The sequence below is a fragment of the Ascaphus truei genome, chromosome 2 (genome assembly GCF_040206685.1).
Source record: "Ascaphus truei isolate aAscTru1 chromosome 2, aAscTru1.hap1, whole genome shotgun sequence".
NCBI lineage: Eukaryota > Metazoa > Chordata > Amphibia > Anura > Ascaphidae > Ascaphus > Ascaphus truei.
In genome coordinates, this window is record NC_134484.1 from 20,935,304 (window position 1) to 21,079,482 (window position 144,179).

The 144,179-nt window shown below is 43.1% G+C and overlaps 1 protein-coding gene across 6 annotated transcripts; it reads right to left on the bottom strand.

Annotated features, from left to right (window-relative positions):
* Nucleotides 1-6,914: 6,914 nt before the first annotated feature.
* Nucleotides 6,915-105,292, bottom strand: AGO2 (argonaute RISC catalytic component 2). 6 transcript variants are annotated; one of them, XM_075581771.1, is made up of 19 exons: nucleotides 104,843-105,292; nucleotides 50,763-50,961; nucleotides 49,857-49,977; nucleotides 48,494-48,678; nucleotides 48,091-48,227; nucleotides 47,225-47,359; nucleotides 45,155-45,242; nucleotides 43,220-43,367; nucleotides 42,292-42,411; nucleotides 40,503-40,652; nucleotides 33,850-33,983; nucleotides 32,948-33,132; nucleotides 31,143-31,302; nucleotides 30,014-30,104; nucleotides 29,512-29,706; nucleotides 28,010-28,148; nucleotides 25,952-26,049; nucleotides 22,919-23,118; nucleotides 6,915-21,649 (listed from the first exon to the last, which is right to left on the bottom strand). In XM_075581771.1, exons 1-19 carry the CDS (start codon nucleotides 104,862-104,864, stop codon nucleotides 21,541-21,543), a joined length of 2,616 nt encoding a protein of 871 aa, XP_075437886.1. In that variant the 5' UTR covers nucleotides 104,865-105,292; the 3' UTR covers nucleotides 6,915-21,540. The 6 variants fall into 6 exon arrangements, with proteins under 6 accessions (XP_075437886.1, XP_075437887.1, XP_075437885.1 ...); XM_075581772.1 differs by lacking the exon at nucleotides 104,843-105,292 and adding an exon at nucleotides 64,262-64,502 and having other exon boundaries at nucleotides 6,915-17,878; XM_075581770.1 differs by lacking the exon at nucleotides 104,843-105,292 and adding an exon at nucleotides 64,262-64,501 and having other exon boundaries at nucleotides 40,530-40,652; nucleotides 48,494-48,675.
* Nucleotides 105,293-144,179: the final 38,887 nt, after the last annotated feature.

Consider the following 144,179-nt stretch of genomic DNA (forward strand, 5'->3'; position numbering starts at 1 on the left):
AATTGTCGCCTTATGGGCCTCCCACAGGATAGCTGCGGATTTGACCGTGTCAAGGTTCAGTCTAAAGTAATCCTTGAGAGCTATTTTAATCTCTTTTTCTACTTCTTTATTGTTGAGTAGGGAGTCATTCTATTTCCAGCTGTAGGATGTCGTTTTTACAAATGGAGTCGAGAGGTTCATAAGGATGGGTGCGTGGTCGGACCATGTAATCGGCCCAAAGTCAGAGTTGGCTGCTGCTTCTAGAATATTCTTGGTAGCAAGAAAGTAGTCGATACGTGAATAGGTCTGGTGAGGGGCCGAATAAAAGGTGTAATCCCTTTGTCCCTGATGTTGTGCTCTCCAGATATCCACTAAGGAAAATTCCTTCATAATATCTTTAAATTTTCTCCCCAGTCTTAGGACCTGGGTTGAGTGCGAGCGTCCCAAAGTGGACGATTTGTCTTCGGACGGGTTAAGTGCCATATTTAAATCTCCTACTATTATTAAAGACGGCAAGTAATCAGGGTCAATTGTTTCCAGTACTTTTTTTAAGAAGTTTGTCTGGTTTTCATTGGGGGCATAGAGGTTGATCAGGGCGACCGCGGATCCTGATAGTGAGCCATACACAACAATGAATCTACCCTCTGGGTCAGTTGTTATTTTTGTTAGATTAAATGGAGTGCCCTGACGGATCAGAATTGCGACTCCCCTCTTTTTACAACTAAATGATGAGAAGTAACTCATAAGGTATACGTTTTGGGCGGTTCCTGAGATGTAAAGTGCGTTTCCTGGAGGAAGACAATGTCACCATTTGATTTTTTCAATTCTTGGAGGGCAAGCCTCCTTTTCCTATTGTTCTGTAATCCCTTTACGTTTAGGGATACTAATTTGATTGTGCCTTGTTTAGCCATGATTTTTTGTTCCCTCTTCAGGTATTAGGACCTTACCCTTCCCACTAGGGATGGTCCGATGTATGGTTCTAGGGGGTGCTACTCCCGTTTCTAGGATCAGTGGATTCTTTAGTGCCCTGGCACTCTGGTTTGGCCTCCCAGGGGGGTAGGGGGGAGGAGGGGGGGAGGAGGTCCTGCTGGGACAGTATCAGCAGGACTAGAAGAGAAAAGAAAGTAGACCTTGTCAGGGTCTCAAGGGTTCAGGACCGGTCTAAACCAAGGACCGGTAGATAGGGTTTAAGGCCCTGGGGGGAGTACGTCCGGTTTCGGCCGCCGACAGGTCAGAGAGAGGTGGGGACCCATCAGTTATCTGGATTCCCTTTTGTTCCTCCTGGTCTCATTCGTGATGTTTCAGGTGGGGTGGGGGGGGGGGTGGGGGAAGGGCGGGGGGAGGGGAAGAGGGTGTGCGGTTCTGCCAGGTCCCTTTAAGAGATAGCCCCCTAGGGTTTATAACATGGTCGCTTACCGACCGAGGCCCTAATTAGGGTCTGGGCCTAATTCTTCACTTGGGTTGTATATAGGGTTGGTTCTTTTGTCTAGGGGTGGTTGTGCTTCCAGAGATGGGGGGGGGTTGACGTGTTGGTATTCATGGGGGGAAAGCATAGGGTGCGAGGGGGGGAGGGGAGAGGGGGGGGAGGAGGGGAGGGAGGAGAGGGGGGGGCGGGGAGAGTGAGGAGGTGGGAGCATATGGGGGGACAGAGTCAATAGGAGACAGCTTTAAATATACATTCACCATCAGTTTCAGCTTTCTTAGCAAAGTTAGTCTTAGGCATGGGGAACAATAGAGTCAATGGGAGACAGCTTTAAGTATACTTTCATCATCAGTTTCAGCTTCCTTAGCAATATTAGTCTTAACCCGTGTATCTTTGAGCTGAGGGGGGGGGGGGGGGGGGAGGGGGATGTTCGTTCAGGCATCCGCCAGTGTTCAGTTTTGGGGGGGAGATTGTCGATCAACATAGTTTTCCCGCAGCAATGGGGAACAGCTTTTCATATGCATTTGCCCAAACTTACAGCTTCACAAACAGTGTAAGTCTTAGCTCTGTTGACCTCGGTTTGGGAGGGGGGTGAGGAGGCAGGGAGTGAAGGGGGAAGGGGGAAGAGTGGGGGAAGGAGAGATGGGGGGAAGGGAAAGAGGGGAGGGGCGGTTCGTTCAGGCCACTACCATTGTTTAGGCTTAGGAGTGAGCTGTCTACCAACGCCGCTTCCATCAGCAATGGGAGACAGCTTTAAATGTGCCTTCACCCGCAATTTTAGCTTCCGCAATTTTAGCTTCCCTAGCTGTATGGGTCCTGCCGTTGTTAGCGTCTAGCTCGGGGGGAGGGGGGAAGAGGGGAAGGGGAGGGGGGGGAAGAGGGGAAGGAGAAAGGGGGGAGGGAGGGAGAGGAGGAGGGGGGGCAAGGAGCGGGGGAGAGGAGGAGGGGGGGCAAGGAGCGGGGGAGAGGAGGAGGGGGGCAAGGGGGGGGAGAGGAGGAGGGGGGCAAGGGGGGGGAGAGGAGGAGGGGGGGTAAGGGTGGGGGGAGAGCAACGTGTAAAACAGAAGTCAATTTAAGCATGTACATTGGCAAATATATATCACAGAATTAACAGCAGAACATTAACAGTTATATTTCCTCAGCGTTTGACCCATAACTCGTTTGAGAGGGGAGAGAAGTGGGGGTGGCGGTGGGAGCATAATGAGAGCAACATTTGTACATTTTCTTAGACATTTATTCACACTCATATGTCGCGATCCCGTAGTGTATTACCAGTCTCGTTATGAAGGGTAAGGCAGTGTTTCAGAGTGATTTTCAACTTTATGAGACTTGGATTGGGGGGTGCAGGGAGGGGGAGGGGGGTGGGATGTCGGGGAGGGGGGTGCCATTTGGGCCATATGCATGGAGAGCGATCCCTTGTGTCAATAACTTTTACTCATGGGGTAAGGGGTAAACGAGGAGTTAACTACTAGGGCTAAGGTGCCCAATTTACATCCCTTTTAGGGCCAGGGAACAACAACCTTATGCGTGATTATCTAACTTAACTGGGGGGTATAGTCCGAGCAGCCGCTCTCGCACCAATGTCCTTGCGGGCTAGATCTCCCTCTGGGGTGGTTCCCCTGAGCAAGAGTCATTATAACGGGCCCGTATGCTGATTTAGGCCTGAGGCCCCCCTCCTCCCACACCCATAAGTCCCCATACAGACCGCGAGGTGAGGCAGGGTTGCCTTCTCCATCTCAGCAGGGATCTCTTTATGTTGGCTGTGTCCGTGTGCGATCCTTGTCCTTCACCGGCAGGAAAAGAGTGGAGGGGGGGGGGGGGAGGCGGTATCCCCTCTCGGCCTCCTCTCTCGGCGGCTGTCTGGGGTCAGTGTGCGACTGGTAAGCAGAACTGTGTGTGATGGGCCGTCCAGGCGATGTGGTGTGGATTGGGCCCGGTGATGTAGGGGTTCTCTCTGGGGCTCCTTCTCGCGTCTCTCACGTGGGGGATTCTGCACGGCATTGAGGCTCAGGTATATGGCAACAGCCAACTGGGGATACCATCCGCCGGTGCGCGGTGCTTGGCTTGGCTGAATCACTTGTTCCTGCTTTGAGTCTGCGTCGCTATTCTTTGTGAGGAGCGGATTGATCTGTCCTCCTCCTCGGTGCCTCTTACAGGACGCTCGGCCTCCGACCACGAGGACGGAGGGGAGAGGCCCAGTGCTCTAGCGAACGTGGACATTTCCTCCGGTCTTCTCAGGGCCAGGAACTTTCCGTTTTTGGAGGCAATGAGTTTAAACGGAAACCCCTAGCGGTATTTGATTCCGTTCTCTTGCAGGAATAAGGTAAGTGGTTTGATCTCTTTTCTTTTATTTATTGTGGTTTTTGAAAGATCACTGAACACTTGCAGGACCTCATCTTGAAAGACCACAGAGTTCAGTGCTCGGCAGGCATTTAATACTTTTTCTTTAGTGGAATAGCTATGAAATCTGACAATAATGTCGCGGCGTCTGTTAGGGTCTGCTGACCTAGGCCCTAGGGCTCTATATGTGCCCGTTCGATTTCCATATCCCTTTGGTCTGTTTCTCCGCAGACTGCGATGATTAGTTTGGTTAGATAGGGCCGCAGGAGGTCTGGGAATACCGTCTCCGGAACGTTCCGGATTCGGAGGTTATGCCTCCTGTCCCGGTTCTCATGGTCTTCCATCTCCTCCTTGAGACCCACGACCTCTACTCCCAGCCGGAAGATTTCATCTTCTGCCTCCATCAGTCTTTGACGGTCCTCTCCCTGCTTAAGCTCGATCTCGGCCGTCCGGTCTGCTAGGCCCGAGATTTCACGCTTCAGCTCCGAGACTACCGCTTTTAGGTCGTTTTGCAACGAAGTATATAGTTTATTGTGCATATTCGTCATTAGTTCCTCCATGTAGGATCGTGAGATTGGGTCCTCTGGGTTTGGGTCTCCCCTTGGCTGCTAGGGCCTGTTCGCCTCGGCGGGGGACCCGCGTGGTCCGGCACCATCTTGCATCTCTGCCCTTGCCTCGGGGCTCTTTTGTGAGGGGGGGAAATATTTCGCCACTCCGTGAGTTGACGGTTTTTTTAACTCGCGCCTGCATTCTCCCTTATTTCCTCCGTCTGGTGGTGGTCTGGAGAGGCAGAAAAACTCGGGGTAAAGTGATCTATTATTGCTTTTGTTAGAGAGGGTCCCCGGAGCTCTCTCAGCAGTCAACCATGCCGGATGACGTCACTGGAAGTCTCCGGAAAATGTATTTTTAACCCTTCTGCAGCCAGAGGCCTCGCATTGCAATGCAATTTATTGCGCACACATCTGGCAGCAAACAATGTATTCATTTTTTTTAAACACCTGTAAACACTATACATTGGGACTTGCCAGGACTCCATCACCTACTCTGTTTAATCTGATGTTTCATGTGGCTGTGTGTATACATGTGATCATTACCCTTGCGGTAAAAGCAAGCACCCAATATAATCAGATATTATTCTCTCCCTGCTCCATATGAAACGGAAAAACGTTAGTTCAGTTCATTGAATGCCAGTTTGACTTGCAAACCCCCCCCAAAAAATGCATATTTTGGCTAGTGATACATGCTCGGGTTATCATGGACAATGGGGGCATGTAGAGTACATATACAGCTCAACCCGTTATAACGCGATCCGCTTATAACACGATGCAAGCGTGGCTCCCAATTTTCGTATTTATGAATACTTTACAACACGATTGTTGGTATCTTAAATACTTTATTGTAGAATGCATACAATTGTACATTATTTCTTAACGCGATCCGCTTCTAAAAGGCGATGTGATTCTTTGGACCCCAAGCACAGCGTTATAAGGGGGTTGAGCTGTACATGGGACTGCCCTGGCTGTGAAAGATAATGCATATTTTAGTCTGCAACGCCCTACGTTTTGATATCCTGTGGGTTCGTTGGGTGAATCCTGCTAAATAAACTGTTTGAGATAAGAATTCTGAAATATTAGCAACCAGGTGTCTCCCATGTCAGCATCATGGAGTAAAACTTCGCTCTCCTGATCCTCTTACTCTTTTCCAGAATTGGAGCTGATGGATTCTCCTGGGGGGAAACATCTGTCTGGTCGTAGGTCTGAAGCCCAGGTTCCTGGGAAATGTACTTTATCTGGCGGTGTTTCTCTTCCTATTCAGGAAATTAAACTCGCTGCCATTTCAGACTCCCTCCCCCTGGGCCAACCGGAAGCCGCAATGTCATCAGAGCATGGCGCCTTTCTGGGAGAACCTTGGCTTCCATCAAAAAAGGGATCAAGCTGGGGGGTAGGAGGGGAAGGGGATGATGACCCCCTACTCAGCCAGACAAACTTGTATTCGTAAGTGTGATACGGGTACGATGCTAAAGCTGGGAAAGATTATGAATATACACAACAAAGAGAAAAATAAAGCACTAAATTAAGTAAGCAATCAAGTACCCCTATCTGGAGGTATGTAGTATGCATTAGATAAAACTTATTATTTTATTAGGGTCAACTAAAAGGATGGGTGAATAAACACTAAACGGCAATGAATATACAAAATTCAGCTATAAGTAAAATGTTGCCAGTGCCTGATTGGTGTCAATTAATATTCATACTCTTGGGAGGGGGTTTAATGCCTCTGTTTGGTTATAAAGGGGCAGTATATCGTCGTTTTTGAAGTTTTATTTCAACCAGTTGTTCACAAGGATACTAGTTTCCATATAATTCCTCTGATGATATCCATTAGAGAGTAGATAAGTTGTGCATCTATAGATAGTTCTGCCATGCTTGCAATTCCTATATACCCCTTTTGGGTGTCTAAGTGTGAGTGGACCCTAGATTTAATGCGTCAGGATACCATGCTCACAGATATGACACCTTAGCAGTAGAAATCTGATTAGATAGATTCAGTACTCACTATGGAAGTCAAAAACTACTTCAAATTATTTTCCCATAAGTAGTGTTTGCACCTATGGGTTGGAGTCACGTGGCCACTATGTAGCCTGAAATTATTCCTCTAGTGTGCTGATGTGACAGTATTGGTGAGAGTTCGGTATCTACTGATTTCTGATACGCAAGCCTCATCAGGATAGTAAAGGTTAAGAGTTGCTTCTGACAGGAGAAACTAATACACTTGCCTCCTTGTATATATGGTGTACCCTTATTCAGACACTACGGCAACACACTCGCAAATTAAAAACAACATAAAGTTTATTTGAACCCCGCTTCAAAGACATTAAGACGTTAACCCCTTGAGTGCTGACATAAGATGTGCCATGCTGTAGTGCTGCATAATGCAACATTTTTAGTTCGCAGAAGGGGGAGGGGGGGAAAGATAGTTGGCATCTCCCAAAATACTGAAAGGTTACACTGAAGGGAGCTTTCCAAACCATTTAAAGAAACAACCCTGAAAAGGTTTTGTACAACAGACCTTCCATTGGTCCTCACTGAACATGACACTGTGTTGGACTTGGGGTTTTCACCTGAATATATCCAGCAGTTGGTTCCCAGAAAGAACGACACTTCACACATACTCTTAAAGATGTTGCTTTATTTTAAAAAAATCGACATACTAAGAGGCAAAAAAGAACCAAAAAAATAATTGACAACATACAAAATAACTTCATAGAATACCATTCACGTCAGTCTGTCAGGAGTTTACAGCATGGAGATTTTATGCATTATGTGAAAACAGACTATTCTAAAGCTTTAGTATTAGCATACATGAAATAATAAAAATATGAGGAAACCAAAAACAGGGGGGGGGGGAGGAGAAATAACTGTTAGTGATACATCATTTTATTGCCAAAATAGTGCAAACTATTTTCTCTAGAAAGCTTTCAAATAAACATAACCTGTTTGCTGCCAGAAGAACCTGCGACACATTTCAAAGCAATACATTAAAACACCAGTCTGGCAGCAAACAGGTGAAAAAGGGACTCACCACAAACTTTCGACAATATAAACTCCATTTTGTCGTCAATCAACAGCATTATTTCGAGACTTATTACTGAGCAACTTTGTGCACGCTGCGAATCTGCCCAGTTTTATTATTAATATAAATATTAATATCAACAGGTTTTCCAAAGACATCACATCATACACCATCACAGCCTAAAGAAAGTGACATATTAATGGCAATGAGGAACAAGAATTAGAAGACTTGGAGAATATAGTCTTGCTTTTTTCCAATGCAGCATCCGGTTAAATGGTGAACCCCCTTTATTGGCAGAGGATTCTGGGAAGCACAATGGTACTTTGCAGAACCCTTGGGCAATGAGAGTGTGAAATTACAGCTCAGAGGCAGTGCAATATAAATATAGGTAGAATACTATAACCAAAAAAAAACACAAAAAAAGGGGACACTACAATATTGTATTTAAATAAAAATATCAGGTTCCAACAAAGCAATAAGTAAAAACTGTAATATTCTATAAAAAGAAAAAGCAAACATTCTTACAAGGAAAAAATAAAGACCAATAAAGGAATACAATGCAGCATTTTCAGGCTTTATATTGAGGTACCTACATTTTTTTATTTTCACTTTTTTTCCCCACCCAAAGTACTATTGTTCTCTAAAAAAAAAATCCCAGTCTTTAATATGTTGATCCAAATTTAGGGCATACATAATTGAGAAAGTGCAACAATGCTGATAAGTTAAATATGCAGCATATTTACGCGTGATTATTTATTTTTTCAAAAATATAGCTTACTTTGAACTGATGGTGCAGTTTCATAAAACATTAAACAGAAGTTATTCCATGTTTCTGTTTCTTTTATTATGCAGCAAAAAGCCATAAGAAAACCGGTTTTAAAATCGCACTCGACAGGAATGTTTGTATTATTACATTTGCAGGTGTGCAGACTTCTGCAAACCAAATTTTTGTGGTTGTAAAATCATTCAATTAAGAAGAAAAATCACATTTCAAGCCTAATTCAATCTTTTATTTCAAGTAAAAAAAAAAAAAAGTTAGGATAAAGACTACAGTTTTTTTTGCCTGTCCCTCAGATCATAGCAAAGGTCTAATCCAGGGATACTCAGCTCCACTCATCAAGGACCCCCCCCCCCCACAACAGGTCAAGAATATTCGAGCTTCAGCACAGCGGCCACTGATTGAGCCACCTGTGCTGAAGCAGGGATATCGTGAAAACCTGACCTGTTGGGAGGGGGCGTTGAGAACCCCTGGACCATATCATTCTAGGGCCAGAATGCCAGACTGCAGTGGTAGGATGCAACATTAAAACTTCTGTGAAAAAATATTATTTATACTTTCAATTATTGTTTGGAGGAGGGGGGGGGGGGGGGGGGTGGTATAAATAAAAAGCATTTGCAACAACATACGGGTGATGGGACTGAAACAAAAGGCACGAACGAAGGGAAAAATCTCTTCCCTTCCCCCTGTAAATAAAATCTTTCATCATTTGGTGGAAAAATGTTGTACACCATGGCAAGAAAGTAGTCAGAATTACCAGGGGGGAAAAAACCTCATTATTTTAAATGCACCACAGCCCATGTAAAACCAAGTAATCCCCAATCTAGTGTGTAGTAAAGTGACAGTGTCGCACTGTTCTAGCCAGTTTGCCACGAGTTCATTTAACCCCTTCACCATTGTAAGGGTTACTTTAGACACGGACACAGCTAGACAGACCCCAAATAGGGTACGGCATCTCTCTGGCAGTGAACAAGTTAATGGTACGCAGCACCCAACTGAAGAACTCCTTTGCTGCCAGAAATGGGCTTGAAAAGCATTGAAGACCCTGTCCAGCAGCAAATTGAGTAACTGAGGTAGTTTGGATCTGGAAAAAGCTGGGCGGCCTTTTCTTTGCCTCTGTTGAGTAGGACCCCAGAGAGAAACAAGAGGATGGTCAGTTATGGCACAATCTCAACACTAGGGTTTCACACAAAAGCACAAACCTCATTCTTCCTCAAACTGAATACGTGTGTTTATTTTTTTAGCTTTGTAAGTTTCTATACTGGAAAATAAATATATTGGCCCAACTTAAAGCCAGGGATGTCCGTGGTGTGTGTTTAGTTGTATATGCACTGCCTATTTACCTCTCGCGCTCAACAACCTCAAACTAAATATGGAAACGTTTATTACAGATCATATGGAAGACATATTTTGGCGTAGCCGTTTAATTTTTATTTATTTTTTAATATACGCTAGAGAAATTCACCAGTCCAGATACAAGTATTTCTAAGATTCTTTGCAGGTTTCTATACCTTTCATTGGAAGACCATGAAAATGAATGGTGGATGATGCTGAACATATATCTCAAAGCAATTGCTCAACATCTATTTCGTTTTTAGGCTGGTCCCACACAACATGCCAGATACATCCTCACAAACGGTTGATTTTCTGTGTTGCATCATTAAAATTAATCTAGCATTGCTTTAATTTAGTATGAAAGGCAAGAGCCATTGCAGGCAGTCAAATTGCATGAGGCTGCAACACTTATTTTGTGACTCATCAAATGGTACCAGGAATGCGACAAGGATCCGGTTTATTCTTGATGGGAAAAATGACAAAACTCCTGACAACGGCAAAACGCAATTTTTACAATGAAAATAGCCAGCATGAATAACCCAAGCATATTTTCACCGTGAAAGTTGCCTTTTGTATTTTCTTGGATCTATTCCGTGAACTTCTAACAAATCCGTCTCACTGTACAAAACAAATGTCATTACCAGGGCTAGGGGGGCCCTGCAGTGCAGCACCACATCTCAAGCTAAAGAGGTCAAGCAAAAGCTGTCCCAAGCCCTCCTCTATCATAAGTGGGCAGGGAAGCGTTGCCCGGGATGAGGGAGCGGGATACGTTGTATGTAAAAAAAACAGTCAAACGGAAAATATAGAGCAGTAAAGTTAGTAACAGGTGAAGAGATCGGTCTTTAAATCTTCAAAACATTATACTCGAATAGATACGAGTATGACAAGCATGTCACACTGTAAAACACAGGTGTGTAGATACAATCCAGTCTTGTCTAGGGTAACATCCAAGATCGAGCGCTGTGTGGGTATACTTGAAATAGAAGAGCAGGAAAAACCACAGCGCAGACTATCTGAACGCAATTTAATAACAGCAGGGCCCCGCTTCTCGGCGATCCGCTGATACAGCGGCACCGAGAAGGGGGCCGCCATGTTGGTTTTGAAAATCACGCATGCGCAGAACGGGCAGGTGCGCCCGGCGCAGACCGCAGGTTGCACGCGCATACCATAGGTTGCACATGCACAGAACGGCAAAAATGCCGGTTTGCGCATGCGCAGAAGTGAAAATCGCTTTCCGACGATTTTCACTATGCGGGCCAATGGAACGGAACCCGCCGTATACCCGGGGCCCTGCTGTAAATGTTAATTAAAAACCCTAAAATTCGCACTTACAAATAGTGCAATAAATCAGGGCACATAGAAAACAATATCGAAGCGACGATGATCTCACCGCCCCTCTTGTGTTGGTCAGATGAACAGTGTGTGACATGCTTGTTATACCCATATCTATGCGAGTATAATGTTTGAAGATTCAAAGAACGATCTCTTTGCCCGTTACTAACTTTACTGCTCTATTTTCCATTTGACTTTTTTTTACATACAACGTATCCCGCTTCCTCATCCCGTTCTACAACTATCTACAAGGAAAAAAAGAAGACTCTTTTCTAATGAAGGTTGAGTGGGACGTTTTTGTGTTTTATTGCTAAAACCTTGACCATTTTCCCGATTGTCTGATATTAAGGTGTAATGTATGTGTTACTGTTATAGTGTACTTCCATAACATACCACTTGGGGTCACTTTCAACCGATTTTGTCCCTCTATGGATATCTGTAGTGTGATTGCTGTTACTCTATACGGCTGTAAGCGCCAGTCCTCGTGCTTCTTTTTGTGACAGAGAGAATGACATTTTCAGGCGTTCACTTTGAACACATAACACTATTTACTCAGCCACTTCACATATTGCACTGCTCATTTAAATACATTGAAGTTACGTGCCACATGTAATCACATTACAGCATCTGCACTGCTGGGGTTGTAGCCCTATTGCTAGATTTAGATTCACATTCGGTAAAATGCAACAAAAAAAGAAAAACAATTGTTAGTATAGCTAGTTTTGGATTTTAACAACGTCAAAGTCTGGTGGGCCAGTTGTGTCAGACCCCTTGTGAGGCTTAACTCTGTTGGGGAGGAGGGGGAGGTAATATATTGCAGACCCCATTGATTCTTATAGAAGGTTACAGCAGCACTGCAGGTTCACTCCATCAAAGAGTAGCGATGCAAGGATGGAAACCTTATGCACAACCAGTGAAATGTAAGTGAAATAACCATCTTGAGGCCTAGTTCTATATATTCTGAAGCGGCCATTCGAGCCAACAAAGTCCATGGGGACTTTCAGCCCAGGCCCAAAAAGGTCGCTTCGAACTAAATAGAATGACTCCTTTAAAGTAAAATAAAGAGGAGATCCTAAAAAATATCTCCACTGTCTGTTAATCCTTCCTCTATCACAGCTATGTATAGAGGTCTACTTATAACCTGAGAGCGGAAGGAGGTGTTGCAGCCACACTACGTCTGCGTATGTCCGAGATCTCAGATGTCCATTGTTCTTGTAAGAGGATCTAACCAAATGCAATATATAAATCAAACGGCATAAAGTCCTCACCGCCTAAGGGTCTACAACAAATTGCATTCCACTCGAACACAGTATTAAAGCAGCATTCAAAACTCCATGTTTTCCCCCCTAAAATCAGTTGTGTAGTATTAGATATTTACTGCTTTTTTCTTTCGCTCTTTATACCATTTTTAATGTTTTTTTATAAAATGTATTAAAGCTTCCTAGGGTTGCTATGGTAACCATTTAGCAACCAAGCCACAACACGTGAAACAGGCGGCCATGTTGTGTACCCTAGGAAGCAGGATCTACACCAATCGATCACGGGATTACGGAGCGATCGGAAGCCGAATAGCCGTAAATGTAAGGAACTGCTGCATTTATTGAAACAAACCAACATAAAATAAACTGGCAAGAGGAAACGCTGCTTTGAGCGGCGCCAACTACATTTTGACCAAATCTGCAATCGGTAACACGGAGATGTTCCTGACAAATTGCAACATCTGAGGGAGTAATACAATTACAATTCAGTTTTCCGCTCTCCAAATGACAAATTTGAAATGTCTCACGCTCCATATATTAATAAGGCATAGAGGTACAGGTAGTAGTCCCCTGTAAGCATATTAATTTATGCTGGAGTCAGCAACGCGTTTATATGGGCATAACCACTTTGCTGACCAGAAATACAAATGTATAAAAAAATTACAAAAAACGTGTTTGTCATTTGGCAGAAACCTGCATTCCAAAAAACCCTTCCAATGCTGGGTCAGCCTGCCCCAGGTGGCCTCCCAACTCGTTGCAGATCTCTTCAGCACAGAAGGGTTTGGTGAAATGCACCTTGCTCCATTGCTGTCCATAAAAAGCCACAGAACATTGATCAGATATAACAGATATTTTCGCCCTAGAGCGACTAGCATGCGTGTATCATCCATGCTCACATATAGTCAGCAAATATGCAACATTACAGGTGGTGTTTCCACCAGCTAAACTAGTTCTGTGCATAGATAAGTGTTAATCAGCCAGATACATCTGCATAGATATCGTGTCACCTGAAAAAAACCACATACTGCCCAGTTTGCCACGCTGTTCCCTGATGGCACATAGCTGAAGAACGCAATAAATTCAGGGCAATGAGTTACTGGTCCATCTGGCAAGCAAATGATTTCGCTGAAAAGATCATATGGAGTGAATCTTGTACTGGAAGGTATTCACTTAATTTTAGTGGTCTTGGAAACTTTCAGAATATTCGCAGATTTCAAACCGTGTCTCACAAATCTATTTTTTGGGTGAGTCCCTAAATGCAACTCATTCAGGGTATGTCATTTTAACAGCTGTGGCCTTGCTGTGTTTACATCTACAAATTAATCAGATAAATGTTCTGGCAGCAGCAAAGTAGACAAGTGCTGATCATTTTACTTGTAAACAAAAGCACATGGCACGGTTTTACCTATTGCTTTTGTACCGAGCTACCCAAAGCACCTTTTACAGACACTGCTTGGCGGCATGCACACGATTACAGGGTTTATCCTTTTTCACAGCAAACAGCAGTCTTCATAGAACGATAAAATACACTTTTCTAAAGATACATGAAACACTTATTTCCTCCACTCTAATAAGTGAGTTAAGTTTCCATATAAAAAATGTTAGCACCATTATAGTGTTGCAATTTTACATATAAAAATGTACTGGTAGTTGTAGTCAGTAAATATAAAGAAATCACAGGAAATAAAAACAAATATAAAAACACGTGGAAGAGAACTCCCTGCTAAACTCCTTCAGTGCGGCTCACGCTGATCCTGGCTACTCTAGTTCTGAAAAGATTTAGCATAAATTAAGCACCACTTAAGCCATCATGCATAAGCAACCTTTTGCTTCAGTGTGCAGCCCAGGGCGACTTCACACCATTATGGTTAATACATTTTGGCCTCTTCGACTGTCAAAAGTGGATTTGCAAAACTGAAGAAGCCCCATGCTTAGTACTGCACTGCACAGCAGATAATATTCTGAGAAGACCTTCATCAGTATAGAACACCGGTACTCAGCTCAATATTTGCATTCGGGTAACAGTTTGGGCTGCTTTCAACAACCAGTGCCTACAATTCAACTAGCCTAGACATCGCCGTATACATAAAGAGGTTAAGGAGGTAGCCATTAATTGCATCTACTTGCCAATCTACAGGCCGTAAGGAAGCGGTTTGAGGAATATGGACGAGCCATTACATTCATATACAAAGAAAACAAGTCCTAAGACACACAATGCTTCACAGTTTGGATTTCATGGACTAAGCAGAAAAGCACAGGAACAGCATTGTTCAAAACCCAATCTTAAAATATTTTTTCATGTCCCTTTCTATATTACGCTCAAGGATTGGTAAATCGAAATAAAATCTATCTGAAGGTATAGCAGTACAGTGATAACTACAAAAAGGAAATGTTTGAGCAAAAATACAGTTGACATATTGGCTGATTTTTTAAAGGGCCAATCCACCCAACAAGGTAATTTTTTTTTTTTTTTTAAGGATCATTCCATTCTTAAAACCCAGAGGTCCCTGGTTCAGGACACATGAGGTATCAATGCCCCTGCACTTTGAGAGCACATAGATACAGGCAATGGATGAGGAGAATGCAGAGCTTCTTAAGCCCTCGTTCATTGCCTTGCCAGGGTGAAGGAGTCACAATGGTAAGAATGGGACGTGTGCACATTATCCCCGAATACGAGTCACATACAGGCAACTGAACACTAATCATGTCCAAAAACTAATGCATGACAGTCTCTGCATTCCATCGGCATTCGGCTGGGTTTAAAAACATGTTTAGTGATTTGCTGTAGAAAAACATTGTTTGAACTTACTGTTTTTTAGGCATGTGTCTGAAGGAACTTAAGAGAATTTTAAATGTCAGTTGGCCAAATGGAGGTACTATTCTTCAACATTATATCATTTTAACTCTATATGCATCTTCGCATCAAGAGCCTGTAAAACTGAATCCTTGTCTGCTTAAGCATTAAACCAAGTAGGCCATCCTATTTTTTTTATTCACATTGTTTTAAAGGACAAAATGTTTGTTCCTTAAAATGGACCAAGATGACAATTCTTAGATGTAATAATTTGTGCAGAGCTTTTATAACCTTGCAGTGGACTTTGTGTGGGGTCTTTCAAAAGACAGGTTTTCAAAAGCTCTGTAATAGCCTATAACAAGGTTTCTAAACTCCAGTCCTCAAGACCCCACAACAGGTCAGGTTTTCAGAATATCCCTGCTTCAGCACAGGTGGCGCAGTCTTGGACTAAGCCACCTGTGCTGAAGCAGGGACATCCAGAAAACCTGACCCGTTGGGGGGTCTTGAGGACTGGAGTTTATAACCCCAGGCTTATTGAAATATTTGGTGATTCTTTAAAAGGCATCACAGCCAACGTGTGAAAAATCTGCTCTTCTCCAAGACAAACATGGATACCAGAAATAGCACTAACAGCAACTTGGAGCCCAAGTAGACTGCTCTGATCTGTTACAAGCCATCTTTGATTTCAGATTACCTTTATGACATAGGGAGGTTGAAGCACAGTTTTATTGCCAATCCGTGTTCATGTTTTTTCTGGAACACCCCAATCCAGAGATTGGTAATGAATTGGTGCACTTGAGCCACATAACGCAAAACACGAACGCCAAATATAGCAGCCTTCCGACTCAGAAAAAATTAAGCTTTTTTTTTATTTTATTTTTGTGCAACTCCACAGCGTTAACATTCTAGTTTCTTTTATGAAAAAGGGTGCTGCAAGCCTTTAACGCATGATGAGCTGCATATTAACTGCAATACATGTTTAGATGGAGCAGAGAGACATACTGTCAGAAAAGAAAGTGATCTTCTGCATCCCTGCTATGGGATACAACTTTTGGCCCATTTGCTGCCAAAGAAGCCAGTAATGCCTTGCAAAGAATAACTAGCCCATTTATCACCGAAAATGTTAGAATTGTCTGGGCTTGCTCTACAAAAACTGTCCATTCAAGCGAATGAGCCGTAAGGACTCCTACGGTATAGTCCTGCTAAGTAAATATGGTCCGATAAGGTCTTACTGATCACCATAAACAGTCTAGCCTCAAATACAGAATTAACATTTTAAGTTAATGCACACCCAGTGCAAGGTTTTAACTGGGCCAGTTGGAATGTAGTCATTGCCAACTGCAATCTTAGCTGCATGCCGAGTGCTCAACAAGGAACCCAATGAATGCAGAAACTATCTAGCCAGGTAATTGGAGGCAAAAGCTAACTAGGTGTGTAAAGGTACAGTAATTCTGTCAAGTTCAAAGTTTATTATGATATGAATAAATCAGGTCAATTCTTATGAAATTGATGTGTATTAAAAAATCAGATCAGTTACAACAAAAACATTGCGGCTTAAAGCATAAATCAACAGATCCATCATTTTCCAAAGCACTGCAGCAACCATTCCTGCAAGCCGTGTAATCGAATAATCAAAGAAAACTGGAGTGAAGCAAGAGTGTGAAGTGCGGGCTAGAGGTGAAGGGGTTTCCACATTGCCTTATTATAGTTTCCAGGGAATAGATATTTGATAGAATATGGAAATGTAACATCTTCCTGTGCGTATCCATTCATAATGGTAAGTTTATGCATCGAACCGCATTTCTAGCTAGGAGGTGCAGTATAATATAGATGAACTTGTCCAACAAAATCTATTTAACACTATCGTACTGTAAAAGGGCTACAAACAAGGTTCATCATCTCTACCAATTGTATCTATGCATCACTTTACAAAGAACTATTTACAATATTTTCAAAGAGGTACAATAAAAAGGACAGCTCAAGTTCAGTGCAATTTTATTTGAATTGCCGTTTTTGTAAGAAAAGAAGAAATTTTATTCTGTACAAATAGTTACATCGCTAAAATCTTCAAAACATTTGAATTTGAAAACTAATCTATATACTGGGTTGCTACTTTGATTGAGACTTTACATGTGCACATATTTACCATGACTGAGAAAGTGTATAAGTATATTTTTCACCTCGAGTATAAAAAGATAAACATGGGGGTGTTTTTAATAGCACATATCGGAGCAGCCCTGGTCTGAAAACTGTTTGACAACACATCAACTTCTGATTTGCAGCAAAGAGTTACTTAGGGCAACAATCTTTAAGCCACTGAAAATATTTATTATGGGCTTTTCTCTGCCAATTCGATTGTCTTCACTGTCTTTTAACGAAGGGTCCGGTTAGATTAAATGAACATTTGCGGTGTTAAATCTGCAGGTCAACCTATATTCTTAGAAACACTAATGATACATTCACTGTAGTATATACACGCCACCACTAGCATGCTGCCATATATCTAGTGCTACTGATACAATTAAAGGTTAATTGCTCTTTTGCCCTCTCCTTGACGGCAACAATATTACTGCATAACACTAAAAACAGCCCTTACACCTCAAAGTTCACCCACCCCCTCCCCCACATGGAGAAAATAGCTCTAACACTGGGATGAACTCCAATGAGGGGTATCGCACTACCACCCAAATTTGACTGCCATGGACTTGAATTGCTGTGGCGGTAACCAGTATCTGAGCTTCATGAATGTCCCCCTTAAGTCTGAAGATAACAGCAATAGCGGTGACATCGCTGGTAACACTAATATCTGAAGGATATTTCTGTCTCAGGCCTATAATTGTCACCCACTATTACACATATTTGGTTCAACGCCGGTGAAACTATCGAAGCCTGGATCTGCTGCCAATATTATACATGTGACAATCCTGCTTACATTCCCACCCATCTCACATTTATATGCTTATTAGTACTCACTTTGATGCTAGAGGTCAACTACATAGTGCAGTCTACAGGCCCATTTCGGTTTTACACTCATATGCCAACTTATATCGAGGATATATTACCACCTAGATGGATAAAAACATGAAATTAAATAAAAAGTAAAAAGGCCATGTCAATAGCTGTGTTGAGGGAAAAAGCCTTACTGATGTACCTTATGGGTAGTTAACAGGCAACCACAGGAAAATGACAAAACCAACTGGAAAATAGATATTGTTTAAAAATAAAACAAACATTTGACACATTTTAAGAAACAAATGGAAAATGATTTAGATGGCTTCTGGTAAAATTTAGAATGAGCTTAATTAGTCCGGCACATTCCAAAGTATAAACTCCATTCAATAAGGACTGGCAGAGGTCAATGCATTCTACCATTCAAGGACAAGTTCTGCATTTCATTGTTCATATACTGCTGAGAAATGTTAATGCAGAGAAAACGGGTTGGAGAGAGTAAACAAATAAGCAATGTACCGTAGCATTGTACTATAGCTGGTATTATAAATAAAAAAATTTAGGGAACAAATGCTACCTTATTATTGGAATTCGGTTAGAATGAGACGTCTTTTCAAAGGAATACGCTTAAAATAATAGTTTGGTAAATTTTGGTAGGGCTTAGCAATGTATTTTATAGTTCAAATACAATGAAAGCATGCCAACACCCTAGGTAGGATTTTAATTTATTTTAAATATGTTTTATAAACTGGGTATATTTAATAAAATTAGCTTTTCAAATTTGAACCTGGGAGGCCTAATAGCGACTGATAGAGGAAATATTGCCACAGCAATGTTTTGTAATGTAGTGCAAAGTTAGAAAGCAGCACTGGGAAAATTGTCAGTGGTGGCTGTTTTAACTAAATTATTTTACAGCAATTTCTCACCAACACAGAAAAAAAAAACTATAGAAAATGTTAATAGTTAATAATCGCTGCCATGATCGGAAAGGATATGCAGAAATCGCCCTGGAAAAGATTAAAAAAAAAAAAAGGGCAGATAAAAGATTTCATAACCAAACGGACTACTTTAAAATTGAGGTGCGGGATTGGTTGTTTGAAAATAACCAGCAGTTTATGCACTGGATTTAAAGAATGAAAAAAAAAAAAAAACCGGAGGAAAAATAAAAAAATAAGTATGATATATACCCCACTTATGGGCTCCTTTACAATCAATGTAAATGTAGTTTTTTTTTTCTTCGGGGTGTATTAGTGCAATGATTTATACATATAAATATTTTTTAATCTAGGACCACAGTGTGCAAACATTTCAACAGAAGCATATCTGCCTACTGATACCAATGCTTCTCTTTGAGAATGACACAATGTTCTGAAATCACTATTCACCATATTTTCCCCACAACAGAATTTTCAATGCATAGATTATTTTTATACATAAAAAAAAAAAAAAGAGGAAAATAAAACACCCTACATATGTTCATTTTCTATTATCACAGGATATTAGTCATTTCTGAATCCTTATTCCGCCACAATGACATCATTGGTATACGTGAACAACTGCTTAAGACATTAACAGCATATCTGACGACATCATCTATGAGACCAATTCGAATGTTCCCATTGTTATTGAAAAGAACCGAACAGTGAAATTGCTATAGCAGATTTAAAAGCCTGGGCTGTATTGGCATGGACGGCAATACCAGCTCCAGGATTTTTGTTTTATTGATGCGGGTGGTCAGTGAAGTTCCGCTTTGGTCTTATACCAGGGGAGCCCCGGTTAGGGAGCGAATGCTCTGAACTTTGGCCAACGTGTGATGGAAAACCAATGCCACCAACAAAAGCTGGCGTCGAGCCAATCGGTAAAGGAGGCTGATAGGCTGGTCAGCAGGAAAAATGTTTTCAAGCCAACCAGGAAAAATTAAATGCTGTTTTAATCTTACTTTATTCTAAAATTAGGGGAATACTATGTGGTTTTGATAAAGAAAAACAAATTCTGGGGATTAGAGGTAGCCGTTTAAGGGAGGTCTCCGCAAGTTCAGTTTTTTAAATATTGTATTCCAATTTAACATGACCATTCAAGCAAAGGCTCAGTGCCAACTCTATTTTAGGCAGGATCAAAAATGGAGGAAATTTGTTTTATGTTGCTCAAATGAAGAATAACTAAAAAAAATATACTGTATATATATATACACAGATTAATTTAGACAAAAACATGCCAGAATTAAAAACAGAGCAAGTCCACTACACAGTGAAGTAAAAAAAAAAAAAAAGAAAGAAAAAGGATTATGCACATTAGCACTAATCCAACCCCATTTTCTAATCATCTCAGAAAACTCATTACAGAATTGCATATTTCTATAAGAAAACTAAAATGTCAGATTGCAAAAGAAGGTGCTGCCATAGAACGCCCAATTGAGTATATCTATACACTTCTAACGCCTTCTAAAACTTTGTCTGGGAGTCAAAAAAAAAAAAAAAAAAATATTGGCACCTTTCCAATAGTTACAGCTACCTCCAAACACCAACAAGGAATCCTTACACAGTGTGGATCTCTGCTGCTGCTGGATATTGGAGAACAGAAATGTTTCAGACCATGCATATTAAGCATGGCAGCCCTGATGGCCGTTTGTGGGAGCACGTTAACTTACATTATTTTCCAATTTGTTGCAGAGGGCTAGATGTGTACAGAAATACTCATTTTCAATAAAATCAGCATATTATTTTCCAGATGACCAGATTTACTATTAAAACAGTGCTGTCCCACTAATAACAGAAATGTTGAAGATTCACTCTAAATACTTCAGTCCCTCTAGTCCAAATACATATCAGATATGTTAATAGAAATATGATGCTCTGTGTAAATAAAATAAATAGCATGTTATCTCTCTCACATTAATACTGCTAAATATAAATCTTCTGTACATTAGCTCGACATGATTGTACTGTACTGATTGCCAAAGACCCGTATTGGTTAGCAACTTTGGAAAGAAACGGTTAGAGTCCAGTAAGACAAATGCAATGATTGTGACTAGTTTTTCTGTTCAGAGATAGTTTGGTTGGCATCAAAACCCCCAAAAAAAACAATTAAAAAAAAAAAACCCCACGAAATTCATACAATTAAATCATAGTTTGGAGCAACGGCAGACTTCAAAAAAGTTACCTATGAATTATAGTTACTGTCTGAAATACATCACTTGATGTACTAGAACATTTGACACAAATTTTATAGACTGCAAAAACGATATATATTTTTCGTAATTAGCAAAATAGTTTGCTAGATCATTCAAAGTATTTAAGGCTTGAAATTCCATGGTAATGCCTTTTTTTTTTTTTTTAAACTATCAGCAGGCCACCACATCTTATCCCTCAGGTGAACATGGAATAATCATACAGAAAATTAAAATAATTTCATAGCAATTTTTCCTAAAGCCCTGAGATTACATCTGTTCAAATTAGTTTTTTTTTTTTTTCCAGTGGGTCTATTTTTTTCCATTTGCTTCTGGAAACGCTTACAGTTTTGGCAAACCCCAGTTTACATTATTTTCTTTAGATCTGTTGCAGGTCTGTAGTTCAAAACGAAAATAATAGTAATAAAAAGTTTAAACGTCTGGACGGAAGGCTCTTGTTTAACAATAAGTGATATTGTGAATGATGGCGTTACAGTGGATTGCACTTTTGCCGGATGTCACTGTGTAGCATGAGCTACTGTACAACTAAGTGCAGCTGGTCTGGCGTGAATCCTCCTCGGGTACCGCTCGGTCACTGGATAGAAGGATCAATCAGGCGAAGTACATCGTGCGCAGCGTGTCCTGATGAACTTGGACTGCTTTAGCAAGTGCTTGCTGATCTCTTCCATTACTCTGACCAGACGTGTGGCTGCCTTCAGCACTGAGACATTAGAGAGGGCATAACTACGTTAATTCTTAGTGTACAAGCAACAGGAGCAGTGCAATGCACTAACAATTTCATTGGCAGACAGACATTGCTCAATATATACTAGAAAAATCGCAGCAACTGGGTTCTCCTACTTTGTGTCATTACAACTAGGCCACCCATTCAATGATATAAGTATGTAATATAAGATGCTGCTACATTACAATACAGAGCAGCATAGGGACAAGCAAAGCATTAGGAAAAGAATAGATACAGCTCAACCCCGTTATAACGCTGTGCTTGGGGTCCAAAGAATCACATTGCGTTAAAAGCGGATCACGTTACAAAAATGTACAAGTGTATGCATTGTACAATAAAGTATTTAAGATACCAATAATAGTGTTGCAACGAATTCATAAATACGAAAATTGGGAGCCACGCTTGCATCGCGTTATTAGCGGATTCGTGTTGTAAAGGATCGCGTTATAGCGGGGTTGAGCTGTACATGAATGTTTGAGTCTACTGAGATGCTTTTTTGATAAAGGACTTTAATTACATGTCACAGTTCTGGTGAAAAATTTGCTCTGGATGTAGAAAACATTAATTTCTGCAACAAATTTAGTGAGGTTACATTTTTTCCACTTAATAAAAGTTTTGTGGCTCATCATTATATGGTCTGTTCTCCATCATATCTGTCGATGACCGTGCCTTATTTCAAACAATTTCAGAAAATAGCAGCGATTTGATATGAAAACTGCAAATAAAAGGTTCAACATTTGCAAGACAATACAGTATGCTGGAAAAAATAGGATCCCATATACATCAAGGTTTAAAAGGATTTATTAAATAGCCTTAAAATTTTAATTTTTTATTTAAAAAATGAGTAGGGCCACAATCTCTTAGAAGAACTGACTGAACCAGGGTTTCAGTATTAGAGAGAAAGCGTTCTTTGAAACATCTTTCCTCGGCTGTATTTCATATATCAAAGAAAGAAAATCACCATAAAAAAAAAATAATAATGGGATATTATAGGTCTCCCTATTACATGACAAATGCATGTGACACCAACGAGGTCATTAATTGGGTTAATATTTAAATCACCAATCACATTACCAATCAAATGTATAGTTTTAAAATCTGTAATATGTAGAGCTATAGATCTTTATATATCAACACATACAAGAAAATACAAAAAAATATCCTCAGAGATTACACATTTAAACAGGAGTTAATAGTTATCGGCCCATTTCCAATTCCAGAACGACATACAGTATGGTTGCATACCTGTCATGTTCTTTATCCACCAAATGATACCTAGCTCTGAAGGCCACCAGATGTGCGTAGTATGCAGGAGCAGGGATAGACACGGAACGAGTGCAGCGCACATAAGTGTGACAGAGCTGATAAGTGAGAATCTGCAATTCATCCGAGGAGAAACGGTTGTCATCCCAGAGAACGTGATAGTGCGAGGGTCTGCTTGTTCCCTGTAGAAATGAAAGTACAATAACAAGAGCACAAAATGGCAATCTACATGGACTTCAAAAGACATTGGCTGTGTTACATCATAAAGTGTTGCATATAAAGTGTCTGTGGAGTTAATACTGATGTTATCTGTGGATGTTTTCTATATCTTTTAATATCTTTAAACATGGATGCATACTGAAACCTAGACTAACATTCTGATTTCATTTCTTCACACAGGTAGGTTTGTCTGAATCCTATCAATTTACGCTCATCTACAACTCTGATTTGCTTAAGCTTCCTGGTATGTTTGTCTGAATAGAATAGGCAAACCCCTCCCTTAATTATTAGTCAAGAAGTGAATGTACTAGAGCAGAGTTGCGCAAACTTTTGCAGCTGCCTGATGCCCGCGGTGCTCGCGCCCCCCCCTTACCTCAGTTCCCGGCGTCAAACGATGTCACGTGACCCCTGAACAGCCGTCTGAACCTCGGTAAGTAATAGGTTGCACCGCTCCCCCTCACAGAAATCTCCTGCCCCCCCCAGTTTGAGCACCCCTGTACTAGAGTACTTAAGTCAGTCTATCTTGGCTGTGTTACATCTTAAAGTGTTGCATATAAAGTGTCTGTGGAGTTGATACTGGAGTTAGAATTGGAGGTGAACAATACAAGAAAATCTTGACTCTGCACTAAAACAACTATAACTGTGAGAACGTGACTTTCTAAATGCTCTGATAATTTGTACTCTTCCTATCCTCAATACATGGGAAGTCTCCCCTCCTGCATCTCACTATGCCCTCCCTATTGCTTTTTCTGTTTCCTGTTTCCTCACATCTTTGTAAACATTTCTGGTCTTTCCAACTTCCCCACTCCCCCACTCCCCTCCTATCCCTATTTCTTCATCTATCCTCCCCACAACCTATGCCTGTGCCCATACACTGCACCATTATCTATACACCTCTCTCCCAACAACTTCTTTACCTCTCAATAATAAACCCCCCACAAATCCTCTATTCACACCCTCTATCTACTCCTTCCTGCTGATGGGGATATCTCTCCTAATCCTGGACCCAGCCATATACAGGCCTGCTCTCATCCTCGTCTCCCTGCCCCCTCTTCCCTTGCCAACGGTGTTAACCTATCTGATATATCTAATACGGACTATCCTTAAAACTTACCTCACAAATCACACATCCCAATAGCCTGCACTCATGGCTATTGTCCCACACCCAGAGTCATTGAAGCAAAGCACTGCCTGCCACTGCAAGTATTCCCTCACCTGCTGTCTCTAAGTCTCCCAATACAACACTTAGATTGTAAGCTCTTCAGGGCAGAATTTTCCTTTCCTATTGTCTGATTTTACTGCGCTTTTTGTATTATAATTCCCTGTACTGTATTCTTTGTGAAGCGCCGAGTACACTTTTGATGCTATATAAAGATATACATACAATGATAAACAATAGCACCCTCTTCCTCCCTCACCCACTACAGTGTTCAGTAGCAAATAAGAGGATAAGTTCCCGTATTAGCTGGTTCAATGAAAGTTTGTGTGTGTGAATGCATTAAATCTACATTATAGGGAAAAAAGGTGCTATCCAATAGGTGGTCCTTTGACTCTCACTGTGTAATGTTCACTTTCAGGTTTGTGTCAGGCATGATTTTCCGCAACTTCGTACAGAATTTTATTTTATCGATTTTTTTAGTTTCAATTTCTGATTAGCTGGACTTATGAAAAGCTGAGTTTAGGTACGAGACACGTATTAAAAACTGTACATGGTGTTTTCACTTTACTGTTGATCTATACAGGTTGTAAAAAGTTAGTTGTAAATTAACCCAAAATGCAATTAGATTATCCTAATCTACATGTTGCAACATGAATCATTTTGTGTTTTAAGATTTTGATCCAATATTCCTCAAAGTTTAGTATTTAATCTACCCTTTTAAATCACAGACAGCACGAGCCTCGCTTTCATAACCACCTCTAAAGCATTTTATTACAAACACCTTTATATCAATTTTTACTTTACAAGGCTTGGGACAGGTAAACTACCGTGAACATAAATACTGCCTTCATTTTCAAATTTTACAAATGAGAGGATTGCAGAAAGTCCCCTGCAGCACCTCTCCGTGAGGGGCCAGAGGCAGAACTTCACTGGCCCTCTGTGCATTGTAGCAATGGAAAGGAGAGAAAGGAATAAGACAACTACAGATGAGGCATAAGAAGATGCAATCCTTTGTGATTATACATGGCTGAAGTTAACCATTAAATCAAAAGATTTAACACCTCAACTAGTCTCCAATGTTCTTAAAAGGTAATAAATTATATTTCTTATTTGAATGAAAGTTTCTATTAAAGCGGCAATCCAAGCGGGTTCTCTCCCCCATTTTTCTTCATTGGTTTACATTGTATTGAAGCACGGAGTCTACGGCGCTGAAACACATTAATTTCATCTCTGAGGACCCCCTGCTTCCAGAGATACTTACCTCCGTAGTGGGTGTCGGTGCCCACTCTGGCTCAGCTAGCGGGGTTCATATAATGGCGTATTTTCAGAGCTCCCACGCTCTGCGGGCCAATAGGAAGCCATGACGTCACGCGGCTTCTTATTGGCCCATGTGACGCAGGAGCTTTAAAGTGGAAAAAAACTGCAGAGATTTTGGAGGCAAGTATCTCTGGAAGTAGGGGGTCCCCAGAGGTGACATTAATGTGGTTCAACTGCAGATACCCGCTGCTTCAATCCTGGATATAAAACAAACAAAAAAAGCAGGTACAGCTCTTTTAAGCCAATACTCTGCAGTAAGGGAGCAAAAAACACTTGGCACAGGTTGTATGGAAGGTCACGAGTCAACAAAAAAGACATACCTGAATACCGGCATGACTACACAGGTAGAAATCGAACTCTGAGGGGTGAGTGATCTTTGTGTCCACTGTGGTACCAGCTGGTATATTCCCACTTTTCCCTACCTACAGACAAAAGAAGGGGGGGGGGGGGGGGAGGAGAAGCTTAATAGAACTGTGGAGATCAAAAAGCCAATTGTTGGCTAGTAAAAGTTACATTCCGGTTACTTATTAAGAAAAACATTTTGTCAAAAGCAACTAGTTTTATTTTCATCATAAACAGTAGTTTTGTAATGTGAGGAAACATTGAAGTGTACCCGTTCCTTACTTTTTAAAATAAAATGCACTACAACTCGGGCATGATGATTACCATGGATGTGTTGTAGGAGGGGGAAACGTTTTAGGGAAACACAAGAAATCCACATAGATAAAACTACCCTATTTCTTCAATTCTAAGACGCACCTTTTTTTTGATTTTCACATGTCTGAAATCAGGGTGCGTCTTATAATCGATATATTAAAAAAATTTAACATGTTTCAGGAGAGGTCCCATATCAGCGGAGGACGAAGTGTGTGGCGGCGGCAGGAGAGGTCCCACGTCTGCAGATCGTTCAAGGTGGATAGCGGGCGGGAGTGCGGTGGTGGCGGCAGGACAGGTCCCAAGTCAGCAGGTGAATGAAGATAAGAAGACAGCGGGCGTGCGGTGGCAGCTAATAGATCATAATAGCAGGAGCAGAGCGGCGTAGGTGAACGGCTTGGGAGGTGCACACTAACACCGGAAGTTGACCGGTGTCTGACTTCCGGTTACAGTGTGCACCTCCCAAGCCGTTCCCCTATGCCGCTCTGCTCCTGCTCAGCTCTCCTGCTATTATGATCTCCTGCCGCCGTACCCCACTGCACGCCTGCTGTCTTCTTATCCTCATTCACCTGCAGACTTTGGACCTGTCCTGCTGCCGCACACCCATCCGTTGTCCATCTTCAACCATCTGCAGACGTGGACCTCTCCTGCTGCCGCTGCTGCATCCTCCGCTGACATGGGACCTCTCACCTGAAACATGGTAAGTGAAAAAGTAATTTTCCTTGATTGTAATCGATGGTGCGTCTTGCAATCAAAGGCGTCTTACAATCGAGGAAATACTGTATATAGTGTACACTGTGCTTTTTAAACCACCCGTTTCTTCTTCAAGTGTACTTGTACATACCCTGGGAGAGTTGAAAGAGACTGGTAAGTTTTCAAAAGCTTTGTACACTTTAATCTGTAAATAATGCTTGTGTTGATCTTTTAAAAGGCACCGCAGCCCGCTTTAAATCTATACTTCTCAGGGCATGATACAGCTAATAGAAGTTTGATCATTAAAACGGTGGACCCACGGCAGCATTCCTTCCTCCGTTACACAGGAGACCCTAACAAGAGCAGCCCGTAATTGAAATTGTAAATGGTAAATACTGTAGAACATTACAGTTAGCCTATGGGGTATTAAATCTGCATGGCTATTGACAATAGCTTTAATAATGGCTCAGAAGTCAGATTCTTCTACCGAAGGACTGAAAAGGGTATTTTATTAGTTGTCTAACAATATTGCATATGTAAGGATTTTTCTAAGGAGCCTGGGTGCAATTACAATCTACCGGAGACTCTCACAGCCGCCACCAGTCTAAGTTCTTTCAAAACTAAGGCTGTCTCACATTTTAATCTGGTCCGTAACTGTTACATACGCCTATAAAATATATTATCTCTAACTGTGCATGCCATGTCTTGTATATAATGTATACCCTGTTTACTTATGTAACCATGTATTATTTGTCATCTTAACTCTATGCCCAGGACATACATGAAAACGAGAGGTAACTCTCAATGTATTACTTCCACATTTTATAAATAAATTATTTGTAAGTACGATGTGGATGTAGACTGCAATCAGCCTGTGCTACAGTTATTTGAGAACACAGTGGGAATGTGCCTTTAACAACTAAAACGAGAGAGAAACGTTGGCGTGCATCAATACAGGCACATACATGTTTTCAGCATTAAGAATATATTCAGATAACCTTGGTAGGAGAGTTACTGCATTGTTTTTACACCTACCCGTTCATTCCTGTCCGTGCAGAAAAGACGTGTGTGATGCCTTTTCTGTACAACGATGAAGGTAATCCCAGGCTGGTAGTCCTTCTCCAATTTAATACACGCTTCCCTAATGGCCAGCAATTCATGATGGAGCACCTGCATATACCACAAACATATGGGAAAACATGTAACTTTCTGGGGTTAAAAGAAGTGCATGTCGTAGCCTTTTAAAACAAATGGTCCAGTGACTGCTATTCTAGTATGTCATTAAAAGGAAGCAGTTGGACATCAACCCAAAAAACTGCAGAATGCACAAGACTACGTCAAATGTAAAATTGTGAAACCGCGCGTATAAAATGGGCAGTGCTATGTAGCAAAAAAAAAACAACAGTTTTAAGGAATGTAACAATCGAATCATCTTCCTTACAGAAATAGAACCATGCTGAAATCCCTTTCCTTTGGGGTCTTTGACAAACACTCCTCCGTTCAATCAAGTGTTTTTTTTAACCAGGGTTCTGCCTGTACAAACACTTATTGAACACAATAACATTACACAGAAGGAAGCATCGAGGTGAAAATCTCCCCCCCCCCAAGCCCCAGATTGCCATGTTTAAAAAAAAAAATAACAATAATAATAATAATAATAATAAAAAAACATACTTAAATGTGGGATTTTGGTCAGAAAAAAAAGAAACAAAAAAACACCTAGATTAAACCCCTTATTGTATTGAAAAGAACCATCGCTGCACTAACCCATTCTACTACAATACAACTATCAAAATAGGACAGGTCTAATTGAACGGACCATTATCCAAACAATGTTCAGGACTTTTACCAATTCTACAAGAAAAAATTATTCATTTCTTTCATCTACATTACAACACAGGAACAAAAAATAAATCGTTAGAAAACAGACTACAATTTTAAAAATATTTGCAGATAAACTGCTTGTACTACGGAATACTATAACACGGACTGCTTTAATTACGTAAAGGCTTTGCATTACTTTGATTCTGCCATCTTTTAATATAACACACCAGAAGGATCTCTCTATTTGCACATCTTTATTTAAGTCTATATTTGTAATTGCCAGCGTGAGAACAGCATTTCCAGGAGTAGCAGAGAAGGAAGCATTAAGAAAAACACTGTAAACCATTTATAATATACAGATTAACAGTGTTTTGTGCATATATTTGCATATGCTCTGTTAGAAAATATCCTTAAAGTAGGTTCTTTTTATCCAATTTTTTTTAGCAAATCAAATCTATGTGTTTGACATAAAATCGGTGCACTATAAATATTATTTTTGAAAATCAATTGTATGTTAGATTTTATTTAAATTGGTCCTTTGTAATACGGTTAGCACTTCAAATTATATTTTTTCCTACTGCAATTACATGCAATAGTTTTAACTTTCTTTTAAAGCAAGGCTCACAAATTGCATGCACGGCTCTATATGATGTAAGAATATTAACATACTCCGTGCTCAAAACAAAAAACGCCCATGGGAAAAACCAACCTGTTGGAATTGTCCCTCTGAGACACCGTCCCTGTAGAAGATAATCCGTGTTGGCTTGAAGCGTGTTGACTTGTAGAACTGAATGAGTAGTTCTCTGACCATGGCAGACAGATCTTGGATAATCTCCTGCCGGTGCTGCTGCACCCTTACAGTGGCACAGTATCGGTTAGGGTGAGCGTCCATGCTGCCAACAACCTGTGGTAAATAAAACCAAACTTAATCCCCAACTCCTAAAAAGAGTCCAAGTAATATTATACTCAGCTACACAATTTAGACAAGTAAAAACATTTGGTAAATGTGCCTTTCAAATGGTCTCCATGTTGAACAAGATTGCTGTGCTTCTATGGTACATTCACCGTTACATATTTATGGTATATAGACTGACCCTGAATTTCTAGCTAATGTTGGGTATGATTGTTGTGAACAAAGATAATTTAACAATTTCCCATCAACTATTACCACCTTCAGTGATTGAGGATCATTGTGGACTATACATACTCACCGCGGCAATAGAAGGCTTTTTTCCGTCCCCTGCTGGTGGGTGGGTAACGTCTGCTCCAAGGAAGATCACTGGTTGCTGAAACACTGGAGGTCTGGAACAACAACGTACGTGTTATAAAGAGAACGGAGCATAAACGGACATCCAAACCTCCACCAGTTATATTCAATAAGGCACATTGTTGAGTCAACAAAAAGTATTAGAAAACCACAGAAACCATTGATGGCTAACAGAAAACTTAATATATGCTGTTTGCCATCTTCCAGACACGGCAAGAAAAAATAAAAATAGGTGTCTGCAACTTCACCCAATCAAAGCTGTAATCTCATCATGATGTTACAACTTTCCATCGGGCACCAGGGAGAGACGGACCCGTGTGGCAAGAATTCTTGTAAGGAAATTTCAACCATAAATACCTCTGGAACCAAAGCCTGAAGTGCTATTGGCAGAGATTTTATAACCTATGGATGAAGATTTAAACCAGGAAACTTAACTGATAATTATCTCAGAAAACACAGGGGTGGTGGGGGGGGGGGGGGGGGGGGATTTCAGAGAGAAGAAACCAGCGCGGTTCGGATAAGGGAAAACCTGGGGTTCTCACCCTGCAAAAAAACACAGGCAGTGGCGCTAAAGAGGCCATGACATTTTTATTTTAAGCCATCTACATCTTAACAACAATCAACTGACCACATATTTGAGTGCAGTCTTGCATAAGCAAGACACAGCCGCCTATCTTTCTTTGCTTCATATGTTCATACAGCAGTAACACCCGGCCCAATAGGAATGCTATTCATACATAATCTTTTGCGACAAGTCTCTTTCCCACTTAACTGTAATATATATTTTAAAAAGCGCATATACAATCTCCAACAAATTAATACAATTTCATCACAAATGTAAAGATGTAAGATTTGATAGCACAAGTTTGTCAGACACCAGTGCTTCACAACTGTTAAAGATACTCCTGCAGTCTAAAGCCATACATTTGACTTTGAATTCTGTAACTATATGTTAACAGGGCACCAATTAGGCCATTCTGGAAAAGTCTTAACCAGCCAACTTAGGTGAAATGTTTAATTTCAACAGTCTCTCATACACTGATAAAATCAACACTGCATCAAGAGTAACTTGCCTGCCCTGTGGCAAGAGGATATTATTCACTCCTCCTAATTTGACATTGATCTTCAAGCACAGGTTCGACAAGGTCTGTGGTGTGGTTCTCTGCACATTTTTCATTTGCACACACTGCGTTGCCATGCCTAGCACAGTGTCACCCACGCGTTTCACTTCCGCTGCAGAGAGAAGGGGAAATGGGAAAGTGAGGAGAGCAGCAAGACAGGAAAATCCAAAGAAAAAAAATACACCTTTACATCTCCATGTATTTCCCATTAATATGACCGAAAATGCAAGCCAGGTAATGCCCAGGTGCCTCTTTAGAGCACTGTAACGTAAGGGTGACTTTGCTTTGGTGCTAGTCCGGCTGCCCCTGCATTAATCTGTAACATGCATCAATCAGATCCCTAATTTTATTTTTCTTATTTGTCATTTCAAGTGAAAAGGGGGATCTTTAATTGTCTATTTTGGCCATGAAATGCCATAGCAGGATATCCAAGGTAAAACCCAACATGCAGGTTACCATATCTTATGAGCTGATCACCTGCAAACTTTTCTGGATTCTGCTAACAGAATTTAAGAGCATCAAGCCTCAGGTTATAAAATAATGTTATTCCAAAGTAAAGACCTAAAGCTAAGCATGTTTACCATGTTCATTTTCGTAGTTAATGGCACCAATGTACAGTTATAAACTGTAAAGTCAATTGATTCATGTTATGGCACACACGCACGCGCAGGAATGGAACGTTTGGCCCCGACCAAATTGTCACTGGCGCTTCGCCGCCAGGACAATTCACCCCCGGTCGCCCCGCCACCATCTATATATGTTCTCAGAGGATCTCCCCAACCGCAGGGCACATCTCCCCAGCCGCCGCTCCACTAGCATTTGAGAGTGCGTCCGTGCGCCCAGCAAGGACACATTTTTACATTTCCCGTGTGTACGTGCTCACGGATGTCGGAAGAGCGGCGGTTGAGATATGCCCTGCGGCTGGAGAGATCCTCCGAAGACATTTTAAAATGGACGAAGGAAGGCGGCGAGACAACCAGTGGCAATTAGTCCTGGTGTCTGGGCACCTGTGGCGATTTGGTCAAATGTTCCCAGACAGCACCCACACACCCATGATTTACTACTGCTATGGTACTTTAGATGGGAGAGTTGGAGGAAAGGGACACAGTAAAAATGTTAGTCTGTAATTATTTTTAAACAGCCAAATTAGCTAACACTGCTCTATAAAAGTGGGAATAAATTCAAAACGATTAGCAACTAACGAAACAAAACAATTTGCTTAAATGACATATTTTTATTACCCGTGCTGTCTGCAAACTCATTAGGGATTCTAAAATTGAACATTGTCTAAGACGTGAAACAGCAGTTGCTAGTTAACCGTGCAAAACGTATGTAGAATTTATCTACATTTTAATTTTAGTGCATGTGCTTCAGTGCACATATCATGCTAGAGTAGCAGCAATTAAACAGGATACCCGTAAAATGAATGTCCTAGCCAATAAACTTTCATTTGTGCATACATGACAATTTCTTCAAAATCTTTACAGAAAGTGCTGCACGATTTCTAAATACACATTCTCCTGGTACAATTCATCTGCCAAATTCAGATCCAACACAAATGAAGCAAGTCTGCTCACAGGATCAGCTACTATAGCTCACTCCCAAGATAAAAGGGATAACGTGTGTAGCACTGGGTAAAAAAAAAAATAAAAAAAAAAAATGGTATAACAATTTAAAGAAGGTAACCTTATCATGGCTCTGATAACAGAAAAACTAAAACCAGTTCTGTCATGAAGGAAGCGCAAGATCTCACTGACCATAAACGGGCGTCTTCCCAGGCAGTATCACTACAACCAGCTGCAGCCCAGAATAGGTATTCTTCAAATGCCTGAACATGGGCTCCACACTATCCGCTCCTTGGGCATATTTACAGAAGCAGGGCTGTCCCTGGATAGGCATCCCAGCATCCCGAGAGATCTTCCTTAATTGTTCTGTGAATGACCTAAACAAACACATTAGCTATGATACCGGAAAACGGGCGGTACAGGTTAAGGTGTTCAAATAAAGAAGCCCTGTGTCGGGCACCAATTATGGGATTTTAAAGTAAATTAATAACAAAATGGTATATTAATATTTTAGTGAAAAAACAAGAATTTAAATATCATTAAGGAAATTCTTATTCAATACATTTTTCATGTATGTCTTTATTTAAATAGCGCCATTAATGTACATAGCGTTTCACAGCAGTAATACATGTGACAATCATATAAATAACAAATAATATAAATAACACATAAAGGGGAGAAGTGCTTCAGACATAAAAGTAACATTTAGGAAAAGGACTCCCTGCTCCGAAGAGCTTACATGAAACAATATGTGGTGTTTGTTACAGGGAAAAAAAAAAAAGTAGTAGTGGGTCAGGGGTTTGATTGCGGTCAAAGGTTAATCTGGATTACAAGTAGAACTTCCACTCCACACAATCACTGCCTGTAAAAATCATAATTTAACTTTAAATAGAATGGCAAAAAATGAGTTAAGATTACAAACCAGTCCAATTAAGGAAGGTAGGTTCTCAATCTGTGAACAATGTGATTTATACACCTCTCAATGTATTTCCAGCTAACCCCGTCGGTGCTGGAGAGGCTGCACCCACAACTTTTTGGTTCATTTTTTTTTTTATTGTACAATATAACCAAGAAGGTTCTTGAAAACAACTTACTTGAGGTGAACTTCAGTACATTGTCGTTGAGGAGCAAAGCAGGCAATTGCCCACACCTTAATTTCAATGCCGGTGTGGAACTGCTTGTTCCTCATATCCCAAACCCCCTGAACGGGAGTAGCAATTGCTTTATTCTAAAAAGAAAAATAATGCTGTTTATAGATTTCAAAGGGACAATATAAGAGCACTCCACCTCTCAAGTTGGTCACACAAATAAACACAAAACCAAATGAACGTATAGATGCTTGCAAGAGCCACTGAAACCAATTCATTTCATTGCATACATTGCCTATAGATTGGATTCTGTTTGCTTTGTAGAAGAAGTTTTTTTCTCTGCCCTGTCATTGCGCAACGTGCGTGCAGCCATTTTTAGAACGCAGTGCAAGCCGCTATAGCACTGACGGGGAATTAAAAAATATCCACAGCTTTCTTCTTAGAAAACCATCTTTGGGAGTTGCAGCAACTTGATAGAATTGCAGCAAGCTAGAGAAAGCACGATGTGACGTATATTCCAAACAAGTGTATGTCAGGCACATGTTGCGATTTATCTCCAATTCAGTTTGTTATTAGAGGGCTGGCCGCAAGCACGATCACTACAGAAGCAATTACATCGCCTCAATACTGTGGCACGCTGGTGTCGCTGAACTTCTGGAACCATAAAGGTTAAGCATGCCAACATTTATCATATACTGTACATGCTGGAGACATGCCAGAGTTTTTTTACATTTATTTTTACACTATAAGAATCCCAAAATATGTTGCTAAACGAGGATGTAACCCGAGCACCTTTAGATTTCATTAGTTAAACTTGGTCATGATCATCGGAGAAAGGATTTCCAGAACAAGGTCATGCTGGAGTGTGGGAGGCTCAGGGTAAACGTGAAGTACTTCTTCCCGGAAAGGGTGATGGATGCACTGAACAACCCTCTAAGGGAGGTGATGGAACCGAATACCAAAGTGTTTAGGAGGTTTCAGAAGACAGGAACATGGACAGAATGTGGGCCAGGGTCTTATCTGCCGTAGCTTGGATTCGATCAAATTACTTTGGTTCCGTAACAAGTGCACATGAATGAAAGACCGGTCTTGCTATCGCGTTGACAAATACCATACGCTACCCAGTAGGTTCTCTGTTTGCTTTAAGACTATAAAAACGGTTACATTATTACAATATAATCTGTAAGTGCTTGGAGTGAACATTTTATATTACAGGTTCTTTTAGCACAACTATGGCAGAGCAGGTGAAAAGGATTTGGCAAATGGATTGTCTACCAGAAAAGACCAATCGGGATTCATTTCTGCTTGCAAGCTATTGGAGCCAAATCCATCTATACTCCCAACACACAATACCGCAGTGAACAGATTCAACAGCATGCATGTTAAAACGGCTGCCGATGGGACTAATCTCATCATGGGCAGTTTCACATTTTATTTTCTACTGTAGGACACAAAATATTACTGTATGCTCCTTTGCGATATAGATATTAAAAGTGATCACAGTGTTGTAGATAAAAACTAGTATTAACATTTAGGGGATAATTCTATATATGCCAAAGTGAATGTTCAGGTTGTTTTTGGCCGACTATTCCGATTGAGTCGGCGTATATAGAATACGGCCCAAGTTTGGATGACTTGGTAGTTATGGTGAGAGTAGTATAAATGTAGACGGTAATGAAGTTACATTAGAGCAGCCTTTCATGTTTTTTGGTTGAGGATTGTTCCCAATAAACCAACCAGAAAATGATTCACCATCATTTGAGCATATATTCATTCCCAGTGACTCAATCCTTTTCCAAATATCACAAAAAAAGCCACAAAGCAAACAAATAGTACATTTCCCGATTTGATTTATAGTCTGCCTCAGTGCCTTGAATTTTACTGCAAAAGCAATGACGTGATTTCTCAATTAGTGGGTGGAAGAAATCTGAGTCATTAGAAGTGAGTCGATGTGGTTAGCCGATGCCATCATTGTAACATTTTATATTTTAGTTCCTTTATAATGCAGCTTTTTAGATTTCTATTCGCATTGTTAAAACCTTACCCTTAAATCGAAATTCCAGTCACATGGAATAAAAATACAGCATAAAATACTCAACAAAAAGCATTCTGCAAACTATAACAATAAAAAATTACATTAAGCCATTTTATTACTGAAAGTCAGTGTTGGGGGGATTTGTTTGAGTAGCAAAACTTAAAAAGGTTACCAATGGATTGCAAGTTCTCAAACATGCCTTCCAGGTCTACTAGCTATTACAGGATTTAGGAATACAGGCCGTCCTCGGTTATCCTTCAGAATCCGTTCTGCAAACCGCCGTCAGATCGCAAATCCAATGATAATCCGCAAAAGCGGGCGGCAGATAATCCGTCCCGATATCAGAACGCGTTCCGTGGAATGCATTCTGATGCGTCGGAGAATCTGTTTGACTGATAACGGAATGACAGATATCAAGGACAACCTGCAATCAATGACACTTCAATAGACCAAGTGCCCTGTGTAGATCAGCAGTAATCAAGAAGCTACCCACTGAGGTGCACGACAACAGTATACGTAGTGTGGAAAAAGGTCAGCGCGCTCAGATTTGCAAAACATTACAGACATTAAAAAAGTTATGGTGGGTAAAAAAAAAAAAAGTTACAAAAACCCTCCATTGTACAGTAAACAAAAATACCACTTGTCGTGCATTTGCATGTCTCAGACAGGTCTGCAACTGTCTTTGCCCATTATCACTTGGCATCCAGGGATTCTGGGTAATAACATGAAAATAAGCAGAGTATTCTACTCCTTATCCATTTTAACATGGAACCCTATAAGCATATGCCTGTCATATTACACAGATTTTCAGCATAGCCTGGGTTAAACTAGTGCACAGCCAAGTGCATAGCTAGTAAAACTACTCCTCAAATGCTGTGCACATGTTTAACCCAGGCTGTGCTGAAAAGCTGTGAAATACGGCAGGCATAAGCATATAGGGGTCCATGTTAAAATGGATAAGAGTGAGACACTGCTCATTTGCATTTCATCACCCAGAAACCCTGACTGCAGTGGAAGCATTCTTTACTAACCAAAACTTTATAAAAATGTATTGTGCCAAAAAAATTGTAAAAGACGTATCGGACCCCAGCGGGTCCTTTGTCAAGATGACGTTCCATGAGTCAGACCTAGGGGAAGAATTGGAGGAGGAAGAATGGGACAAGATATATATAGCAGCCGCAGCAAAAAGCTCCATTTGCACGACAAAAAAGGAGAGCGCATATAAGGTCCTAATGAGGTGATCTCACTCCACTTAAGTTATCTAAATTTGTTCCAGGTTACTCTCCATTGTGCCCTAAACAATATGGAGAGCCAGCTGACTTGTTACACATGCTGTGATCTTGCCCTCGTCTTCAACCCTTATGGGAACAAATTCATGTTTGGTTACAGAGGATTTTGGGCCTCGACATTCCATTAGATTAGACCCATGGTTGTTTCTGTTGAACAGACAAATACAGGGGCTATCCAGATCTACTCTTAAGTTAATTGCCCACTTTGCAACGAGATGCGAGATCGCAGCATCGTGGAAACAGAATGGAGATTCCTACTGTGGCCAAGATTAGAAACAGAATTTGGTTTGTGTGCCAGATGGAGAAGCTTACAAGTCTAGTTCATGACTCTGGCGATAAATTCCAAAAAGTCTGATTACTCTGGCTGGCCAAGACAGACATCCCAGGAGTGAATACCACCACGGTGTTGCTTTGATAGTTCCAAATGTGTTTTCCTTTGACCAGTGGTAGGAGACCCCAAGATGAGGGACTCTGGGACCGCATGGGAGTTGACTGGAGATCCAAGGAGAAGAGGCAGAGAGCCCAGCGACCCAAAAATGTGACCATCCGTACACCTTTTCCCCCTTCCCACCTCCCCCCCTACATCCTCTCACTGTGTTACTTTATTTGTATTATTTGATATGTTATTTTTGTTGACTTAAGTGAACGTACGCAGACTATGGAATGTTATGTATTATATTTGTAAAACCCAATAAAACTTAAGATAGATATATATTAAAAAAATGACGTTCCATACATAGCATGCTACAATGTATATTCTCCCACAGGAAGCAATACAGATAAATCGCATTAAGTGCATATGAAACACAACCAAGCCTACACAAACCCTAAACATACGACAAGCGAATGCTGCAAAGTGTGCCCCTTGTGTTAAGTCGGCAGCACATACATATGTAATGGAAGCGATAATTTAACCCAGAAATCCTGACTAAAATAGAAATAGTTTATATAATCCTATAGCCAAAAGGCAAGAGGGATAATACTTCATAATCCATTTACAATATACACGTGTACATCAGTAATTATCATATTCAGTAATCTAGAGAGCAGGGGTGCGCATACTTTTGCAGCTGCGCCCCCCCCCCACTCCACCCGCCTGCAGCGCCTGATGCCCACGCCCCGTTTCCAGAGGCAAATTACGCCATGGGTTCATGTGACGTCATGTCACGTTGCCATGGTGACACGTCAATAGCCGTCTGAATCACGGTAAGAAATAGGTTGGAGATGCCTCACGCGATCCCCCGGCATTTTATTTAAATGCCGTGGGGAAGAGCGCGGGGCCTCTGCAACCACCGCGCCCCCTACAAAAATCTCCCGCCCTCCCAGTTTACACACCCCTGCTATAGAGCCTAGTTTGTCTACCTATCCGTGGGTAAACAAAATATTCTATAATGTCAATTTTAAGACATTAGATAATATGAAAGCATAGCACAAGCCAGTCTCAGGAACAATTAACATGAACGAGATCAGAGAATGACATTTGAGAAGAATCATTCAAGGACAAATTCCAAAGATTGGCAGCTAGAGATCTGGCAAAAGCCATGATCCTAGCAAAAAAGCAAACGGAAAAATATTTGATTTACCACTAATATTTTTTTTGTTTTTTTGTTAGGATCGTGGCTTTTGCCAGATCTCTAGCTGCCAAGCTTTGGAATTTGTCCTTGAATGGTTCTTTGTCACAATTGGGATACCAATGTCTTGCTCTTAGGTCAACAGTCTTTCCTATAGTATGCATCCATAAAGGTAAAGGCGCACAGCGAAGAGTGGGTCAAAAGCTAGTTAAAAATATACTTTATTGATCCATAAAAAGAAAGAATGGAGGTGCAAAACCCTCCTACATGTTTGTTTCGTGCGCCAAGCACTTTATCAAGGAGTACCCTTTTTCCTATAGTATGACCTGACTGTCTCTTTCTAAAGCTAGTAGGTTAACATTGCAGTGGATACAATGTTTTATCGATCTCTTATTTTAAAATATTCTCTGATCTTGTTCATGTTTATTGTTCCTGAGACTGGGTTGTGCTATGCCTGGATGTTATCTAATCTCTTAAAATTGACATTAACCGGCCAATATACAACGCCAATAATTCCGAAGTAGGTTGCTGGAATATTTTGTCTACCCACGGATAGGCTCTATAGATGATTGAATATAATAATACTGATGTGCATATGTATATTGTACAGGCATACCCCGCATTAACATACGCAATGGGACCGGAGCCTGTATGTAAAGTGAAAATGTACTTAAAGTGAAGCACTACCTTTTTCCCACTTATCGATGCATATACTGTACTGCAATCATCATATACGTACATAACTGATGTAAATAACACATGTGTAACAGGCTCTATAGTCTCCCCGCTTGCGCACAGCTTCGGTACAGGCAGGGAGCCGGTATTGCTGTTCAGGACATGCTGACAGGCGCATGCGTGAGCTGTCGTTTGCCTATTGAGAGATATGTACTTACTCGCGAGTGTACTTAAAGTGAGTGTCCTTAAACTGGGGTATGCCTGTAAATAGTTTATGCAAGTATTATGATGTATTCTCCCTCGTGCCTTTTAGCAATACGATTGTATAAACTATTTCTATCTTAGTCAGGATTTCTGGGTTAAATTATCGCTTTCATTACATATGTATGTGCTGCCGACTTAACACAAGGGGCACACTTTGCAGCATTCGCTAGTGGTATGTTTAGGGTTTGCGTAGGCTTGATTGTGTTTCATATGCATCTAATGCGATTTATCTGTATTGCTTCCTGTGGGAGAAAATACATTTTAGCATGCCGTGTATCGTACGCCAATTAGACAAAGGACCCGCTGCGGACAGAAACATTTTTATATTTGGCACAATACATTTTTAGAACGTTTAACCGACTTTTTTCCCCACACTATATCTCTATACCAGTGTTTCCCAACCCCAGTCCTCAGGGAACCCCAACAGGTCAGGTCTTAAGGATATCCCTGCTCCAGCACAGGTGGCTCAGTCAAAACGACCGAGCCGCTGATTGACCCACCTGTGCTGGAGCAGGGATATCCTTAAGACCTGACCTGTTGGGGTTCTCTGCGGACTGGAGTTGGGAGACACTGCTCTATACACATCTCTATACATACTGAAATGTGTAAGCAAAAATGTGATAATATGCAAACATGATTAGAAGCAAGTTCACAACAAACGAGAAAAAGTTTCATATTTATAACTTTTTTTTCTACATTGAAAAGCATGGCACAAACAGGCACGGCACACCACAAACAGGCACGGCACACCACAAACAGGCACGGCACACCACAAACAGACACGGCACAAACGTATAAAAGGTCAAGAACTATGGAGATCGCTACCAAGGGAGCATTTGGCTCTTCCCATACCCTGCCTCCGTAAAGGATTGAAGGAGGTTGAAGGACTCGGCCTGTGACATCAGTCATGTCGTCTTTTACCATTATTCCAAACTCTCTTACAAAGGGATCAGTATTAAAACTTGCACTTCGCATCTGAAAGAAATGGAAAGAGATGAAAGTATTAAATCTCACAAAATCTCTATGGCCTGATACTTTTGTTACTTCTATAGAAGCTTATATATGGTGCAGCCATCAAGGTTGAAGGACATTTTTATAATATAAGTATACACTCCTGTCCCTTCCACCCAAACATATAATTCAGCCTCTTTGGAGCACTGTTCTAAGTGTTTGACAAGATTTTTTTTAAGGTCACCAGGCAACATAACTTCCCATACTTACCAACCTGTGATATCCCATGACAACTTATAACCCACGTAAGTAAATGGGCATTAAGTTATTTTATGGTGTAAAACAAGCTAATACAAATGGGCCAGTGTGTGCCCCTCAAATGGCAAGATTAAAATAACTGTCAGTTTCCTTTTTATAGCCAAGGATTGATGTTGGGGTCACCACCCACGGTATTCTCATAACAGCACCTCAAAGTTATACAGATATGAACAACCGTGTGTGTAGCTATCAATTTGATGCTTTGCAGTGGCTCAGTTGCGTGAATTTTGCAGGATTCTTACTGCACTGGTCACATTTACATAAATTGTTAAAGTGAAAAACAAATGCAACAAAGGCTTAAATTAGTTAGTAAGAATATTATAGATCGCTGTAACTGCAGTGCTAAGCAGTTCTCAAGTACAACATTTGGCTAACAACTCTACAGTAACTTAAGAAAAATGTGACAATTTGTATTTTTTTAAATATAAACAGGAAAGATCTTTGGGCACAAGTAGAATTGCCACTGTTGTGTATTTGGTGTGGTATTCGGTTCATTACCACTTAAGGTCGCAGTCTTGCATATATAAAACTTCTTGTTCCGAACAAACGCACGTCAACGTTCACCGTCCTCTCCAATATTCTGAATCATTATGAGCGATAAACGTCTGTGCGCAGAGTGAGGATAACAAACAACCTGACCTTGTATCACTAGTTTTCCCCATGGGTCACCGGCTGGGAGCTACTAACTGTGCACATGGTTACCGTCCCCAAAGAATAAGGCTGCATTACCCCATACATAGCAACTGCTGGTTAAAAAAAAAGTCTATTCTCTGACACTAAAAGACAAAAATACTCCATGCTACATCCAATGTGACAAAATACAGTTAAATACTTCAATGTTAGTATTCTCATGAATAAGGGTCACTTGGTTAAACCCTTTGGCCAAACGGGTATAAGTGTAGTGTTAGGACCTGCATACTGGTAATGCCATGAAATGGCTGCAGGCTTAACGCTTTGGCCAAAGGGTTTAACTAAAGGACCCTTATTCATGAGAATACCAACATTGAAGTATTTAACTGTATTTTGTCACATTGGATGTAACAGAGTATTTTTGTCCTGTGTTGTACACATCTGGCCACGCTCGGTAGCACTCCTTTTGACACACACACACACACACACACACACACACACACACACACACACACACACACACACACACACACACACACACACACACACACACACACACACATATATATTAATTTATGATGTGGTGGGTTCTGGGGTTAGAGATTGCTGGGATTGTGTGTCTATTTATTCTCTGACACTGACTGAAGATAGATACACAAGATGTAAGTGTGTATGCAGCCTCTACCATGTAATGCCCTGTATTAAATGCACTTACTAATTTACTGATCTCCTCTTGACGGTCTGGAGCGGAGCGGGCAGTTGCTCGAATCATAGTGGAGGTTTGATTGTCTGTCAGTTTCTTTATGCACCTCTGACCTGCCACTATGTTGCATACCTGAAATGGATAAATTATAAACAGGAAATAAAAATTCATTTTTTTAATAAAAAAAATCATTTGTAGCCCCATACATGTTAAATACTCAATTGTTATAGACAAGACATACACACTTTATGCATTAGCCCCATGAGCGGCAGTCTTTCTACCAATGTTTGTCCATGCCAGGACTCTCCTGGTTGATATGGGTGGGTTGTGTGTATCGGGGTGTCCAATAACCCGTCACAATCTGTAATTCATTGAAGCTGCAGTTCAAGCAATATCCTAAATAAGCCATGTAATTCAATTAAAAACCCATAATAGAAATGTTTTAGGACACACGGAAATGTTATAAAAACGGGGACCCAAAACTCAAACTTTATTATTTAATCTGCATTACATATGCAGGTAAATATCACATTTTGTGTATCCAAAGCAGATAATTAGAATTTGAAATTGTTCAGAGGATTCAAGAACGGTAATATGTTTATAAGGCAGATTTAAGATTAAGGCACAGATTCACTAAAGGGTGTCAAGTTTTAGCACACATTAACGCACATTCAAACAATTGTGAGTTGAGGCATGCTAAAGCTGAACACATATTAGTGAATCTGGCCCTAGGGCTCTGGGATCCATCCTAAGTGCTCCCTGACTTTCTTTACAGTTAACACAAACATACATGGATGTTTATATGCAGCCTGAAAAATATATTAAAGAAAGGACGTCTCGTCACTTCAAAGTTAAAAAAGCCCTAGGTGTGCCATGGTTCCAAGCCTAGGATAAGTAAATGAGGAACAATTGGAGCCATTTCATCCCAGAAGATGCTTGCCTCGAGAGGAAGGTACGTATGTTTCTGCTCCTGCCCGACTTGTAAACATGGAAGATGAGGGTAGCGCAGCACTAGTTTGTGTCTATCCTTAAAGTACTGTGCGACTGTGCATTCTACCGTCTGTCCGCTCTCTTGCTGGAGAGGGAATCTGCAGAAAATGAAAGGACAAACACCACAATTCAGGAATCGCAGATCAAAGAGAAACACAACACAAATACTTGTAGCAAGACGTTGCTACGGCAACGCAGCTGCATTACTACCTGCCCTATCAGGTAAAGCTTACAGTGAGTGCAGCACAGGGGTGGTTAACTCCAGTCATCAAGGGCCACCAAATAACACTGACAAAGCCACCTGTGCTGAAGCAGGGATATCCCCAATATCTGGCCTATTGGTGGTCCATGAGGATGGAGTTGGCTCCCCTGGTTTAGCACATACTGCTATCTGAACAGTGCAAACACCACTGGTTGTTCAATCTAATCTAACAGAAAGGCCAACACAGGATGAACCATTTTTTCCGGTTCCAAATTATAAATACTACAATGTTTAGCCTCTACTGTGCTTGTAACTGGTTTACATAGAGGGAGGATTTTACTGAGGGCATTAGAGGGAAGTACCACAGACTCTTGCTCTGCGGGAATGGGCCAGAAGGGGTTGCCCCGCTGATATAATTGATCATTGTCCCCCCCCCCCTTGTTCCTTCCCCTGTTCTCCCTTTTGGCAGTTCCATGTATTCTCTGTCACTTTCCCCTTGCTCCCACCTTTTCTACCTTTGAGATTAGGACTATACGGTTTATTGCACAATAATCATATCCGTTCACTATTCCGATTATTGGATTTTTTCCATCAGTAAAATATGATCACGTGTCCTGGGAACCTTTGTTGGGTTGTGAGTGGTTGCTTTTGAGGGATTGAGGGTTCCTCTTTACACCACCCTTATAGGATATTCTCCTTTGGCATTAACCTTCAGCTTTACTATCTATACGTTTACCTTGATTGTCTAGTACAAATTAAATCATATGATGATAATGTATTGGGTTCTTAGTTTTTTATTTTTCAAGCTTGCTCAAATTGACCCTTTAATTGGCAGAAGAGCCAGTAACCTATTGCGTTGCAATACATTTCTTGTCAGCCCCACAGCCATGGGCTAATTTGTAATCAGTAAAAAACAAACAAAACTAAATGACCCAACATGTTGACAATGAATATTCAGTTAGAGATCAGAGCAACACAAATCTTAAAGCGTCACTCCCTCCTAAAGGGAACCAAGGATAGACTATTCCCTCCCCCCTCACAGATAGAAAGAACACAGGAGTGGGGGGGGGGGGGGGGTCCTTTAGTACTTGAGTGGGCTTAAATTTATTTATTTATAAAATATTTTACCAGGAAGTAATACATTGAGAGTTACCTCTCGTTTTCAAGTATGTCCTGGGCACAGAGTAAAACAAATAATACATGAATAAATCCTGTTTGGTCCGCTCCTTTTAATTGAGTTTTTTGAACGTGTAGTACTAAAATTTACTGTTAAAAAGAATACAGCTCAACGCGATCTGTTACAATGTGAATCCGCTTATAACGCGATGCAAGCGTGGCTCCCAATTTTCATATTCATGAAAACTTTACAACACAATTATTGGTATCTTAAATACTTTATTGTACAATGCATGCGATTGTACATTATTTCTAACGCGATCTGCTTTTAACGCGATATGATTCTTTGGACCCCAAGCACAGCGTTATAAGGGGGTTGGTTGAGCTGTAATTACACAGTTACATAGTAGATGAGGTTGAAAAAAAAGACACGTCCATCAAATTCAACCTATGCTAAAATTAGGCGACAGATACGTATTCTATTACAGTGATGGATGCCACGTATTCCTGGCAAACTAAGATGCTAGCCGCTCTGGGTTATGATTTGAGAAACAGTAAGGTGTTTACGTTTGATGACTTGCTGGCCGTCTTGTGACGTTGCACACCCTGTACTTGCGTTTCATTTGTCCACAGTGCGTGATCTCCACTTTTAGACCTGAAAGAAAAACATTTGCAGGTCATTTTTTTTACCAACTAATAATCAAAAGGTTAGCAGTATTAGAATTGAATAACCAACTCTAATGAACACAATCCTAAAATTAGTCTGCTAAAGGTCAGAAGAGGAAATTATGTTGGATGTTAGAAGCAGACTCAAAGATCTTAGCAATAGCTTAAAAAAAATAAATGAAGGATCCCCATTTGTGACAGTTCAATTATCAATTAGATAATTAGTGGCTGTCACTGCCGATACTAACTAGCCATTTACAATATAATGTTATTTTGAGCCTTGCTGTAACAGTGAAAGGAGGTGTTACAAACACGATCTGTAAGGCATTTTAAAGATGGCATTTAAAGAACTTTACGCTTTGCCGCTATATAAAGTATAAATGCTTAGTTTCTCAATACTGATGTTAAAAGAATCATATCATTAAAATGTATTACACGTGCATTATGCAGCTATTTATGAGAATTATCCATATCAACTTTACATTTTCATACTATTGGGATATTTCAAGCATTGACATTAAATAGTCTATCCACATCCCTGACAAAGTGCTCTGAGCAGCACAAAACTTATTGCATGAGCTACAGAAACAACGAGGGCAGATCAAGCAAACAACCAGCAGGCAGCCGCATGGGAACCGGCCAACGTGACTATCCCGGACGCAAGCCACGGAAACTCGCATTACCCATCACCCAGACTTTGCCCACAAAGCACCCCAAGAGGCTACAACTATAATGAACTATATACTATACATAGTGGAAATAATATAGTGGAAACTTTGCAAGTTCATCGTGTTACTTGCAGAATATACTATGCCAGGAGATTCTTCTTGTCTGCACATATTTTTTCAGTCATTAAATAGTCTATAACGTATATAGATACAAAGGAATGGGGACAAAAAGGTTTAATTTCGCTTTCAGGATCCTATGCACCAAAGAACACATGTTTTATAATTAAGGTGCATGCAACTGTACTTGGTGCCAATACAATGAGTACGTTTAGGGCTTTTGGGGGGGAAAACAGGTCTGGATATTACAGGGAAAAAATACTCAACAAAAAATACATAATTTATCAGGTTATAAGAAAGTAACACGCGTAAAAAATATAAATGCGATTTATTGGTGCATGAGTAAAATTCACCTTTTCCTCATACTATTGGTTAAAGAATAAAATCAGACATTTTTTTATTATTATTTTGTTTTAAAACCGCTCTACCTTAATATTTCTGTTGACCGTGTGAACGAGTTATTCATAACACTAAAATTACCCAGTAGTGTTCGAGTTCCAACCCGTTTGTTTAAAAGTTTAATTCCATCATTATTTACACTCTTCTGAACACACAGTAATGGATCTATTCCCAAGCCGTTTCATCCACCAATATTCCCAAGTGCTCTTCCATTCCAAGTATTAAAGGAGCAATTCAAGCTTTAAAAAAAAAAAAATTAAAAAAAAAATAAAAATGTATTTTTTTTACACAGAGAATTTAAGCAGGTGGTCTCCGGAGCTGAACGCCCTGCTTCCAGAGATACTTACCTCCAAAGAGGGTGCCGGCTGCTTTTTAAAGCGCTCGCATCACATGGAACAATAGGAAGCCGCACCAATGACGTCACGGATTTCTATTGGCCTGCGGGAGCTTTGAAAAGTAGTCATTACGTGATCCCTGATGGCCAAGAGTGGCAGCTACCGGCACCTAATATGGAGTTATCTGCGAGAAGCAGGGTGTCCCTGTAACGGAAATGAACGGGGTTCTGCTCTGCAGACCCTCTGCATTCATCGACTGTGTGGGTTAAAAAAAAAAAGAAAATACAATCGCCGGCTTTAATTGATTAGCTGCTGTGAGCAGACGAGACTGGGTACATTTTAGGATGGCGTGACCAGAGGATGGATCTGGTACTGCTATATGTTAGCAATCTATAATGAGACATATACAGTGAAAAATGAAACTAGTCTTAATGCAAAGATTTTGTATTTACCTTTTATTTCTTTGGTAAACTTAACCCTTTGGGAATCTGTCAGAGGTTTCTGTTGCTCTTCAATGCTTTTAAAATCCAAAACTTCACACATGAACTCAATTACTGGTTGTGCTTTATAAAATGCTGTAGCAGACACTGTAAACAATAAGAAAAGCATTTTTAAATGGCATCTAGCGATATACTTATTTCAATCAAAGTCCTGTTCCTTTAAACAGTCGACAACTTCAATATACCAGCAGTTCTACCAATCACATTTTGGAATTAGGAATATTATCTTAAAGAAATGTGAAAATAAACCTATTAAAAAAAGCCTGACCCAGTAGTATCAGAGCTGGAGTACATCTGAAATACAGGACCAAATGTATAAACACTGTAGCACAATTACTTTTTACTGGTGGCAGAAAGTAGCTTTGTATGCATTGATATTAATGAATAAATATTTCACCCCTATACAGATGTAAGGCTTTTTCCTTCAGATTACCATAAATCAGCCTGGTTTATCTTTCACACAACCAAAGAGAGATACCCATTAGCAGCATTCGGATCTGCTGAAGCTCACGTATGGGCAGCATAAGAACAGGCTCAATTACAGAATCAATGCCTGAACCTTATACTTTATTTGACCAAATACTTACAATTATTTTGTCCTAATAATGTGAACAAGACAAAGTTATAGCAAATTAGTCCAATCAAATATATAGAAGAAAATGTAACTACTTGTAATACTTTTTTTTAATGGACTAACATTTTACATGAACCAGCTTTCAGATCCCCTTCTCCTTTCATCCGATGACGATTCACATTTCGTCATACGAACGTGGAAATATTTGCTGTTGAAGGCTAGCAGTCTCAAAACAAGGACTTACCATCTATGTTAAGCATCATTTTCCAAAGCGAAGGTCGAACCGACTGATGGAAGCCGAACCAAACTTCTCGGCCACCACCCAGAGGATTTGCACATCCTTCAGAAGCGGTAAAGAATGATCGGCCCACAGGTGTATACCTATCAAACAAAAAAACAACGCTTGATGTGGCAGAGTTATATCCTAGAGTCACAACTCCGATCATGTTATTATATTTATAGGACTGTTTTACCTAGAACAGAAACCATTAAAACCCTTGTCCAGATTCAGTAACTCATCTTTAATCCAGTCACTTTGAGCGGGGTCTGCAAGTCTAAATAACTCCGTGCAGCTACTCTGGCAGATTCATTCTTTAAACGATTATAGCAATGCACAAGAGATCACATGGAAAAGTCTAAGACCGTACCTCATAGAGGGTAAATGTCTCATCACTACGTCTAATGCCTGGATAGTCTCAAAAGGAACGGTGGGATGCCGACCGGACAGTGCATCGTGTAAAGCTTGTAGACTGACACAGGCCATCCACTTGATCGCAACCTTGAAGATGCGGTCCTTTCCCTCACCTGGCAATGTGACCTCCAATTCCACCTGCAGTAGGACGCAAGAACAAAACAAGATGATTCTTTTTACACTCAAAGCTCACCTGCCTTACAGACCACCACAAAAATACCACCTCTGCCAACTTTAAATCACTTTGCGTTGAAAATTTGAGCAAATAGGATGTGATAAATGGTGTGGTTTTTACGGTTTAAATGATCACCATCTAGTTTAAAATAAATAAAGGCTTAATTGTCATAATCTTGATGTAATTACTTAAATATTCTGCTAATTTGAAAACAAAAATTTTTACTTTTCTCCACGTCCATTTTTATTGGTTTATAAAAAGTAGCAAAATGTGCGATATACAGAAGAATACAGCTAACAATTCACCCTACTGTATTGGTGGGAGGTAAGCTTTAAGGTGGCCGATTATCTGCATCGATATCAATCATATCTCTCTATACATACTTTCCCGTCTACATCTATATTGTTACACAGTGCTATAAACCAGCAATGATACGTCACTATGAAATACGTAAATGGTGTACCACAACTTGGAATCGGTAGACTGAAAAATAACTAAAAACATCACATCAGAAACAGAAACAATTTGGTTTGAGTATGAGGAAGTGTACAATTATAGCCCATTTTGGGGCTGTTAGAAAATGTACTTTAATATATACTGGTCTCAAACCGGAGCCTTTAGTAAAAAAAGATTGTTTCAATCCTTGACTGGACTGCCCTGTAGTGAATATTTTTTTTTAGAGCAAGATTTTGATCTATGCACAAATGTTTGACTGTTGATTGATAAGCAAAGGCAAGACACATTGAAGTGTTATCTGCCACTAAGCAGATGTATTGCAAAGTCAAAGAGTTGTCATCTTATTTTAACCTGCTTGACTAATGACGACTTCATGAGGATTACATGCTCTTGTTCAGAAGAACCCAGAGGAAAATAAAGCAAATTCATTTTTTACAGGGTGCAAATAAAAGTGAAACTGTTACTTCAACGGTGACCAAGTTTTTGAGGAAGCTGTAGAGTTGTTTAAAAACTTTGAGCTATGTGGGACTGCCCCTTTAGGTGTGTCCTGAAATACAGGGGTATCCAATGCAACAAGCCCAGCCATATTATTAACTAATGTTATCAATACATTCAATTACAGGGAAGATAAGTCATCATAATCAAAGGATTAGACACACAAAATGTTTTTAGATGTTTAAAAACTTACTTTCTCTCGAGCAATAGGAAGTGGCATTGCTGTGTATAGGTTTTTCCTTCCATCAAATACTGGTTTTCGATCCCCAAAGATCTGAGTCTTAAAGTGCTGGACCATATGTTCAACTATTTCCCTAAAAGCAAGCAGGAAAACGTCAATATTTTTCTGCGTACCGCTCGATATACAAATGTGCATACCAGAAAATGGTCTTCTATATAGTTATAGGCTAGCTGTACCATACTCTACTATAGGCAACACGTGTAATTAAAATGGACTTCTCCCAACTTAAGCTTTCAATTTGATCTGATGCCATTTCTCCATGTCAGGGAAGCTTCTCAACTACATGCACTTGAATTAAGCTCAAGAACTCCTCTTACATGGAGAACCAGCTTAATAGCATACTGAATAAGAACGTTAATATGATTTGTGTCTGCACTTTGCAAGAACTGGATAAGAACGTTAACATAAGGGCACTAAGCGATTTTTGGAGTAATAGTAATGGGGGCAATTTGGTCTTACAGTGCGAATGCTGGATGAACCATGAAAGCATCCGCTGATCCATTCATCATTAATTATGGCAAGCTCTAGAAACAGAACTTAATATCAATAAACATCGAGGTCCATTTAAACGATAGTACCCAACTATTTTGTAATTTATGTGATCTATATTTTCTGGTGTTCATTTAATATACTTTTACATTAGACACTGGAATACTGCTTATTTTCTTGACACACAAGCATTCACAAACCAGACTTCTAACATGTAAATTCAAATTATTTCTTTATTTTTTTTTAAACTGCAAATTTTATTAACATTGGGCCTTTCGTCCCTTTTCCATAGAAGTGAATCCATGATTTAATTTATCACAAAAAAAAAAAAGGGGGTGGGGTGGGGGTGAATGGAAACATGTAATTTACCGGTTTACTCTCCTGGGGCATTTTTCAGGTTTTATATCTATTTCATAATGGTAGATGTCAATTTTAGGAATGTCCATTTCAAAAAAGTTTGCCTGGAGCTTGATGGTCCTCCCCGAGGTGCCAAAATCCGGCCGCAGCGGAGGTTTGAAGGTGTAGCCCTGCATTGGAGGAGGTGGTGGAGGGGGAGGGGGTGCAAGCACTGCAAAACAAAAAGGAACATAATGGTTAAAACCAGGAAGTAGTCAACATGTTTTCAACAGCCTTTTAACTTGCATACATATTATGCTATACAGGCATACCCCGCATTAGCGTACGCAATGGGACTGGACCATGTATGTAAAGTGAAAATGTACTTAAAGTGAAGCACGACCTTTTCCCCACTTATCGATGCATGTACTGTACTGCAATCATCATACACGTGCATAACTGATGTAAATAACACATGTGTAACAGGCTCTATAGTCTCCCCGCTTGTGCACAGCTTCGGTACAGGTAGGGAGCCGATATTGCTGTTCAGGACGTGCTGACAGGCGCATGCGCGAGCTGCCATTTGCCTATTGAGCGAGATGCACTTACTCGCGAGTGTACTTAAAGTGAGTGTCCTTAAACCGGGGTATGCCTGTAGTTACTATACCAGGGGGGGCAGCTCCAATCCTCAAGGACCACCACAATGTCCGTTTTTCAGGTTAACCCTGCTTTGGCATCTGTGCTAAAGCAGGGTTATCCTGAAAACCAGACATGTTGGTGGTTCTTGAGGACTGGAGGTGGTCACCCCTGTACTAAACAATGCTAAGCAGTAAGACACCTTACAGAGTTTCCTCTCTCCTCTCCTCCTCCCCGCCCCCATCACAACCAGCCAGGGAGTCAATTGTTCAAATTGCATTAAAGCCCCATGAGGAACTTCCTAATAAATAAATTGCTAGCTCTGATTGTCTAACACAATTGGGAGTTGCTTGACTGAGGAGATAATCTCCTCCAAAGTACCAGAACAATATATACAGTAGATCAATAGATCACCCTTTCAGACAAGATTCCCACTTCCAGGAGCCCACGAGAGTTCTAGTTACACAGCAGAGAGACAAACAAGTTCACGTTAGCTAAAGAACTTATGTACCCGGGAGTCTGGCTTTTTGTGAAAGTGTGTACAGGAAAGGAGCATTCTTCCAGAGAAAACAAAAATGTAAATAAAACAGGGACCAAAGGAAAATGTGAGAAAGTACTTCCTAATACAGTATATGCCAGAGGAAAAGAAAAAAAGGGTTTGGAGGGTCTAATATAGTAATTCCTTTAACTGGAGTCAATCTTTAGATTTCTAGGATTGGCCAACATTATTAAATATTAAATTGTGCCTGTGCATGAAATGTCAAACCATAACCAGCCACATCTCTCACACACATTTTCAGTGTACAAGTTTGCATTGGTTCATTTTACATCTGAATTGCACATATCCATAAATCAAGTACACATCTGACAAGATCTTTGACTTTATGTGCATGAAACAGTGCTGTCTAGCATACTAAAACTGCAAGGACGTGAGCAGAATGACGAGTCTTTCATTGCAATGAAGTCATAAGCAGATTCTAAATGCAAAGTGTAGATCGCAGTTTAAACATGACAGACCAAATGAGCTAGATTACTAAGCGACACTAAAGCAGACACATTTACTACCAGCTGGCTAAGAGAATATACCATAGTGATAAATATAGAAAAGATCCTTTTCTTTAGTAACTTCAAGACTATTAGGAGATTTAAAAGACGGCAAATTAATGTAAATGAAAAGGGTGGGTAAAAATATAAAACTTGGGAGCCAGCATGGTTAGGTGTGCAATGGGGGAAGGAGGGAGCCGCTTTCTGCGACATCCACCTACGCAGAGAAAGACCCACCCAGACCATGAGACACTTCACCCTTTCCACTGCCACATTGTGCATGGAGACCAGGAAGAGTACAGGCAGGCTTTAACTAGCTCTGCCGCCTGCTCTCCCCTCACAGAGTTGCATGGGTGACTTGACCTGTCAATCACCGCCGCCGCCAGTCACAGCACACCAGATCCAGCTTTCATGTCGCTGGGGTGCACTGTTGTGCTGAACCACCAGCTGTGATTGACAGGTCAGCCTTCACTGTGCAGAGCACAGGCGCAAGGGGGAATTTTAATACTATACTGCACAGCCACACATACAAAAAGCCACTGGGGGCCTGGCCTTACATGCTGGAGGGGACAGCAGTAACCCAAAGTTTAGTGCAGGCCTTCCCAGTATTGAAGGGATTAAACATTGATTAACATCACAGATAATGAAAGAACCGTTTAAGTCACGGAGTCAAGACTTCATAAAATGCAAATAAATTATTTTTTCAATATTATAAATAACCAACTATTTATTCCAGGTGGTCAAACTTTACCTTACTGGGGACCACTTCAATGTTAATCATGTGAAGGACCACTGTACTACATGTACAGTTGTGTGAAAAATTAAGTACACCCTCTATGAACTCTACAGTTTTACATATCAGGACATAATAAATCATCTGTTCCTTAGCAGGTCTTAAAATTAGGTAAATACAACCTCAGATGAACAACAACACATGAAATATTACACCGTGTCATGATTTATTTAACAAAAATATAGCCAAAATGGAGAAGCCATGTGTAAAATACTAAGTATATCTTATGATTCAATAGCTTGTAGAACCACCTTTAGCAGCAATAACTTGAAGTAATCGTTTTCTGTATGACTTTATCAATCTCTCACATCGTTGTGGAGGAATGTTGGCCCACTCTTCTTTACAACGTTGCTTCAGTTCATTGAGGTGTGTGGGCATTTGTTTATGCACAGCTCTCTTAAGGTCCAGTCACAGCATTTCAATTGGGTTGAGATCTGGACTTTGACTAGGCCATTGCAACACCTTGATTCTTTTCTTTTTCAGCCGTTCTGTTGTAGATTTGCTGGTGTGCTTGGGATCATTGTCCTGTTGCATGACCCAATTTCGGCCAAGCTCTAGGGCTGTTCTATAGTGCGCGCGCGGTAATTATAGATGGCTGAGGTTATTCAGCCTTTCTACAATTGGACCACGCGCGTGCGCACACAGCTGTGAGCGTGCACCGGCCGACAGGGGGGGGGGGAAAGAGTAGGAAAATAAAGATTTTGCGCCACTATCGCCGCTGAAATGTGTGTGTGTGTGTGTGTATATATATGTGTGTGCATATGTGTGTGCATAATATTTTATTTTTACAAATGTGTTTTTTTTAATACACACACACACACACACACACACACACACACACACACACACACACACACACACACACACACACACACACACACACACACACACAAAACGCGTGCTGCGCGTTTGAACAGGCAGGCGCGCGCGCACGGCCGCACACAGTATAGAACGACCCTTAGCTGTCGGACAGATGGTCTCACATTTGACTATAGAATACTTTGGTATACAGAGGCGTTCATGGTCGACTCAATGACTGCAAGGTTCCCCGGTCCTGTGGCTGCAAAACAAGGCCAAATCCTCACCCCTCCACCACCGTGCTTGACAGTTGGTATGAGGTGTTTGTGCTTTTATGCTGTGTTTGGTTTTTGCCAAACGTGGCGCTGTGCATTATGGCCAAACATCTCCAATTTGGTCTCGTCTGTCCAAAGGACATTGTTCCATAAGTCTTGTGGTTTGTTCAGATGCAACTTTGCAAACCTAAGTCGTGCTGCCATGTTCTTTTTTAGAGAGAAGAGGCTTTCTCCTGGCAACCCTTCCAAACAAACCCTACGTTTTCAGTCTTTTTCTAATTGTATGGTCATAAATTTTAACATTTAACATGCTAACGGTGGCCTGTAGTCTGAGATGTAACTCTTGGGTATTTTGCAATTTCTCTGAGCATTGCACGGTCTGACCTTGGGGTGAATTTGCTGGGACGCCCACTCCTGGGTAGATTGGCAACTGTCTTGAATGTTTTCCACTTTTGAATAATCTTTCTCACTGTAGAATGATAGACTTTAAATTGTTTGGAAATGGCCTTATAACCCTTCCCAGATTGATGGGCAGCAACAATTGCTCATCTAAGATCATTGCTGATGTCTTTCCTCCTTGGCATTGTGTTAACACACACCTGAATGCTCCAGACCAGCAAACTGCTAAAACTTCGGCTTTTATAGAGGTGGTCACACTTGCTGATGATCAATTAATCAAGGGCATTTGATTAGCAGCACCTGTCTGCTACTTAGCATCTTAATTCCTATGGAAGCAGTAAGGGTGTACTTGGTTTTTCACACACAGCTCTTCCATTTTGGCTTTATTTTTGTTAAATAAATTATGACACGGTGTAATATGTCATGTGTTGTTCATCTGAGGTTTTATTTACCTAATTTTTAGACCTGCTAAGGAACAGATGATTGTTATTATGTCCTGATATGTAAAACCATATAATTCAAAGAGGATGTACTTTCTTTTTCACACAACTGTATATAACATTCGCAAAGAGGTAGCTATACATACAATCATACGCATATAATAAAGGGCAATGTCAAAGAATCACCTTATAAAAATGTGATGACATTGCTTTAACATTAACACATCAGGTAGGTCTCAGATGTTGCCATTGCATTATACAGCCCCTCCAGGCTGAAAGCAGCCATATACCATGCAGGGGTCTTTAAAAGTCCAGTAATGCCACAATCGGAACAACCATGTTAAAAAAACCCACAGTAAACGGGGAATCGGGGAGAAGGAAACCAGCGGTAGAAAACAGACACCCGCTGTAAATTATGGTGGGGGAAAAACAAGTAAATAAAACAAGAGGGAACTGCACCTTTTTAACCATGAGTTTCTAATCCACTCTATGCGATATCACTTGAAGAGGAAGTAAATTCCATATTCGACATTGACTAGTGACCAGGGGTCTGTGTCAGTAGTATGGAGAACATAGGCTGCAATCTAGCAACATTTCATTGCCCCACTGCCTGCTCCCCACAGTTCTCGCGCCCCCCTTACCTTTGTTGCCGGCGTCAAATGACGCCACGGGGTCGTATGGCGTCAAATGACGCTGTGGGTCATGTGACGTCACGTCACATGACGCTGTGGGTCATGTGACGTCACGTCACCCCGACGTCGCGTTGTCATGGAGACATGGCACACCAAGTCTTCTGAATCCCAGTAAGCGAGTTACATAGGCCTCGTGCGGTGCCCCGGCATTTAATTTAAATGCCTTGTGATAGAGCGCGGGGCCTCTGCAATGGCCGCACCCCCCCAAAAAAAATCCTGCGCCCCCCCAGGTTGCTCACCCCAGCCCAACACAAACTCTATTGAATCAAAGACATGTGTGCATGAATTAAGTAGAAATAGTCATGTTAGTCCAGCTGCAATAATGCAGAGTTAATGAGTACTTCAGTATTAGGTGATACCTTTTTAATTTGAACTAACAATTGATATTAGAAGACAAGCTTTCAAGAGAGTGAATCCGTGTAGAAGAACATCCCCCACAAGGATGGCATGAAGGCGCACTTGCAATTTCTTGCAACATCTCCTCTGGATCAGAAAACACAGGGCGGAAGTAATTACCAAGCTCACAGAATACATCTTCACACACAACTACTTCAGCTTCAACAAGGAAACGTACCTACAACTAACTAATAGCCTCAATGGCACCACAACATGCTAATATTTTTATGGCAAATTTTGAACACAAAATACCCAACCACATGCCACAACAAACCTTGCACATTCCAAATACAGCACATTTCTCATCTGTTTATAGTATGGACAGAGGGTGAAGAAATCTAAACAATTTTATGAGTCCTTGAGTTCATTCCACACATTAAGTTCAAAATAGATTATTCAGCGAATCTAATAAACTTTCTGGATACAACATTAACACTGAAGCATGGCAAACTGCACACATCTGTATACAAGAAACCCACAGACAGATCTAGTTACCTCCGTAACACCAGCTTCCATCCCACCCATAAAAAACGAGCCATCATACACAGCCAGTCTAAGATATCACCGCATATCACTCTGACACTAACGACTATTGTCAAAACAAACAACTGCAGTTAAAGCCCCACGAGAACACCTGCTCCAATAAAAGGGGAAAAAACGAAGACGCATACCACTAGTGGCTACATACAACCCTGCCCTAGAGGGAATGGAAAACTAATCAAAGATCTGCAACCTATGTTGACAGAGGAGGAAACGATAGAAGACATCTTCCCCGTACCTCCCATCCTTGCATTCTGGCAACCGCCAACACTCAGACAGAATTTAGTCAACAGAAAACTTAATAAGCAACTCAAAGATGCTGAAAATGGCACTGCAAACTTTGTAAACATATATGCCAAGATACCACAGCTAGTCACAAACATTGAACACTCTAGAGGCCCCGCGCACTTCCCCACAACATTTAAATTAAATGCCGAGGGAGCGCACAAGGTCTCTGAATAAATCTTACCCGTCTCCGGCAGCCCTTGGCAACGCTGTGTCACTTGAAGTCGTGACATCAGATCACGTTGGACAAAAGGTAAGAGAGTAGGGGCGCGAGCAGTGGGGGAAGAGTGCAACAAAAAGTTAGCTCACCCCTGGTATATACGATTCAAAGAAGCAAAAGTGAGACCAGACAAAAACTTCAAACCAGAAAGAACACACACACACACACACACACACACACACAGGAAGATGCTGCACTCCAATGGGACATCACTTCACACAGACCCATCATTTGATAAATGATTTAAAAGCAATGTTTAAAAGCACTCAAGAATGGGAAACGACTCAAAATGATAATGCTCCGACATTAAAATAAGAGAACTTAATGCCGATATGGGGTTTCTTACACATTATCATTTTAGTAATGTTTCCCCGTTTTTAATTTCAAACCCTTCTCCCCTGCTGCCCACCCACCCCCTTAACACAGCAAATGGATATATGGTCCTACATGCTCACCAGATCTCATTATCCCTTTCCATTATCCATTTGTCACTCAAATTTAGAAGCAACACAGTGGTGATTAGTTTAATTGCATCCATCATAAATCACTTAAATCTATTAATGTGACTCAAGTGTGTCTAAGTATTAGAGAAGTTATCAATGTGTTTATATATTGAGGCAAAAACATAAAACGTTGTTTAGAAGTTTCTTTACTCTGGCGTAAAGCCGCTAATCTTGCAGCTGATTTTCGACAGGGGTAGGCTTATGTAGTTCAATGGGGTGGGGCAGGGGGACGGAATTTCAACAGGTGTGTTTTGGATCACACATGGGATTTCTCATTTACTACGCCAGTGACATTTCTGGGAGAAAATCTTGACATATGGTAACGTAATGTATAGGGATTTATGTTTTATCCTGTTATTATAAGAAACTGTCCTGCATTTACTCTAATTACAACATACAATTTTTTTTCTGTAATCGAAGCACTATTTTTATATATAGATAATTTGTATTAACTACAAATTTTTATATAAATAATTCTTTAATAATTGATGTTTTTGGGCTCTAAGTGAAATGTTGCATGCTCTGGAAAGAGTGCCAACATTTTCGGACACATTTTGCAACAGCAGGTGCGTTTAAGTGCCTAGTTTTTTTCTATTATAAAACAGGGGCCTGAGACCCTAGCATATATATTAATTTACATATTTTTGCATAATTCTTGGGTGGTGGAAGCATATAGATGAGATTGCAATTGAGTAAGGGGTTAATATGAACTCATTGAAAGTACCTTGCGCAGGAGAAAGGCGTGTTGGCTTGAGTAGCAGTGTGTATTAACCCTGCATATCTAAGTCACTTGTGTGCTGTTGGGTAACAGATGGTATATGGGTACAGATTGAGGGAAGATATTCATTTGAGGGACCATTGCGAAAGAGAAAAGCGGGCCAGCTTGAGAGCTGTGTATTAACCCATGTCCCGTATGCAGGTCACATGCTCACAGGTGTGCCGTACGTGGTAACCCTCCACCCCCCTTTTATGTATATGTAAAGCATATGACAATGTATCATTGTACATTCTTACCTAAGCAGGCAATTGTTTGGTTATGTATAATTATTATGTGAGGTCTATTTTGAAGACCTATTACTATTATATTGTGAGGATTTGTAAAGAGCTACAATCACTGAGAATATGCTGCTCGCTACACATAGCCCTGATTGGCTAGCCGCGGGCTGACAGCATTTAGAGACTACCGCCCAGTGTCACGTGATCAAGGACCCCATACGAAACAGCCTTGCGAAACGTGTAGAGTCCTGATTCCTGACAGTCGACAAGCGCTATCCGAGGGTTGACGTCATCGCGTGAGGATGTCAACAACGTGAGGTCTGGAACGCTGAAGTGTTGGATTCAGTGTCATCGCAAGAAGCTGAAGGCGCAGCAGCCCCCATGCGGAACCCTTGCCATCCGTGGTACATGGACCTCCATTGCCGCATACCTGCCAGCTGTCTTTCGTACAATGCCCTTGCATGGAGCTATTATATGAATTACCATAGTTTATTGTGTACTTTTTAATATATTGCGACTATCTACACCATTCTGTCCAGCTCTTCTTTTTTGTGGCTTGAGAGTTCATGCAGCATCGCTGGCCACTTTGCTTTCAAGTTTTGAAACACGAACACCAACAGACTCCCTTTGGGACTAAAGGCTTGATTATTTTCTTCAAAATGTGAGTGCACATTTCTTTTGAGTTTTGACATATGTTCCTGTTTTTAGATCGTGCAATTCTATGTGTTTTTATTTTTTATGTAAATCTGTTATCTGCGCTCCCTGAATTTTTCACTACAACTATTACGGAGGACCAAGAAAGGAAGGTCCAGCGAGGGTCAAACAGCGATTACTGGTTTCTGTGTTTATGGTTTATGCCAGTGTATTCCTCCTACTCTCTACACACTATCAAAATGTTCTTTTTCTACATAAAGTGTCTTATACGGCTATTATCACGCTTTACTATTCATACACCTCTATGGGAGCGCCGGGTGAATACCTTCATAATAGTTTGGTGCTCCTGGTACAAATCTGTAATAATCCTGATTGTGTACCTAACAAATGGCGGCCCTTCAGTTCTAAACAATTCTTTAGTCGTGTAACTCAGCAGCTACAATGTATTCTATTACTACGTTTTAATATTATCTATTCTTACAGTTTACAGCTCAAACTGCTGGGAATATTGGCAACAAATGATCACAAACAGGAAAGTGTTACAAAATTCTTGCACAACTGGGGAAGTGGGCTAGGTGTGTCTGCTATAGAAATCACTCAGCAGTAGTCCAGAAGGGCAACTTGAACCCGTGTGGATCAATTCTGCGATCGATCGCAAACCGGAACTGACACGACGGGCCAAACCGGAAGTGGCGCGACGCGACCTCGGATGTGGGGCTGACGGCGAACACTGAAGCTGCGCATCTATAATTTTACGTGTCTATGCACATAGTGCAAAATGTGAGTGCAATATTTATTGCTTTATAAATACATTTACAGTGAACATGCAATGTTGCACTAAGAGTGTCATCTCTTTTATTGAGGGTTTGTCCTGCTGAAGCCTGGTACTTCATGTCAAGCCAGTCTTCCATACATACACACTGCTGGTATTTTATTGAGAAATTGTGAGTCCCCACTTGTGATTTTTTTGACGCTGTTTTTTCCTGTAGAACATATTACACTATATATTATATATATTTTTTCCACATACGGTGACATCTGCGCTTCCCACAAGTTTCTTTCTGCAATCAACAAAATGAGGAATTGGATCTTCTCCTTAAGGGTTAAGCTGCGAAGTTTTAATGTTTCACATTTATTATTCACTTTATTTATCAAGCACCATTTAAGGTTTATCACTGTACCTCTATTAGAAGGGCCTCACACCCCCCCCCCCCCTTTTGCACTTATCCAATACCAGAGAACAGATTTTTTTTACATTTTTTTTAAAACCCATAAGGATTTCACGTTTTGCCGCTTTTAACCTCTAAATTTTGAGTTGCTAAAAGTTGGCTAATTAATCAATAAGCCCAATAGTATTGGGTCCTTTCATACCAACTGTAACACATTGCAATACTTTGTTTCATATGCAGAGATACAAATGTTGATCTAAATCCAGCTGCCTGCAAGTTATTGTTACACCTTCTCACACTAACATCTCCAATACTACATTCTATGTAAGGCTGCGTCCATGGTTAGCACGCAATCGCTAAGGCGCGCGGAGGCTGAGGGAAAGCAGGTGCTGTCCCTGGCCTTGACCGCGCGCCGTCCGGGGGCGTGATGAGGGCGTGCCGGGCGGCAGGCCAGTGACGTCACGGAGCTGGTTCGCCCTCATTGGGCGAACCGCTCACGTGACCGGCCCTGCGCTCCGGCAAGCGCGAAAATTTATAATTTTGCTAAGACTTATGCTTCCGGAAGTGTAAGCGAGCCCCTGCTAAAGCCGCTCTCATTGCGGCTGCAGGGGCTCAGTGCCGAGCGTAAGTGCGCCTCAGCACGGGTCAGCGCATAAGCGCTGACCATGTCCGAGGCCTTATCTATGTACTCTTTTATTAAGAAGGTACAGACAGCAAATAAAACGCAATCCCATGCATTTTTTTTACTACAGGATGTGAACCAGGGAGCCATGTGGAGCAGAACAGTGTTCCCGAAAGTACAATACATTACAGGCCCAACTAACATCAAAGTCCCCTCCATGCCGAGTACCAACAGCACTTTGCCAGTGGAAATTGTGACATTCTATAAAAGGGTACAGCTAAATTTTAAGATTACCACATTTACAAACATACTTACACGCAGGGGTGAACAAAAAAAACAAGTCTAAAACCTTTTAGGAGCCAGTCAGAATTTTTAGGAGTCCAACTTTTGAGTGGCGAGGGGCAGTTTTGGTAACCCCACTCCCCTCGGCTCTGTATGTCTGTGTGTGGAACACACACACACACACAATAATTCAGAGGAGGGGCAGAGTCCTGGAGCTCTCCACTCTTTTCTTCCACCAGCCCACACGTGCCTCTGCCCCTGATCTCCTGCACTCCTCCCCGCACTCTGCATTAATCAGTACCATGGTGACTAACGTCAGGTAAACGCCGCGGACAGAGTCATAGCGCGCCCCTTCCTGCTTTGGTGTTTTATTGAACGCAGATCAGGTGCAGTGATGCCGGTCATTGCCACAACACAGGCACCAGGGGCGGAATTATAGAAGCCAAGGCGATTGGGATTTTTTCATACCTGCTTATATACATCTAATTTACAAAGAAAAATTGTAAACATGGTAAAAATCTAGATTTAAAAAAAAAAAAACATTTATAAACCTCAATACCACTATTTTGACCCTTCCACTTGCCCCCACCCCCTTTAGTCACAGGCTAGGAATCCCTATATCAGGTTTGATTCCTTCCCACCTCTGCAAAAGTTCTGAGAGCGTCTTGCTCTAGTGGGAAATTGAGAAGCATAAAACTACTTCTGTAAATAGCTCTTCCAGTGGGCCAGTCACACCTACACATGAGCAACCAGCAAACTCAATAGCGTACGCGCAGTCAGCGACAAATATGGTTACCCTACAGTGCGGGCCCCCAGGCTTTGCCCGGCTATATCTACGCCACCGATATCTTCCCATCACTACACAAACTTAATACTGAATAGATCCATTGTTTGGTTTTTCATGTTTGAAGAATATCTTGTTAATTCAGATATTCCCAGGGGAGGTGCCCGATTATAAACATTTGGTGACTAAGGCGCGTTCTATAGTAGCGGGAGTGAGCTGCGCCGTGCGCGCACGCAGAATTTTAGTTGGCTGATGGTAGTCAGCCTTTCTATATAAGGTCCGCGCGCGCGCACGGCAGGGAGAGGGGAGCCGACAGACAGCGGCGAAGATGAGGAAAATCATCTTATCGCGCCGCTGCCTGCGCTCAAATGTATGTATGTGTATGCATGTATATATGTATGTGTGTATGTGTGTGTATGTGTATGCACAAGTCTAAATTTTCTTTTTACTAATGTTCTTTTTAATAAATAATAAATTACACAAACACACACATCCATATCCATACACATACACACACTCAACACTGTATACACTCAACACAGTATACTCACGAAAAGCATGCGGCACGCACGGCCGCACGCTGTAAATAACAGCCCTTATACTTTGAGTTAATTGTATTCTTGATCTCAGTATCCCCAATTTCAAACAGGTTTTTATATTGTTTCTCCAGGCCCCCCCCCCCCTTTCCCGGTTCTCTTTAAAGTTTTCTTGATCGTTGTAAACATACACATTGCTGAGTGTATACTGTATGTCTAAGCTGTGTCCATAATATGTTTACTTTGCTTTCTTTGTTGATGCCTTCTATATGAATGTGTTATTTCAATAAGAAACACTGGAGCAGGAATTCGAGATTGAATATAATCTCACCAATAATCCTGCTCTGAAACTTCCTCACTAGCCGCCCGCATCGCCAGGCAGAATAGCAGAGATCCAGTACTGATGCCCACAACATAATGTCATATCCATTGTAACGATAAAGCAGAAGTAATGCAGTAATAGCTCAGAGAAGAAATCCATTGCAAAACCAAGACAGACAGATGTCACTAGAAAAAAGCAAACAACCTTCTGTCATCGATTCAATAATCAATATTAAAGACACTGCATTTAAAATTAAGGACTTTTAGAAAACATGCATAATGCCAAACAATAACATTCTCACTTAGTCCTATGACAACAAGTTCTCAATTGAGTTTTTAATAAAAACAAATCATTTCTATTGCCTAAATAAGTGAAATGAATGTTAAACATGAAACGGTTTCATTTGCTTTGATGGGTGTATTAAGGAAACCATGGGGCAAGATACTTTTCTGCATCAAGGACATTTTAGCTTTTTTTTTTTTTTTAGAACAACGTTTTTATTGATATTTTCACACATTGTACATAGGATACAGAATGTGAACCATTAAGGATACAATTCTTACATTATACATGTTGGCAACAGATCCAATACATTGAGCATCAATGTAACGGTACACTTTAACACCAATGTCAATTGATGACCAAGTTCCAACCAGTTGTAAATGCAGCCAAGATAATTAAACATCTTTGAAAAATAACATCTTCATTTATAAATAGGGATGTAAAAAATATTTTCTTTTAAAGATCAAAATCACTGTAAAAAAAATATTTAACATTTGCGGTGTTTAGCTAATTATATTGATTACATTATTCTGCCAGGTCAGAAGGATATCTGATGAGCTTCCTACACCTTGTCCATTTCATAAAACAAAATATAAAAACAGAAGATTTAAAAACTTTCCAATACAAATACATTAATCACATACTATATTTATACCATCAACAGCAAAGCACACAACATTTAAACAAAATACTTATTAAAAATAATAAACTAAAAAATTATCACAGGTTGAATAGCTTTTTTGCCAATTTTTTATTTTAGACTTGTGATAATTGGCTAGCACCACAAAGAGCAGAAGTATAAAGATTTAAGGCCTGGCCCCCTAATAAAGGGGAGTGCAATTTTTTCCCCCTCCTCCACCTTACCTTGACTCCGGCGTTCTGACGCCATGTTGCCATGGCGACACGTCTCCAGAAACCGTCTGAGCCAAGGTAAGTGAAGTTTACAGAGGCCTTTGCCGCTTCCCAAGCATTTCATTTAAATGCCTTTGGGAAGCGCACAGGGCCTCTGTAAACCCCGAGTCCCCCCGCAGAGAATATCGTGCCCTAAGCCCCACAGTTTGCGCACCCCTGCCCTAACATACCACTAAAACCTCAACATGCTCCTCTTGTATGGTGGTCAATGTGTAAGTTTATTAACCTAAAATAAAGCAGCCTTTTCGGAAAACCACACACTTATCTGTGGAAAGCAGATTGTTTTCAGCAAAAAAAAACACTGCAGACCACACCTAAAATGTCTCACACTACAGAAGTAGATAACATTTTCAGCACTTCGCAATATACTAGGAAAAGCACGATAACCACTTTTTTTTGTGCAGCAGTACCACTTGGGTAGTGAGAATATAGACAAATGCCTGGAAGATTTGAATGTACCAGTTTACTAGTATAGGTGAACAGTTGAAAATGACAGACATATGGCAAGACTAAAACAACCATCGCTGGGCACAGAAGTACTTAACTTGATCTCAGGACATCTTAAAAGACCAAGACGACGACCAAAAGTAAGATGGGAGGATGAAACCAGAAAATGTGTTGGGAGTAACAAGGAGAGGCGCTGCAACCACAGAACCTGAAAGATCATTGTCGAGGCCTTCATCCAGCAGTGGACACACACACACACACACACACACACACACACACAACTTATTAGCAATACTCTTAAGAAAAATAACTAAATGGCACACAAAATAAAATATCACAAGTCAAAATGCTCAATTCCTAACATTTCTGATTTACTGGAATGTTTGCCCTCTGACATCTTGAATTGAGCCATTGGACCACATCCCAAATTCTAATTTCAAAGCGTCCTAGACGTAAAGTGAACCAACAGAAGTGGACAGTTTAAAGTAGCCTGTAACGTTTGTGGCAAACCCAAAAATAAATAATAGGAATCCAATAAAAACATTTAACTCTGACTTTGTTCAATTCGTAGGCCGTTGTGATTCAGAGGTCCATCAACTCATAACAAAGTTTTCAAAAATCAGTAGAGGGCCTTTATTTAATTTTTTTATTACCATATATTTTTATTGGGTTTTTCAAACATAAATCGGAAGGGAAAGGATACAGAAGGATAAATCGGAAGGGAAAGGATACAGAAGGATAAATAAAGGGGAGGAGGGTAAAACCACCATTTTGTATCAAATTTCTTACAAAAAACAAGCATCACATTGCATATCATACAACATTTGATAGACGCCCTGTTTTAAGCTCAGTATTCCCATACGCTCTCTCCCTCTGGGATCACACCCCTATCCAACATCCCAGGGGCTCCAGACCCTATCATACTTCCTAGTGGTATAATTCAGGAATGAGGTAAGCTTCTCCATTCATTGAACATCATTGACCCTTCTAATAACCCCTCTTCTAGAGGGCAGAAGTGTCGTTTTCCACGCCGCAGCTACACTGCATCTAGCCGCCATTAGAATATGCAGAATCAATTTAAGTGCACGGTGGTTCACATCTTCCATGGGTTTAGCCAGGATAATTAATTGGATCTAGAGAAATCTTGATAAATCGGTCACATCCTTTATTAGTTTCAGAACTGTCCTCCAGTACGTCTGCATTACTGGACAGAATCACCAGATATGTGACAGGTCTCCTATCTGGCCACATCCCCTCCAACATCTATCATAGGCCCCCGTGAACATTCACTTTAATCTTTTGGAGGTGTAATACCAACGTAGAAAATGTTATATATAGTCTTTTGTTACCGTACATAGAAGTTTTACCTGCATTCTCCCAAATATCTTCCCAGGCCTGCCTTGGTTATTTCAGTCTGGAAGTCCAGATCCCACTGGGCTATATATTTATGGACCGGGGTATCCTTTTTTTGAGATTAAACCCTGGTACAAAAGATGATATCAGACCTTATTGGTATTTTTTTTCTTCAAAATCCTGTATAACTAGGAAATTCCTCATAAAAACCGTGACACAAAGTATACCTGTATATACCTAAACAGCTCAGTTTGGGGCAGACCATACTTTCTCATTAGTTCCTCAAACGAAATTAGCTTGTGTCTTTTTCTAACAAATCACCCACCTCCAGAATCCCTCTAAGCCTCCAAATTTCAAAACCCTGACCCTGAAAACACGGTATAAACCCCGGATTGCCGAATAGGGACACGGTCCTAGATGGGGGTCGACATGACCTTGTACTTTGCCATCTGCCAAATTTTCAGAGTAAATCCAATTACTGCCGGCCCAGGCTCTCTCTCAGACCCAGTCCCAGAGCCTGACCATAATAAAGAGTCCAACTGGGTTTTTGAGTGTGCTCTCCAAATCCACCCAGGCATAGACCCCTCTCGGAGAATGCCAATAAACCATTTGTTCCATATGAGAGGCTATGTAATATTTTAGAATATTTGGGACTGCCAAACCACCTCCTTCCTTAGCATCCAACATAATTGACCTGGCAATTCTCGGTTGTTTGCGTTTCCAAATAAATTGCATAATTTGATTCAGAATTTATTTTATATTTGAATGAGGGACACATCAGTAATGCAAAACAAATATATGATCACCTGCGCTTCACCCATGTAAGGAGCATGCAGCTTGGCGAAAAAATTGGCCATACAATAGTGAAAAACAAAGTGAATCCCTGCGCTTCTGCCTAATGGGTTAACAATATATGTGAAATAAATATATAAGATGTGCAAATCTATGAGATAAAGGAGACTTTTAGTTACATACTTTGATCAAATAATGCCCAAGCCTGCCACCAAACGCCAAGGTAAGTCTCATAGGCAGGTCCCTACACTGAGTGCAACTAGTGTTATGTGAAAATGCCCCAAATGGAGTTAAAATGTCCAAGCATGTGCTTATATATCTAGTGCAGTGTAGGGACCTGCCTATGAGACTTACCTTGGCGTTTGGTGGCAGGCTTGGGCATTATTTGATCAAAGGATGTAACTAAAAGTCTCCTTTATCTCATAGATTTGCACATCATGTATATATATTTATTTCACATATAGTGTTAACCCATTAGGCAGAAGCGCAGGGATTCACATATCAGTAATGTCTGAAATTAATACAGAAGTCTAGGGAGAATATTCACCTTGACCACAGTTATACGCCCTATCCAAGGGAATACAATGAGAGTTGAGGCTTGTAGATCTTTGAGAAAATGTCAGGGTAATTATAGTTTTATAATAAATTATAATCGCTGGTTAAATAAAACCCCAGATATTTCAGATGGGTCTTTTTCCATTTATAATTCAAGTGCTGTTTAAGAGCCTCGACCTCCTTTTCAGCTAATGTCAAATTTAGAGCTTCCAACTTTCCCATATTAACTTTATACCCAGACAGCTCACCAAATCCCCGGAGGGTGGATTGCAGGTTCGGGAGACATGTCAACGGATTAGATATGGTAAGAATAATATAATCTGCAAACAACGATATTTTATAGCACTTATCTTTTATTTTAAATCTCTTATGTGCGTTGAGGCTCTGATAGAGGCCCCAAGAGGTTCGATTGTGAAGGTGAAGTGAAAAGGAGCAACCCCTGCCTGGTCCCATTCTTTATTTTCAGATTCCCCTTCCCACCTGGGATCTTCAGGGTGGCTGTTGGCGATTGATAAAGGGCACGAATCCGGGGGGGGGGGGATGGGAGAGAGTTATCCGCTTACTTTGCAAATCAGCAGCACGAATATCTCTGTTATAGTTACAGCAATGCCTTTCCGGCTGAAAACTGGACTTAACCAGACAAATGAGCTTTCCGGGTGCATGTTAACTTAGGTTAGTGCCTCGTTAAGCAAGTAATGTAACTCTGGATCTGGGTCTTGTTTTCATCATCAAGGTAACCAAATGCTTTGGAAGGATTGGACATCCTTTACCTAATCTTTCACGAGATTAAAAAAAAAAAAACGTATGTTTTCCCACTGACATCAAATACGTAAAACTTGTGTTTTAAGGGCAATTTCATTATACTACGGAAAGATTGCAACAAGAAGTTGTTTAATATGTTTACGTTTTGTGCTCCCTACATGGGACTAAAATAAAGTGAAACGGCTCATAACATCTTTATCCCAATTGTTCATATCTGTTCCGAGATGTAAAGATTAACCAATACCAACTAAAGACTAATTCCAACGAGAAAAATGTCAAAATATACAATACATATTACTTATGAGAGTTTGATTCAGGTCGCATTCATCACGACTTCTCCTGGGTACACAAACAGAAAGGCCATGACCTGACAGGTACATCCTAAGGGCCTGCAGCATGTCAGCCCGATATACGTACAATATCTAGAGATACAAAACAGGTTAAAAAAGATAAAATAGTGCTATAAAACATTGTAAGCTTTTTGGGGCAGGGATTTTATATTTGATTGACTGGTATTGTTTACAAAAGAGATTACATTACAGGGAATTGCAATATAATAAATGCAGCAATGCGCTACATACATTGGTGGCGCTATATTAATACAAATATACATATATGATCTGCCTGGAAGGGGACTGGAGAATGGTTAAAGGTTGAGTGCATTCAGGATTTTTAGATAGAGCTTTGATGTGCTTCAGTCCATGTTCCTAGTATTACTGTGTGCTGTGTTTTGCGCCATTTCCTACCCTAAAATTGCTACAATCAGGGGCCACATTGTTTGTGTTATGCTATACCAACTTAAAAGGACCAACAGTCTTTGATATAGTGATACAAAAGGAATTAAAAGATAAAATCTCTCCAGTTTGAGCTCCCAAACAGACCAACAACCCGTGAAACTACTGTTTGTTCATCCATCTTTAAACCTGTTCACGATCATAGGGGATGCAACACATTGAAATCCAATGCGTTGCAGGTCCTACTGACTGAAGTGTGTAACATCACTTCCCCTCACCATAAACAAGCATCAACAGCAAGAAAAAAAACCATCCTCAAGAGGAAAAAGATGAACTAGAGCCAAGGGGTTTCTATTGCAGCAAGGTTTAAAGGGGATGTCGCTACAAAGAAGGTGAACTAAGGACAATGGCATATTTAACAGGCTAAACGTAGCAGCTTTACATCTGAATACAATAAGATATAGTAAAGGCAAAGACATGGTAAAGGCTAAAGTTTACTCGCATAACAATTTGTACATCATGATATTTTGTTTCTGATATTCTAATCTTTCTACAGTAAACTGAAGCTTTGAAGGGCTTTTACACCTAGAATCTCTTGAGGATAGGACTATGACAGAACTCAAAACTAGGGGTGAATTGTTAATGTTGTCTATTGACTGATTGTATAGTAACTGAAGCAACCAAACAGCCGATTTCAACAGGACCAGATAAGGGAAATAGTAATTTTAACCGGATGCAAATTCGTACATGTTACTGTAAGGGTAATTGAATCTAATAAGCCAATTACACTGATGAATAAAAAATGTGACGTGCTATGTGGGACAGCCCCTTTAATACATACATGCATTACCACTGCTCCCACTTGTAGGGTGATGAAATGGTACCGTCAGATTCACTGCTCAAGCAACTAGCAGATGTTTTACCCAAGGAACAAAATGGGAAAAAAATGCCTTCACCATGCAAAAAATAAATAAATTCAACTCAACCATTCAGATCGGATACAGTAAACCGTACTAAATTTACAGACTACACACACATTTTTAACTCCTCCCTCTGCTCTGGAACCTTTCCATCCTCCTTCAAACATGCAACAGTCATACCATTACTCAAAAACACCAAGCTTGACCCTACCTGTCTTTCTAACTATCGACCTGTCTCCCTCCTGCCTTTTGCCTCTAAACTCCTTGAACGACTTGTATTCTCTCGCTTGCTCCATTTTCTCAATACCTATTCTCTCCTAGACCCTCTACAATCTGGCTTCCCCGCACTGCTCACTACGGAAACAGCCCTCACTAAAATAACTGACGACCTCCATGCTGCCAAAGACAGAGGTCATTACACTCTGCTCATATTACTTGACCTCTCTGCAGCATTTGACACCGTGGACCACCCTCTTCTCCTTCATATTCTCCATACTCTTGGTATTCGGAACAAAGCTCTATCCTGGATCTCATCCTACCTCTCCCATCGTACTTTCAGTGCCTCTTCTGCTAACACCTCCTCCTCTATTGATCTCTCTGTGGGGTAACCAAGGGCTCTGTCCTGGGACCTCTTCTCTTTTCTCTGTACACACTCTCTCTAGGTGACCTAATAACATCTTTTGGGTTTAATTATCACCACACAAATATACTTTTCAACACCTGACCTTACACCTGCTGTACAAACCAAAGGTTCTGAATGTCTCTCTGCTATATCATCCTGGATGGCCCTCCGTCGCCTTAAACTCAACATGGCTAAAACAGAGCTCCTCATACTTCCTCCCAAACCTGGCCCTACTACCTCCTTCCACATTACTGTTAGAACTACCATCATTCACCCAGTAGCCCAAGCACGCTGCCTAGGGGTCACACTCGACTCCTCTCTCACATTTGCCCCTCACATTCAAAACATTTCTAAAACCTGTCGCTTTTTCCTCCGCAATATAACTAAGATACGCCCTTTCTTCTGTTGCTCGACTGCTAAAACTCTGACTCAGGCCCTCATTCTCTCCCGTCTTGATTACTGTAACCTCCTGCTGTCAGGCCTTCCTGCCTCGCACCTGTCTCCCCTACAATCTATCCTAAATGCTGCTGCCAGAATCACTCTACTCTTTCCTAGATCTGTCTCAGCATCTCCCCTCATGAAATCCCTCTCCTGGCTTCCGATCAAATCCCGCATCTCACACTCCATTCTTCTCCTCACTTTTAAAGCTTTACACTCTTCTGCCCCTCTTTACATCTCAGCCCTAATTTCTCGTTATGCACCATCCAGACTCTTGCGTTCTTCTCAAGGATGTCTTCTTTCTACCCCCTTTGTATCTAAAGCCCTCTCCCGCCTTAAACCTTTTTCACTGACTGCCCCACACCTCTGGAATGCCCTTCCCCTCAGTACCCGACTAGCACCCTCTCTATCCACCTTTAAGACACACTTGCTTAAAGAAGCATATGAATAGCACTGTGGATATTCTGAACACATGATACATAAAGCTTGGCCCCCTGCAGACGCACTTACCAGAACTCCCTCCTACTGTCTCTGTACATTCTCCCTACCTACCAATTAGACTGTAAGCTCCTCGGGGCAGGGACTCCTCTTCCTTAATGTTACTTTTATGTCTAAAGCACGTATTCCCATCATGTGTTATTTATATTATCTGTTATTTATTTGATTACCACATGTATTACTACTGTGAAGCGCTATGTACATTAATGGCGCTATATAAATAAAGACATACAATACAATACAATACAGGAACACAGGCTGGAGTGTGAAACCATCATGTGCTAGGGAGGATTTCAGCTCCATGTCCTTTGAATGTAGCTAAAATATCCCAGAGTAGGTTTAAGGGGAACATGGCTTCCCACTCAAGGGTCACAGTGAGCGAACAGCATAAATATAAGGCAGGACTGAGGCATGTAGGGCTTTGCAGAAGAAGAGGGGAATTTTTGTTGGGGTGTGAGCGGACGCCGAGGGAGGCGGCGGCGGCAGAACTGTACAGCTTCGTTCAAACGTCAGTAGCCAGGTATCTGACTACTAAACTTCTCTGCCTAACACGTAAGTACTGGTACCAGCACAGGCAGTGTTAGCGTTAATCTCTGCCCTTGCTGCAATAAACAACTCCCTAGTAGTGAAAGGGGGTGGGCCAAAGGTTGAGGTACTACCCATAATAGTGCCATAGATAATGCTCCTCGGGGCAGGGACTCCTCTTCCTTAATGTTACTTTTATGTCTAAAGCGCTTATTCCCATGATCTGTTATTTATATTATCTGTTATTTATTTGATTACCCCATGTATTACTACTGTGAAGCGCTATGTACATTAATGGCGCTATATAAATAAAGACATACAATACAATACAAAATAAAACGTTTTTATTTTCCTTGCAAGAGTTCCTGAATACATAAGTAGAACAGTTGCTAGAGAAGTCAGCCATGTGCAGTTATGCCGTTGATTGTGATGCACAGTAATTACAGGCCCGGCTTGCACCCATGCATCCTGAACATAAGTGAAATTACATGCAAGAGTACTGAAGTGACAAGCACCAGTACTGCTAAAACTTGGGTAAGAACCGCGTCATAATTACTTGACAAGACAAAGAGGAAAAAAAAGTGTACAACAATTCATCAGCACATAGAAGGGTTCACAGTATTATCAAGAAAAATATCAACATTGGAAATATTTCCAAAAGGAAAAGATCATACAATCTGCAAAAATTATAGACCAATATCTTTACTTAATACAGATTTAAAATGATATGCCAAGATACCCATAACTAGATTAGGAGAATTACTGCCTTCTTTAATTCATCCTGACCAGGGGGGATTTGTACCTAGGAGACTAGCAGCAGATACCAGGAGAAATATCAAATTTACCCATTACGCACGTTCCCAAAAGATTCCCATGGTCCTCCTTCCCTTAGACGCAGTGAAAGCTTTTTACAGAAAATTGTAAAGATGTTAAAAACTTTAAGGGCCTTCGAATTCCATGAGTTTTTTTGGGGGGCGGTCAGCTTTATAGTACACCTACGAGGATTAATGCAGCAGGCTTCCTCTGAGTCTTTCCCTTATCAAATGGTACTCGCCAGGGATGCCCTCTTACCCTAGATATTTGCATTGGCTATTGAACCTCTAGCTATAGAAAAAAGGAAAAAATCTAAATATATTTCAGGAATTCAATTGCGACAAACGGAATAGAAGTTAAGTTTATTTGCATATGGCATCCTTTTAACGTTAACAAATCTGTAGATTTCTTTACCAAATTTACGAAAAATACGATTTTTAAAATTAAATACCAAATCAAAATCGCTCCTTGTAGGATTGCATTCGAATACGGAGACAACCCTTAATCTCTTTTTCTTACCATTGGAAAGATCGTTCCTTAAAATACTTCGGCATATACCACATGAAACAAACATTTTGTTGTATCGCGGGTGCTCTGGTGTGGCACATTGTGGATCGGGTAGACCGGTTATTGGGAGGGGCAGGGACTGACCCGGCGGTCTTGGTACACGTTGGCACCAATGACAAAGTTAGAGAAAGATGGAGGGTCCTAAAGACTGATTTCTGGGATCTAGGCCAAAAGCTTAAGGCAAGGACCACCAAATGTAGTATTTTCTGAAATACTACAAGTGCCATGCGCTACCGCAGGGAGACAATCAGAGATTAGTGAGGTTAATGCATGCTAAGAATGTGATGTAGGAAGGAGGGTTTGGGTTTTTTAGAGCACTGGGACTCCTTTTCTGAGAGGTGCAATTTTATGCTAGGGACGGATTGCACCTCTTCAAGAGGGATCTTCTGTGCTAGGGTGCAGAATGTTCAAAGGGTTGGAGGAGATTTTAAACAAGGCTGGAGGAGGGAGGGACAAGAAACAGATACTAAATAGAATAGATGGGGAAATAGCAAGGGGTCATGGACGTAGAATGGGGGCAAGTGCGAGTTTGGCAAGCAGCGATACACCCATAGAAAATACAAATAATACTAGAAAACTTCTGAAGACTAAACCCAATTGGCGCAGAAAGGCAGGAGCAGAGAAGATTAATAGTACAGACTGGAAAAAAACTTAAATGCATGCAAGAAGCCTGACGGATAAAATGGGGGAGCTTGTATAAATAGCTGCAAGGGAGCAGTATGATATCATAGGCATTGCTGAAACATGGTGGGATGAAACTCATGACTGGCAGTTAATTTAGAGTGTTATTCCTTTTTCAGAAGGATCGAGCAAATAGAAGAGGAGGTGGAGTATGTTTATATGTTAAACTACAGAATCAGAAGAAAATATACCGCTCACTGATAATTAAGTGCAATTACTCTAGTAGATATGATTTGCGCCCAAATGCCTAGAGTGGCACTGGGTGCTACTTATGTGCTGAATTTAAATGTTTTTTTCAAAAACAGAGATGAGGTTGTTTGTACCAACCAATCCCTAACTAGAAGCACACTTGATGGTGCATACCAGGGCTATTTAAAACTCAACATTCCTATATGTAACCAACTACTTTGCAGTATTCCAACACCAAGTGTCAATTATGATCACCATTTCATACTCTACCCATCATGAGAAAAATTACAGCATAATAAATGATCTAATTTCCTTTCATATGTAACTTTGAACATATACACAAGTAGGATCTTATAATGAGGTCAATTCTAATACTGTAGAATCTGTTTGTCTGATCCAACTGAAGAAATCATCAACACAACCAGATCGTTGTGTGAATTCTATATATAATTGATATCACAAGACAATTAATACTGGAGTTCAGTTGTGTTATCATTGTAGAGCAAGTAGCAGCGTCTATACCCTACCTCCTGGTATACTTTTTAAACAAAAAAACACACAATATTATATGACAACTTTATTGCACATGTAGACTTATATTAAATTGTCGGAAAATTAAATGTTACGTTTTAAATAGCCTGGTATGCACCAACAAGTGTGCTTCTTGTTAGGGATTGGTTGATACAAACAACCTTTGCTGTTTTTGAAACAAATATGTTAGATCTAAAACCTATTACCTGTATAAGGGAAAATGTTTATGAAGGGAATGATGAAAATGTAGAGACCTTGTGGATAGAAATTAGCAGTGGAGGTAAAAGTATAAAGAAAATGTTTGTAGGGATATGCTATAAACCACCAAATATCTGTGAGATTGAGGAAGCTAAAATACTTTTACAAACAAAGGCATCAAAACTAGGTCATGTTTACATAATGGACGATTTTAAATTTCCAGACAGAATGGGGCAATGAGATTACCATTACAAGAAAAGGAAACAGGTTTATGGGGGTGCTTAAAGACAATTACATGACCCAAATTGAGGAACCAACCAGGAGAGGGGCAATACTGGATTTGGTCATATCAAACAATGTAGAAGTAATAACAAATATTCAAGTCCTGGAACATTTGGGTAACAGTGATCAAACCATGGTCTCATTTGAAATAAATTATCAAAAAAACAGATTACTTGGGTTCAACAAAGAGCTTAAATACTTTAGAAAAGCAGATTTTAATAAACTGAGGACTAATTTACAAGGAATACATTGGGATGATGTTTTTGCAGGGAAAAATTTAGAAGATAAATGGGCAGTCTTTAAAACATTGTTAAAAAAGCACATTTATCAGTGTATACCCTTGGGTAATAAGTATAAAAGAAATAAGTCAAAACCAATGTGGCTTAATAAACAGGTAGGGGAGGAAATGGAAAATAAGAGGCAGGCCTTTAGATACTTTAAGTCAGAAGGGATGGATGCATTGCATCATAATAATGAATGTAACAAAAATTGCAAAAGGGCAAATCAAATTATCACAAATGGATAATAAAAAAAAGGTTTGCAATAGAAAGTAAGATCAATCCTAAAAAGTTCTTTAAGTATCTTAAAACAAAACAAACACAAAAAAAACAAACAAAAAAAAAAACAGAAAATGTAATATAGGACCCTTTCAGTGCGAGATGGGCAGGCAGATTGGAGATAAGGAAAAAGCAAAGGTATTAAATGCTTTGCCTCTGTGTTTACCAGGGAAGAATCAATTTCAATAGTAGTGCCGCAGGAGGAACCCACAACCTCCATATTAATGAACAATTGGTTAACTGAGGAAGAAGTTCATAGGCGGCTTGATAAAATTTAAGTAAATAAGGCACCTGGCCCCGATGGCATACATCCAAGAATTCTTAAGGAGCCATGTTCAGTAATGGCCAAACCATTACCTTTAATATTCAAGGACTCCAGTTCTCAGGCTTAGCACCACATGATTGGCGAAAAGCAGATGTGGTGCCTATATTTTTAAAAAAGGAGCTAGGTTACAACCAGGGAATTACAGACCTGTAAGCCTGACTTCAATAGTGGGGAAGCTACTTGAAGGTTCAATACGGGATAATATTCAGGAATACCTAATGGAAATCAAAATTAGTAATAGTCAGCATGGATTTATGAAGGATAGATCATACCAAACTAACCTTATTTGTTTCTTTGGAGGCGGCAAGTAGAAATTTTAGACCAGGGTAATGCAGTTGATGTGGTCTACTTGGATTTTGCAAAGGCTTTTGATACGGTTCCACACAAAAGGTTTGTGTACAAAATATATGCACCTGGATTGAAAACTGGTTGAAGGATATACAACTGTTGTCATAAATTGAACTTTTTCAGGTTGTGCTAAAGTTGTGAGTGGTGTACCTCAGGGATTGGTACTGGGACCCTTGCTTTTTAACTACTTTATTAATGACCTTGAGGTTGGCGTAGAGAGCAAAGTCTCCATCTTTGCTGACGACACTAAATTGTGTAAGGTAATAGAATCAGAGCAGGATGTAATTTCTCCCCAGAAGTACTTGGAGAGACTGGAAACTTGGGCAGGTAAATGGCAGATGGGGTTTAAAAAAAAATCCATATGGGACGAGGACAAAAATCAAGAACCTCTGTCTAAGTTACAGAGAACAATTGTAAAAGGTGGTTTGGCCCTTCCTAATCTCAACTTGTATCAAGCAGCTGCACATTTTAACTATTATTTGCTGGCACGCCAAAACAAAATCCCAAATGATAGGGTCGTGAAATTGAATACATTATCCCCCACCCTATTGGAAACGCCTCTAAAAAATGCATGACATTACGACAAATTTCTTGCTCTCTTATTGTGACAAATTAAACAAAAAAACTGGTCTAAAAAACCCCAATATTGCAAGACCTAATGAGACACGGGCTGTCAGCATCAGATCGTCTGCACAGCAGCATTGAGACCTTGTGCCGAGCAGGGAGATCAAGCCTCAATTATCCTCTTGTGTGGAGAAAAGCTTTAAAGAGCTTACAAGGTGCGAGTGTACATCTTTATGCGTTTCATATTTCAAAACGAAGCTCTGCACTATTATTGCGATTGCTGTCTATGTTTGGGGTAAAACGAGAGTACCCTTAATTAATAACCCAGCAAGTGACTCCACCTATGATTAAAGAGGAGACAACACACCTGGGAATTTACTACAGTGGATCTAAGTGTCTGTTAACCCTTTGGAGTCATGTGAGTGGCAAATCCCAAGACTTAGATTTCTACTAAAATCAAACAATATTGCACCATATTTTATCTTTTATTTTCTGTTTATCTGCGCTCCCAATATTCCAAAGAAAAAGACGAAAAATAATGAAGACGGCGGTTCATCTGGGTTCAGAGCTGCAGATTGCTTTTTCTTAATACTTATGTGTCCCAATATTTTGAGAGGCGGCACAATATTTTGAGAGGCACTTTAATTATATCTTGCTGTTTCTGTGAATATAATCACTTTAAAAATTGCACGTTGTATGATTTTTTATTTTGTTGCAAATTATTTTATATTTGCACAAGGAGCGCCTGGTGATCATTTGTTTATTCCCATCCCCAATTCCCAGATGGACGTGAATGCCGAAATCTCTTTTTGGCAAGAGGCCGGCATTAAAAGACTATTACATTTTGTTTGATTTTGGAACATTAAAATCTTTTACTGTATTACAAACAAAATATAATCTTCTCAAATCTGAATTTTTCCGCTTCCTACCCTCTCTGAATTGACCTAGGTATAAAGTTTCTCACCGGAGGTCCTTTAAACTTCAGAAGTTCCGCTTTTTTTCATCTCCGTTGGTTGAAGTTCACTTTAGGTCTTACCCCAGGACAACATTGAGACTGTCCCAGTTTGAGTTGAAAGGCCTGCCTGGTCTGTAGACTCGATAACTTCATCTTGGGTATTTTGGATGCGGGGACAGAAATTCTCTGCTGTGGCAGGAACGGTCCCCTTGGAGGCAGAAATCCTGGTCAGAATGTCAAAGGCATCTCCAAAAAGGTAGGTACCTGTAGAAGGCAGACAGACAATCTAATCTTGACTTTGAAGTAGTATCTGCAGCCCATGGTTTCAACCTAAGCACTCTTCTGGCAACTATAGACAGTGCTGAGGACCTTGCCGTAAGTCGCATGACGTCCATGGATGCGTCGCACAGGAAATCCATGATACCTTTAAGACTTGAAAAGTCCCATAATAGCGTCTGTCTGGAAGTACCGGATTTAATCCAGTCTTTCCGATCAGAGATTCCGATTCTTACTGTCCTGGCTATACAGGTTACTGGTTTCATCGCTGTGCCCCGAGTGTATTGCTTTTATAGTGTACCGTCAATACATTTTTCCATTGCTTCTTTAAATGACAATCTAAGGGAATGGACGTGTGCTTTACTATCTGAGCAAGTGCCTGGTCAACTTTAGGAGGGAGACATCATGATCTGTAATCTTCCTCATGGTAGGGATCAATTCTCTGAAAACGCCTTGTTACGTCAAGTTCCTCCATTATTTTCCATTTTGATTTAATTATATCTTGAATCGTTCAATGGACTGGAACATATCTTGTTGCCTTCCTGGGATACAGAAATGCTTGATCCAAGACCCCTAGTTGTTCCTTGGGGTTTTCAATATTCAGCAGCATTCACAAGCTTTTAGCTTCTCAATTGTTTCTATTCTGAATGATCCTTGATCTTTCTTAAATTTCACTTCATCATATGAGGATCCATCGTCAGCGTTCAGATAAGGTTGGTAGATCTTGAAAGTCCAATAAACTATTGTCTTCACCATCCCCCGAAGCTTGAGACCTGGTACATTTTAGTTTAGGCTGGGATCCTAGTTTCTCAAATGATTGCATTAGTGAGGATTTCATCCAGCCCACAAATTCATTTAAATGGGAAGGAGCATCTTCTAACTTTAGCAATACAAGCAGCACACAGTATTTTGGGGCGAGATGCTGGTATTTTAACTACACAGATGGCACAATACCTGTACTTTGCAATTGATTTCTCAGGCTATGGCCCCAGTGAGTACGGGCGAGCAACAGAGTGACTGGTGGCACTAGTGGCCTTCCCCTGAGCCATCAGGGGACTTCAGATAACTGGGGGGGTGGCGGAGGCGCAACCATGACGTCATGCTGCTGGTTGGCGCTCATTGGCTGAACCACGGCCGTGACGTGGCCATCACACCAAAAGACAAATTTCGTGTCTTTGTGAGAGGTGGTAGTGCTATCGCGCTTTGTACACGCGTGCACACGCACTGACTGGGGCCTGCCCCATAGAGCAGTGGGGACGAGACCTTAGGCGTAACAGCTGGGGAATCCAACTGTGATCGCTCGGATTTGTGCACTGCTGTTTGTGTCAGAAATAGGCATCATTAATGAGCAGCTGTCTGGTTTCTGCCTGGAAGCAGTTATACCAGGTAACGTTCAGATTTAGTAACACCAGCAAACCCACTTGTGAGGTAGGCAGGTTGCAATCTTCAAAGTTGAAACGTATGTAGGTACCACTTGGCTGCTTAAGATCACACTTACAAGATCACTTTAGTATAGCAGATTCAGAACACCACTTTTTCTGGGGTAGGCAGGCTGCTGATAGAATGCCATTTATTTCTTTCAGACCATGTAATAGGGGTCACTAGCGTGCCATGTCTCATGCCACAACAAATACCAGAAGCACAGCAAAATGGCTGTTTTTATCAACCAGGTGGATTTAATGCATTTAATACATTAGTTAATTTAAAACAGGCGGCGATTCATCTCTCCTCCCTCCCTCCCAGCCCCCGGGTTTTGCGGTGCGCGGGGGGCAGCAGCAGCATGAGGAGGATGCGGCAGCCATGTGTTTTTTTTCTTCAATAGCAGGATGCCGGGGGCGGGGCTTAGTACCGGGGAGAGAGGATGTGCTGAGCTGATCTAAGGTGTGTGTGTGTGTGTGTGTGTGTGTGTGTGTGTGTGTGTGTGTGTGTGTGTGTGTGTGTGAAAAACGGGCTTGTGGGGGGTGGGTGTGAAAAACGGGCTGGTGGGGGTGTGGTTGTGAAAAACGGGCCTTGGTGTGAAAAACGGGCTGGTGGGGGGGGTGGGTGTAAAAAACGGGCTGGTTGGGGGCGGGTGGGTGTGAAAAACGGGCTGGTTTGTGAAAAACGGGCTGGTGGGGGGGGGGGGTGTGAAAAACAGGCTGGTGGGGGGTGTGTGAAAAACGGGCTGCTTTGTGAAAAACGGGCTGGTGGGGGGTGGGCTGCTGACATGTGAGGGGGGGTGGGCTGCTGACATGTGAGGGGGGCACTGCTGACATGTGAGGGGGGCAGGGCTGCTGACATGTGAGGGGGGCTGGGCTGCTGACATGTGGGGGGCAGGGGAGGAGAGAGTGATGTGAGGTGCAGGGGGGGAGATACTGATGTGAGTTGCAGGGGGAGGGTGTGATGGGAGTTGCAGGGGGGGAAAAGAGTCATATTGAGGGGAGGGGGAAAGAGTGTCATATTGAGGGGAGGGGGAAAGAGTGTCATATTGAGGGGAGGGGGAAAGAGTGTCATATTGAGGGGAGGGGGAAAGAGTGTCATATTGAGGGGAGGGGGAAAGAGTGTCATATTGAGGGGAGGGGGAAAGAGTGTCATATTGAGGGGAGGGGGAAAGAGTGTCATATTGGGGAGGGGGAGAGAGTGTCATATTGAGGGAAGAGAGACATGGGGGGTATGCTGACATGGAATGGGCTGGGGGGATGTGGAGGGGGTATTGTATGTTTGATGTGGAGGGGGGTATTGTGTGTTTGATGTGGAGGGGGGTATTGTGTGTTTGATGTGGAGGGGGGTATTGTGTGTTTGATGTGGAGGGGGGTATTGTGTGTTTGATGTGGAGGGGGGTATTGTGTGGGTGAGGGGGAGAGATGGGGGTATGAGAGATAGATGGGGAGTATCGTAAAGATTGATAGTGAGGGGTTCTGGGGGAGAGGCGATGGCAATGGCGATGGCGATGACGATGAGAGGTGCTGGAGGAGAGATGATGATGATGATTTAACCCGTGCGGCCCAAATTTTTTTTTTCCTTGGAGCAGTTCGGCCCTTCTCACTTTACGAGTTGGGCAGGCCTGATTTAAAAGGACAATGTAAAAACATGTTGGTATGCTGGAGACCTTTACAAAAGTGCCGATTTGCAATATCTTTATTCAATATGTGGTGGGATCCTCAAACTTTGAAGGCATTATGAAACACATTTATAATTGTAAATAATATACACACTGCAATTGTTTAATATGATGAAATGAAAATTAAGAATGACCTTTTCAGTGAGAACCCAGACAAGCAAATCCACGTCAAGCAAGTGCTTTCTCCGAAAAAATCCCTCAAAACCCAGAGTACCATCATAAAACAACCTAGCAGACGGGAAGGTTCTGTGTCCATTACATTTCTTGTTTGACAAACAAGAGATCACATACAAAGGAAAGAAGTAAAGAAGATAAACCCTGCCAAACTTTAGCTTATCATGTTTACTAAAATTGGCTTATTTAGGTTTTAGACAGGTTTGGCAGTCTTTCAATCATTTAAAAAGAACATCCAATGTTTCTTTTTTACCTTCGTTAAATGCCTATCATTACTGCATGCTGGCCTGAATATCTATATAAAGCCCAGTGACAATATTAGCTCATTTTCCCATTTTCTCTAATGATAAAAACAAAATTAGGATAAAGAGCAAGCTCCTAAAACGTGTTTAGTTTTTATTTTTAACGTTTTTCCAGACTAGGAAAAATATAAGGATTTGAAGTAAGAGGACCCTCAGCAGAGCCTCCAAGTTCGGAAATGTCAGAAATAAAAGAGCAGCTCGGCTTAGGAAAATGAACAGATCCGCAAGCTTTCTGCAATTAACAGATATTAGATTGTAAGCTCCTCGGAGCAGGGACTCCTCTTCCTTAATGTTACTCTTATGTCTGAAGCACTTATTCCCATGACCTGTTATTTATATTATTTGTTATTTATATGGATTACAACATCTATTACTACTGTGAAGCGCTATGTATATTTATGGCACCAGATAAATAAAGACATACAATACAATAAAGGTACGTGCAGGAGTCTATATTACTTAACACCCCGCCTCAACAAATCAGCCACATAGGACACAAAATAAAAGCAAATGGATCTTAAAAAAAATTTAAGAAAACAAAAATGAATGCTATACTGTATAATGACCCGCTTTCTCTGCACAATTAGCACTACTGAAGCCAAGTGTGCAGCACGGCGTAATCAGCACTATCAAACATTTTCTTGTGGTCGTTTTGAAATCAAACTGACCCCACATGAAATCTGTTTTCAGCATCTTCGTGTCAACTTTCTTTCTATTGCCAAAATATTAAGCCCAAGGCTTAAAATGACCACGAATAACTGCCAAAGAAATCAGAGGACACAAAAAATATTAAACCTATTATAGCTGTGGGGTAAAAGATTATTCTTGGTGGGAAAGTTACATCAAAATATGAAGAGATCTCTAAATGGATTTTGAAAGGAAGTGTTAGCATTCAGTTGCCTGAAGAAACAGACCTTCCATGTTTATTTTGTGTCGCACACCCCCACTGCCTTCTAAGCAAGAGGAAATAAGGAAATAAGAGCACAACATTATACACCTGCAGGCACCGAAATAGATTTTCAGCTTACCGCAAGTTAGAACATGATATAATATAACACATTACTAATATTGTATATATTCAGTGCTGCATTAGAGGACACTGGACCAGAGAGGTATACTGTTGATTATAAAGCACAAAACGAAGAAAAGATTCCACTTCAAATCTAAAAGTAAAAATAGAACATGTCACTAAGTGTTGCAACAAGAAAATGGTGCAAAAGCAGCTGTACAGGTTGAGCACCTACTGCTTGGAGCAGTTACCATCTCTTACTTTGGGGCTAAAACCGACAAACGGGTTTATTTTTTTCAAAGCAATTACAAAGTAACAGACAAAAAGATTTATAAACCAGCGTAAACATATCTCCCAAGCATCATATATACATGGGTGGAAAACTCCACTCTCCCATGGATAAGAGGAACATTGGGAATGACTGGGATGGAAGTTGCAGAATCTCTTCAGAAGCAGGGCGATCAGACACTGCTCTGCTCCCAAATGTTACAGCCCACACTGAAGCAGCTTTTCTAAAGGACAGACAGCTAATAAACCTTGAAACTACATAAATAAAAAATAAATAAAAAAAAGGCAACGTAAAATAAAAAGCATAGATTTAGCAAAGAGCATTCCACAAAATAATACTTAAAAAAAAAAAAAAAAAGAACATTTACACACACACACACACACACACACACACACACACACACACACACACACACACACACACACACACACACACACACACACACACAGTTGACAAATGGTACAAACTGCAAAATATTTTTTTTTTAATTGTATCATTGTACAAAGTCATGAGGTATAAAAGGGCTACAACACATTTTTTTAATAAAGACTTCATCTTTATAATAGAAAGGGAGGTTAACACTACACACTGCTAGAACTTTGGAGAAGAACCATCAAGGCACTCGACACAAGTTGACAAGCTGCAAATATCCAATGCTCCTCCAAAATAAATGTTAAGGCCTCCTGAGCATGGAGTTTAGTTACACAACTTATTACAAGAGCTAGATGCCATTTTTACTAGTGTGATCTGGTGGTAGGAGCAGAGCACGTAATGACAGAAGGGAGACCGAATATATACTGTACTACTCAATTGTAGTATCCATATAGTTGCCTCCAAAAGACAAACCGTGAAAACATTTTTGTTGCAACCATGTTCAAATTACTGCATTTTCAAACATTTGTAACATTTTAATAAGGGCCATATAAATCCCTTCAATGCAGTATTAATATAATTCATTTAATAGATACTGCTTCAGGAGATAGGAAATAAATAATTATTGGAAATGTTGCCACAAAAGGATACGTTCATAAACCAGTTCTAACATTTATGGCAGACAATTATCTGGCAAATACCATATTACTACAAGATCACTAAAACCGACAGTTACTTTTAACAATGACAATAGAGATTAAACATAAGGAAGTCAAAATTAATTCATTAGAAAAAGCTAATTGATGCAGCCAAAGTATTAGATATATCAATCAGTGGATATAAAAGAGAATCTAGCCAGAAAGACCAGGACTTACAGAGCCAACACATTAAGGAGCGTGTTTCTCAAATATGAATTATGTTTTTGGCTCATCTCCAAGTGCTTAGAAAAACAAAATTACGTACGCTACAAATTCTTCAATGATCAACTTACTCCCAACAATTTTAAGTAATCACATTTAATTGACAACTGGCTTAAAAACCAACCAAGTAAAAGCATTTATTCATGTTCTCTTCCCATGTAGACATTATGTCCACTCTCCTTTATACCTATAGTACGTGCAGAAACCAGTAACAACTAGTTTTGTGAAGGGCCCCACTAACTGTTCTAGGGGGGAAAAGCTTTGCATTGCTACAGTGATCTCACCAGTTGAGACTGAAACCAGCTCACTGTAGACTGAAATCAACAAAGAGAGAATGTCTATTTGGTTCAGTGTTTTCAGCCATCTCCTTTGGACATACCAACAAAATCGTCTTTTAGTAACAATTAATTAAGCAGCACCCACTAAAAGAATAGCTACAGTATCCACAGTGTCTAAATTTAGAATCTCCACATTCATCAATTGTCACACGAGCTATGTGGTGTATGTTATTATGTGTGGTTTTAATGCCAAATATGTTGGTAGGACAATTCGTCCGTTACACATTAGGATATCTGAACATGTAAGATTGATACTGAAAAAAGATATGTTTCACCCCGTCTCGAAACATTTTACATCTTGTTCGAATGGTGGTCTCAAGAACTTCAGATTCTTTGGAATTGCCCATATCCCCACTAACATCAGAGGGGGAGACCGACTCAATAGATTAAACAAAATGGAGATGCAATGGATCGTTTTGTTAGATACCCTGCAACCACACGGTCTTAATGTAGATTGGGAATTGCAACATTTTCTACAAGATTAGTATCACTCATGTCTGTACACTTTGTTTTTCAGTACTTTTCCCTCCCCTCCCCCCCCCCCCTACCTCCTCCCCTCCCCCCCTACCTCCTCCCCTCCCCCCTTCTCCCTTCCCCTGTCCCCCCTTTTCCCCTCCACGCGGTTCTATTATAGGAAGGCTGACTAACCACAGCCAACTATAACTGCCGCGCACGGCGCAGCAAGCTCGCCCTCTAAAGAACAGCCCTAAGGGACTATTTCCTGAGAGCAGAAAAGAGGTGGCAAAACTACTGATAGTAGAATAGACTAGTGACTTACAAAAAGGCTGCTGAAATCTCAGCTCTAAGCTGCTATTGGTTGTACAGCAACATCAAAAGCTGTACAGCAATTGCTCTACATCAGCGTTTCCCAAACCTTTTTTTCCGTGACCCGGTTATCTTTGAACTTCTCCTTCGTCACCCACTAAAATTTTTATCGCCTATAGGTAAAATAAAACCGTTATGAATGTCCATACAGATTTCATATATTCTCCCAATCCCCTCTATTCTCTCTCTCCCTCCCCCCCCCCACCCTCTCTCTGACCTGCACAGACACACACAGCCACTGATACACACACACACACACACACACACACACACACACACACACACACACACACACACACACACAAAGATACATACACTCTCTCCCCCATACACACACAGACACAGATACACACACACAGATAGACAGACATACACACACAGATACACATACACATACACACACACATATACACATACATCCACTCTCTCCCCTATACACACACACACACGCAGCCACTGATACACACACCTATACACACACACACACACACACACACACACGATTTATTACAGAGGCAGCGACGGATGTGAGTGACTGGAGGGGGGGGGGGGGGCGGGGGAGAGAGGAAATGCCCGCGATCCGAGCAGGCGGCTCCACGCCTCCCTCTGCCCGCCAGCGACCGCGCAGCCACCACTGCCCACCCCCTGCGCCTATCTCCCACACCAAGGGGACTGAGGGGAAGGGAGCGCCAGGAACGGAGGCACAGGTGCGCCCCCGCACCACTTCCTACCTCCTATCATGCCGGGCATCGTGTCCTGTGGGGGGGCGGAGCATGTCATGGGCGGCAACATCATGATGCGGAGCTGCAGTAGGAGCCCGAGTCAGCGAATCACCGTTGACACCCCAGCGATAGCAGCCTGCACCACTTCAGCACTGTCCCGCACCTCACCTCGGGCCGCCGAAAGGAGGGAGGGGTGGACGCCGCAAGGAGGGAGGGGGGGAGGCCGCAAGGAGGGAGGGGGGGACGCCGCAGAGGAGGGAGGGGGGGACGTCGCAAGGAGGGAGGGGGGGACGCCGCAAGGAGGGAGGGGGGGACGCCGTGCGGCCAGCCTCGCTGCGACCCGGCAATTTTGCTTCCGTGACCCGGTGCCGGGTCGCGACCCACCATTTGGGAAACGCTGCTCTACATGACTATCAATGATATTTACATAAACCAAAGTATTTGTTGGCTTCAGTGTCAAATGACCTCCGCCAAGAGACAGCACCTGTTGCAGGCTATCAGCATTGCTGCAATGTAAAAGATTAAAGATGCAATTCCATGCAGGACCAAACCAAAACAATGACAGTCGATTAAAAGCAGCTCATCTGTTATTGCCATGATGTATAAAGCAATATTTGTAAACAATGTAGTCTCATCTATTCTTCCAATCTGCTTTCCAAAACGCTCTAAATGGAAAGGACTACCACAAACCTGGTTACCTCAAGCCGGTGCCATGATAGGCGCACGACGCCACGCGCGTGCAGCAGAGGCGATTTGTGGCCTAGGGGGAGACGTGGCGGAGGCATGGCGGTGACTTCACGGAGCTGGTTCGCCCTCAATGGTTGAACCGCTCACGTGACCCGGGCCGTCCCACGACAAGATCAAATTATTTTGCCGAGCGAAAAATCTGCCTCGCCGTCACCCCGCACGCGTGCTCTATGGCCGTCCTCATTGAGGCACGGCCATTTGTTCGCACCGCGCTAAGCATGGACGCTGACCAAACAGAGCTGATGATTCATTAAGATTCAGTTCGCATTGTACAGTAAAAATATATATATATATATATATATATATATATATATATATATATATATATATATATATATATATATATATATATATATATAGTCACCAGAAACCAAAACCACAGGCAAGCGAAATACATTTTTCAAAGAAACATGTGGATCTGGATGGTAATCCTCAGAGCAAGTAACTTCAGCTCCATGGACCCTCTGCTTCCCAAGATACTTACCTTTAGGTGCTCCATGAAGGGTTAAATCCTGCCACGACACACGGGTATATAGGAAGCTACAACAGATAGTTCTGGCTTCCTATTGGCTACTTTTTGGAAGAAGCTTGTGGGGAGCGCAGATTTTCACCATATGAAAGGAAGAGAATATATAATAGTGTAATATGTCCAAACACCTGTGGCAATATGTATGGGGATCGAGATTAAGAACTCACATTCGCCCAGTTAAAATACAGCATTAGAAGACAATCTGAAGACTCTGTGGTTTGCAGGGGGGTCTTGCTTAGTGTACTCTCCCTGGTGTCAGTGGAACAAGCCCTCGATGGAAACAGACACAACTCTAGTGCAACATTGTATGTTCACTCATAGTATATTCAATAAAAGCAGTGGTAATTTGCACTTACATTAGCACCATGTGCATAGACACATAAAAATCAAAGCGCAGCAGCAGTATACACCATCTACCCCTCTCCCGGGATCGCGTCGCGTCACTTCCGGTTTCGCGATGTGAGTTCTTAATCTCGATCCCCATACATATTGCCACAGGTGTTTGGACATATTACACTATTATATATTCTCTTCCTTTCATATGGTGAAAATCTGCGCTCCCCACAAGCTTCTTCCAAACAGTCAAGAGAGGAGAAACCGGATCTTCTCCTAAGAGGGTTGAGCAGCGAATTTTACCATCATCATTTTTGAGCACTGTTGATATCAATCACTATATATTTATATTTATCACTATATTTATATATTTATCACACCTTTCTTGGAAGCGCCTCACAATTTTTGTTTTACATTCCTATTGGCTACACAAGATTTAAGCCTTCATACTGTTTACCCAGCTGAGTATGCTAACAGCAGCACCTACGGAGTTAAGTGTCTCAGGAAGCACGGGGTCTCCAGAGCTGAAATTAAGCAGTTCAACTCTGGAGACGACCTGCTTCGAACACACAAAAACCTAGAAGTAACCACTTCGTTTAAGGATTTTCCCTTACTCGCCCACAATCGTAAAATATTTTGTAAAGAAATCCAACAGTAGAAATGTGATTGTATCAGTTCTACTTTCCATAAGTTTACACACACACACACACACACACACACACACACACAAAATGAAAGAGATCACATTTTCCCCTTGAGTCACTGATCAAAACTTTCCCTTACTTAACATGCACAGGAAATCCTATTTGTCACTTTAGATGATTCATTTCACCAAACCAAGCCCATATAAACACAACTACACCACTCTACAATAGATGTACAAAACAAAGCAATACACTGGAACAACCAACATGGATACCAATTACTTTATACACAAGATCTTGTATGCGTGTGTAAAGTTTAATGTTAGGAAATAACGACTACTCCACATTTTTTTATCACACACATTAGGTTGACAGTAAATTAGTTGATTATTGATGTCAAAGTATTACTAGATGACAGTATAAAGTTGCTTACAATCTTGCACTAACTATTAACATGCAAAAATTCAATTTTACAAAAAAAATATTTTTGATATCTGAATTATGTAAACTGTAGAAGTACAGATACCTTTTGCCAAGACAAGGTAAAAGATTAGCCTTCACCAATACTATACAACAATTAAATCATATAGTATGCAGAAACCAAATCAATGTTTGTTTTTCCATTATCGTGTTGATGGTTAATCATACAAATGTATGCATTGGAATATTATTGTAAATAGAGAGACCATTCATTGTATAAAACCTCCACATTTCTCATCCAGGGGACGAGTTAAAACTCAGCACAGAGTTTGTGATACAGCAGGTTCTCGGCGCCCCGCCGATACGGCGGCACTGAGAAGTGGGCCGCCATCTTGGTTCTTAAATCGCGCATGCTCAGAACGGGCGGTTGCGTCCGACGCGCATGCGCAGACCGTAGTTTGCGCGCGCATACCATAGGTCTCGCATGCGCATAACGGCAAAAATGCCGATATGCGCATGCAAAAACTGAAAATCGCCGGATTCGCTTTACGGCGATTTTCACTATACGGCAGGCCCCTGGAACGGAACCCGCCGTATACCCGGGGCCCTCCTGTATACAACTTTTGCTTTTACCCAATGAAAAAGCAACGTAATAGCTAGACATGCCCTTTTTCAAATCAGGAAGTTGGAATAGACAAACACCTCACATGGGATATAGTTAAAAAGCCACCCCCCCCCTTCACCCCCTTTATACCGTTTGCAAAAAATGTATAGGTTTTTTATTTATTTATTTTTGGTAGGACCGCAAACCTTCAGTTATCCAGCACATAGTGATATTATTTTTTTGAGGTATTAGTTGTAATACCATCATTGTTATGCTGTGAGCTTTGCAGAATGTACAACCTTGTGAATGAAAATACATGTCCATATTTGGTGTGTGTCCTCAGATAACTTAGGGCACTCACAATTACACAACTCCAATCAATGTGGGAGCAGCGGAGATCTAGTCATTTAACCCCATTGCAGCCAGTAACAAATTGCTAAGCAGCCAATTGGTTACGCCCCTTTCTTGTGAAAAATACTGATATGAGATTTGGGAATGTATATTCACAACTACTTATGAAAAAATAGGACCAAAGTTATTTTATGTTTGTTTAGAGAAGCCAACTAGAGAGAGTAACATGCTTTACAAAATGTTGTTTTCCGACTGGCTACATTGGATTGCACTTTTGACCTCACAATTAGGTGCTGAGGCGCGCTGCTGCTCGGCAGCGAGCCCCTGCAGCCGCAATGAGAGCGGCTTTAGCAGGAGCACGCTTACGCAAGCGTGCGAAAGCGTATGTCTTAGCAAAATTTAAAATTCAAGCGCAGGGCAGGTCACGTGAGCGGTTCGCCCAATGAGGGCGAACCAGCTCCGTGATGTCACAGGCCCCTCCCCCCGACACGCCCTCGGACGGCGAGGCCAGGGAAAGCACCCACTTTCCCTCAGCCTCCGCGCGCCTTAAATTGTAAACTATGCTGCCAAAACTGGTTAATTTCTGTAATTTCTAGGAGTTTGCACTTTAATGCTACATAGGAAAATATCACTATGCAGTTTTTGAATTGCTCTGTGGCTGTCAACTGAAGGGCCGCGCTTACAGTGCCCGCGACAGCAACGCGACAGCAACGCGACGTCAAGGAAAAACAAATGCATTGCCTCCGTCGCGTGCACTTATAGTAAGCGCGACGGAACGTCGCGATCGATGGAAGTCATCTATTTGATTTTCCAGCGAACATCGCTTCGCCGGTTGCGCTTATAGTGCCTTGCGACGACGACGCGACGTCGCTCCGAAACAAATACATTGACTCCGTCGCAAGCACTTATAGTAAACGTGACGGCGCAATCAAATTTTGAAGTCGGGTAAATTTGAGTTTTTAGCGACAGTCGCCACATGTGATGGTCTCTAAACCAATCAAATTGCGCGGCCCGTTCCCTTAGTGATGTCACTGGCCTTGTCGCCAGTGATGGTCGCTAAAAACCTAGTTACAACTATCGCTAATGGCGACGTCAGTCGCGTCGCCGTCACAAGCACTATAAGCGCGGCCCAACATTCTTCTTGTCATGCACACAAGCAGTCTTAGTAGCCTTTTCATCTATTAAAAAGTCCTACAAGTTAGATCATGTAAACAAACTTCAAGCCCTTTGGTTACCAGAGCAGCAAGCCGCCTCCTTGTTCTGCAGTGAGGTTTCTCAGCTTCGGGGAATACAACTACTTGTTGTGCGCTACTAATATCCCATCAGATGTGGGAAAATGGCAAGTTATGTGACCGTCTGCCTGTGGAAAATCTAAACATATAAATTATTCAAAATTGAAAACCGAAACAAGTCAAAGCAATAAATAGGGTGTTTTAAGTTAATTTAACATGTCAGATTAATAATGTAAAATATATATATTCAGCGAGCATTAGTAATGTAACTGAAGCACCAGTCTGTAAATGTAGCTCCTATTGTACAATGACAGCTCTATGTAAAGTGTTTATTTAGGCTTATTTGGAACCTTGTTCAGAAGCATGAAGAGGGCAACCAGTGCAAACAGGAACAATGGAATAAACCAGTGTTTTTCAACCATAAAAATGTGCCGTCACTTAGTGGAAACCCTTTCAAATGGATTGTAAAATTACTAAATGTGAAAATACTACAGCTTTAGTATGAGTTTTCAAAGACCCAACAGATAATATATATCATCTCATACCTTTGAATTATGAAAGTATGGCAATTAATATATTTGGCTCTAGCAACTTCCTGCAAACTCCCGGGGTCAACCGAATATAGATTGAAAACCACTGGCATACACGTGTTCAATAAGCAATTAGTTCTAAAATAATCTAAAAGTTCTGTATTTGTAAGAGAACTGGCAAAGACGAGGCAAAGTTTCTTCATTTTGTCACCCGAACTATATATACCACTTTGTTCCCAAGGAACTCAGAATTTTAAAAGAACGCATATTTAAGGTTTCTTCATAAGTAGTTGGTACCCATTCTGCTAGTGTGTCGCCCCACATAAGAAAAAAATACATACATTTTAAAAATATATGAAGCAGCACACAGCAAAAAATAACATACAAATAATTATTTTATTTAAGCCATGTTTAAAACAAGGCAAATATCCTTATATACAGGATTTAAATAAAATAATTTACAAGTTATTTTTCCCCTGTATCTCCATTTGGCTGTGCGTTACTTCAACTATTTTATCCCACCATTACGGGACTTAAAGCTGCAGTTCAGTCAATATCCTGCATGTGTTTTTTTTTAATAAATCAGTTCTGTAGTAAGAAAAAATACTTTTCGCATTTTCTGTTTTTAAAAAAACAACTTTGAAAGAGCAATTTTCTTGTATTCTATTTTAACAGCCATTTGCTAAGGCACTGCCCCTTCATGTCCTGTCACAAGCCCTGGCACACTGCCCTCCCTCTAGCACAGGGGAGCTCAAACTTTTTGTGCTGCGCCCCCCTATCACTCTGCCCCGGCTCTCGCGCCCCCCTGCCTACCTTCTTTCGCGTCAGATGACGCTGCGTGGGTGTGTGACGTCAGGTCACATGGTGCCGCGGCCCATGGCGACGCAACACAGACGGCTGAATCCCGGTAAGTAAATAGTTGCAGGGGCCTCACGCGATCCCCCGGCATTTAATTTAAATGCCTGGGGGAAGAGCGCGGGGCCTCTGCAACTGCCCGCGCCCCCCCAGCTCAATCTCCCGCCCCCCCTGGGGGTCGCGCCCCCCACTTTGCGCACCGCTGCTCTAGCACATGTCAGTGCAGGAGTGCTCATGAATATTCATGAGCTTCCACTGAGTGACAGAAGCAGAATATAAACAGATCCCTTCACTAATTATGTCACCAAATTTCGCCGATCAATACATGGAGAACGAATTGATTGGCAGATATACAGTTCTTTAGGTAATTAGAGATTGCCCACATGAAACTATTGAAGTAAAAAAATAAATAAAAATAAAAAAAAAGACTGAACTGCAGCTTTAACTTGCGGTTGATCACGACGGGGCAGAAAATCTCCTATGGGTGTGGCGTAAGAGTACATTCGTGGATTTCATTCTTATTTTTATAAGAGTCTACATTTCAGTGGCTTATAGTCCAGGGGTGTGCAAACTTTTAAGACTGCGCCCCCTGCCTGATCTTTCCCCCTGCTTGGCTCCGGCATCAAAGGACGCCGTGGGGTCATCTGACGTCACGTTGTCGTGGCACCGTGACCCGCCCGTCAATTGATGTCGGGTTGCCATGGAGACGCGTCGCTGGAAGCCATGGTTAGTAAATTTACAGAGGCCTCACACTGTACCCCGGCATTTAATTTAAATGCCTTCGGGGAAGCGTGGGGCCCTGTAAACACTGTACGTTTCTCCTCTCCCCCCCCCCTAGAAAAGCCTGCCCCCCTTTGCGCACCCTGGGCTTATACGGTATGGGGTGTTCTATTGACGATTAACAAATTATAACGCTGAAGACCTGTGGCTTCTATATATGGGAGTAATATTATGGGCTTCTCAACTTTGAGCCAAGGAGTTATCCAACTCTGAACACTTATCTGCATATACTTAACTCACTCCTTTTTACGCAAACACGCACTTATACAGTGGTTTGCATAACTTTTCACCCCCTTGTACATTTTGTTAGCATACTCCATCCACGACGCTTTCAAATTACACTTTACATGTAGAATCTACAAAAACTACTCCAAAGTGATAGTTAGAAAATGCATATAGAAAGTAAAGAAGATTTACAGAGAAAAATAGATTAATCTCGGTTGCATAAGAAATATTCAGCCCATTTGCTACTGCAGCCCTAAATCAGCTTGGGTGCAAATAAATTGTTTGAAAGGTAACAATTAGTGAAATGGTTTCAGCCTGTGTGTAATCAAAGTGGTTTATAACTAGTAGATCATTTACCTCAGCTGTACAAAAACTTTCAAGCTGCAACTTAGTATTTCAACAAAGCAACAATGAGACCAAGGAGCCTTCAAAACAAAGAAATCGGGGATAGAGTGGTAGAAAAGAACAGAGTAAGAGAAAGGTAGAAGAATATTTCACACACGCTGATTATCCCCCTCAGCACAGTGAAGTCCATCTTTAAGAAATGGAAGATACATCATACCACACAGATCAGGTCGCCCTCACAGACTGAGCAGCTGTGCAATCAGGAAACTGGTTAGGTATGTCACTGAAGCCAACAATGACCTTGAGATCTGCAAAGTTGTGTGTGTGAGATGGGAGACAGTGTTCACACATCTACAAAAAGCTAGTTCCTACTCAAAGCTGGCCTGTATGGACGGGTGGCAAGAAACAAGCCATGACTCAAAGACTAAAAACCCATATAAAATCACGTTTTAAGTTTGTTAAAAAGCGAATAGATCCTGCAGACATGCGTCTGGCGTAATGTACGGGTTCCAGTCCAGGCTTTGGCTGGAACCTGCCTTTATCTGGCTACTGTGGACATCTTGGTTGCTGGCAAGCCTCATCCTGAACTTTGTTATTGGCTGCACCTGTTCAAGAGCATAAATAGACTGTAATTAGACTGTAAGCTCCTCAGGGCAGGGACTCCTCTTCCTTAATGTCTAAAGCACTTATTCCCATGATCTGTTATTTATATTATCTGTTATTTATTTGATTACCACGTGTATTACTGCTGTGAAGCGCTATGTACATTAATGGCGTTATATAAATAAAGACATACAATACAATAAATAGCAGCCAGTGACTTCCAGCCCCTGCCTGAGCATTGTATGTTTCCCTTTGTTCCTGGTCACCTTGGGTTCTAGTTGCTGAGCCTTCCTTGTTCGTGAGCCTTACCTGTTCCTGAGGCTAACCTATCCCTGTGACTTCCCTCTCCCGGAGGCTAGCCTGTTGCTGTGGCTAGCCTGTTCATTTGGAATCCCTGTTGCTGACCCCAGACCATGACCCCACTGCCTTCCGCCTGCCCTGACCCTTTGCCTGCTTACCGACTACAGATACTCTAAAAGGACTTTGTCCCTGGGCTGTGGTCGGTTAATTGGCATCACTACCTCAGCCCCGCCTCCTGATCGGAAACGAGCACCGTCACACGTAAGCCCAATACAGCACATAGCCCAGTCAACACCAACCCAAGTGTCAAGCATGGTGGTGGCAACATCATGTTATGGGGATGCTTCTCTTCAGCAGGGACTAGGAAGCTTGTCAGGATAGAAGGGAGAATGGATGGTACAAAGTACAGGTGAATCCTTAAACCTGTTTGAGTCAGCCAAGACTCTGAAACTGGGGAGGAAATTTATATTTCAACAGGACAATGACCCAAAACACAAAGCAAAGGTTGAAGAGAATTAATGTTCTTGGGTGGCCAAGTGAAAGTTCAGACTTGAATCCAATCGACCATTCATGACAAGACTTTAAGATTGCAGTCCATCAACAATACCCAACAAACTTATCAGAACTGGATCCATTTTCAAGTGAAGAATGGGTAAAAATGTCACCATCCACCTGTGCAAAGCTAGTAGAGACCGATCCAAAAACACAAAGCAGTAATTGATGCAAAGGGTGCTTCTACCAAGTTACTGACTGAAGGGCTGAATATTTATGCAACCAGTAAATTTAATTTTGTACATTTCCCTTACGGACATTTAACCTCCTCCTCATACAGTGTTCAGTTTAACCAGTACAGCTTTATAGCTTAGAATAAAAATTGTTTGAGAAACTGTGCATACATTACTTGTAAGACAACAAAATGTAACATTATTGTTAAGGGGCGAATACTTCTGCAAAACAATGTATATAATACCTTTAGTTTAATCCTACTGAAAAGCTTTAGGGCCTCATTCTACATATGCCGAAGCAGAAATAAGGATTGTCAACCACAAATGGACCGAACTAGTGTGTCGGCATATATAAAATTGACCCCCTCAAATGACTTTCCAAAAGTAAGAGTAAACACTGGGATTATTACTGGTTTTGTTTCAGCAAAGTCACTGTCATTATTACTTGGTCAGAACTTCTCCCATACAAACCCTCAAGTGATAGACACAGAGATTGAAAATAGTGAGTAAGGGCTGGGACCCGCTGCGCCCGGCGGTGCGGGCAGCCGCGTGAGCGCTACTCACCATGTGATGGTGCCCTCCCGAGCCGGTCCCAGTCCCTCCTCCCTGCAGGGCTCGCTACACGCTGTGACGCGTCAGCCGCCAGGGGATACAGGAGAATTGTAATCCCAAGCGGCGACGCGTCACGTGGTGTGGCTGTGAGCCAATGAGGAGGGGAGGCTTCGGGAGCGGGGAGGAGAGGGAAAGCAGCTGCAGCACCAAGGGAGCCCCCGTGCTCCCTCCCACAGACTCTCTCCTTATAGTCTGCAGTGTAAGCAGATGCACGGGGGGGGAACCCCTGGCAATGAGGAGGAGGGGAGGCTGCGGGGAGCGGGACACATGTATTTACTACTGCCTGTCCTCACACATTTACATGCAGGGCCTGGGGGACGGGGCCCTGCTTCAGGGCAAACTGAGGGGGGCGGTGGACGGGACTTTACAGCACCCGATTAAACTGTGGAGATATGTCAATGTTATATTTCACTCCAGCACACGGACTCACGCCATGGCCGCGCCCCCCTCATCATGGCCCCGCCCACCCGACCCGTTTGGTCATGCCCCCCCGCTCCGAAAAAAGTTTCCTGCAGACCGGCAAGCAAGACAGCCGTGCGGACGCGTGCAACGGGGCCTTAGCCTAAGAGCCAATAATCAAGAACTAGGTCTTCAATATCTGGAGTCTTCTATATAGAAAATTTTGTTTCTGACCTCATTCCCATCCCAATATGAATATTATTTCTTACTAAAGCATCGACTGTGTACGCAGCGATATCATTTTGCAGGAACAATTAGTTCCTGCTCTATAGAGCTTACAATCTAATGTTGGTGCCTGAAGCACAGAGATTGAATGACTTGCCGAAGGCTACAGTGCAAACACTGGGATTCGAACTAGACAGTGACAATTACTACTGAGCTACTCTGTCAGCCCTATATACACACACAGTGATATATATCATATTGCTTTTCTTACAGGGCAATAAAAACAACTTATATTGTGCTTTGTTTTTTTTAATTACTCCTACTATAAATTCCCTACTAAAGTGATGCAAAAGGAACGCTCTAAAATCAGGCGGCTAGATGAAAACATGACTGGGAAAGCCAAGGACAGCCTGTGCATGCCTGTCATGTAAGCCCTCGTATGCAGCCGGCAACAACTCTTCAATCCTAACCAATATGTTGCTTCATAAATAAACCTGAAGCCATTTAGAAGCCACTGCCAAGGGAAATAAAGCCCATATATGGCAACATAACACACTTCATGTTTCTTACTACACCTAACCATATTGATTTCATAATATCAAGTTCTGTAAAAACCTGGAAAACTGCCCGAGTTGTCCCAATCTCCAAAACTGGGGACAAAAACACTGTCTCAAACTACAGATCAAACTCTCTTCTCCAAAGTCATGGGAAAATGTGTTCATTCCCAATTAAGCAATTACTATACCAAAAGAAATTTCCCTAGCCAACTCAAATTTGGCTCTTGCCACAAACACTCAACAGTACCTACCCTCCTAAAAGTTTGTAATGAGATCCAGTGTGGAATGGAACAACTCACTGGTGCAATATTCCTAGATTTTGCAAAGGCTTTTGATACTGTTGATCATGCCATCTTGCTAAACAAAGTTCAGTTCTCTGGAATAGGGAAGTATGCTTTAAACTGGTTTCATCCCTACCGTATTAGGTAGATCCCAACATGTGTCTCTCGGGCATCAACTCCAACCCCTTGGATATCACCTGCAGTGTCCCGCAAGGCTCTGTTCTCAGTGTTTATCAATGAGCTTCCTACAGCTTGTAGAGGAGCTTCAATACACGTGTATACAGCTGACACAATCCTATATGCACACAGCCCTAGCCTCTCTGACCTTGAACACGTTCTCCAATCTGACTTTGAGACTTAAAAATTGGATTTCCCAAAACAAACTGTTTTAAACACTGACAAGACTATAACAATGGTATTTGGGACCAAGATTAAATTTCTAAAGCTTCCAGTGACGGAGCTTCAGATCAGAAACAGTTCTAGTAGCATCCTAGCCCGTTACTAGTTTTAAGTATCTGGGCATATGGTTTGACTCCCATTTAACCTTTAGGTTGCACATTGATACCCTGACATCCAAAACATATGCCAAACTAGGTGTACTTTATAGGAACAAATCCTCCCCAAGTCCGCTGGTCAGAAAGCACATCGCACAGCAGATGCTAATGTCAATTCTAGACTATTTATTTATTTTTATTTATAAAATGTTTTACCAGTAAGTAATTCATTGAGCGTTACCTCTCGTTTAAGTATGTCCTGGGCATAGAGTTAAGATGACAAATAATTCATGGATACAAATACATAGTTACATAAGTGAACAGGGTATACATTATATACAAGACATTGCATGCACAGGTAAAGATAATATATGTTATAGGCGTATGTAACAGTTACAGACCAGATTCAAATGTGAGACAACTTTAGTTTTGAAATAATTTAGACTGGTGGCGGCTGTGAGAGTCTCCAGTAGATTGTTCCAGTTTTGGGATGAACGTTAAGAGAAAGATGGGGACATAGTATATGGTACAGCACCCAAACTCACCTTACCAAACTAGACAACCTCTACAAATTCTATATGCCGCTTTGTCCTCCAATGTAACTACAACACACATCACTACAAAACACTCAAAGAACTAGATTGGTCATCACTTGAGTCTTGGCACAAAGTTAATCTCTCCGGTCTTGCTGTCAAATACTTTCTGGGCAAGCTACCCGCCTATCTGTACAAGCTCCTCACCCCTACCACACGCAGCACTTATCTGAGATCTGACTCCAAACGATTGTTCATGGTCCCAAGGTTCAACAAAGTATCCGGCCGCTCCTCCTCTTACCGAGCAGCTCACACCTGGAACAATCTACCAGAGACTAGCAAAGCCATCACCAGTCTAAGTTCTTTCAAAACTAAAGCTGTCCCACATTTTAATCTGCTCTGTATCTGTTTCATACGCATAAAAGATAAAATATGTTATAAACTGTTCATGCAATGTCTTTATACATAATGTATAGATAGCCCTGTTCACTTAATGTAACCATGTATTTGTCATCATAACTCTGTGCCCGAGACATACTTGAAAACGAGAGTTAAGTCAATGTATTACTTCCCGGTAAAAAAATGTATAAATAAATATTGGACCAAGAGATAAGTATAGTAGTTATGGGCCCAGGAATTTTCAAAGTTCAGTCCTTCATTGGCCAAAAAGGAACAAGCAGTAATGACATATTTGAAGGATTACATACGGGGGACTTTGCCTGCCCCCTCTCATGAATGGTCCCGATTGCAAGAGGGAGGAAACATTTGAATGACATGTTATGGGAAGGGGAAGAAAAAAAGGCTTCAACTGCCCAGGTAAAACAAAACATAAATTACACAAATATTCAATAATACAGACTAAACAGTCACATGATAAAAATGTAATACAAAGAAAGCCTTCAGTGATACAAAACATCCTCTATAATTGTTAACGGTTGTTTCAGAACAAGCTTTGTCATTTTAAAGCATGAAATCCTAATTAGGAAAAGCTCAAGCACAAATATATAATATACAGTGCCCAAGAAGTCTAGTAAGAAGCCTGTACCCAAAGATTACCCAGTACCAGCAGCAAGAAACGTCGCTCATTCCCTAGGGCAGGTTTAGATCAATAAATTAGACACTTTTTACAAGATGCCAACCAGAGCCACGGCTAACCCATTCTCTGACACACATGGGCCTGCAACAATGGAATGACATGCCCTTCTGGCAACAAAGGGTTAAGAGGCACATATTTAATCTTAGCACACCAAAGATATTATACAAAGCGCCAGAGGAATGCAGCACATGTACCAACACAACTACTGCACAAACCTAGTACTGGGGGTCATTAAAACCAACACTATTAAAGCATGTTCAGGGGCAGCAAATGTCTCATTTTCTACCTCTTTCATTGGCTAAGTGTGGAAGTGATGAAAGCATGGGATATGACCGAGTAAAAATTGTATTTGCACATACTGACAGTCACCTGCAGTAAGAAACACTTCTATAATATTTTATAATAAGTTCTCAAAATACAAGTCCAAGAAAATGATATACTTGCCCTGCAGTCCTGTTCGTAGATTCACTATTGCAGCATTTAGTACAGTGCTATACTGCAGGGGTGCGCAAACTTTTCTGTTTGCACCGCCCCCCCCCCCCCCCAATCCTCTTTTCCAGCTCGCTGGCATCGGCAGCGTCATGCGACGTCACATTGTCATGGCGATGCGTCGCTGAAGAGCCAGCTCAGAGCAGATAAAAGGGAGTTAGAGGCCTCACGCCTCCCTGGCATTTAAGTTAAATGTTGAGGGGAAGAGCATGGGGCCTCTATAAAAGCCGCACCCCCAGTTTGTGCACCCCTGCTGCAGAGAACCGTGACAAGAACCCAGCCGGACTAGAGTTCTCCCCAGTTGCTTGCCTGCCTCTCTCGGGGGACGCCGAGAGACGCCACAGAGCCCAACGTGGGACCGTACAGGAGAGAGGCAAGCAAGAAGCAGGGGAGACGTCAGGTCCGGCAGCAACAAGAGGCCTCGGGGGGGGGGGGGGGGGGGTCGGAAAGGGGTGGATGGCGCTCTGGGGCCAAGTGCATGGATCGCTGGGGCTGCAGGAGTACACATGTCTGTGCCGCCACCATGAGCGCAGCCTTAGGCCGCGCTTATAGCACCAGCGACGCTGTCACTGGAAAAATTCAATTGAAATGACTTCCAGTGTTTGCGACCAAGCACTCGCGTCGCGCTTACTATAAGGGCACGCGACGGAGTCAATGCATGTTTTGACGCAACGTCACGTCGCTGGCACTATAAGCGCGGCCTTAGTGTATGTACAATATAGGTATGTGTTTGTGGGGTGTAATATTCATGCATGTGTTGCGGCTGAGTATTTTGGAGAAATACATTTTGTATAAAATGGCTCTTCATCCTTGAGGTTGCAGACCCCTGGACTAGGCAAACACGACTGCAACCAGGAAACGGTTCACTTGTACCACGAAACGTTGTGCTCGCATGGCTATTTAATGGTGCAATAGGACCTCACTGGGTACATGTGTGCTTTCATCTTAAATTTAGTGTTTCATTAAGATAATCAGCAAATACTAATGTACTTCGATTGCAAGCTCTTCGGGGCACCAACTGCTTTTCTGGTTTACTTTTATGCTCTTAGCGCTTACATCTCATTTTGTTACATCTATTACTGTGAAGTTTTATGCACATGAATGGCACTATACAAACAGAACTTTACATTAAACATACAGACACACGTATGTATAATTTTATTTATATAGCGCCAAGACTATATATGCAGTGCTTTACAAGATTACAATACAGTCAAATTACAAATAGGAGTAAGGACAGCTACATAAGGCAGAGGGGGGGGGGGGGGGGGGTCAAAAAAGCTTAAACTTTAAATGTATTGTATACACACACACACACAGCCAGGTCCCGAGGTCTGCCCTTACCTCCGCTGCAGTGGGAGCATTAGGCAGGTTGCCAGCAAGTGCAGGGAGCGCTCCGGTACTTAGGAGGCTTCGCGGTGGCTCGACCGTTCAGGACACCACCATTTTGAGGTTCGCACATGCGCGGTAAGCAACGACGCCTTCAGAGAGCTCGCACATGAGCAGAGGGCTAGAGCACGGAACTACAAGTCCCATGAGTGTTAGGACCGACCACCTGATGCCAGGGAGCCAATAGGGCACTAGGATCCTTGCAGGAAGTAAAAAGGGGGTTGCGCAGGGGAGCACACGTTAGGCTGCGAACCCGCTGCAGCCGGCGGGGTGCACGGCCGCGAACCACCAGAACCTTGCCCGAATGGTCCCTGCCCCCGCTGCCTCCTTCCAGCAGGGCTGACTACGTACTGTGACGCATCAGTCGGCCGATGCTGCAAGAAGCAAGTGATTTTCAGCGTTGACGCGTCACGAGGTACGCGAGTCAACCAATGGGGAGGAGGGGAGGAGCAAGATGGGGGGCGCCTTGGGCGGGGAGCAGGGAAAGAGCTGCGGGTTATTAAAGTGTGCGAGTGTGTGTATGTGTGAGTGTGTATGTGTGAGTATGTGTGAGTGTGTGTATGTGTGAGTGAGTGTGTATGGGGGTGGACGGCACCACGATCAGAGCCATCCCCCCTCCCTCCCACTCTCGGCTCCCTACAGACCGCATATCGCGGTCTGTGTCTGTCAGCGCCCCGTCTGTCTGCAGTGCGGGCGCGCTGACTGAGGGAGCGGGGCCTTAGCCTTAGTCAACTCCAGGAAGGGGGTAGGAACTGCATGTGTAGAGAGGCAAGTAGCCAGAGAACCCGCTTAGGCCCTGAGTCACATACAGCTTGTAGTTGCTGTAGGGACAAGCCCTAGAATAGGGAACCTGCCCCTTAGTATTTATAGTAAGGGACACAGCGGACGCTGTATTTTCCTAGCAGAGGTTTGGGATCAGGCCTCTTCAGAGACAGAGATATATCCGGGTGGGATCGCCCCGGAAGGACGTCGCGGAAGGTATCGCGGGTCTGCGAATCCTTTGTGAAGTTGTCTGCTGGCCTGAGCGCAGGAACGCTCGGCAGGTAACCACACACAAGTGCACCAACTATAACATTCTCTTCATAGTGGCCGCTCGGTCACCACACACGGGTTTGGGTGTGGGATATTGGACACGGTGTGGTTAACACGTGGAGGGTTGCGTCCTGCGAGACGCTTTGGGTAGTTGTGTCTCTGGTGGGAAGGAGTATGTGATGTTTATACATATGAGCTCACTGTGTATTGCTAGTAAAGATACTTGTTATTTTACATCTAGAGTGTATATCATCGTATTGGTGTCCTGTGAAGGGCAACTCCCACTCCGTTGGGATCCCTCCTAGGTGGAGGCGTTGCCTCAGTAGAGTTAATATATCGCCCCAGGCTCTCTGTGGCAGAGGCTCAGGCCCTGCGAACCAACAGGTCACAACAGCATTAGTAGTCTGTATTCAAGGGGAAACAGGGCTACACACATTACAGTTATGCATGAATCATTAAGTATATGTAGCCCCGGTGCCCTCCGGCTCCCAGAGACTCCCCTCCTTTGGATCAGCGACGGACCGCCGGCTGTTTCCAAAGGTGGGGGCTGGAGCAGGGAGCGATCCGAGCCGTAGGAGGGTCGGCGGCGCACCCGGCTAGCGGGGGCCGCCATTGAGGATGCGCGCGCATGCGCCGTGATTGCACATGCGCGGTTGAAGCTAGGTAGTTGCAGCGGCCATTAGAGAGTTGCGCATGCGCAGGAGAATCGCGCACGCGGCCCCAATGTAGGAATAGCCTCCTAGGGACTACAATTCCCAGGAGGCTAGGGGTGGATGGCACCAGGTGCCTCAGCATGGCCAATAGGGCTGGAGGGTTACCCTGTCAGGGATATGGATACATTTTGCGGGGTTGAGGAGTCAGTCAGCGCCAGGAGCAGCTAGGGGAAGGAGGTAGGGTGCAGGAGTCAGTGACTCCCTGCACTAGGCCAGCAGCCCCCGAGGCCCGAGATAGCCCTGAGCCACCCAGTAGTGTGAGTTGTGTCAGGGACAGGCCCCAGGTTAGGGACCCTGCCCCTTACTATTCAGAGCCAGTTAGGGACCCAGCGCGTCCATCCAGAGGTTTGGGCTCAGACCTTCGCTGTTGCTGCAGCAGCCATCCGGGTGGGATCGCCCCGGACGGTAGTTCCTGTATTCACCCACCATCGGATCGTTTGCGAAGCTCCGTGGCAGGCCCGGGCACTGGAGTGCTCGGCAGGTAACCCTCACCAAGTGCACCAACGATATTATAGTAGATTCACACGAGACCAGTGACTGCGCAGTCACATCTATCTCACTTGAAGGGTGGGAGACATATCGTGTGGGGTTACTGGACACGGGGTGGGATCACCTGTTGAAGGGGGTAGCGTCCTGCGAGACGCAGTAGTTCGTGTCTCCTTTAGGGAGAGACACCTGTTGATTGTTATGCATGAGTACGGTTGCACTAGTAAAGGCATTGGTTGTTTTACATACTGTGTGCTGAGTGATATATATTGTCCTGCGAGGAACCACTCCCCCTCTGGTGGGAGCCATCGCAGGTGGAGGCGCTGCACCGAGTACGAGGTTACTCATATTAAACTTGCCCCAGGTTCCCCGTGGCGGAAGCTCAGGCCTCCTGTGAGCCTAACAGGTAAAGCACCACACCTGGTAACATATAGGTCCCCCCTCACATACACTCTATATGCGATTGGGTGGGGGAATACCCGTTACATATAAATCAAGAATATTAACGTTGGCCTATTTGCTTGTGTCTATTACTTTGCATACTGCCATTTCCATTTATTTTTGTCTTTTGTTTTTTTTTTTTTAACTGGTCGAAAAGACTACTAACACCGGCCTTTTAACACAGACAATTGTCAATAAAGCTTGTTTAAATATTTAAAAAAAACACAACAACCCCCGGCTCTCCTCAGGCCTTCACACTCTTAAACCTGCCCTCCCCTATGAGTCCCCCTCGCGGGGCTTGGCGCGCCGTGACCGTTTGAGCAGCGCGCGACGGTTGGTGTAGGTAGCGGCGGCTCGAGGACTGCCCACGTGAAGGCAGGGTGGGAGGGAATGGAGCGCGAGCGCCGGGGGCTCAAGGACTGCCCACGTGACGGTCCGGAGGTCCCAGCGCGAGGAAACCCCTTTTTCAACAGACGCGGCGAGGGCAGCCACGCGCTGTTTTTAAGTTCTACCGCCGTGTCTCGCGCCGCGCGGAGATATCCCCTCCCCCCCCCCCCCAACCAGTGTCTGAGCCACTTACCCGGCCCGGCTCCTGCGTACATCTTGTTCACCGCCGGGAGGGGAGGGGGGAGGAGCAAAACTTCCAACGATATTAAAAATAATTAAAAAATAAATAAATTCCAACTTCTTTCTGCACAGTGTGAGGCGCAGCAGCAGCAGCACCTGTGGGAAATTCAGGACTCCATATTCCTTAAGGCACTGGAGCCACCGACCCCCTCCGGATTTATAAAATAAAAATAACAAGTCACTACAAAATGCGGTGGTAGGCGAGCGTGCTGGTTCTTATTCCCGCGCGCCGCCGTCCTCTAGCTTTCCCCCTTTTTATGACTTTTTTTTCTTTTTGCGAGACATGAACTGGAGAGAGCGGCCGGCTGCGGGGGGAGGAGGTGGTGAAGGGGGAATGTGAGGAGGAAGGGGGGGGAACCAGGTTATTCGGCGGCGGCGGCGGCGCCGCTTGTGAGGAGGAGAGGGAAGGCGACGGAGGGCGGTGCCTGATGACGTCACTGGGAGGGAGGGGGGTGGATGTAGCGAAGGCGCAGGACACACTGCCGGCTGTTCGAGTCCCCCTCGCCTACGTCATGGAGGATGGGCGGGGCATAAATAGTGGATGGGCGGGGCGTAACAGGCGGTTTCGGTTACTTTTGTCATGGCCGGTTGGCTTTGCGGAAGCGGCTTCGCAGCCATCTTTGTTGTGGGCGAAAGTGCCGACATCCTAGACAAAATGTGTACATTTTCCCTTCAAAGTTTTTAAATTAGGGTAACGTGGTCTTTGAGGAAAACTCTTCGCTCTGGTTTATCAACCAATTCGTGTTACTATTTCATATCAGGCAAAGTTTGCAGACCTGATGGAGACGTGAATGTGCTCACAAGTGGTATTTTTTTATTTGCTATATTCGAAATAACATTAATAAAAAAAGTTAAAAACATTTGAATTTGCTGTGTAAAGAAATGGCAAACATGTTGGTGTAACTGATTCCTCCCCCCTCCAGTCGCAGATAGGGGCCATTACAGGGTGTATGCAGGGTTGCCACCTTCGACTGACGGCCAACCCTGAGATTTTTTTTTAAAATGACACTGTTGCCATGACAACGGGCGTCATGCAATGTCACGCGGCGTCAAGTTGCCATGACAACGTGGCACCGCATCCCGTCATGACATGTGGCATCTCATTGTCATGGCAACGGGAATCACGTAATGCTGTTACGTCACGTGACGTTCCCGTTGGCATGGCAACGCAGCGCCATTTTACGCCGCGCAGCTTTATTGACAGTAGTTGTAGGGGGAGATGCCGAAGACATTGCTGTTGCAGGTACGGTTGCTGCGTTAATGGTATATGGAATTGTATATTAGCTTATGTCATTTCTATTATTTATAACCAACGCTGATGACACTCTCACAAAACTTCAAGTTTGTGGAAAGCATCTTGAATCACTAGTGGCGGTAGCAGCAGCAGCAATACATTGCCACAAGTTGCATACACACACACACATAGTGTGTGTGTGTGTGTGTGTGTGTGTGTGTGTGTGTGTGTGTGTGTGTGTGTGTGTGTGTGTGTGTGTGTGTGTGTGTGTGTGTGTGTGTGTGTGTGTGTGTGTGTGTGTGTGTGTGTGTGTGTGTGTGTGTGTGTGTGTGTGTGTGTGTGTGTGTGTGTGTGTGTGTGTGTGTGTGTGTGTGTAAAAAATATATATATATACACACACACAAAATATAAATATATATATATATATATATATACACACACACACACACACACACACACACACACACACACACACACACACACACACACACACACACACACACACACACACACACACACACACACACACACACACACACACACACACACACACACACACACACACACACACACACACACACACACACACACACACACACACGTACGTTATGGTGGGTAAAAAAAAAGTGACTAAAACCCTCCACAGTAAAGCATAAAGCAACTGTAAATATTCCTGTATATTCATTTGCATGTCTTAGACAGGTCTGCAACCCTGTCTTTCACCATTATCACCCAGCAAACAGCACTTCCACTGCAGCAAGGGATTTTGGGAAATGACATGCAAATGAGCACCTACTCTTATCTCATTTGAGCAAATGTCAGTAAGCCAACCTCACACTGATGAGACCCATCAAGGTTGAAACATGTCTGTGAGTGGGTTAACTGACTTTGCATCTCCCAAGTCCTTGCTTAAAAGCTGTGTTTAAAGCAGCATGCATTGACTAAGGGTTACTCATGTAATGTGAGCATGAGATAAAAAGTGGCACTGTGTGCTCATTTGCATGTCATTTCCCAGAATCCCTTGCTGCAGTGGAAGTGCTGTTTGCTGGGTGATAATGGTGAAAGACAGGGTTGCAGACCTGTCTAAGACATGCAAATGAATATACAGGAATATTTACAGTTGCTTTATGCTTTACTGTGGAGGGTTTTAGTCACTTTTTTTACCCACCATAACCTTAATAGTCGTGGTGATTACCTACTCTTATCTCATTTGAGCAAATGTCAGTAAGCCAACCTCACACTGATGAGACCCATCAAGGTTGAAACATGTCTGTGAGTGGGTTAACTGACTTTGCATCTCCCAAGTCCTTGCTTTAAAGCTGTGTTTAAAGCAGCATGCATTGACTAAGCGTTGCTCATGTAATGTGAACTTGAGATAAAAAGTGGCACTGTGTGCCTTTGCATGTCATTTCCCAGAATCCCTTGCTGTAGTGGAAGTGCTGTTTGTTGGGTGATAATGGTGAAAGACAGGGTTGCAGACCTGTCTAAGACATGCAAATGAATATACAGGAAGATTTACAGTTGCTATATATATATATATATATATATATATACACGCACACATATATATATATATATATATATATATATATATTACACACAATATAAATATATATAAATATATATTTATATACATCCCAGTGCACCATATAGTAATAAATAAACAGACTTGAAGCAGGGGAACAGGCACTTGAAGCAGGGGCCCGAGCAGCAGGAGGAGGAGGAGGAGCCAGAGAGGACGGAGTGACAGTGTGATTCAGTGAGCACTGAGCAGCGTGGCATCGCAATGCAGGGCAGGACAGGAACCGGTGAGTGACCTGTAGCTGGCTGTAGTGGAGACAAAGAAAGTCAAGGAGGACTTGACTTCCGAATTGGGGGTACTTGGGAACGCTCGTGTGTGTGTGTGCGCACGCAGCACCCTCCACCACAGCCGTCCAATCCTCTGCCGCCCGGCTCCTGTCATTGACAGCTCACCACTGCTCACTGCCGGCAAGACCACCCGCCCACCCGGAGATTTCAGGGACAAACCGGTAGCCCGGAGAAAGGGATGCCAAACCCGAAGTCTCCGGGTGAAACCCGGAGAGGTGGCAACCCCGGCTGTATGTGGTGCATACCTGCTGGTAACGTGGGCTGAGTTGTCCGTGATGAATTTGGGACACAGGAACAGGCTTCTGGGGTTCATAGATTGTAGAGATGGGGAGAGGAGCTCCCCTTAGTGTGCTCCATAGACATAAAGTGGGGTGAATAAGGACAAAATGAATTAAGGGGACTGAGATGAATAAGTCTTGATGGCGGAATGAGCCGCGGTATATTATGAGGAGGATACCCAGTCATATAAAGTGAATCCACAAAGTGTCCCCCCTGTGTGATGATAATAAACACAACCTCTTCGTGTCTGGACCCAGTACTATGAAGATGATATCATCTGTACCAATCCTAATGTGTATACACGGTGTATAACACGTATCCGCAACTCGCCTGCACCGGCGTCTCACCGCACACGGCCATCACCTTGCGGGCTAAGCACTGCATGCTCCACTAGACAGTGAAAGAATCCGTCAGGCACCATCCACCACAGGCTGTCGAAATGTAGCAGCCTAAAGGAACAGTCCCCAAGCGTGCTCCAATGTATCAATGGAGAATATAGCAAAGAGAAATTGGGCACTGCAAATCGATGAGGCTGATATGGGTTGATAAAATTAATTTATTGGGGCATAGTGAGCCAAAGATTAAAACAGCACAGGAGTCCCCTGACGCGTTTCTCGCCTCACAGGGCGCTTTCTCAAAGGGTGACTTAGTTTGGAAACAGGATGCCTTATATAGTGAATGACCCCAGACAGGTGTTTCTAATGGGTGATTGCTGTAATGATATAACAGCCAATCACAGTTGGAACTGAGACCACACCTGTGTGGAAGTGAATTGCACCATAAAAAGCAACAAAATATATATAAGTAAAAGAATATAATACTTCAAATGAAACATAAAACATACATGAATATGGATAATTAAATCATCCCTATACCACCTATAATGAACCCTATGTGTACTCATATGAGTAATTGTGTGCAAAAAAAATAAACATTGATAATTATATTTACAATCAAGTGTATAAAATGCTAAATGTGAAATATGTACTATTATAAATGAAATAAATACCTTAATACCAAACTAATGTGTGAACTTAAAATATATCGATGTGAAATGTGAAGAAAAATATTGCAAAGAAATGTGAACATTCTATATATGTAATGGTGCAACATATAAAAATAATAATAAAATATATATACATATGTTCTTGTAAAGGAACCATATATGTATATACATCGTATGTGGAAGTTGCGTGCTAAACATAACACGAAACCTCAACATATCGCATGTAATGATGATCCATGAGAAAAGCATATTATTTGATGTATTAAAGACCTTATATGTGTAACTAAATGCCAAATGTACTCTGATATAATAACCCATATTCGAATAATGATGCTATATAAGCATGAAATAAATATTGACAATATATAACATATTGACGAAATAATATTGACTTATATAAAAGTACTTAAAAATAATAAGATATAACAAGGATCACAAATGTAAATTGACCGATGGAAAAGGTGATCATATTCAAAGAAAAAGAAAATGTATATAACATAAGAATATTTACTCAAACCATATAAACCATGTAAGTATTTAAAACCAGAAAAAACACATAATAATGCATATAATAATAATAAGTCTATAAATACCATGGTATTGACAGATGTTGATACAATTTTATAAGATGAAAATTTGTTAAATGTTGTATCTGAACGAGTGACCTATGACGATAGCCAATTCTATAATGGACCACACACCAATATCTATTGATTGGCGTATATGATGAATACTGAACAAATATAGAAGAAATTGACGGGAGATATATTTTATGTTTGTAAAAAATGGGCCCCCCCTGCCTGATGTAATCAAAATCACAAAATCACATGACGTCAGCGCATGGGAGCAGGTTCAGCCAATAAGGGCGAACCAGGTTTGTGACGCATCCGCCACGCATCTACAATCTCCTGCAGCCAAGTTCGCAAATCGCTTGGGCTGCAGGCGTGCGTGCAGGCAGTATACTAGTATTGGATCACGATCTGTTTATTTTATTGTTTGCTGGCATCTGGTAATATTTTTTTTCTGGTGCATGTTGCAGGGTACATGCAACCACACACGCGGGTTCTCTTGATAAGGCTTATTTGTTGAGCCTTAAAAACATACAGCACACAAAAACAAAATAGCTTCTCTTCAGCAGACAAAAACAAAATAGCTTCTCTTCAGCATAGAAAACAAGGCAGCTTCTCTTCAGCATACAGGACACAGACAGTTATCACACATGTACTTTGAAAAACAGACCTTATAGCCGTAATCTCTTCAGTATTTCAGTTCTGTCTCCTGACCAGCTAGCTTGCATGTGTGTACAGCCTGGGGGTTTTAAAACACCTTGATTATGCAGCTGGGGTCAGACTAATTAAGCAGCCCTTGTCAACTGAAACTTAACCTCGTCACTGCTGCACTGCAAGCCTAAACATAGGTTTGCCAGGTATATGGCTGGTGACGTTCATTCACCCTGTCACAGTGCACAAAGGCAATCCATTTGAGGGGGCATTCATCCACCGCTTTGCTACCTCCCTCCCCTTCCACCCACTTCCCCCCCTTCCCCTCTCTTTTTTCCTTCCCCCATTTGCTTTCCCCAGTGTCATCCACTCTTACCTAACTGTTTTATGTATAATTTATTTTCGTTTTAAATGTTGCCAAGGGATCCCCATAACCAAACTCAAGGGGGGTACTGATGACCCAAATAATAAACTTCAGCCCCCCAAAACTCATCCTCCTCCCACGCCCCTCAATTCTGCCATCTCTGTCTGACCTTCATCCCTCCCTTTAGTTGGGGGAGGGGAGGGGGGGCGCTTCGTTGATCTCTTCCTGGTCCTGCTGGAGCTCATTGGGGATAGGGGATCATGAGGCAGGGGCCTGCTCCGGCTCCTCCGGGTGCTGGAAGGCCCTGCTACCAGTGGGTGTGCAGCTCATTGGTCTGAAAAGGGAACCACCTCCTCCCGTGCCAGAACACTCTCTCTCGCCATTGTGTCTTTCTCACCTTCCCCCCAGTGTCTCTCTCTCACCTTCCCCTAGTGTCTCCCTCACCTTCCTCCAGTGTCTCTCTTACCTTCTCTCAGTGTCTTTCTCTCTCACCTACCCTCAGTGTCTTTCTCTCTCACCTTCCCCCCAGTGTGTCTATCTCTTACCCCCCCCTCGTGTCTCTTTCTCACCTTCCCCCCCGTGTCTCTCTCTCACTTTTCCCCCAGTGTCTCTATTACCTTCTCTCAGTGTCTTTCTCTCTCACCTACCCTCCGTGTCTTTCTCTCTCACCTTCCCCCCAGTGTCTCTATCTCTTACCTCCCCCCTCGTGTCTCTTTCTCACCTTCCCCCCCAGTGTCTCTCTCACCTTCCCCTAGTGTCTCCCTCACCTTCCTCCAGTGTCTCTCTTACCTTCTCTCAGTGTCTTTCTCTCTCACCTACCCTCAGTGTCTTTCTCTCTCACCTTCCCCCCAGTGTCTCTATCTCTTACCTCCCCCCTCATGTCTCTTTCTCACCTTTCCCCCAGTGTCTCTTTCTCACTTTTCCCCCCAGTGTCTCTCTCACCTTCCCCCAGTGTCTCTCTCTCACCTTCCCCCAGTGTTTTCTCTCTCACCTTTCCCCCCAGTGTCTTTCTCTCTCACTTTTCCCCCCAGTGTCTCTCTCACCTTCCCCCAGTGTCTCTCTCTCACCTTCCCCCAGTGTTTTCTCTCTCACCTTCCCCCAGTGTCTCTCTCTCACCTTCCCCCAGTGTCTCTCTCACCTACCCCCAGTGTCTCTCTCTCACCTTCCCCCAGTGTTTTCTCTCTCACCTTCCCCCAGTGTCTCTCTCTCACCTTCCCCCAGTGTCTCTCTCTCACCTTCCCCCAGTGTCTCTCTCACCTTCCCCCAGTGTCTCTCTCTCACCTTCCCCCAGTGTTTTCTCTCTCACCTTCCCCCAGTGTCTCTCTCTCACCTTCCCCCAGTGTCTCTCTCTCACCTTCCCACAGTGTCTCTCTCTCACCTTCCCACAGTGTCTCTCTCACCTTCCCCCAGTGTCTCTCTCTCACCTTCTCCCAGTGTCTCTCTCTCACCTTCCCCCAGTGTTTTCTCTCTCCCCTTCCCCCAGTGTCTCTCTCTCACCTTCCCCCATTGTCTCTCTCTCACCTTCCCCCAGTGTCTCTCTCACCTTCCCCCAGTGTCCCTCTCTCACATTCCCCCAGTATCTTTCCCTCATCTCCCCCCAGTGTCTCTCTCACCTCCCTCCAGTGTCTTTCTCTCTCACCTTCCCCCAGTGTCTCTCACCTTCCCCCAGTGTCTTTCTCTCTCACCTTCCCCCAGTGTCTTTCTCTCTCACCTTCCCCCCAGTGTCTTTCTCACCTCCCCAATGTCTTTCTCACCTCCCCCCAGTGTCTTTCTCTCTTACCTTCCCCCCAGGGTCTTTCTCTCTCACCTTCCCCCATTGTCTCTCTCACCTTCCCCCAGTGTCTCTCTCACCTCCCCCCAGTGTCTCTCTCTCACCTTCCCCCAGTATCTTTCTCTCATCTCCCCCCAGTGTCTCTCACCTTCCCCCAGTGTCTCTCACCTTCCCCCAGTGTTTTTCTCTCTCACCTTCCCCCAATGTCTTTCTCTCACCTTCCCCCCAGTGTCTTTCTCACCTCCCCCAGTGTCTTTCTCACCTCCTCCAGTGTCTTTCTCTCTTACCTTCCCCCAGTGTCTCTCTCTCACCTTCCCCCAGTATCTTTCTCTCATCTCCCCCCAGTGTCTCTCTCACCTCCCTCCAGTGTCTTTCTCTCACCTTCCCCCAGTGTCTCTCACCTTCCCCCAGTGTCTTTCTCTCTCACCTTCCCCCAGTGTCTTTCTCTCTCACCTTCGCCCCAGTGTCTTTCTCACCTCCCCCAGTGTCTTTCTCACCTCCCCCCAGTGTCTTTCTCTCGTACCTTCCCCCCAGGGTCTTTCTCTCTCACCTTCCCCCAGTGTCTCTCTCTCTCACCTCCCCAAGTGTCTTTCTCTTTCACCTTCCCCCAGTGTCTTTCTCTCTCACCTACCCTCAGTGTCTTTCTCTCTCACCTTCCCCCCAGTGTCTCTCTCTCTCACCTTCCCCAAGTGTCTCTCTCTCACCTTCCCCAAGTGTCTCTTTCTCACCTCCCCCCAGTGTCTTTCTCACCTCCCCCCAGTGTCTTTCTCTCTTACCTTCCCTCAGGGTCTTTCTCTCTCACTTTCCCCCAGTGTCTCTCTCTCTCTCACCTCCCCCAGTGTCTTTCTCTCTCATCTTCCCCCAGTGTCTTTCTCTCTCACCTACCCTCAGTGTCTTTCTCTCTCACCTTCCCCCAGTGTCTTTCTCATCTCTCCCCAGTGTCTTTCTCACCTCCCCCCAGTGTCTTTCTCACCCCCCGTGTCATTCTCACCTCCCCCCAGTGTCTTTCTCACCTCCCCTCAGTGTCTTTCTCGCTCACCTTCCCCCAGTGTCTCTCTCTCTTACCTCCCTCCAGTGTTTTTCTCTCTCACCTTTCCCCAGTGTCTTTCTCTCTCACCTTCCCTCAGTGTCTTTCTCTCTCACTGTCACGATGACACCAACTTTTATCAACACATTTATATTTCTGGGTACTTGATTGAACAGAACAAGTTGCAAAATAAATTGTGATTTATTTCCTTAATAGACAAACACACGACATCTGCAGAATACACTTAAAACAACACTCACTGGGATAAGAGAACGAAATAAATTGTCCTTGGAACGAAATAAATTGTCCTTTGATTGCCAGTGCAAGAAATGCAGCCTTGGTTTTAAAAGTCCTGTGGTTATGTGGTTATTAACCCCTTCACTAATGGAGTGGTTGCTGCTGTACTTGAACAAAGTCTTGCATCTTTACATCATGGATTAAAATTCAGGAATCACACTGGGAATAATTGGGAAGCCACAGTTATAGACTGCCCAAAGCTATCTTTAACATGTGGATCCAATCCCCTCATGGGAACAAAAAAAAACCACGAATAGCCAAGTGACCCACAGTTCATAAGACCGGTCAAAAGGGCTGTCCGGTGGGCAGGGCGCATGGGTCAGGTTGACGCCCATGCCACTTAGCATACCTGGACTACACCCAGTTCTTGGGGCCACTGGGTCTGGTCTCTGTCTCCAAGGTGTCACTAGCCTGACATCTGCTGTGCATCAGTATTCCAGTATTGTATACATTATGGGCCTCTGGGTCTTGTCATAATTGACACTCTTTTAGACAGGGGGACTCTAAATCTGTGGGAGCCTTTTGAGGCTCCATCATAAAAATAATTACAACCCTTTGAGGCTTGGTCATAAAAATACCGAAGCTCATTCACCCATATCACAGCTGGAAGTCCAAGTAATTCCTGCTTGGACTTACAAAAAAATACATCCTGCCTTACATTTAAGATCTGCTATCATGTGTTAGTTAGAGGGTATGGCAAGCAATGCATCTTGTCTTTTACCCTTGCAGACAGGGAATGGCCTGCACATGGGGAATAAAAATGGCGGGGACAGGGCAACAACAGTAATGCATGGCAAATCAGGTATAAACCCTTTCCTCCCCGTCACACCTCCCCCACTCAAGACGCAAGGACTGCCCTGACCACCCCGTCCGGTGGCTGGGCTGACCTGCCAGCTCTTGAAGTTAGTAAGTCCTGAGGGCTGTCCTGGCGGGAAAGGCCATCAGCATTACCATGCTCACTTCCCTTCTTGTGCTGGATGGTGAAGTTCCACTCCTGTAAGGCAAGACACCAGCGCAAAAGTTTAGCATTTTCCCCCGACACCCTCCGTAACCAACTCAAAGGATTGTGCTCAGTTATTACTGTGAAATGTCTGCCGTACAAATAAGGCTGTAACTTCTTTAGAGCCCACACTATGGCCAGACACTCCTTCTCAATGGTGGCATAGGCCACCTCTCTGGGCAGCAGTTTGCGGCTTAGATATACTACCGGGTGCTCATCGCCCTCTTCCCCCACTTGGCTGAGTACAGCACCAATGCCAAAGTCTGAGGCATCAGTCTGCACCAGGAACTTTTTTGCATAGTCTGGAGCAGCAAGTATAGGAGCTCTGGCTAGTGCAGTCTTTAATGCCTGAAACGAGACAGTAATGCATGGCAAATCAGGTATTAACCCTTTCCTCCCCGTCACACTCACCCCCCCCCAGTGTCTCTATCTCTCACCTCCCCCCTCGTGTCTCTTTCTCACCTTCCCCCTCGTGTCTCTCTCTCACCATCCCCCCAGTGTCTCTCTCTCTCACCTTCCCCCAGTGTCTCTCTCTCTCACCTTCCCCCAGTGTCTCTCTCACCTTCCCCCAGTTTCTTTCTCTCTCACCTTTCCCCAGTGTCTCTCTCGCTCACCTTCCCCCCGTGTCTTTCTCTCTCACCTTCCACCAGTGTCTTTCTCTCTTACCTTCCCCCAGTGCCTCTCTCTCACCTTCCCCCAGTGTCTCTCTCTCACCTTCCCCCAGTGTCTCTCTCTCTCTCACCTTCCCCCAGTGTCTCTCTTTCTCACCTTCCCCCAGTGTCTCTCTCTCTCACCTTCCCCCAGTGTCTCTCTCTCTCACCTCCCCCCAGTGTCTCTCTCTCTCACCTTCCCCCAGTGTCTCTCACCTTCCCCCGGTGCCTCTCTCTCTCTCACCTTCCCCCAGTGTCTCTCTCTCTCTCACCTTCCCCCAGTGTCTCTCTCTCACCTTCCCCCGGTGCCTCTCTCTCTCTCACCTTCCCCCAGTGTCTCTCTCTCAGCTTCCCCCAGTGTCTCTCTCTCTCACCTTCCCCCAGTGTCTCTCTCTCTCTCACCTTCCCCCAGTGTCTCTCTCTCTCTCACCTCCCCCCAGTGTCTCTCTCTCTCACCTTCCCCCAGTGTCTCTCTCTCCCTCCCCCCAATATGTCTCCCACCTGTCTATGTTTCTCTCTCCCCCTCCCCCCAATATGTCTCCTACCTCTCCATGTCTCTCTCTCCCTCTCCCCCCAATATGTCTCTCACCTCTCCATGTCTCCCTCTCCCCCTCCCCCAATATGTCTGCCACCTCTCCATGTCTCTCTCTCCCTCTCCCCCCAATATGTCTCCCACCTCTCCATGTCTCCCTCTCCCCCTCCCCCAATATGTCTGCCACCTCTCCATGTCTCTCTCCCCCTCCCCCCAATATGTCTCCCACCTCTCCATGTCTCTCTTCCCCCTGTTGCAGGGTACATGCAACCACACGCGGGTTTTCTTGATAAAAAAAGTACAGCACACAAAAACAAAACAGCTTCTTGTCAGCATACAAAAACAAAATAGCTTCTCTTCAGCATAGAAAAACAAGACAGCTTCTTTTCAGCATGCAGGACACAGACACTTCATCAAACATGTACTTTGAAAACAGACCTTGTAGCAGTAATCTTACTTCACCATTTTACTCCTGTCTCCTGACCAGCTAGCCCCTATGTGTGTCTAGCCTGGTGTTTTTAAAGCCCCTTGGTGAGGCAGCTGGGATCAGACTAATTAAGCAGCCCTCTCAACTGAAACATAACCTCGTCACTGCTGCACTGCAAACCTAAATGTAGCCATGTGTAAAAATGGTGTACATCTCTTTCATATGCTGGCAGTAATCCTGGTAAGTAGACAGGGTTGCCAGTAACAATCATGGAGGTTTGCCCTCAAACCCTGGTGAAGTGTCATATGTAGACAAAGAAAGTGACAACATGCTTTGTGTCCACTGTTAGTGACACAGAGGTGGGTCTGCTTCTGGAGGTGATATAAGACACAGCACTGCCTAAAGTTTGTTGGTCTTGGTTATGTTCTTATGTTCCTGAGTGAAGTGTCTGCAGCAGTTCAAGTCTGCCTGTCAGATACTTCAGTGCAAGCTGATTACACACTGTATCCAGGGACCTGGCACAGCTGGTGGACCTTAGGGGAGAGGTGGAAACAACTCAATTAAGAAAGGAGGAACCTTCTGCATGGAGTACTCCAACAGAATGAGCGGCTAAGTGACGGCCGCAATGAGGGGCAGTCTGCCTATGGAGATGACATTAAAGATGCCCTGGTTCAAAAGATCCCTCCTGTGTGAGTGTGGAGTTATTCCCCAGGAGGATGCACCAAGAAGGAGTTCCCCATCAGATACTTCCCCCTGCTGCTGCAGAGATCCTGATGGGGTGGAGGCTCTGTACCAGATGTGAGTAGGACTCAGAGCACACTACCTCAGACGCCTGTCATGGTGATATTCCCCAATACCAACCCAGCGGGAGACTCAGGAGTCCTGTTGCCAGCAGGTGCACCACATTTTCTTACATATGGGTCAGGATCAGAAGGGCCCAGGGAAAACACCGTTACATAAACATAGGTTTGCCAGGTATATGGCTGGTGACGCTTATTCACCCTGTCACACCCCCCTCCCCCCAATATGTCTCCCACCTCTCCGTGTCTCTCTCCCACTCCCCGCAATATGTCTCCCACATCTCCATGTCTCTCTCGCTCCCTCCCCCAATATGTCTCCCACCTCTCCATGTCTCTCTCTCCCCCTCCCCCAATATGTCTCCCACCTCTCCATGTCTCTCCCCATCCCCCAATATGTCTCCCACCTCTCCATGTCTCTCTTTCTCTCCCTCTCCCCCCAATATGTCTCCCACCACTCCATGTCTTTCTTTGTCTCTCACACACCCCCTCACTCACACACGCTCTCACACACTCTCACACACTCACTTCATCACGGGCATTCAGGAAGTCAAACCATGTGCTGTGCAGCACAGCGCCACCTAATGGCTGCAGGAGAAATTGCAGCTACAGAACTGCCTTTCTCTCTGCTTCTCTGCAAAATCGCCCGCCGCCTGCGCCCCCCTAAACAATCCTGCGCCCCCCTCAGGGGGCGCGCCCCCCCGTTTGCGCACCTCTGCTTAAGGCTTTGCCTATAGTGCTGCCGACGGTGACACGATGGATGACGTCACCCGTCGCCGTCGCCCCCGGCGAAAGTTATGTTTCGCCGGTCGGCGGCATCGCGGAATTCACGCAATTTGATTTGTTAATCAAATTTTGCCGGTGGCGGGTTTTCGCGACATCGCTCCGTTGCTTGTCGCCGTCGCGTGCACTATAAGCGCACGCGGCGGCGGCAATGCTTTTGTTTTTGGGCGAATTCGCGTTGCCCTTCGCCGGCACTATAAGCACGGCCTTAGAGAGGCATGATTATGCTTTCTTCTCTTCCATCCATTCCCCATTTACTGCAAAATAAGATCTTATTTGACTTTGCAGCTACTGCCTGACATTGGGCACTATTGCCAAGCATGCTGTCTACAAGCACTCCTAAATCCTTCTCCATCAAAGATTGACCTAATTTTGTTCCATTTAGTTTGTTTTATTCTTGCTTCTCAATTGCATACCCTTACATTTATCGGTTTTAACCTCATCTGCCATTCACAAGTTTCCAGTTTATCCAAGTCCTTTGAGAGAAATGACACCCTGCTCTGATTTTACTACCTTACACAATTTAGTGAAGATGGCGACTTTGCTCTCTATGCCAACCGCAACGTCATTAATAAACTAGCTAAAAAAAACTTACTTGGGGTACCATGGGAGATATGCTAATAGTAATACTAAGAGCTGAAATGTATATTTCAATAGGAGTCACACATCTTAAAAAATATCCGTAAGACCTATCAGGATTAGTTCAATGCTAGAGCTGCTGCCATGAATAGCAGAAGTTATGGGTTCTAATCTTGTTGGGTCTGAAACTGGTACCCCTTCATCACAAGAGAATTTAAACTGATTGGTTGTAAGGATATATTTTAAGATGTGTGACTCATTTAAATATACTTTATATAAACATTAGCATATCTCCCATGATACCTCAGGTATGTAAATTTTTTAGCACAGGCATCTCTCCCTAATTTATTTGGAGGGAGTTTTGAGGGGACATATATACAACTGGAGATACCCATTAGGTTAGGAATTGCCTCTTCCTCCCCCCCATGTTATCACGGCTTTGTGAATAGCTACATATGCAAATATCACTTGTAAAGTCTACTTTACATGCGTTAAGTCACTTATCAAAGTTTAGTGAAGAGGCCCCTAAAAATGGCACGAAACAAGGATGACCTCTCTCACCTTTGTCTTGAGTAGAGAACCTTTGGCTATCAGGTGTTTTTGTACGTTCTCAAAAATAGAAAATTGCCCTTTTTGCAGTTAATATTATGTTACCAATCACTTAACCTTTGACAACTTCCAAATCCTGGTAGAATTTCCAGATTCTGGATCAATAAATTCAAAATCTGAAGCATTGAACATGAATCTATCAACTGAGACAGTTAAACCTATTGCTTTCAAATGGCAAAAAAAAATCCAGTCATATCTTGGTGTATAATTGGCAGACTCCAACAAAACATTATGTGACGCTGTAACAGGGGACTTGTCCCTGGTCAAAAATGTGCCTCTAATCCAGCAGAGTGGTGGTTAACTGCTGGTAGTCAATTAACCAACACCACCTGGCTGATTAGAGGTTTGTTAGAAAAGCCTGCCTTTGAGACAGGAAGAGAGATTCCTGAGCTCACACGTGAGCTGACCCAGGAAACAGAAAGAACAGACAGAGCAGAGGTTCCTGAGTCAACACAGGTGAGACTGACAGAGGGAACAAAGATGTCTGGAGCTTACAAGACTTCTACACCTGAATGCTGATATAGCCTGAGGAAAAGGCAGCAACCCAGGAAAGAGAGAAGCCTTCCCCACTACAGCTACCAGAGAGACAGATAAGCTTTACTTTTTAAGACTGTTGTATATCTGCACATATCAAAATATATGTTTGGGGCTGGGAAACATGCTAATCTAAAGGGAGTTGTGGACTGCATATGTTTAACTAGAAATACTCCCAAAGTGGAACAGAAGCTTTTTTTGACCCCTTATTTGCATACGTTTGATGATTTTCTTGTGTTAAAGAAGCAGGCGCAATAAAAGCCTTATTTTAATTTCACCTTAAAACAGTCTCCATTGCGTACCTCTGCACATGTCCTCTTACAGACGCTAATTATCCACATTTGATAACATCTCTTCAAAAAGGATCTTGGAGGGGTGGAGGGGGAGAACAAAAAGGATTAATGATTTTGGTAAATTAGAAGAAGTGTCAAGAGTGTGGCCCTGTAAGGGAGTGAAGAGGTTAACTCCCTTCCCAGGCATCTAGAGATGGCACGGGTGACGGATTGCACACCTGAACAGGGAGGTCTAGTAGACCATGTTACAGAGGCTTGGGGAAGAACGGATATGACGTCATTGAAAGCCTGTCACATGGTACTTGAACCAATCAGAGTAGGGATAGACTTCCCACGCTCTGATTGGCTACCGTACCATGTGAGGGCGGCCATGTTTCTTTTCATGACGTCATCTTAAAAGCAATTGAAGCAAAGCCATTCTGATTGGCTGTGCTTTCTTTGCCTTTAAGTGACGTCATCATTTTTTTTTACATCGGCCAAAACACATGGTTTTCACGGCCCAATCAGGGTCGTGGGAACCATATGACGAAAATGTGACGTCATAGGCCTTTAAAAGCCTATATCGTCTCATTTTGAAGCCAGACGCCGAGGAGGAAGGACCTCCTACTGAAGAAAGAAGACCAGGGCGTGGCAGCAGACGGGAAGAAGATCCCGGAAGAAGGTAGAAGAAAGAAGAATACAGATGAAGATGGATTACAACTAGAAGACCCCTGGATTGCCGTGTTTTATTATTTTAATGTTTATTATTTTATGGGTTCCTGTTCGTGGATTGTTTCATGAGTAAGCTGATCAACGGGAGTCGGTGGGGTCAAGTAATGGTAAGTTAAATAAAGAAATGTATTTAATGTAACTGTTTTTTTTTTTGCTTTTTCATGTGTTTATTTTTTTTTATGCATATCATTTATTGCCACTGTATGTATGTATGTATGTATGTATGTATATAGAGATATATACATACAGGGTAAGAAATGATAGTGTTGTAAAAGCTTGATTTACTGTATTGTAAATGATTGTGGCTATGCTGCTGTGCATAGATGTGTGTTAAATGTATTTTATTATTAGAGAGATGTAAAGTTTGGGCTTCTGTGCTGTACTGTAGGTAATGGAGAGGCTTGCTTTAGTATATTGTAATTGTTGGTGTCCTATTTTGTATGATGTGAACTTGTTCTCTGTAATGATATCTATAGTTAATTGTGTAATTGGTATGGATGCTATTTTAATTGTTTATGGATGTAATTCATGTCTGTTAATTCATTGATGGTGACTTTATTGGATGACATAGTATACTTCTTGTGATGTAATGCTATTTTAGTTGGATTATTGTATTGTTAACATTGATTTGCAGCGTGTACATGTAGCTTACATGTTATGCTACATGTATACACTGTAAATGCAATGTTTTAAGTGGCATTTGAGGCTTTAGATTGAATGATTACATGAGATTTGTTTAGGAAATTGCTTTTTAATTCATTGAGGATGTTATGCATAAGTGGTGTTGCCATTGCAGGATGGCTTCACCCCTTAATTACCTTTGAGGTCAGTACCCGATAAGGTGATTAAGGGGTTCATTGGTATGTGAATGGCATTGATATGTATTGACTATTTATTATTTTGGCAACGGACCCCAAGGATGATGCTGGCGACGGAGCCTTCTTATTGATGAGGTTAGTAGAATATTCTTTATTTTACTACGGTATTTAATGTGTTTAATAATGGCCAAATAATGTATTATCCCTATGTGGATAATAGTTATTTGGCACATAATTGTACTGTATGTGCTGGGGGGACGGGGTTTTTGGCCCCAAGGGTATGTGGTAGGACTCCCTTGTGGGTAGTGGGTGAGGGTGGTTAGGCCTCAGAGGGTGGGTGGGTTAATGGGGGAGGGTATTTGGGTGATGGTGGGTTAACCCCTTAATGACTGTAGCGGTTCATAACCGCTATGGTGATTAAGGGGTTAGGGGACATTACATTGGATGTTTTTATTCTTGTGTCTGTTTTGCAGAAGCGGATGGGGCATGGGCAGGATGAAGACGAGGATGGCCTTCATCGTGGCAGCCACACATGGGTGAGTGCTATATGTATTTAATGTCTTTATTGTTCTGTATGTATTTTAAATGGACAACTGCACTATTATTCATTTGTGGATAATAGTAATGTTGCCCATTACTTTATTGTATGTTGTGTATTGCTGCTATGTTTATTGGGGGCATTTGTCCCCAATAAACATGCTATTATGCGTTAACCCCTTCATTGCCTTAGCAGCTAACCGCTATGGTAATGAAGCAGCATTAATGTATTTTAATAATATTGTGCAGGAGCAGGGGGTCCCCTGAGCTGAACCGCATTGATTTGTGGCTCAGAGACCCCCTGCTTCCCGAGTTACAGGCCCCGGTTTGGGGCATCGGTTACAGTGTGGACGCCATGTTTATTGCGGGCACGTAGCGTATGGGACGCTATAAACATGGCGGCGACACTGCCACCCGATGACACATTCCGGGGCCTGTAACTCGGGAAGCAGGGGGTCCCTGGTCCACAAAGTGATGCGGTTCAGCTCGGGGGACCCCCTGCTCACTGTACAGTATTATTAAATAAATATTAATGCTGCTTCGCTACCATAGCAGATACCCTGTAAGGTAAGGAACGAGTCTTTATTGATATGTGTGTTTTATTCATAGTGTAGATGTGCAGAGGGTCTCCGGAGCTGAACCGCTTTGGTTTTAGGTCCGAAACCCTCCAGCTTCCCGAGATACAGGCCCCTTTAGGGGGTGCCGGTATCCCTCTGCTTTGTTTACATTCCGCGGTCACGTGATCGGGACCTTTAAATGCAGAGGGATACCGGCACCTCATAAAGGGGTCTGTATCTCGGGAAGCAGGGGGTCCCCGGACCTGAAACCAATGCGGTTCAGCTCCGGAGACCCCCTGCACATGTACACTATGAATAAAAATGGTTTAAAAAATAATTTTTATTGTGCTGGTGTTTGCGCCGAGAGAGCAGCGGATCTCTCTCTGCTGCAAACACAACTCGGCAGGGGACGGCTTCTCGGCAGTTTCTCACCAGGCAGCCGTCCCGCCACCGGTTACTCGCCATTTCATCAAATGGTGGTGGCGCATTCAGCATACAGCCAGTTTAACACGCCAAAAACATGGCTAATTGCTAAACTGGCTAATGCATTTTTTCGCTGCTTACTGCATGATACCCTAAGTGGTTATGTTGCTGTTAAAGTTAGTTTATGGGAAAGAGGGGAGGGGGGGGGGTTTGCCCTCCAGTCTCGCCTTTGACATGAGTCTCCACATGGGCACCGGGGGGATTCCCTCTGGCCGGCCCATGAAAGTCCCCTCTGGTCCAGCCTGGTTGAGCGGTAGAGGGGGGTGGAGGTCCATCCCGGATTACGCTCAGACTGAACGTCCAGGAGGGGCAGAGAAGGCGGTTGGGGGAGACTGGTCTCGCCCATACGCCGGACGTACTTTTATTGTAGTTGCATGTTTTGTTTTATGTGTTTATATGTTCCCCCAGTGTGTATTCCCTTGTTTCTCCCTGCTGCAGTCTGAAACCACAGAAAGAATGGGACGGTGCCCGATAAAGCGGCCCCTACGTGGGTTCCACCTAGTTATTCTGAAAGCTTATGGACAAGCAAAGGTTTGGAAATACACAAATGAGTAAGGGGATTGTAATTCTCTCACATAACGTGAAGGGTTTTAATAGCCCCGGGAAGCGAAAGCTGGCCATGACGGACTATAAAAAGACTGACCCAGACATAATTATGCTACAGGAGACACACTTCTCCAAAACCAGTTCCCCGAAGTACATAGACTACAGATATAAGTCTTGATTCTCAGCCTCAGCCAGCAAGAAAAAGCGAGGAGTAGCCATCCTCCTCCACAACCGGCTGCCACTAACGGTAAAGACCATCAAAAAAGACAGTAACGGCCGATTTTTGATTATTATCGGGGAGATAAGAGGTCAACCGATCACATTAGCAAACATATACGCCCCGAGTGACGACGCGGAAGCTTTCCTGGAGAAATTCTTCTCCGTCCTCCGGAAGATTGCACAAGGCTGCGTAGTCCTCGGGGGAGACTTTAATCAGACAACATATATATAAGCATATGAGCGTCACAGAAGAGTATAACTATGCTATAACTGAGCTTTGTCTGTGTTTTATGTTCTGTCTCTGGTTTTAAACATATATTGCCATGCTCAGTAGCACTCCTCTGTGACACTCATATGCTTATATATATGTTGTGGTTATTTTGGGGGTTCAATAGGAGCTTGTTAGATGTCCAGTATATTTCACAATTGTGTTTCAGCTAGTCTTGGCTGATTGGAGGTTGGCAACCTCCTACTTAATTTAAGCTCACCCCCTCCCACATTTAAATGGTTAAGGGCTCACTCCATAGCATCTTCCACACAGGGGAACTTGTTTGCTTGCAGGATGGTTGTGACAACTCTAATACAGAGTGCTTTTCCTGGTAATGTACAGGTTAATAAAGGCTTCAATCAGACTTAGAACTTTGCAACTAATATTGACAGATTTACTATAAATCATTCTTCCTGTTATTACACAGGTTATTAAGAATTTATATTAGCGTTAGGGACCCCTGAATTGTGGTCTGCCGTGAAGTTAGCTCAGGGGCTTACAACAATTTTGGCCAAAAATGTCAAACTAAAAGACCATTTTACTTAATAGATATTTATACATATATATTTAGGCACTGTACCGTGTATGAGTTTCACTGGATGTGCTAAAACTGAGCTTTGTCTGTGTTTTATGTTCTGTCTCTGGTTTTAAACATATATTGCCATGCTCAGTAGCACTCCTCTGTGACACTCATATGCTTATATATATGTTGTGGTTATTTTGGGGGTTCCATAGGAGCTTGTTAGGTGTCCAGTATATTTCACAATTGTGTTTCAGCTAGTCTTGGCTGATTGGAGGTTGGCAACCTCCTACTTAATTTAAGCTCACCCCCTCCCACATTTAAATGGTTAAGGGCTCACTCCATAGCATCTTCCACACAGGGGAACTTGTTTGCTTGCAGGATGGTTGTGACAACTCTAATACAGAGTGCTTTTCCTGGTAATGTACAGGTTAATAAAGGCTTCAATCAGACTTAGAACTTTGCAACTAATATTGACAGATTTACTATAAATCATTCTTCCTGTTATTACACAGGTTATTAAGAATTTATATTAGCGTTAGGGACCCCTGAATTGTGGTCTGCCGTGAAGTTGGCTCAGGGGCTTACAACAATTTTGGCCAAAAATGTCAAATAAACTAAAAGACCATTTTACTTAATAGATATTTATACATATATATTTAGGCACTGTACCGTGTATGAGTTTCACTGGATGTGCTAAAACTGAGCTTTGTCTGTGTTTTATGTTCTGTCTCTGGTTTTAAACATATATTGCCATGCTCAGTAGCACTCCTCTGTGACACTCATATGCTTATATATATGTTGTGGTTATTTTGGGGGTTCAATAGGAGCTTGTTACGTGTCCAGTATAGGTCCTGTCAACCCTTCACAAAGATAACAAAAATGCAACGACCCTTAAGGAGTTGCTAGACACCAAAACTAAACTAAATTTACTGCTAGCCTCCCGTGCTGAGAAAGAGCTGTCATGGTCCAAGCGAAATTTTTTGAAAAGGCGAACAAGCCAGATACCCTACTTGCCAATAAACTCCGAGACAGAAATCAAGTCTCCCAAATTCAGACAATTCGGACAGCGCAGGGGGATCTCACCTCTGACCCTAAATTAATTGTAGACGAATTTAAATCATACTATGAGACCCTATATGACGGAGCGAAGGTGGCCCACAATACAACCACACAAGCCCGACTGAAGACATTCTTGAAAGATGCTCAGTTACCAAAATTGACCAGAGAGGAGAGGGACGCACTACAGGCAGACTTCATTATTGAGGAGATTCTAGAGGTAATGAAGTCACTGAAAGCGTCCAAAGCCCCTGGCCCGGATGGCTTTTCCAACCTCTATTATAAAAAATTCCGCAATATACTAGCTCCTCACCTCCTAAAACTGTGCGACTGCTTTTTGGACGGTGCCCCCATCCCGGGCTCGATGCTCCAAGCGTCTATCTCTGTGATCCACAAACAGGGGAAGGACCCAGCAGATTGTAAAAGCTATAGGCCCATTTCACTGATTAACTCAGACACAAAAATCTTTTCCAAACTACTGGCTAACCGCCTTAACCAGGCGTTGCCGAAGTTGGTCCACCCCGATCAAGTAGGGTTCATCTGTGGGAGACAGGCGTCAGATAACACCAGATGGATTATAGATTTAATCGATCTGGCACAAAAGAAACATATACCGTCTATGGTGCTTAGTCTAGACGCAGAAAAAGCATTCGATAGAATCGACTGGCCCTACTTGAGGGAGACGCTTGGAGAGTTCGGTCTGGGTGGGAGAATGATGGAGGCAATTCTCGCTCTGTACCAGGGACCGACGGCGAAGGTCAGGCACCAGGGCTTCCCTTCGGGAGAATTCCTGATATAGAGCGGCACCAGACAAGGTTGTCCTCTATCTCCCCTTCTCTTTGCGCTATGCATCGAGCCCCTAGCGGTGCATATTCGCCTCAGCCCAAATATAGTAGGAATCCAAATTGGAGAACAGCCACATAAAGTGGCCCTGTATGCTGATGACGTGATACTAACACTATCACAGCCCCTCACCTCTCTGCCTAATGTCTTCAGCCTATTAGGGGAATTTAACGCGATATTAGGGTTCAAAATTAATCAGGCAAAGTCGGAAGCCCTGAACATAAACCTACCTAAAGTCACTGAAAAATTGATCACGGTGAACTTTAACTTTAAACGGCAAACCTCCTCTATTAAATATCTAGGGGTAAATATCACAAAACAATTCGGCACCTTGTATAAAGCAAATTACCCCAGACTGATACGGACACTGAAGGAGGATCTCAGGAAGTGGGCAGGGAACAGTATATCCTGGATCGGCAGGATCCAGTCTCTTAAAATGAATCTCCTCCCTAGAATTCTGTACCTATTTCAGACCCTACCGATCCCTACAATCAGGGAAGACATCCTCCGGCTACAGTCCGCAATGGTGAAATTCATCTGGGGTAATAAGACACCCCGAATCAAAACCAACACACTTATTCGGCCCACAACAAGAGGAGGGTTAGCGGTACCTTGCCTGTTATCGTATTTCAGAGCGGCCCAATTATCCCAAATTACCCAGTGGCACACCCACCCTAGTCTGAGGCATTGGGTGGAACTGGAGTCGGACTGTTGTGCCCCGGTGGTACTCCAGGACTTAATATGGCTTCCAAAAAAAGTGCATAACACCATCAGTAACCCGCTCTCCGCGGTAAGCAGCTCGTTATCAGTATGGGACAAGAGAAAATATAAGTTCGCCCTTACAAGGCAACACTCCTTGATGACCCCAATTTTGGGAAACCCTGATTTCGCTCCGGGCCTGCACAGTAAAGATTTTGCAATCTGGAGACAGAAAGGCTACACACGCCTACTACACCTGGAGGGAAGAATATCAATCAAACCTTTCGAGCAAATTAAATCTGAAAAAGCAGTACCAAATTCAGAATTCTTCAGATACCTCCAATTAAGGGCATTCTATGCTAAATTTCCAAACCGCCCCAGGCGAACTAATTTTGAACAGCTCTGTTCCAGAGGGACAGGTACCAGGGGACTTATCTCTGGTATATACAAAGAGGTGGTCTGCCCGGCATCAGACGACGACGCAGTACTTAGTTACAGGACCAGGTGGGAGAGCGACTTAGGGGAAACATTAGACGACGAGGACTGGGACTATATTGTTTTAACGGCTTCCAAGAGCTCTATATGCACAACATTAAAGGAGAATGCGTATAAGGTCCTGATGAGATGGTACTTGACCCCGCTATGATTATCTAAGTTTGTCAAAGATTACTCCCCATTTTGTCCCAAACAATGTGGGGAACAGGCAGACCTGCTGCACATGCTGTGGGGTTGCTCCAAGGTAATCCCAATCTGGGAAGACATCAGGAATTGGCTTCAGAGAATTCTCGGTCGCATGATCCCTTTGGACCCCTGGTTGTTTCTGCTGGCCAGACGCACCCCGGGGCTAAGCAGATCGGAGCACAAATTAATTGCACATTTTGCAACTGCCCTGAGGTGCGAAATCGCAGCATTGTGGAAGCAGCCCGAGATACCCAATATCCCACAAATCAGGAATAGAATCTGGTACGTCTGTCGGATGGAACAGTTAACGAGTCTGGTTAAAGACACCGGCACAAATTTCCTAAAAGTTTGGGCGCCTTGGTTAGCCCAAATCGATATCCCAGGGATCAGTGCCTTCAATATATTGCTTTAATAGTCATCAACGCATTCTCCTCTGATGTGTGGAGACATTGGAAAGACGTATATAGATTAACTAAGCAGGACAGGAGGTTAGGCCAGACAGATAAAGATTTAGGATGGCTAGCCACAACATAGCGTAACCATCAGACGACGGTCGGGTACCTTAGGCCGAGACCGACCCCCGGGCTCAGCAAAGCCGGGCTCGCCCTGTAAACACCTGAGGATCCGAAACTCCCTGAGAATGCTGCCCCCCCCCTCACTCCCTCCCTCCCCCTTCCCCTCCGTATCCCTGTCGATGGTCTTGTACGTCCGTATGTCAGTTATGGTTACTCACAACAAAGGAGTTGATGTGGTTACCTCTATGTATGACATTGTGTTGGTAGATACTGTTATGATTGTACCATGCACTCAATAAAAACATTTTTGGTTGAAAAAAAAAAGACAGGAAGCTGCCAGAGACAGAGAGACTGCTTTGCTCCAGAGAGAGAGAGAATGTGAAAGTTCTCCCAGCCGGGAGAGAGTCTGGCTGTTATGGACCCTAAGACTGAAGGAAGCAGACCTGTGGGGTCCAGCAGGGAATCACACCCAGGATAAAGATTGCTCCCCAGAACCGGCGTGAGTGATGGAGCGACACGGAGACCCTGTGAAGGACTCCCTGCAATTCAGATAAGAGACTTTCTTATTGTGCTGTTTCATATGTTTTGGGCTGGGAACCAGGTTAGTTGGCCAGCGCCGTTAGAAAGGGCCACAACAAAGTCTAGTTAGTTTCCCTAACGGGAATAGGATTTGATTTGATTATTTTTTGTTTTGCCTTAAAGGGGCAGTAGCCCCAATGTTTTGGTTGCTGTTTGGTGGCAAATAAACCACCATAGTTAAGCTTTATACAGTGTCTATGCGTCTGTCTGACCTCGCCTACAGGCCGCTCTGTCACAGGCCCCTAAAATTGAATGCCAAAAAATTGCAAAATAATGCACTTGGGTCCCAAAAATGCCAAGGGAGGATACAGGATTAAGATCATTGTAATACCAACTTCTGTAGAGGAGAGGTACCTGGGAGTAATTAATTCAGATTACTTAAAAATAGGTAAGCAATGTAACAAAGCAATGGGGAAAGCTAGCAGAAGACTAGGTTGTATAGGGAGAGGAAAATAGGCAGATGTGAGACCTGTCACTCTGGGCTCCCTGTAGCAATATGGATTCCAGTGGCTGGCGCTAGACAGACCTGGTAGAACACCGTTAGGAGTATCCAGAAAAGGCAGGCAACAAAGGGTTGGCCTTAAATAGGACACAAGTGTGTGTGTCAGTGAGGGTTGATGTGGATCAGCAGAGATAAGCAGTAGCAGCTCAAAGGCACCATGAGGCAGCGAAACTCTCCAGGTATGGATCTGGTGAGCTCAAGTTCTGCCCAGAGTAACAACAGGCTAGGTGGGCATCGTGATTTGTATCTGCTGAAAAATTCTGTGTTTCTGTGATACACTGTTGTAGATGTAGCCAGGTCCCCTTTACCGGACAGTCCGGGGCGCGCTCGAGCTGTGTGAGGGGCGACCGGGTGGCCAGGGGCTCCGGAGTGAGTAGAGTGGAGGGGTCTGCTATTTCAGAGGCTAGCGCGCATGCGCAAGATTTGGCGCATGCGCAGAAAGGGAAGTGTCATGGCAGCCAAAGGAAATAGGCTCAGCAAGGACTACAATTCCTAGCAGCCCCAGATTTTGCGTGCTTGGGGACACTCTGGCATTCTGGATCCGGACAGGGAGGGTGAAGGTAATGTCCAGGGAGCAGTACTCCACTGGACTAGGTCAGATTCCCCCCTAGGTCCAAGATAGACCCCCCATTCACTGTAGATGGTGTATGCTGCAGGGAAAGGCCTTGAGATAGGGACCCTTCCCCAGTAGTGTTTCAGTGAGGGACATCAGAAGCAGGACATTGCATCTGACGGTGACGTGTGGCCTGAGGCCTGTGAGCAGTATAAGGCCACAGTATCAGAGACTCTATTACAATCCAGCTGGAGGCCTCTCCAGAGGCATCGGCCTAAGGATCAACACAGCAGAGGAACCGGTGGAGCGCTGTACAGAATCACGTCGCGGATCCACTGAGTTCTTTGCTTGGTAACCTGGTCTGGACGGAGACCAGGGAGGTATTACTCACGTGCACCAACAGGCCCCAACACATTAAGGGAAGCGCTATCCCACATGTGCTCTTTGGGGAGGGATTTGGTTGTGGACACTAGGGATTAAGTGCCCAGGCACTCCGGATTTGCGGGGTTCCATCCGGGAGGTGTTATTGGTTGGGGGAGGACTTGCAGGACCGTGTTATGTTGGATGATATATATTCATATGTGCTTAGTAAACACTGTTATAATATACCTGTGTGTAATTATTGTGTATATTGTTCCGGTGAGGGGCTCCTTCCACTATGCTGGGATCCCTCGCCAGTGGAGGTGCTGCACCAAGACGATAAGTATACCCCATGCTCCCAGTGGCGGAGGCTCAGACCTTCTGGTAGCCAAACAGGTGACAGCAGCACGGGTAGTCTTGTTACCCCGTGGGTACAAGGGCTACACATACATGGTGGCAATGCTCTTGATTGCTGATCTATGGAAGCAAATGTATGCTTTGGTCAACAAGTTTTGGGTTTTATTCTTGGTCATTGTCAGGTAGAGCTCACCACAAATGAGGCGGCATCGCGGTGCTGAGGTGGGAAAGGATATAACGCCACCCACAGCCACGAGGGCACGTCTTGAGAGTAGAATGGTCTGGGTGTCCGGGTCGGGGCAGGAGAGGTACGGATGGTAGTGGGTGCTGTTAGCCAAGTCCGGGGTTAGAGAGAGAAACGTTATCGTTTTACCGTATGCCAAGTTCGGGATGCCAGAGGTACGGAGAGTCGAAGAGGAAGCCGGTTCGGTACACAAGGAAGACTGCAAAACAAGACAAGACAGGACTAGGGAGGCAGAGAGTTATGAGAACAACTGGTTCTATGCTCAGCCGACAAGTCAGTGAAACCGCAGGATATATATAGGTGAGAGGATCCAATGACTGGGTAGCAAGGTGGGGGTGTGTGAATGTACCAGGCTGAGACAGTATATAGGTCCAGATGAGCACCCTGGGGTGGAGCTAGAGAGGACAGGGTTATGTGCCTGCATCTGATTGCACAGTGCCGTCCAGGTAGTTGGGCCTTTAAGAGGCTAGAGCATGCATCCGTGTGTGGCCGTGCCCCCGCGCGAGTGGCCGGGTGCGCGCCCAGAGCCGGCACTATTTGGATGATGCTGGCGTGCGCACGTGCGCCTTAGTGCGGCGGCGATCGGGCGGTCTGGAGGGAGGCAGAGAGTGCGGCGCGGGGGAACCTTGCGAAGATGCCGGTGAGTGGGGAGCACGCCGAGCGCGGCGTGACTCCCCGGTTGTTACAGTACACCCCCCCCCCTTCAGGGGCGACCTCCGGGTGTCCATGACACGGTTTAGAGGGATTCCTACGATGGAATGCTTAGACGAGTCGGGGAGCATGGAGGTGTCGGTGGGGAACCCAAGAGCGTTCCTCTGGTCCGAAGCCCCTCCAGTGGACCAGGTACTGTACTCCTCCTCTGGAGATCCTTGAATCCAGGATTAACTGGACCTCGTACTCCTGTTGACCTTGGAACAGAAGGGGGAGTGGAGGTGAAGTAGTCTTGGAAAAACGAGGACTCTGAAATGCTGGTTTTAGCAAGGATATGTGAAAGATCGGAGGAATCCTCATTGAGGGTGGAAGACGCAGGCGATAAGCCACTGGATTAATCCTCCTGACCACGGGGAAGGGACCGAGGAACTTGGGTGCCAGCTTCATAGTGGGAACCTTTAGTCGTATATTCCTGGATGAAAGCCATCCCTGTATCCTGGAGAGAATTCTGGGACCTGGCTTCGAAGGTGATCTGCCTGGAGTTTCTGTCTTCCAGTGGCCACTTTTAAGTTCTCCTGAATCTTCTTCCATACGTCTTTCAGCCGGGTGATACGTTTGTCAACCGCTGGTACCCCAGAGGATAGGGGGGAGGAGGGTAACCGGGATGGATGAAAGCCGAAATTTATAAAGGAGGGAGATTCTTGAGTGGAGTCATTACGTAGGGAGTTGAGGGCAAACTCGGCCCAAGGTAGCAGATCCACCCAGTCATCCTGTGTATCGGTTACGAAACATTGAAGGTATTGTTCCAGGTTGTGATTGGCTCTCTCCGTCTGCCCATTGGTCTGTGGGTGGTATCCTGAGGAGAATTGTAACGAAATGCCCAATTTTAGTGAAAAGGCTCGCCAAAATTTTGAAACGAATTGAAACCCCCTGTCCGAGATGATGGTCGAAGGCACTCCATGGAGACGAAAGATTTCCTGGACGAAAACATCCGCGAGCCTGGGGGAATTCGGAAGACCCTCAAGGGAACAAGGTGCGTCTGCTTGAAAAAGCGATCAATGACAACGAGAATAGTATTCATACCTTTGGAAGTTGGGAGCTCCACGATAAAATCCATAGAAATATGGTTCCAAGGCCGATCTGGGATGGGTAATGGAAGAAGAAGACCTGCAGGTTTGACCCGGGGTACTTTGTTGCGAGCACATGTGCCACATTGGAAAAAAAGGTGATAGTGCGCAGCTAATAACTAGTGAACAACAAATATCAAGTGAACAGTGCACCGTGATTAAACAAACAATATTGTGGACCTTAGATGTGGGTCTTGCACTAATCGTGGGTCTGCAGCCTTTCTTGGGGGTGGCTCGACACCCCAGACACTAGACAAAAAACAAAAGAACAAGGCGCACAACGCACATAGTGTATTAAAGTATAACATGTGACTTTATGGTTAAAAAATAAATAGTTCTGCGTACATCAAGTAGGGAATAAACAAGCAGTTGGTATATAGGTTTACCACACCAGGAGATAACACTGTGCGACACCCTCAGATGGATCTCAGCATGCACTGGGTCAGCAGTCGTCTCATCAGTCTCTTCCAGCGTCCTCTGTTAGGGGATGGTAGGTGGATGAGTCCCTTGTAGAGAGAGCCCCACAGCATACAGCTCACAGGTAAGTAAAGACGCCGTAGGATTCAGCATCCATGGAACACTGCAGCATTTGCCGCCACTCCTCGTTGGGCGCTCAGCGATGACGTCACTGGTCGCACCTCCGCTTCCGCAATGCTTCTCATGGAATGCACAGCGTGCGTGTCAATCCAGAGTTGTAAGGCAGCGGGGAGAGATATTTCGCCAGGCAAATGACTAATAAACAGTGTCCAAACAGTGTCCAGAATCACAAAGGATGGGGGGAGAAGAGCATAGACACCTCTTATCCAACGCGTTTCGTAACACTAGGTTACTTCTTCAGGGAATGTATGCATAGTGAAGGGGCATGTACATATATATATACTACACTTCACCCAATCACAAATGCGGTGTCTAATTGCCACATCATTAATTACAGGTGCAGCATAATGTTCTTGATTTGTGATACTCTGTCTCACAGAACATATTAACAAACATTGTATAAAATTCATTTAATCTAAAACAGATTTAATTCAAGTACATAATCGGCGCATGAAAAGTAGAGCTTCTGGAAAAGAAAAGCCATAATTAGATACAAAGCAATAGCAATCTATAAAAAGGAATGGATGTCATTTTAAACACACAGAAATTACAGAGACTAATAAAGTGACCAGATATCAATGTCTTCATTTAACCCCTTAGGGCTCAATGAATTCATCTTATATATCCAGAAAGTCTCTTGTTATGAGAGACTTTTAATCCTGTCACCTCCCCTTCTTTCTTTGGGAACCACTTTAACTCCCTTAAATTGCAAACTAGAGGGATCTTTATTGTGATAAAGTGCATAGTGACGGGAAAGACTATGTTTGTCATAACCTATTTTAATATTTCTGATGTGTTCCTGGATTCTAAGTTTCAGGCATCGTTTTGTGCGGCCAATATATTGCAGGCCGCAGTCACAATTTATCATGTATACCACATGTGTGGAATTGCAATTTATAAAAGTATCAATCACGAAACTCTCACCGGTGACAAATGATTTGAATGTTTTTCTCTCTGGATGGAGAAATTTGCATATGGAACATTTCCCACACTGATAGTTACCTATAGGTTTATCTCCAAGCCAAGTTATTGGCTTGGCGTGGGTATGACCCACATCACTGGGGGCTAATGTGTTTTTGAGATTTTTGGCCCTTCTGTATATAAACTTAGGAACTTTTGTAATATGGTAATTTAAAATCGGATCAGTGCATAAAATTGCCCAGTGCCGTTGTACAATTCGTTCAATTTTTTTATTCATTGAATTGTAAGTTGTAATAAAAGGCACTTCAATTAGGTTATCCTGGGAATGACTTACTTCTTTTTTAGCTTTTGGTTTTAACATAAGTTGCCTATCCATATTTCGGACTATATTTAGGTCTCTAGTCAGATTAGCATTTGAATATCCCCTCTCAAGGAACTTATCAAAAAGTATTTTTGATTGTGTCTCAAAATCATGGTCTCCACTACAGTTTCTTTTAATGCGAATAAATTGGCCCTTGGGAATGTTCGCAATCCACGATTTTTTGTGGTTGCTGCTTGCCATTAATAGATTATTGGCATCAATTTCTTTGAAAAAGACCTTGGTTGAAACATTCCCATTGTCCAATGCAGTCAATTGTAGATCTAAAAAATTGATACTAAGTGGATTCGACACAAGTGTAAAGATTAAGTTCCTATCGTTGGAATTTAAATATGTCAGGAAGGTACAAATGGAAGAATCATCCCCCTCCCATACACATAGTATATCGTCGATATAGCGACGCCAGACGATTACTTGTCTGCTGAAGGGGTTGTTATTCCAGATGTTCTGATCCTCCCACTGACCCATATACAAGTTTGCGCCCCCAGCTTCGCTATATATACTATGTGTATGGGAGGGGGATGATTCTTCCATTTGTACCTTCCTGACATATTTAAATTCCAACGATAGGAACTTAATCTTTACACTGGTGTCGAATCCACTTAGTATCAATTTTTTAGATCTACAATTGACTGCATTGGACAATGGGAATGTTTCAACCAAGGTCTTTTTCAAAGAAATTGATGCCAATAATCTATTAATGGCAAGCAGCAACCACAAAAAATCATGGATTGCGAACATTCCCAAGGGCCAATTTATTCGCATTAAAAGAAACTGTAGTGGAGACCATGATTTTGAGACACAATCAAAAATACTTTTTGATAAGTTCCTTGAGAGGGGATATTCAAATGCTAATCTGACTAGAGACCTAAATATAGTCCGAAATATGGATAGGCAACTTATGTTAAAACCAAAAGCTAAAAAAGAAGTAAGTCATTCCCAGGATAACCTAATTGAAGTGCCTTTTATTACAACTTACAATTCAATGAATAAAAAAATTGAACGAATTGTACAACGGCACTGGGCAATTTTATGCACTGATCCGATTTTAAATGACCATATTACAAAAGTTCCTAAGTTTATATACAGAAGGGCCAAAAATCTCAAAAACACATTAGCCCCCAGTGATGTGGGTCATACCCACGCCAAGCCAATAACTTGGCTTGGAGATAAACCTATAGGTAACTATCAGTGTGGGAAATGTTCCATATGCAAATTTCTCCATCCAGAGAGAAAAACATTCAAATCATTTGTCACCGGTGAGAGTTTCGTGATTGATACTTTTATAAATTGCAATTCCACACATGTGGTATACATGATAAATTGTGACTGCGGCCTGCAATATATTGGCCGCACAAAATGATGCCTGAAACTTAGAATCCAGGAACACATCAGAAATATTAAAATAGGTTATGACAAACATAGTCTTTCCCGTCACTATGCACTTTATCACAATAAAGATCCCTCTAGTTTGCAATTTAAGGGAGTTAAAGTGGTTCCCAAAGAAAGAAGGGGAGGTGACAGGATTAAAAGTCTCTCACAACAAGAGACTTTCTGGATATATAAGATGAATTCATTGAGCCCTAAGGGGTTAAATGAAGACATTGATATCTGGTCACTTTATTAGACTCTGTAATTTCTGTGTGTTTAAAATGACATCCATTCCTTTTTATAGATTGCTATTGCTTTGTATCTAATTATGGCTTTTCTTTTCCAGAAGCTCTACTTTTCATGCGCCGATTATGTACTTGAATTAAATCTGTTTTAGATTAAATGAATTTTATACAATGTTTGTTAATATGTTCTGTGAGACAGAGTATCACAAATCAAGAACATTATGCTGCACCTGTAATTAATGATGTGGCAATTAGACACCGCATTTGTGATTGGGTGAAGTGTAGTATATATATATGTACATGCCCCTTCACTATGCATACATTCCCTGAAGAAGTAACCTAGTGTTACGAAACGCGTTGGATAAGAGGTGTCTATGCTCTTCTCCCCCCATCCTTTGTGATTCTGGACACTGTTTGGACACTGTTTATTAGTCATTTGCCTGGCGAAATATCTCTCCCCGCTGCCTTACAACTCTGGATTGACACGCACGCTGTGCGTTCCATGAGAAGCATTGCGGAAGCGGAGGTGCGACCAGTGACGTCATCGCTGAGCGCCCAACGAGGAGTGGCGGCAAATGCTGCAGTGTTCCATGGATGCTGAATCCTACGGCGTCTTTACTTACCTGTGAGCTGTATGCTGTGGGGCTCTCTCTACAAGGGACTCATCCACCTACCATCCCCTAACAGAGGACGCTGGAAGAGACTGATGAGACGACTGCTGACCCAGTGCATGCTGAGATCCATCTGAGGGTGTCGCACAGTGTTATCTCCTGGTGTGGTAAACCTATATACCAACTGCTTGTTTATTCCCTACTTGATGTACGCAGAACTATTTATTTTTTAACCATAAAGTCACATGTTATACTTTAATACACTATGTGCGTTGTGCGCCTTGTTCTTTTGTTTTTTGACATGTGCCACATGCCTTCACAAACTCCTCCACATCTTTAGACATCCCTGGCCACCAGAAGGTTCGTTGGATGAGGTCGTTGGTTTTCCGCATCCCTGGGTGTCCTGCTGATTTAGAGGAATGCACCACTCGAGGACTCTCTTGCGATGTTGCGGTGCGGTGTAGAGTCTTCCCTCTGGGACCTTAAGCCCCATAGGAGCCTGAGATTGCTCAGATCGGATCTTGTCCATGACGTCAAAGGAGTTGGCGGATACGATAAATTTGGGAGGAATTATCATCTCTAGCCGTTCTTCAGACCTATCCTCTGCAAGGAACTGTTGTGACAAGGCGTCTGCCTTCAGGTTCTTGGAGCCAGGGATGAAGGAGATGAAATAATTGAACCGGGAGAAGAATAACACCCAGCGGGCTTGTCGGGCGCTCAATCGACGTGCCCCTTCTAAATAGAGCAGGTTTTTATGGTCAGTGAGGATGGTTATGGGGGTTTCCGTGCCTTTTAAGAGGTGTCTCCATTCCTCTAATGCCAACTTGATTGCCAAGAGTTCCCAGTTGCCGACATCATAATTCCGTTCTGCGGAAGAAAATTTCTTTGAAAAGAAGGCACAAGGGTGTAATCTGGCTAAGGGTGAAGTCCTTTGGGACAAAATGGCGCCAGCCCCAAAGTCAGAGGCATCCACTTCCAGGGTAAATGGAAGTTTAGGATCTGGGTGGGTGAGGAACGGGGCGGACACGAAAGCCTTCTTGAGAAGATTGAATGCTTGAATTGCGGTTCAGGACCACGATGAGGGATCTGCACCTTTTTTTGTTAGAGCAGTGATAGGAGATACCGTGGTGGAAAAATTGCGAATGAAGCGACGGTAGTAGTTAGCGAAACCTAGAAAACGTTGCACGGCCTTAAGGGTAGTTGGACGGGGCCAGTCCAGAATGGCCTTTAGTTTCACTGGATCCATAGTGAACCCAGAGTCATTGATAATGTATCCCAGGAACGCTACAGACGTCAGATGGATTTGGCATTTCTCCAATTTCGCAAAGAGATGGTTCTCCTGGAGGCGTGACAGCACCTGCTGAACGTGTTTAATGTGCTCTTGGACGGACTTAGAAAAGATTAGGATGTCGTCTAAGTAAACGATGAGAAATTTGTTAAGAATGTCCCGGAAAATTTAATTGACGAAGTCCTGAAAGACTGCTGGCGCGTTGCACAGGCCAAACGGCATAACCAGGTATTCGTAATGGCCGTCATGGGTGTTAAACGCAGTCTTCCACTCATCCCCTTCGCGTATTCTTAAAAATTGTAAGTGCCCCGTAAATCCAATTTAGAAAAAATGGTTGCTCCTTGCAGGCGGTCAAAGAGCTCCGAAATCAAAGGCAGCGGGTAGCGTTTTTTGCGCGTGATTTTATTCAAGCCCCGGTAATCGATGCATGGGCGAAGAGACCCATCCTTCTTCTTTACAAAAAAGAAGCCCGCTCTGACTGGGGAAGAAGATTTTCGGATGAAACCCCTCTCCAAATTCTCCGCAATGTAAGTGTTCATGGCTTTAGTCTCTGGGAGAGAGAGTGGATAGGATCGCCCCCTGGGGAGGACTGCCCCGGGCAGCAGGTGGATAGGACAGTCAAAAGGTCGGTGCGAGGGTAGAACCTCGGATCGTGCTTTGTCGAAAACATTGCGGAATTCCAAATATACTACGGGCAAGGAGTTGACCTCTGGCAAGGTACACAAACCTCCTACCTTCTGGGGCAGCCTGGTACAGGTCTTGGGACATTGAGCACCCCACTGGATAGGTTCCCGGTTGGTCCAGTCGATGTGAGGATTATGGATTTTGAGCCAAGGAAGACCCAGGATCAACTCGACGGAAGGAGTGTGAATGACATTGAGGGTAATGGTCTCCGTATGAACCCCGACGAACTGCAGTAGAAGAGGCACCGTCTACAGCGTGATGAAGGCCGGCTGTAGTGGTCAGCCATCAATGGCCTCCAGGCCCACTGGAATCCTCTTGCAGGTAAGTGGAATATTGTTCCGTTCTGCAAAGGCTTGATCAATGAAATTGCCTGCGGAGCCGGAGTCCACGAATGCCAGTGCTTGAGTATGGAACCCCTCTCCAGACAGCGTCACTAGCAGCAGGATCCTGGTGGGAAGGACATCCTTGATGATGGGGGAGAGGGGCAGTGTTCCCAACATGACTCCTCGGGATCTCATTGGGATTTGGCGTTTCCCGGCTTGTGGGGACACTGGAGCACCAAGTGACCGGAATTGCCGCAGTACATACAGAGACCTGCACTGCGCCGGCGTTGTTTTTCGGCAGAGGACAACTTATTCACTCCCAATTGCATTGGTTCCGGGACGTCCAAAGAAGGAGGTGCTGGGGAAACGAACGGTGGGACGGGAGACCTTGAAACCCGTTGACGGTGACGAGAACGCTCCGTCTTCCGCTCCTGCAGACGCTGGTCCACCCGAATGAATAGGTTGATCAAATCCTCTAGGTCAGTAGGACGTTCCTGCGCCGCAAGATCATCCTTTAGGGGCTCCGACAGGCCCTGCCAAAATGCCGAAGATAGTGCTTCATTGTTCCTCCCCGTCTCGGCTGCAATGGTGCGGAACTCCACAGCGCACCGGGCGACGGGACGATCTGCCTGGGTTATGTGAAAGAGAGAGGAAGCTGCCGTTAAATGCCGTCCAGGTGTGTCAAAGACCCTTCGGAACTCATGGGTGAAGAGGTCGATGTCCTGTGTGATGGGAGACTGTTGTTCCCAAATGGGGGAGGCACAGGCCAGCGCCTCGTCGGAGAGAAGAGCCACGATATAGTTGACCTTAGAGCTTGAGGAGACAAAACAAGAGGGTGAGAGTTGAAATTGAATGAAACACTGATCCTTGGGGGTCTCCAGCGTAGCGGTTGGGGTCGGGATTCGGGGTTCCATTGCAGACGGAGGAGATGTAAAGACAGTTGCGGAGGAAGTTGAGGCCGTTGGCGAAGGTCCCAGACTGGAAGCTCGGGCTTGAATGGTAAGGCAATGAAGGCTCTGCTGAAGCAAATCCATCCGCCTATCATTTTGTTCCAGATAAGTTTCTAGCCTGGTGAAGAGATTAGTGTGGGAAGTCAAAGTACGCTCCACCTCAGCCGGGTCCATGTTTGTTTGGCTGAGTATAATGTCAGGTAGAGCTCACCACAAACGAGGCGGGACCGTGGTGCTGAGGTGGGAAAGGATATAACGCCGCCCACAGCCACGAGGGCACGTCTTGAGAGTAGAATGGTCTGGGTGTCCGGGTCGGGGCAGGAGAGGTACGGATGGTAGTGGGTGCTGTTAGCCAAGTCCGGGGTTAGAGAGAGAGACGTAATCGTTTTACCGTATGCCGAGTTCGGGATGCCAGAGGTGCGGAGAGTCGTATTGCCGTATGCAAAGTTCGGGATGCCAGAGGTGCGGAGAGTCTGTCACGGTAACTTATGACAAGATATAATATACACCAAATAACTGGGTTGAACTGAACACGGCTGAGATATGATAAAATATAATTTATTCCTTGAAAAAGGTGAACACACGAGATATACAAATAACAGACAAAATATACACTTACTTAAAGGGTTTGGACAAGAAAGCCATCAGGATACAGGATTGACAATTTCTTCCATAATACATATTCAGATGTAGTCATCACGAAAAGCACAAAAGACCACTGAGTATAGGACTGACACTGATTTATATGCAATTCCAGTCATAAATCAGTGGTGAGGTTGACAGTCTTACCCCAGAGTAAAACTCCTCCCACCCCAGGACGTTTAAAAACTGCTTTTCCTATCTAAATAACTTCATAACTTCAGTTCAGTAATACTTACTGGCACACGAGTCATATTAATACATTCCGGCACGCATGACGCTCCCAATGAGACTAAATATTACCGTGCAATACTAAAATGAAGAGAGATATTAATATCTGTCTCTTAGTACCTGCTAGACATCATGTGTCTGTAATCATTATTTGCGGCTCGGTCCCACGGATACACATATGTAATTTTTAGCATGTTCAGCCGAGGACATCTCATGGTATTCTTATATTTAATAAGGTCACTCATTCTGATATCTCCTTCTGTAACAGCACCCCTGGCCCCCATAAAACCCCTTGTCAAGAAATGCTTTGAAGCTGGGCCTCCTGTGTAGAGAACGTTTGTCACAGGTGCTATATTTCACACCCAATGCTCCAGACATTGCCCTTACATGTCTCTACCAGCAATATACACTCGGCCTGCAAATATGTGTTAACATACACCAAACCCCCTCTGTACTTTTCACACCCAACTTCAATCAAGCCTTTTGAAGCCCAGATATTTCTGAAAAGACACCACACATATTTGTATTTTCCTAAAACTGTAGCTCATTAACCCCTTAAGCCCCAGTGTGTGTGTGGTGCAGACACTTACATGGTGATAATACATTGTAACAGTGGAACACATATTTTCATTTTGCAGCAAGGTAAAAAACACATTACTGGACCACAGTCCAGTTAACCCCTTGCTTCCCAAGTGAGAGCAGGGGGTGGCCAAATGGGGTGTAACCCCTTTAATACCGGGCCAAACCCCCTCTCCCATGACAGAGTCGTATTTCCGTATGCCAAGTTCAGGATGCCAGAGGTACGGAGAGTCAAAGAGGAAGCCGGTTTGGTACACGAGGAAGACTGCAAAACAAGACAAAACAGGACTAGGGAGGCAGAGAGTTATGAGAACAACTGGTTCTATGCTCAGCCGACGAGTCAGTGAAAGTGCAGGATATATATAGGTGAGAGGATCCAATGACAGGGTGGCAAGGTGGGGGTGTGTGAATGTACCAGGCTGAGACAGGAGATAGGTCCAGATGAGCACCCAGGGGTGAAGCTAGAGAGGACAGGGTAATGTGCCTGCATCTGATTGCACAGTGCCGTCCAGGTAGTTGGGCCTTTAAGAGGCTAGAGCATGCATCCGTGTGTGGCCGTGCCCCCGCGCGAGTGGCCGGGTGCGCGCCCAGAGCCGGCACTATTTGGATGACGCCAGAGTGCGCCTTAGTGTGGCGGCGATCTGGCGGTCTGGAGGGAGGCAGAGAGTGCGCCGCGGGGGAACCTTGCGGAGATGCTGGTGAGTGTGGAGCACACCGAGCGCGGCGTGACTCCCCGGTTGTTACAGTCATTCCTACGTAACCCACCACCTCTCTAAACAGCAATGTCTCTAAAAATGGAAACAAGCTGATCACTCACAATTTCTCAGCTAACAAGATGCTGTGTTATCCTGGTACTGACTTGGCCAAATATGGTTATGTTTATGGAAAAGATAACCAGTTTTATCAACGACTCTTTGCCTAAATATAATCAGGTTTGGATCCCCAGGAGAGGAAATTAACTTTGAAGAACGCCTGGACACAATCTAACCACCTGTTGTTCTCCCGCTTCCGACTATACTATTGTAACAGAGTAAGCCGGGGTAGATGTCCAGTGAGGTTCAGAAGTCAAGCCGGGTCGGTACACGTAGAATCCAAACCGCAATAGAAACAAGACAGGAGCAAGGCATATCAAACGCAGGAGCTCAAGGCTACAACCAGTTATGCTCAGCAAAGCTTGGAGGTGAGAGCAGGGTATATAACTGGGACAGGAACCAATAGCCAAGGAGGCGGGGCGGAGGCGCGGCCTCTGCGGAGGCTAGGATAGGCTGCAAGAGACAAGTGGGCATTAGACAATCTTGTCACGTGAGCGTGCTGTGTGGCACACTAGAAGAGCTGCGCGTGTGCACGCTCTGTAAGCAGAGCGGGGGTGCGCGCATGCACTGGTGCCAGAGCGGAGGTCTGTGTGGCGACAGGTAAGGAGGGAACACGTCGCAAAGGACGTGTTCCCCGATTCCTTACAACTGTCTGTACTGGCTGCCTTTATGGAAACGATTTTTCATTTATGGAATAGTTCGTCCACTCCCAAAAAATTTCCCTTATTATTCTGTTTCCTTCTCTCCCCTTCTATCCTGGCTCTTCTCCTCATTCCCCTATGTTTTTCACATTTAAAAGCACCAATATCTGTATATTGCTGACTAAGACTAAACCCCATCCCTTATTTTTGTTCTCTGCCTGTTATATGATCTAAAACAGGGGGGCGCAAACTTTTTTCCCTGTGCCCCCCTGCCGGCTGTCCCCGCACTCCCGCGCCCCCCCCAACCCCAACTTACCTGCGCTCCGGCGTAATGACGTCACGTTGCCATAGCAACGTGACGTCACATGACCTCGCAGCGTCATTTTGACGCCGCGTTGCCATGGCGACGCAGGGAGGAAGCCGGCGGAGCCACTGTAAGTTAGGTTTACAGAGGCCCTGCAGCTCCCCCGGCACTTAATTTAAGTGCCTTCGGGAAGCGCGCGGGGCCTCTGTAAACCCCGCGCCCCCCGTCGGCAGTGTCGCGCCCCCCCTGGGGGTCGCGCCCCACAGTTTGCGCACCGCTGATCTAAAATACAACTTCTAAAGTAAAGTTATGACACTTTACTATCGTGTGTGGTCAAAATCCGTATGTGGATGTTGACCTAAACAAACAAGAGACAGGTAATTTGAATAGGATTTAATAACTTGCGCAAGGAAACATAATCAGTTTATTTCCTGGCAATGGTTTCGGATATAATTGCAAAATGGTTCTCGCGTTGAACATACTGGAATGGCACGCTGCTCGGAGATACAGTAAGTGCTACTTTGGCTGGTCTCATTTTTCAGGGACATATATACTCATCTTAGCACTTAATGTATTGGAAATGATATTGCAAACTGAAGAATTCTAGTGATTAAA

Bases quoted from the DNA above. Each gene is read 5' to 3' on its own strand.
- AGO2 (XM_075581752.1), bottom strand. From the start codon at position 64,373: ATGAAATGCTTGGGAAGCGGCAAAGGCCTCTGTAAACTTCACTTACCT. The intron at 47,360-48,090 runs GTAAGTCCTTGT...TATTGTTTACAG, and splicing joins AATGATGCTTAACATAGATG to TGTCTGCTACAGCATTTTAT. The intron at 29,707-30,013 runs GTGAGTATGTAT...TATTTACCACAG, and splicing joins AAAAGCCTTCTATTGCCGCG to GTTGTTGGCAGCATGGACGC.